The sequence below is a fragment of the Cololabis saira genome, chromosome 13 (assembly GCF_033807715.1).
Source record: "Cololabis saira isolate AMF1-May2022 chromosome 13, fColSai1.1, whole genome shotgun sequence".
Classification (NCBI taxonomy): Eukaryota; Metazoa; Chordata; class Actinopteri; order Beloniformes; family Belonidae; genus Cololabis; species Cololabis saira.
In genome coordinates, this window is record NC_084599.1 from 28529727 (window position 1) to 28650726 (window position 121000).

The following is a 121000-nucleotide window of genomic DNA, read 5'->3' on the forward strand; positions in this document are numbered from 1 at the left end:
CGTAATTCTCGTAACTCATATCTCTTCCTGTTAGACTTCTCCTCAATGGAAAAGATGGACAAAAACATCTCGTGTGTGTGAGAAGTTACTGCCACTGCTGCTACCACTAATGAGAAAATGAAGCAGCGGATGATCATTCAGAAGTAAAGTCCTTACGTGATACAGTAATGCATAATGATTAAGTACTGTTATAGCACAACTTCATCGTATTAATGAAGCCAAAAACAGCCGGAAACTAGATTTTGACGACTTTAGATGTACTGGCTACGTCACATCCAGCGCTGCCAGAGACGTGGAAATGTGCAAAAAACTTTTCCATTACATTTTTGTAATAAACTGGATTATCGAATCACTTGAAAACACCACCTCATGGAAGCATAAAAAGGTTTCAGTGGTATTTGGGAGTTTTTTTCGAATGAAGCTGCTTTCACATAGAACGCGGTTTGCGCCGCGCACACCGCCGGGTCTGCGCAGAACCGGCGCAGAGCTGGCGCAGAGCTGGCGCAGAGCTGGCGCAGAGCTGGCGCAGAGCTGGCGCAGAGCTGGTGCAGAGCAAGGCATTGCGCACATATTTGCTGCAAGTTACTAGGCGCCCTTTTCCCACTCGTTTGGACGTACAGTAGCATACACCTCGGTTTGAAAAATGTGTCTGTCCTTCCTTCAAAGAAAAGCACTGGCTTTAGTTCTTCTTCTTCTTCTTCTTCTGAGGAGGAGGAGGAGGAGGAGGAGGAGGAGGAGGAGACGAATACAGGCTCATACCACTTTTAAACACACCTGGTATGTCCAAATTCTGGGAGATTTCACTCCACTTTTGTCCCTTTTTATTGAGGTCACGATAGGCCTGCAGTCTCATCCCACAGCTCCTCACACAGACTCACAGCCAAGATAATGTTTTCCTCCATGTTGATCGTCTCTGATCTACAACCTGCAAGTTTTCTTTTACCCTCCACCACCTTCTCTCCTATTGGACGTGCCGAGATGTCGTCACAGCGCGGCACGGTGAAATAAAAAAATGTTAAATTTGGGCGCAGGCCGGCGCGGTGCAACGCTGCGGCATGCGCCATCTTGCTCGCCGCCAAGCTCGGCGGCAGAGCGGACCGTTCTTGCGCGGCGGTACCACATACACAATGAATGGGAACGCCAGCGGCGGCCGCCGCTTTGCGCGTTCTATGTGAAAGGGGCTTTGGAGGCATTTCCATTACAGCAATATTTGGGTTTTGTGCAAATCTAAGGGGTAATGCAAACATTTCAGATTTCACCACATTTTAAATGTGGGTCCTTAACTCTGTGCCACATCAGATATAAATGACCAGAAAGAAATCTGTGTACCAGTAAAATATCTTTATAATAGCAAGGACTGTATTCATCTATTTTTGAGCCAGGTATGTGCAGTCCTGCTGTCTTCACACCCATATGGGAGGCAGGACTAAGTCCCGCTTTGGCCAGACACATCCCCAAGTAAACGTCATCAATTGGGAGAATGGTTATGGATTTTGACATGCGATATATAACCATTGCTGTGTAGCCAGACAGCAGAAAGCCCCCGCCACCACAGTAAGGGGGGTAAGATGCCGACTCCTGCACTTGAACTGGGATGAAGTACTTGCTCCTTGGTGATCTGATGGGACCCACATTCTGAATCAGATGGCCGGTGTAGAGATGCTTGTTCCCATTATTGTCTGTAAGACTTTGGAGATACGTAACCATGTTGTCTGTGTGTGCAAAAACATCGTCGTCGCCGTTAAGTAGGAAGCGAGCTTTCGGACAGTTTCTTTCCATCCACTCCAAGAAGAGTATCTGCTTCAAGGTAAGATTGTAAAACGTGTCGCTGAAGTCCCACTGGAGAATGTCACTGTACTCGCGTTGCTCCATCTCAAGCAGTTTGTTCAATCGTTCCTTCTCAAAACCAGCACCCGAAGTTCCTGAGATGAAGACCCTCCGAATCCACACGCCGTTGTGCAACCTCTCTGCAGCCCAGGTTTTGCGCAGCACCTCTCGGCGGTCGTAGTTCCCCGGGGAGCTTTTAACCACCAGCAGGAGGAAGACGTCTCCGGACTGTCCAGCTCCACCACATTTATCAGGGGTGTCCAGTAGCATGGGATAATGACGACAGTGCCGATAATAAAGAAATTCTTGGATGTTTTTAGGAAGGCTTTGGAAGCCACTGATATTGGCAGCACTGCTATTTTTCTGACATTTTGGCCAATTGTATAAATAAGAGTTACTTTTATTGGGGACCTGTATTTGGTCCCGAACCTCTGTCTTTAACTGAAGATGTACAGTCTTCTGATCAACTGAAAGTTTAAAAAGATGCATGACCAGCAGGAAGAGGGCTCCCACCATGAAGAAAACTCTTGCCTTGATTCTTCCCATCCTTGACCATCTGCAGCAAAAAGACAAAAACACAGTTTTCATTTTAACACCCATCACTGTTGTGTAAAACTATCAATTTGACTAACTACAAAGAACTGCCTGAAGCAAATCATGCAAATCCTACAATCAAGCTTAAATAAGATTTTATGCTGAGGGGATAGTTTACTGGGTGTTCAGGAGAAAAAAAATGTCTTCAAAGTAACAGTGGAGACTATGGACAGGATACCTGCCATTGCTCCTTGTTGTTGTGCTAAACAAAAGAATGAGCATAATAAAAATTTGCATATGGATCCTGTTCGTATTTGCATCCAACCATGGATTTATTTCAGACTCATTTTGCTTTAGACATTGCAGGGGAAACATTCAAAGCAGAGCTGCACAGCTCTCACCCACACTTACTGGTTTTTATGTACTTAAAAAAAATCAAATCCCTAAAGCATTTGCAATCTTGTTTTTTCCATCAAACTTGTGACCATGGATGAGGAGATGTAGATCAATCACTAAACTGTCCAGAACAGTCCATTAAAGAATCTGCCATCACTGCAAATGCAGCAAAAATGCTGCTTGTCCATCCTGCTTCATGCTCTCATAACTCATTACCAAAGACCCCAAGAAAACAGTCCTCTTATGGGTTCATTAGCTTGAAAGTGTCCACCTGCATCAGTATTGTTCCTCAAACAGGGGAATGAGGTTTGGTATTCAACAGGTAATAGCGGGCTGTTTTCCAAAATGGTTGCAATTGTTTGAAATGAAAGGACGAATATGAACAGAGGCGATGACATCTGATTCCAGCACACAGGACAAAACAACCTAAAGCTATAAACAACAAATGGCAATGGATGTTAAAGCGCCAACATATCCTTCATCATTTTAACACTTCTTTTCAATCTAATGCAAAGCAGATGTTTGTTCATTGAGTCCTCTGTGATTTTTGCATTAGAGTAAGGGTATGAACCAACCCAGGCATACCAAAACAACTACACCTCATATATCTGAGACTTCCTGTCATCTCAGGGCAACTTCCTCTTTGCTTGCAAATCACACAACTGCATGCTGCACACCACCAACCGATTACATTTCCTCCTTACCAACCACTCAGTAACACCCAGTTACACAAAACAGCATGCTAAAGTATCTTCAGGAGGGCTAAATGGCATCTGAGGTCATCGTGATACAACAGCAAGGCAAATGAAGTGCTATCTGAAACAGCTTTTGTTCCTTCTCTAGTGTGCCTTCCATCAGCAGGAAAAGTTGTTTATGTTAAAAAGAATGAAAAACAGCAGAAACAATGACAGCCTCTTCTTTGTTCCATTTCAAAGGGCTCTGTTGGTTCTGAACTGGAGCCCTCTGAAACATATTGCAAAGCTTTCCTTGTTACTTTGCATTTCCCAAATCAATCTACCATGCAAAATGAGACACAGAAAGACGGATAATGCAGTTCACCTTATCTTTACATCAAATGTGGAGCACAACTACATAGGTGTATCTGATCGGAGCTTTTGTGTGTAATGATGTAACTGATACACAATACAATACTATCATTGTGGGTTTGACTCATACTAGTGTTGCGCCACAGCGATGTGTTGAAACAAAGAAAAGCCTAACATCAACTGCAAAGCCTGACCCCCAGCAGGCTTCGCAGGTTCATTAAGTCGCACCTACTTTATGTGTGAAAAAGATGTCACTGGCCTCTCATTGGGCATGGACCCCAAAACCTGGTTGTCCTATGTCTCCTTTTCCTACAACACAACCCATTGTACATTCATTCAAACACACTACAACACATCACACAGTCACCAAACTGCACCCATCACTGTCTTTTCTTTCCTACTCTCTCGTGTCCTACTCTTTCCTAGTTTTTCACGTTCCACCTTTGGTGATCTTAGTCCTCTTTGGCATAATTTAATAATTCTTTTTAATTATTAAGTCTTTTTTAGGGCGAATAAAAATATGGTAGACTTTCAAGAGGGCAGGTGAAGGAAACACACTCACACACACAAAAAAAGCCTCTGTTGCAAGATTAGAATGCATGTATATATATATATATATATATATATATATATATATATATATATATATATATATATATATATATATATATATATATATATATATATATATATATATATATGTGTGTGTGTGGCCTTTCAGTTTTAACAAACTTGGTATTAACCATCAATATATATATACAGACAAGGGTGGGGGGATGGGGGGCTACAGCTGTTAAAGTGTGTGCTAATTGTTTATCTGACATACGTTGCTGGATCTCAATGCGTTTCCTCGTCATCGAAAACAAAGCTTTTCCTTATTTCCTAGTTAAATAACAAGAGCACACATGAGCCTCACATTGGTGTGCTCTGTGTGGGAAACAACAGAGGAACTTAGTTTTCTTAGCCCCCCCACACACATGACATATGGCCTCAGACTTCCTTTGTTCTCGCTGAGTGTGATGAAATCTTGTCCACCGTCTAACAAGTTTCGGTCAAAATACAATCCAGAAACAGAACCGAGCAGGTTTTTCAAATGTTTTTTAAGCTCTGTTCATGTCAGTAAGTTGTGCTTCTTTTGAATTCGGTGCTACGGCTTTGTATGGTTCACTTCAGATGTGCAGCAAATACAGCAATATGGGAATTAGGCTGAATATAAAGACGGTGAAACTGGATAATTATATCCAATTATAATGGATTATAATTATATAGTTATAATTATAATAGCTATGGTCCGGGTCTGCGACACTGAAAATCTAAAACACACACTGAAGGACATATTTTCAAACTTGGGTTTCCCCCTGAACAAGGTGACATGGTGGTGTCATTTCAAAGTTTTTTTACTTTGTAGTGACTCTTGCAAACCCCAGTTTTTTACCCAGTATGTGTCCCCTTCTGATACCTCAGTAAGATTTTAGAAATAAGATGCTTGCAGACACAGGAACAAGCCTCAGGCATTGCTGGTGACACTTCACATTATGTTGCTCCTGTTCAGCTCACATTGGTGGTGTATGAACATTTAATATCAAGCAGGTGAACACTGATTACAATCTAATAATTTAGGTTTGAATTAACTTCAAAATATTTCTTTAACACTCATTAAAGTTATACGTTTACACTGAATGCTGCATATCTGTGGCATTGTTGCGCAAGTGAGAAAGAGCAAAGCCGCAAATGAACCATTTAGAAATTTTGCAATTTTGTAAGCTGTTACGTGGTTATGTCCAAATATGTCAGCACAAAACCTCCTGGGGATTTGGTTCATGAGAAAGTTCTTTTGTGAAAGTTACATTTGTAAATGAAATGTATGAGTTATGGAAGTGATTTTAGGTAATTGTGTTTTTTTTAGTCCTCACACCCACACGCACTCATTTACTGGTTTCTAAATGATCTCTGCCTGATCGAAAAGGCCCAAACAGTTTAAAAAACTGCTAAATAAGAAGCAAAAAGGAGAATATCAGCAGACAACTCTCTAGAGTATAGATGAACAGACGAACACACTTCTCAAGACATTACTGTAGGGTCTTGCTTTGATATAAATCTGTGATGTTTTTGTTTTACATATATTTTGTATATCGATAGGGGAATTTCCAATAAAACCGTTCTTTGGGAAAAACAATTCCAAGTTTGATATCCATATAAATGGAAGAAATACTCAGTTTATGCTCTGTGCAAATAATAAAGGATAAGATATCTACATTTTTACCCTTAGTAGTAGTTTCTTCTCTTTCCGCAAGCAGCATTATGTCCCCATAGCAAACTAAGCAGCTCAAGTTCATAATCATACATTAATGCACAACACATTTCATTTGTTCATTAAGCATTACAAATACAATATAGTTGTTTCACTGGTTTTTAACTGTTAATGCCATCTGATAGTTTTATAAAGCAACAAACAAAACCACATGAACACCAGTCTGACAGGACCTCTTTAACTGTTTAACAGAGGTGTAAAAAAAGATGTGACTGAGCTTTTAAACCGTTTAAATTCATTCTCAACAAATATATCATCGTCTCTTTATCTCCTCGAAAAACAAAAAAGTGCAGTTCTTGAACAGTACATGGCACATTTGTTCGATCTGCATACGAGTAGTGCCGTTTTCAGCGGGTACGTTTTGCTTACTGGGTTTAGAGCAGCTGTCCTGCAGGGTCTCCTGTGTGGCGGCGTCGGATCAAACAGTCATGCTTCCCCTCGAAGGGGTGGAATATGCTACAAAGACATGTGTGTCAAACAGTTGGTAAGTTCACCAAACTTAACGGTTGTTCTGCAAAATGTGTGCAGAAAAAGGATGTTCCACAACAACGACTTAATACAACCCTGTTACAATGAAAGTGAGGAACTAATTTTCTCAGGAAAAATGAGAAACACAAGAATTTCACAATTACCAGTGATGCTAACATGAAAACTGCATTGTTAAATGTATATGTTTCTGTTCACTGTAAGTTTGCCTTTGAAAATGTATATTTAAAATATAAACATTGTTTATTTGAAGGTTGCTGTGTTAGACATGCCTTCTCTTTTTTTTCATGTATTTTGGATGAAGTTGTTGTCATTTCTGAGCCATTTTTCATTTACTCATGTAAACATTCAGTTTAATCACTTGCAAAAAGAATCTTACACAAAACTTTCCAAATAAATAGAACAAAAACATCCTGTCACTTTGTTTCTTACACCTCAGTTTAAGAAGATGTGTATCATTGAGCTGTAACGCTCTGCAGGACACTCCTACACGACTCACCCAGAGTGGAGCTTCATCATGTTTATCTCCACCTGGCTTTACATTGTGCTGCTTGGACCATTGTAGTGTTAAAATGTAGCACCACTTACAAAACTGAAACCCTGCACAAGAGGACGATGGCTTAGAGATGAGTGTCTAAAGTTACCAGCTACAACCAGCCGCCTTGAACAGAACTGAAGAGACACTGTTCAAAATGGAGCTGTGGTACTTCACCTCTGTGATATTAAAGCATGCCACAGACGTTTCAATAAAACCTTCAGACACTGCCAGTTTTCCTATTCCAACATTTTCAATGTATAAACTGTATAAATGTTTCTGTTTTTTTTTTTTATTACAAACTACAGTAGTGCATTTGCTTGCAAAGCAACAGAGCAGTGTCTTCCCCCTTAATGGGCATTTTAAGCAAATAGTTTTTTATTAAGAGTGGTTTCCAAGTTGATGATTACACAGAGTGCATAGTTTCTCCACGAATTTTATGGGAAGCAATGAGTTCACTCCCCACCCCTATTTTCTGTTTATGTTAATGATTTGTCTCCTCCAACTCAAGTCTCTGATGTCGGTTACATTTCATTTTTTCATTATAGGGCAAATAACAGCTTAATTTGTTGAGGTAAAACAAAAAATGTATTTGATGCATTTTTGCAACATTACAGAAATGAAACTTTAAACAAAGAGGAAAAGATAAAACTATGAACTAAAGTAAAACTGTATTATATTTAGTGCCATCTACCGGAATAAAGTTAACCATAACCAGTAATGGTGGATTATTGGAGGTTTATTTATTGTTTTGCAGTGTAATCAGTGACGACATTAAGGAATTACATCTCTTTAATATGTGTGAAGATGGTGGTTGTCATGTGGATTCTGTGGTGTACGGTAGTTCTCTCTATGCTGCAGCTTTAAAGACATTCTGCAGGATCATTGACAAAAATGGCTTCAATTAGTCCAGGGGGTATTAAGATTAGAATCTGGATCAACGCAAAAAGATTATTTGGTGTGATGAGCACAGATTAATCCAGTTCAAGAGCTTGTACTGGGATAAGAAAACCAGTGGATGAGGATATGGACCCATCATGGTAAGAGTCTATGTGCAAGCCTGTGGGAGTAGTATGACCCAGGGTTGTTTACGTTCAACAGTGTTATGCTCTCAACAAGAAATTGAGCCAGCTGGCTACCTGAATATACTGACTGACACCTTTTTTTCTTTCCATCAGTAGTTTTTATTTTCTTCCCTGATGGTATGAGCATATTACAAGAGGAAAAAGATTTGCCAGGCTCAAGACATAAAAGAGTGAGTCAGAGTGCAGGAGACATCTTTCACACAGGGATTCACCTGAACTCCACTGAGAATCTTTGGGAAGAATAATTTACAAATAATACGCAAACCACACATAATATACACAACAGTTTGAGCCTCCCATTATTCATTTAAGATTTTGGTAAAAAAAACACAAAAAAAAGAATTAAACTGTGGAAGAAAGTCGTTTTTGTTTACATAAACCTATGCATTTATACAAAAACAATGCGTGATGTCATCAAAAATAAAGTGCAACAAAACAATTAGGAAAATCTTTTTTTCTTTTGTGGCTATATCTTGTGGCTATAACTTAGTCTGACATTATTATCGGTGATGAACTGCTTTTTTTCATCTCTGTGCAGATGGAGGAAACAAGTAATGACATGCTGCCTCATCCGTTCAGCTGTTTAGTGTCAGTCAGCTTAACATGAGCGGAAACAATGAGTGTAAAGTTTAAGAAAGAACATTTATGTGATGCCTCATGATATAAACACACTTATTTTGTTTTTAAACATTAAAACAACATTAAAATAAATTTAAGTAAGAGCTATATTAGGTCTGGTCAGGTATATTTCCGATATATGTAGGCTACATGTTTTGTACCACGAGCTTTTTCGGAAAAAGTTCAGATTTCTTTAAATAAATTAATAAATCACAATTCAGGAATCAGAGATACGGCTCCGATCACTTACTGTATAACTCAGCGTAAGAAACTTTTTTGTAGTTCCGACTCCAATGAAAATATGAAACCTTTACAACCAAGAGTTAATGATTACTCTCCGTGTCTGACGGGCTACTAAAGCCTAAAATAGCCTGATTATTAATCATTATAATTACTTGCCTACACATTGATTTTTTTTATTCCGGCCGGCCACAGTTATAATTTCCCCTTTGAACGGGCATTTTCCGCTCTTAAGGCTGATTTATGGTTCCGCGTTACACCAACGCGTCCCCTACGGCGTAGACTCTGCGTCGCTTTAACGCGGAACCATAATTCAGGCTTTACAAACTGCTCCATCTCCCTCTGAGCTCTGTTCCTTGAACTAGTGATAAAACACAGTTTCATGTGAGTATGTGGGTAGTTGGTTTCCTCACCGGTTAGAGAAGCTGGTCCCTGTCGTCCGTGTGTCCGTGTGTCAGGATCCTCCAGGATCCTCCAGGGCCGGGTCGTCCCGCAGCGCGGCCTCCGCGGGGCTGCTCCTGCAGGGCGGTGCCACCTCTGCTGGAGCTGCTCACGCTGCAAGCAGCAGGCTCTGTGGCCAGCAGGACACCCAAACTATGAATCATGCAGCTCAGTAAAACCACATTACTGCATTTCACAAGTAGGCTATACTTTATTCGTCATAGGATTTTCGTGGAGGCGCACTGAGAATTAAAATTTATGGATTTCAATTAACCATCGAGCATACCAGGGGTTTGATGTTATTTAATACAAACTAATGCAGTCCTTTTACCACAATGAGGTAATTAGAGCAGGAAATGAAACAAAGTACTAACATAAATCTGTTTAAAAAGAGATACAAAAAATTATTTATTATTATTTAGGTATATGTAAGAGGAAATGAGTTAACGAGGAGTGTGAGAAAGAAATAAAATAGGGAAAAGGTATATTATACTTGCTTAAGATATGTTTAGATATTTATGTGGATATCTATGTAGTATATATTATATGGTGAGAGGGATAGTTATAATTATGTAATATATGTTATATATTTATTAGGTATGTAGCATATATATATATATATATATATATATATATATATATATATATATATATATATATATATATATATATATATATATATATATATATAGGGATATTTATGTAGTTTATATATTGTATAATATAATATGTATGTAATATTTATATTTTCTATATACTTATATGGATAATTATGTAGTAATACGCATGTTTATGTACCGGTAGTATTTATATAGACTATATTTATTTATATTTATGGATTTTGTGTAGATATAATAATAACAATAAAGTAAATTCATAGAGTTATAAAGGGGTAGGAACTAGGAAAAAGTGTATACTTCTTCCTACTCCTTTTTTCGAACATGTGTGCATATGAAGGTGTTACTGTTTATTTTTTATTTTTATTTTTATTTTTTATATACATGTTCGTAATAAAAATTAATTCATTCATTAAATGTTACATTGATTTTGACCAAGCTCCAATGTGGACCCATCAAGAGTAAACTTAGTACCTTTTGCACTTGTAACAACAAGAAATAGGTAAACAGAAAAGGTAGCGTGAGAGGAAAAAACAATGAAGCCAATAGTTCCCGGGATGTGGTCCGTGTGTGTGGAGTTCCAAGCCTGTTTGGGTACTGCAGCTTCCCTCCATGGTCCTAAAACATGCGTGTCGGATTAACTGGTGATTGAAAGTTGCTTGTGGTTCTGTGTGGTTGTTTGTCTCTACGCTGCTCTGATAGACGAGTGGCTGGTGAGCCACCCCGGTGTACCTTTTGCCAAGAGAGAGCTCCAACAGCTCCCTGTGAAGTTAAACAGGGATAAGCCAGTATGATAACGGGTGGATGAGCTTAAGAAGTGTGGAAGCATATCGGACAAAAAAGGAAGTATGCCATGTTTCATTTCAAAGGTTATATGTATTTAACATTATACTTGAGAAGGTTCTAACTTATATAAAAAGCTAAGTAAATTCAAGTTCAAATGAATAACAACACAGCATTTTCCACAGGATCATTATTTAATCATTGCTTTTTCTGTTCAATGTTATCAGTTTATCTCTTCATTACTTTGGAACTTTGGACCACTGTATGTATGTATGTATGTATATGATAATGTTGCTCCAACTCACCAACGACTGCAGGGATCTTTGTTTGCACAGCTCTCTCAAAATCCCACAAAATGAATTGAATTAGAATTTCTCTTCGTAAATGCCAGTGACATAGATAAATCTGTCAAATCAAGGTGTTTAAATTAGATAAATACAGTCTCAGATGACCAACAAAATAGTTCCTCAAAGGTTTATGGTTTACTCAGTGACTGACAGGCAGATAGGTGGCATGTAGCTGCAAAACCAGCCCAGATCGTGAACCCCGTCCTTTTGCTATTTTTTGTTTTCACTAAACATCACTTAGCATTATGGTAACTTTGGTCTTAAAGAAGATAAAGTTGTGTAGTTTATTTAGACTCAAACAAGCCATATTTCTGTAGTCTTTTTCAAATTCAACGGTAATAAGATTTAACATTTAACACACTAAGGCTTCTAGAGTGTAAGATGTTGTTCTTTTGAACTGCTTGATGGGCAGCAGTTGCATCTCTAAGACCTTTGCAGGCGTCATTTCTCCTTGTCAAGTACCTTCAAGTGTTTGCCCGGCAAACATAATCAAGTGTCTCCTCACTCTTTAAACCCAAATGACGGTGATAATTTTACAAATTGTCAACAGAGCATTTCACACACACACACAGCCTCACACACACTGATGTCAAATATTTGATGAGTTTTCACACGGAAATGACTTATAACTGGAAGGTAAAAAGGAAATAAAAAGTTAATCTGCAACTTCATTATTACTCAGTTGCAGCATTCCAAATGACAAAACTGCAAACTTAAACCACCGTCAAGTTTTGGTACCCTCGTGCAAAACTATTGGTGTTTCACATGACAGGAAAGTGCATTTAACATTACACTTTTGTTTCCCCTTTTCTCTTCTTACAAGTTGAAGAGGAACCACATCCTTTGCGATCAGTGTGACAAACAGTCATGTGTTGGGTGTTGAAGTTTTATTTTCAAGAAACATGACAAAATAGGCCAATAATTACAAAATAAAAACGTGTCAGGTTAGGATAACAAAACGTTCAACAAAAACAAAAGTTTTAGAATTTAACACAGAAAAATATATTTAAGGATTAGCACATTATCAGGTAGAGAAGCAAACATGGTGGGTCCATTCAACACCATGAAAGCCATGAGTTTTCATCTGCAGCTGTGAAAACTATAGTAACCACAGGTTAAATATACACACGGGAGTAGACTGCATCTTTACAACTGTGCACTTGCATTGTCGTGTGATTATATTTACGCTTCGATTTTATAGCAAACATGAGCACAATGAAGCAATAAGAAGCTGCAGTTCACTTAAAAAGTTTTTAGGACAAATTTTATGCAGTTGTAATTGCTGCTACAGCAAAGTTTTTATGATGCATGTATAGTTTGGCATGTAGATAAATCATGTATACCATTTAAATAGATGTTTGCCTCAAAAGGTAAACCAGCTTTATTTATTCATTTTTCCAAATGTCAGATGAGCTACATGCTGGGGGTGAAACTGAGCCGTTATAATTGGTGGAAATAAAAAACTAAAATAACTTCCATGTTGTATCACTGCTGGATGTTACTTATGTCAGAGAATCTCCTGATTACCGTATTACCAGTATTAACTGGGTTGCTGTCTGTTTTCACTTAAACTCCCAAAAAAAATGTCTACCATATGTGACATTATAGGGGGGCAACATTATGTTTTCATGTTGACTTCAATAAGGAAGCCTTAAAAAAAAAAAAGAAAAAGTAGTCCTTTGACTGGCCACTACGACCTGGCTCCAAATTCTAATCAGCTTCTGTTGTTTTGCTTTTCATTGTCTAAGTTTAGTCCAGTTTAAAAGTTAACTTCTGTTAATCTATAACAACGTTTCATAACATTTGTACTTCTGTATGATAATACAGTCTTTATTTACCGGATTAAAGAAAACATATTCAACCTGATTCTATGTTAATTCCTCTAGACATCTTTTCTTACACTACCATCTCCCTCCATCTGCAACACAACTGCCTGCAAGTCTCTAAATAACCGGAGGGTTTTCATGCTTTGCTTTGTTCCTCCATCAAGGGAAAAGCCAGGGCGGGCTGAAGATTAGATTAGATTTAGTTTCAACTTTATTGTCATTGCACATGTTAAAGTACAGGGCAATGGAATGCAGCTGAAGGCGATCAATGTCGTTTCCACGCCTGACTTTCCTTTCCATTTCATTGTACTATCCTGCAGACGTGAATTTTAGAGCTAAATTACACATTCGTGACAACAAATCACCCAGACTGGACATTCTGTTCGAATTTATCTGGATGCCACAGAGGCTGAGTGATGTCCAGTTTAGGTCGTGTGTGAACAAAGCAGACACTGTAATTGTCCAGAGGATTTACACACACACATTCTAGTTTGCAGTTTCACAGTCCTTTCAGATTGTTAGTACTTTCTCCGTCTTTGTCAATATAACAGATAAGTCAGCAGCCTCCTCCAGCAGCTTTTATAATGCTGCATAAAGACACAAAAATTCTGCCTTTGTCTGGTTTATGTTGAAACAAGCTTCCAGGGACAACAAGCGGACTAAATTTCACAAAACTTGGTCGGGAAGCGGCGCTTCATCAAAAGAATAATTTGCTTATTTCCACAAACAAATGAATGCATGTCTGATCTTTTGCTGCAACGTCACTGGAGAGGAAGAAACAGCCAAATGATTCTTGGCACATTCCTACGAACAAAAAATTAACTGAAGATGACATCCAACACATCAGATAAGTCACTTCCTCTTACTCTATTACCATTTATATCAATTTATAAAGCATACATAAGTTTAAATTATATATCAATCTTTATTTCAGACTACAAGGTCCATATTGACAAACATGATACAACAGAAGTACAAAACATAAAATAAATTAAAATACAGATTTAAAAAACATATAGGGACTCTCTCCAGTGTTTCCAAAAACAGGAAGAGTATCGAATGCTGCTCCTTTCAGGCATTGTTTGTAAATTGATTGCAGCAAGATTGCAAAGGCACTTAGAATCACGCTACCCATGTGAGAACTTTACAGATGCACTTTTTCTTGCCATGTTATACATACAAAGATATTATAGCTATAAACTTTGTTTATAACAAGCATATTTAAGGAAATAAACCTGTTGGAGAAGGACATAAAAATATTCAATTCAAGGTTGGGCCAGCCTTGAGAAAGTTGTGCTGCTTTCATTAGAGGAGAATTTCTACTTTAAATAAATCACATAGACCTACAGTTTTGTGTCTGACTGGTTACACAAGCAGGTAATTTAATCTTTGTAATGAATAAATTGCGTCAGTGGAATTGCATCGGTTTACAGAGTCTACTTTGTGAACGTGTAGCTTAAAGGTCAGTTTACAAGGAAAAAAAACATTTCCTTTACTTTCCACTCCTTACTATACACATGTGGCTTCGTCACACGAACCAAGGTCACACATACAATAAAGTAATGAATGACGTAAAATTACTCAGCTACTGATACAAACCAATACTTAAGCTTCTGAAATCCTTCAGTTTCCAAATCACGTACATGTCCATTGCGGTAAGTGGGGGGAAAAAAAACAGAAGGCCTGGTGATAAGGCTGGTGCAGTGTAAAACCACACAACCAGCCAGTTCAGTGGCAGTCTAGATTAAAAATAATCCAAAATATCCAGAGCAGTTGGATGAGTAAATTTCCCGAACACTACACAGCAGTGAAACAGCAGATGTGAAGGATGCAGCTCATGCTCAAAGGAGAAGTCATTCTTGCATACAGAACAGTTTTGCCTGGTCCTTGAAGATAAGATGTCAGGGTTCGAAACAATTTCTTCTCCTGAATTAAGTTGTTTTGGTGCTGACTGGTCTTCCCATTAGCGTTAAGGGACCCTTTTCTCTTGATAAAGTGGGAATGTTTTGTTCCGTTCTACACGCTTTCGGAGATAAGTGATTATAACTTCAAGTCAGGAAGTCAGTACACCAGGAAAAAAAATAGAAAACAATTGAAAAACTCTTGGTAAAGTCTTTCCACAGCACTTTATTTATGGCCGAGTTATCAGAAAGTCTGCCCTCATCATGCTGTGGGAACGTTGCAGCAAGCTGCACAGCTTTTTGGTTCCTCGCTTGTGGCTGATAGTCCAGGATGTAGGATGTAAGAGGATGTATGAAGAAATTACACTGGTTACTACAAAAAAAAAAATACTTTTGGTGGAATGACTAATGAACCAGGAGCCATTCTGCCAGGCAGGTCCATTTTAGAGCCCCGATGGAGATGTAGAGCTGGAAGCAGCAAGTTTCTGCTGCCGTATTTCAGACCAGAATTATAGGAATTATTTGCAATGTTAGTATTTATCAATACATATAGCTGAGGCTGATATTAAATCAATCCAGCACAAAAGGTTTGTCCTACATCTCCCAAGCAAAGCTAACTAAACTTTACAGGAAGCCAATAGCTGTGGAGATATTCCACCCAAATAAACAACTGCAAGTGCTAAAGGAAAACTCAAAGTCTGGGACCTTTATCTTGAGGACAAATGTACCCAAGAAATGCAAGATTGTCCCAATTACGTCTCATCAATGAATAGAACCATAAATCCACCCATCAAGGTTACACACAAATATTCAATCACATCTACTTTGCTCTGAATGTCTTTGGAATGGGGAGATTTTAGATGTACTAAGAAAACCACTAAAAGGATCCAGCTGAGCAACAGATTCTAAAGCATTCACTTCTGGATCTGAGGAGACACAGTTAACCAGTGTCCTGTCCCCCGACGAGGACCAGAAATGCAGAAATTCAGTGGGTCACACTCCTTGGACAGTGGTAATCTTCTTATTATCTTTATCTTCTCCTTTGCTCAACAGGCCTTTCTGAGCCAAGCATATGGTTATATAGTTCTATAAACGACTACATTTTACAGAAAACCATAAACAGTAGCCAGTAAAACACACCACTAAAAGCTCCATGTATATTAGGTGTATTAAACATCATAAAACTTGGGTGCTACTCCGCCAGAAGTTTTAAAATTAAGACTAACAGCACTTCTGGGATGGAAACCAGGTGATCAAACCATATCACTACTGTACTTTAATGGCATACCGCTTTTTATACAGCGGTTAATCAACTACAGACCATAATACACCTAAGCTGCGACAGTAACTGAGTCAGACATAAGGTATGTACTGAAGATAAGAGACAGTATACAATACAAATCTGAAGTACTTTATTTGATTCGGTGACAGCATTCAAGGCTTTCTACATACAAATAAAACAGACGGAGTGTATTGCTAACCAAAATAAATACAAACCCTTCAAAAATAAATAACTCAGCAGTTCAGCAGACATTTTAATTCTCTCTATATTAGCGTCAATCTTGCCTAAAGATCGTACCTAAAGATTCAAAACAAGTAAGGCTTTCACACAAAGATAACAAAAAATCTTTAAAAAACAAAAAAACACCATTGTTCACCTCTAAATTTTAACATTCAGACTTAATGTACAAATCTGGATTTGAGTTTTTTTTTTTTTTCTTTGTTTGTGAAGCCAAAGAATCCTAGACATTGAAGACCAATTTGTCAACTCACTAGTTATTATCCAGTATAATCAATGTGCCATTAAACAATACAGCAGATGTAGATGATCAAGTGCAAAAAAGGTAACCAAGCTATCCTGCACCATGGCTTGGAAAAACCTTTCAGTCATAAGATTAAAGTTTGTCCTACTGAAAACATCAAAAGATTCAAGTTGTCTTCCCATGTAATGGGTTTTAAGTTTAATTCAAAATGAGTTTAGTTTTTTGCCACAATGCATACCCTAACATTGTTCCGACCTCAAGTATTCATTGTGCAAAAAGCAACATTATGTACATTCACATGAAAAATGTGAGACCAAGACCAAACCAGAGGAAGATTCCCGTGATCCAGAGAGAAACCCATCTACCCAATAATACTGTCAAAGTGCAGGGAAGTGCAGAATAGTAAAAGAAAATAAGGGCACGGAAGGGCCAGTAAGAAGACAAAAAATATTTTACAGGCCGAAAAACAGAAAAATGGTTTTCACTTTGTTAACCAGTTAAATGATGAACTGTTTTAACCAACTATAACAGATGACATTTCCACTTATCAAAAAGACCAACACAAAAACTTGACCAAATGAATCATTTGATAGCAAAAAACAGAAAAAAAAAAAAAAACAATAAGGCATTTATTGATTTGACTAATACTTCAAAGAAGCAGTTCATTGCATCCCACATCTTTCAGACTGAAGAAACTGCGTAGAGCTCAGTGGGAACATCGTACGTCAACAATGACAGCAGACCTCCTCCCCACCCAGAACGCCAGTATTTGTGTCTTCGCTTCAGTGATGTCAACATCCTGAGGGAGCGGGTCCTGGCCGTGTAATGAGTTGGGTGTGTTGGCTCTGAGGTCACTGCAGTGTTGCAACAGCGGCAGGAGAGACTTCGTCAGCCAACCATGAGTCTCACATCTTTATTCACTATCCAAGTCCACTTTGAGCAGGGCCTCCTGGCAGTGGAGGAAGCAAAGCTGAAGTCACACACACCACTCTTAAAAAAATATATACATTTAGTGGACAAACTGCATGCCACTGAGACCCCCCCCCCCCCAAACAAAAACCCCACCCATGTTGACATGACAATTTTCCTTAACAAATTTAACTTTTTTTAATTTCAGCTAATTGGTTTAAAGAGGAGATTATGTTTTGACATGTTTATTTATGTTTTGTCTTTAAAACCTTTAAGACCAGAAGTGGGGGAAAGGCAATTTCAATTAAATACACTCTTCACAATAAGTCTTTCAGCAGGAGGCGGTGGAGTCTCCGCGCCCGACAGTAATGACACTCACTGGTGGGGATTCTTGGTCTCCTCAGTTTGTGGAGGAAGTAGAGGGATGTTTGAGCTTCTTGGGCTTCTGGCGAGTACGAACAGTGATAGTTTTGCAGTGAGTGACAGTGTAACACCCTCAGCGTGTCTTCCTGCGTCTGCGTGGGTGCTGGGAAGGGCTTCTTGTTTGTAGTGTTAACAGTCCTTCAGCACATTAGTTCATTAAGCACCTCATTCCTATTGGTGGTTTTAGCAGTGGGAGGGATGTAAACAGCGGCCAGCAGAGTTGCTGTAAATTCCATCGGTACATAGTTTTCTATGCTGGCATTTCTAGGCTGGCATTTAATTACAAACAGCCACCACAAAGAGCCCTAGGGTTTCCTTTGTCTTTTTGAAGGTTTCCTGAACAGGAAACACCTGCTAATCCTGTCTGTTCAGGAAAGCTGTTTTTCCTGATTTAAACAAATGTCTTTCATAAAGAAAATGAAATGTCAGTGCAGCAATAATTCATTTCATAATCTAGCATTTCCATAAACCACAGAATACTTCCTGATTATGATTCACAACAGAGCATATACGCCCATCTTTCTCAAAGCTGTGTGAGCTTTGACTTGATTTGATTAAAAGTGAAAAAGTAATTAAAAATTTCAAATTATTTTGTGCACAACCTAGTTTATTGGGAAGCTACGTGTAACACTACATTTGGCTGCACGAAGACAAACCACGGACACTGTCCAATCACTTCATCAGGTACACCTGGAATACTTAAAGTGGTCAGTGTATTTATAAATGTAGATTAGTCAAAATTTAAATTGGATCAAATCATTTCAAAGCTGTCCTAAGACAAGAACGGATATTTTTCAAAATTCTCATACATCATAAGTGTTTTTGATCCATTTCAAATGTTGTCTACCGCTCTTGTCTGGAGGGAACTGGGTCGTGGTGGTTTGATGACTAATATTTAAAAGTACTATTTGTCATCGCACCCTCCTACCAACTTTATTGTGTATAGCAGGTAGACCCAATAAAGTGACCAGTGAGTGGATGTAAAACAAACAGTAGATGTGTATGATTTGTTTTTCTTGTCCCCAGCTACTGGCAGTTTAATTAAAAGCACTTGTGTTTGTGTATAAACTAGACTTACCTTGACAAATGTGTTTGAACCCATTGGTAGCTCCTGAGTGAGGAGTGGATCTTGGGACTCTTTAAGGCAGAAGCTCTGAGCAGTGAGAGACCTGGAAGGCCTGAACTCTCCTCTCCACCACCACAGAGCCATTCCCGCCAGTAACACACTGAGCAACACTGGAAAAATAACACATCCAAGACATGCATCACCTTCTGCAGTCCTGGCAGCGGTTTGCTCAGACATTGGTGTAAACCTCCTGCATGATGTCAGCCGCCTCCTCTGAGAGCACAAACTGGTAACTGGAACGAATGAGGTAAACTACAGCATTCATCTGGCAAAACTGACTGTGATTCACCCCGTACATTTGAGGAAAAAAAATCATCTTGAAAAGAAAAAAGGAGAAAAAAAAAAAAAAGGAGGGGTACTGTGGAATACGACTCTAGCAGCTAATTCACATCAAGAGTGGGCTTTACCAAGAAGATGCTCTGTTGTACTGACTTAAAACCTTCCGACAGATTATTTCAGTGTCCATGGATACCAGTTCCAATGTAAAGAAATCAGCGGGCCTCCTCTACACCGCGGAGCTGTGTGCTAAGAACAAGTGGAACAGCAACTCACTGATCCACATCACCAATTAGCTGAGCAGCAATACTGGAATTTTATTCAGACTAAATAAATGTGCTTGAATGGTATCAAGAGGGGCAAAATCATAATAACTAAAAGCAGATGTTCAAAACGGCTACAAATACTTTGGGATTCCACAAGCGAATGGCAGCTAAGAGGCTGCGAGGAAGTTGGCCGCAACCAAGTAGGAGAGTAAAGCAGTTCCTGAAGAGCCAGCTGAATGGAAAAACAAAGGCCAAGCCATCAACAGATGTAATCAGATACACTGCTGGTGTAAGAACACCTGGCCATAACACGTGAGAACTGTTATAAAAATAATGATATTGTCAAACTGAAAACGCATAAGAGTTGTGTGAAAATATATAAAAAAACAGGCCGACAGGGGCACGGTGGCGCAGCTGGTAGTGGAGCCGTATCACAGCAAGAAGGTCCTGGGTTCGATTCCCGTCGGGGACGCTTTGGGCGCTGAAGTGCGTGTTAGTTCCCCCATGACTTCAGCGCCCACACCCTGGGTGGGGTTGGTGAAAGGATCTTTCTGTGTGGAGTTTGCATGTTCTCCCCGTGTTCCCTTGGGTAGCTAATGTGAGCTACCCTCACAAAAACATGCACACAGTCCTGGGCTACACATGCCCCCTCTGGCCAACCGGGGCGCCAGATGGGGTGGGGAGGATCCGGCCGGAATAACGTGATCCTTCCACGCGCAACGTCCGGCCAGAGAAGCCCCACCCTGTCTGGTGAAAAAAAGTGGCCTGCTCACTCCTCAGGTTAAGGAGGAGACCTGAGCTCAGTGCAGGGTCCTCCCGGGGTTAGTAGGGGGGAGCAATGCCCAGGACTGCCACTTAGGTAGGAGTACTGGGTGATGAAAAATGGGGAAAAACTCATGGATAAAACTATTAAAAAAAAAAAAAAAAAAAGAAGAAGAAAAAAAAGGCAGAGATAATTAAGAGAATATTTAGAGAGATAAATGGTCTTACCGATCAGAGACAGGATTCCTGCAAACATTGGATCGGATAAAGTTGATTGAGGAACTGTGCGGGAGATGGCAGGTGTTGAAGATTTGTTGCTATCTCTCATTTCTGGAGAGAAACAGCTGAACTGCAGACTATGAGGCAGCAGCTGGACGACACACTCATGTTGGCACACGACGCCAGGACGTCCACATGCAGATGGCCCTTGGAGGCAGCAGGATGCAGAGTCAATTGAGGAGTTTGATTGTGATAGTAATCTGTTTATTTAAATGTGCCTCAGACAGCAGTTGTGACAACATTTGTGATTGGCAATACCTCTTGGTTGAAGTGCAGGCTGCATGATGGCCACACCTCCAGGCGAGTTGACGTGAGAGGCCAGTATCTCAAGGTTTATACCATTGTGCTTGCTCGCTCTGCAAATTGAGCGCGTTACTTCTTCTCCCCAATATAAAAATCCCTGAAGCACAGCGACCAAAGCAAAGAGTTAAAGACACACTGTGCACAGATTTTCGAGATGTCCGATTACACTCAATATGTCGCATGACTAGGGATGCGTATCGTTTGCATTTTCATCGAATCCGATTCCTATTTCGAATCCTCATTTCGATTCCGATTCTTTTCGAATACCGATTCCGATACCAGGGATTAAAGCAAAAAAAATATTTTTGACTGAAAATTTTTTTTCAGGCCAGTTCATATTCCCCCGTCATCTATGCACTGCACTTATTGTGAAAACCAGGTTTTTTCTTGCTTTAACATATATAGTGGTCTCCCCTCAGCCTGCCTGTGCTGATTACAAATAATACAATATATTACAAATAATAGCACTGACCAAAACACCTGCAGAAATACTGCAGGAATGACATAGCAGCAGTTAAATGCAGACTTCTGTAAGCTTTAAATATCCACTGGGCTTACATCAAATACATCAAAACACAACAATAAAAAACAGTTTTCTGAACTTATCAATATGACTCTGTCCTTCACAGGATAAGTAAAATGGATCACTGCAAAAACTCAAAATCTTAACAAGAATATTTGTCCTATTTCTAGTTAAAATGTCTCATTTTAGTAAAAAAAAAATCCCATTACACTTAAAACAAGACTCATCACTGGAAAAAACAACAATTTTCACCTGTTTCAAGTAGATTTTCACTTGAAATAAGATTTTCCTACTTTTTTCAAGTGAAAATTTACTTGAAACAATTGAAAATTGTCAAGTTATTTTTCTGTTGATGACTCTAAATGTTGAAATAGCAGTAAAACCACATTCATTGATGAAATTACTAATGGATGGAAGTTTTACAGGGGGGATGATTTGGACCGTTTTTATTTCAGGGGGGATGCCACCCCCCCTCATCCCCCCTCTACTCGAGTACTGCCTGTATCTATATTCTACATCTGGGCTGATGTGGACGTACAGATAGCAGCAGAGGATATTTCAGTTGACCCCCCCCCCCCCACCGGTCCGCCTTCCGCGCGGTGCCGGACACCGCCCCGCGAAAACCCCGCCCGACGACGCGGGGACGCCGCAGGACGAAGGCCCCGCCACAGCGCAGCCGCGGATGTGACGTAATACTCAGAGCGCGCGCGGGGGGCGGGGGGAGAGAGACAGAGAAAAAAAAAAAAAAAAACTCCCAGGATTCGAAATGCGCATTTTTAAACGAATATCGAATTTTTGGATTTCGGTTCCGGTTCCAAAATGGGAACCGGGTTTCGGTACCCATCCCTACGCATGACAAGGTGTCACTTTTTATTTTAAGTTTTAAAGTGAGTCATTATTTCACAAGTTCCGATAAATCAGTTGTGTTATGAAGTGTGATAGTCTGTCATTAGCTAATGTAGGCCTCTTCTAGTGACCATCGTACCTCAAACACAGCGAGTCCAAACAACCGGTCCAGAAAACCGTTGGACTCTACCACTGTTTTACGGTGCCGACCATCCAAATTTATTCTGGAGATGCTCCTTGTTCCTTGGTCAAACCAGTACAGCAGCTGGCGTGGCATATCTAGAGAAAGCAGAAACACGCGTCGGTCTTTGAGTAGGTGATGACCACAAAGTGCATATGTGTGTTTGTTAAGAGAGATTTTCATTTTTGTATTGTCATCACTCCAGAAACCTCTATAAAGACAATATGCACAGAGCAGACGATTACAAATTGAATAATTATAATATCTCACAAGTTTGTCTGCTGTTCTACATCGCAGGATCACGACGGTTGAATAATTTCTGAACATACCCAGAGACAGAGCGACAGGCTGGTTTATCGAGGACGTGACGAGAGCCACTCTTTGTTGGCCGTCTAAACTGGCCCTTTCGATGTTTGGGGAGCTGCCGCACTGAGCCCAGAAGATGAACCTGAGGGAGAGGAGGAAAAATATAACATAAAAGCATCCGAAGTTTTGATGCCCATAACATTCCAGTTTCATTTTGAATTGACCCGTCGCTGTACATTAGAAAACAATTTCACATTTTTATGAAGAAAAGTTACCACCATATTCTTTCAGTGGACGATGTTTCACCAGAAAGCATTTCATTTTATTACCAATCAAGTCAGACTTCCTTAGTGCCATTTTTCTACAGCAGCCTAGAAATCTAGACATCCCGCTAGAAGAATTTAAGTTTGCTTTGCAGGAATATCTGTCCTTTTAGAGATCGCCTGGGCGGTGTTAACACAATGACAGAACAGCATCACAACGTGGATGTTAACAGTGGAGATGGCTGCAGCCGTGATTTGGCTTTGGCAACGACAGTTTAAGATTCTGAAGATGCAGAAGATGGCAATCAGATCATTCAGGTAGATGCAATTGCCGTTTTGCTGACAGGCTACGCCAAAAGTTTATTTTACTCTTCTACACAACAAACTGTTCCCGTCACTCGTTTCCGTTGCTCTGAACACGTCATCTTGTTCGTTGCTCTGATTGGTCATAAGTTAACACTAACCAATTGTGCCCAAAGGAAGTTTGATAATCAACCGTTGGTTGGATGGGAAGGTCCTACGAGTTGTGTTCAGACCTTCGACTTTCTGACCCATCAGGCTAGTACTACAGCTCTTTAAGCCTCAGTAGAGGCTCTACATAGAGCTCTGTCAACATCAAAGTAAAGAAAGACAAAAAATAAAAAATCTGAAGTTTAAATTTCAATATCAAGCCAATGTTTTAGTTTAAACCCACAGGCAAGATTTAATAGTCTAGCAAACACGCTTTGTATTGGATGTAAATGTCTTGGTTGTCATACCCTAGGAGAGGATCCACCGCCACAGCAGAGGGTTTGTCGAGTCCTATGATGAGTTGATACTGAGACGAACCATCCAGCAGTGCCACGTTAACCGAGCCCCTCTCCACACTGGACCAGTACAAAAGTTGGTGGATCCAGTCCACGGCCAGGCTTGATACAGAACCGTGAGCATTCAATACCAGCACAGGTACCTGTGGCTTCTCATCGAGTGAGATCCTGAGGACAAAAAAGGAAAGTGAAAAACATACAAACATGTATAACAGGTGGCCAACCGTCATCATCCTGGTTCTGCTGAATTCATCCTTTTCCACTGTCACATCATGGATGATGAGGACAGGAAATTACACAGCAGTTAAGATTCAATGCAGTCTGTTGGGCCTTACCTAGTTTTTTTTTTTTTTTTTTATATAACTCAGTATTGCTGCATATATGCATTTTGGCTCAGTTAGATTGAACTGGATCATAAATGGACTACAAACAAAAATTGAGTATTTGACTATATTGAGCTTTTTTTCCACTTTTTGTACCTTTTGTTTTATTAATTGGTGCTACGCAGACACTTCAATCTGTGTTTTTAGCTTGTTCCAACATTTGAACAAATATTTTTAAGTGGATACCTCCTAAAAAAAGCAAAAAAAAAAAAAGTATGCATCATACACCTTCTGATTCGAAGAATGATAAATCTCCACATGTTGGCATGCCAAGTTAATTATTCCTTAAATTTTGTGGAAGAAAAAAAAACAAAAACCCACAGCAATATCTGTATTTCACAGAATAAAACATAACTGCCCTCTTTATCTGGACAGTAGCAGTTATGAAAACAGAGTGCTTCTGATATTGAAAAGCCTCTAAAAATATTAAAAATTAATAAATAAATAAATGAAAAAGGTTTGGGCTGTATTCCTCTGACAGCAGGGAAAGTGAAAGACAGCAAATGGGCAGTTTTGGGCTGCGCTGGTGACAGTTGTAAATATAAAACTTCCCTCTAAAATAACTTCCTTCCCTTGTTATTTCAGAAACAGACCTCATATATTGTCTACAAAACATGTCATGTGAGACTGCAGCTGCTGCCGCCATGTCAAGCTCAATACACAGCTCGTTATGAATATAGTGACATGGCTGCATTATTTTTGGTTTCCATCAGAGCTGAAATTGCGTATTTTAAAAAACAACAACAAAACACACCCAATAATACAATGTGAAGTAGGTGTAAATCTTTGATGGAATTTGTTAATTTGCAAAACCAAAAAAGGGGGAACCAGATTTGTGCCTGAGTGTTTAACAACTTAAAACAATGATGCCAAGCTTCAAAGAAATGTAACCGAACTACTATGATGAAACCTGCAAGTATACAGTACTTGGACGTTTTTAGCACCCTTCATGTTTGCTGTTATCGTTAAAGAAACATTGTTTGACAATAAGTGACACCTGAGGTTGAGATGGAGAAACTCGGATACTGTTCACCCACTGCCCAAAATAACCTGAAACTTCTGTGGAGAAGAAAACATGTAACTCGAGTGTCACTGCAAATACCTGCGTTCTCCAAGTTCAGAAGGTATTATTTTATTTCCTCCTTCACCTGTCCCAGCCTGCTTTACTTCATGTTGCTTTGACCACAGGTATCACCTTACATTCACCTAACGTTTACCCTCAAACCCTCTGAACTCTTCCTACTTTTTATGGTGACGGGCATCCCAGACAGTGCAAACAGAGCTGTAAATGTTGGAAAACACTGCACAAGCAGGAAGGAGCTGATTCTGACGTTATAAACTTGTTTGAACAAAGTGATATTAGGAAAATAATTAATAGAAACAGTCTGTTGTAAAGAAAAAATATAAGTCAACTAAAGACTGGTACCATACACCAAACAAGCACCGGGAACACACATATTTACATATTCAAGTGACAACTTCATCACAGATGTGTCAAAACTCTTCCAAGCAGCATGTTTGCAAGGTGATACGGTTTGACAAGTTTACTCGGCTCACAGACGGCTGCTTTTACGGCCAAGCCAATGTTAGTGTGTGCATTCATCCGTAAGGAGTATCAAGTTATTGTGAAAATATTGTTTACAGCATAACTATTAATTTAGAGCTATGTAACATTGTGGTTCATCAACTACGACGTGTCAACATGAGGATGATTTTCACTTTTGATTGCAACCATTCCTGTCCTAGCAATGTGGACAAACAACACTATGCCAGTTGACGCTGAGCGAGAGCTGAGATACATCCTGAACAGGCTGCCAGTTTATCACAAGGTCAAACAGGTTAACAAGCCTGCACAGTCACTCCTACAGTTTCAAACTCAACAACATGCTCGTTTTTTAATTGAGGGAGGAGGCTGGAACACCCAGAAAGAAAAAAAAATAAAATAAAAATAAAAGAATGTGCAAACTCTGCAGAGAGAAGAGCTGTGCAGGATTTAGACCTCTGTTTAAAAAGGTCAACACAGGAGCTCCATGTGAAGCTGTGAGACAGCAGTGCTAACCAGTGCAGGCACTGAACACAGAAAAGGGCCTCTGGGTTGTTTCCCTACTCCTGCCAAAAAACTGATGACACAGATAAGTGGGGAATAGTGGCCACTCTGCTCTTAGATCGGCCCATTTCAGACACGTAAACATGGTATGCAGCAGAGGAGGGGTGACAGTCTCACCTGTATATGGAGCCTCGTCCTTGATGAGCCCAGTAGAGAGTACGGTTGGAGACCAAGACGGCCACGGGACCAAGCCCTGGTAAATTTGGAGCCAGGGTCTTATGTTCACTGCTTGTCAAGCTCTTCAAATACACTCCTCTAGACGTACTGAAAACCAACTGAGCGTCATCACCTGCAGAGACACAAACCCCCAAATAAATATTCATCATAGAGATTTCCATTAAGTGCAACATTTCAGGTAATGGCATCTATACAATACAGTGGCTGTGACATGCCAAGGTAACTGGGGATGGATCGGGGAGCGATGACATTGAGAAACAGGATCAAGCTAAAGTACAAACATAAAACTGTTGTTTCATGTCTTTGTGGTTGCATTTTCAAGCTGTTTAATAAGGTTTATACAGCACAATCAGGGCACTGGCACGCTTCAGACATCAAATATGAAGACACCTGCCAAATGCCACTGACATCACGCCACTTTTATGAAGGTGCTTCCAATTATAAATATCTGTTTATTGAAACAGTGCAGTTTATTCAGATGATACAGTACATTTGACTAGAACCGCTGGTATAAGCCAAACTCACTTCTGCTGTAAATTAATTATGATTTATTTTTAAGTGGAAAGGTTTTGAACTTGACTAAAATAAACTTTATAATAAGAGAGATTTGTTTACCAATCAAAACGAAACCAAATATGAGCATTCATAAAATAGTTGAAGAGTTTGTTCATAAACCTGACCACGGTGATAAGTTGTTAATCTGTAGTCAGTTTCCTGAGACAACCCTCACCTGCTTAGTTTGGCATTTGGGTAAAACTTGAGATAAGAATGAAAATGTTAATGAATTTGTTGTCTCTTCTTTATTGCACTTCTGTTGAAACATATGTTGTTAGTGGCTGATGACTCAGGAAATTTGTCGTTTACCTTTGGCCTTGCACTGCCCAGTAGTTAGATTCATCTGGTATTCCTCGTAGCAGTCACAGCCGAGGCTCCCATTTATGTGAACACACAGTTGATCACATATGTCGCTCTCCAAACACACGTCCACCTCTGCATAAACAAGCAAATTGGGTTCAAAGTCCATGTTGCACATGCACAGAAGGTTCAACACTTCATGAAGATCATGGATTAACAGGTCATTAACAGTCAGCAAATACATCCTGTTTGAACACAGAACGTCCCGTCATTTCTCTTCTATATTTTTTACATAAAAAGATAAGATGCTCTAAAAGCAACAGAGAAGTGCTGTATAACTGGGAGAGTGATGCAAAACTGGTGAAAGAAAAGTAAATCAGGGAGCCACTCACCCTCACACTGACTGTCCCCCACCAGCTTCATGTTGTCGGGGCAATGGCAGAAAAAACCCATCGGCAGGTCCACACAATTATGGGAACAGCCACCATTATTGATCTGGCATTCATTCTGATCTGCAAGATCAAACACTGCATCAGCAGAAGTTACACAAAATCCAGATGTTCACATCGTCTTCTTTGAGCTCTTCTCTTCACGGGTCGCCACCACGTATCCCAGTATCCATCTTACATCTTCCCAACACACTGATCTGCACAATATCTGAGCTACTTAAGTGTTTTTTTTTTTTCCCTTATGATCTTATGGGTAAGAAAAGACTCTCCAAATTTTAAATACAGTGACTGAAGTATGTTAAAGTTAGGTTCAGCAGGTATAGCACTTATAATGTTCACTTTGGCACCAGAGACTGGTGGGACGTTAATTGGCTTTGCACATGTCCTAAACCAAAATCGAGGGATGTTTCTTACCTCACTGGAAAAGTCATAAGTTTACCTGAATAAATCGACTCACCTACAGGGAAGTGGGAATAAAGTGTTGACACTTTATTCACACAAAAATTGGATCTGGTTGATGTTTAAATTGGACAAAAGATCGAGGTTTAAATAAAAACAAAGCCAAAATCAAAAACCACTACAAAACTGTTGTGGAAAAACCTATTAAATGATCTTTAATGTATCCTTTCCCACTAAGTGAATATCTAGACTGAAACTGAGTGCATCCAAGTTACCAGGAATAAAACTTGATGAGCCAAATTTCAGTAGATTAAATCATTGTATGCAATAGGGTCACAAACATACATCAGATGCCTCGATGCAGAATGACAACAAAAAGCAATGATTTTACGGCATAAATGATGATTCATCCTCACAATTCTGGTTGACAAATCACTTCAGAACTAATCTTTTAGGTACAAAGTATCAGTCTGCACACTCTGTACAAGGCTAAATTTGCTCCTCACAGCAGTTTTGATTTAATCCAAGTGGCCATGGCTAAATTTTCCACCACAAAAACCACCACATATCTGAGCATCACACCGGGAGGAGTTCCTTCATATCACATGGTCTACAGCAACAGATGAATATGATATTTTTCAAATGCGACTGAGCAAAAATTATACCATTTCATAAATATTCAGTAAAAATGTTGCTGAAAAAAATAAGATGATGCACAGCCTTTTGTCAACATTGACAGCTTGACATCAGGAAGTAGGTGGGTCTAATCAACTACAGGTAGGTGACCTTTGACTTGTGTGGTAGCAATTTCTGTTAAAGGGGTGTAAGGTGTCGATTAGAATGATGGATGAGTAAAAGATGTTGAGGTTAAGTAAATTATTCTTTCCTGTATGACCCATTTAATGAGTTCCTATGTGTTTTTTTTTTGTTTTTTTTTTTAAAAGCAGAGTAACAGGTGTTGGGTTTATTTTTCTTTAATTACCCTGTACGGGGAGGGAGGTGTGTGATGTGTTGAAAGTGCTTGCGTTCCATGGGGAAGCCCGCCCTCATTCTCAGATTAGTTTACCTCCTCCTGCTCAAAATCCCTCCCCCATGTACTACAGGCACTTTCAACACGTCACTCCACTTTTAAAAACGCCCCCTTGTCATTGGATGGATCATACGTCAAAGAAGCAATCGTTAATAAAAAAGGTCAACATCTGTTCATCATCCATCATCCTAATTGACACCCTACACCTCATTACTAGAAATCGATACCACATAGGTCAAAAGTCACCTCACTGCGGTAGGTTAGAACCGCCCACTTCCCAAGGTCAAAGGTCACCCATCATTAAGGTTGTAAATTACCTTTTTTGCTGTGACACCTGAAGTAGTGTTACCGTGTCGTGGTTACCACCTGGTGGTAAGTTTTGGGGAATGACAGGGATGCCTGACCAGTTTGGTGCAGCCAAGCTGCTGGTAAAGATGTGATGGGAAAGATCAGCAGAGGCCGCAGCCCAGGAGATTTTTAAATTCCTGTCCTCAGCAGAGCTTCTCAAGATCTTGTAAGAGTAATCTGTAACTTCACATTACATAACTAACATTTTTGAAAATTTACTTGGAATAAATGATTTACCAGCCAGGCAATAGGTGACATGGTGAAATTGTGACATGCTGGATACTTTGTGACAACGTTTAAAAAACAAACAAACTGAGAACTTGTGTTTAAACAAAAGAAAAGAATCTTGTCTACTCGTCACTCAAAACGGCACAGAGTCCTGACTTACTGACTACTGGGGTCACTGCTCATCTTCCGCAACCAGCTATCCATTGTTAGGATTTAATGAAATTATTGAAGCTCAAAACTGTCTAAACTCTCTCTTCAAAGTAATCTCATTCTGATTAAGAGCAAAAGGTTTAAATTAGATTAGAAGTGAAATACAATACACATATTGTTGGAGAGGAAACGGGGGAAAAAGGCGACACCTTAAGGTGACTTTCCTTGAAGCTGGCTCTCCCAATTAAATTAATTAGCAATACAATTTGTTGAGAGAAGACAATGGGCAGACACAGATGTTTAGCATCGGGGGGTCTGATCTGCGGTCTGGTTTGACACCTCAGATGGGAGACAGACAGTAAAGGAAATGTAGAGCTGGAAGTGACAAAGTTCGGGGGTCTTTTCCCGTTCCCTCAACCAATGAAAATCATTTGCAAAGAACATCCTCCTTTTAGAGTATAAAGTCAACTGGACTCATGAATACGTTGTGCATTTCTCTCCGTACCCACGCGGTCTGAGAAGAAGTGTACCCCGGCCGGAGACAACTGTATCTCCGACCGGTAAAAACCTTGTGCTTGACATGATTAAAAGTTGTATTAACCTGTATTCTTTCCACTAGTCTTTCTTGATTCACCAGACAAAAGAACACGAAATCTTTCAATGGTGACCCTGAGACGTGATCTGGTTGTTTCCTGACTGTGGAATTGTGGAGAGGAGCCCTGGAGAAGTTTTCATGCAGACAACCAAAACAGACTAGTCTAAATACAGGTAAGCAGAAACCGCTGATGAGTAGGAATTCTGCACATTGGATTTATCAAATTAATATTGGTTGTCTGATTGAATTCTTCCCAAGCTCATAAAGATTAAAAATAGGTTTTGTCTTTTGATGTGTCATGCACAACGTTAATTTAGTTTAGTTAAAGTTGTGGGTTGGAGTCCATCAGGTCAAGAGTCCTGTAAAGTTGTTGGTTGGAGTCCATCAGGTCAAGAGTCCTGTAAATGCTGTATTTTTCTGTTTAATTAGTTAAGTTGTTGGTTGGAGTCCATCAGGTCAAGAGTCCTGTAAATGCTGTATTTTTCTGTTTAATTAGTTAAGTTGTTGGTTGGAGTCCATCAGGTCAAGAGTCCTGTAAATGCTGTATTTTTCTGTTTAATTAGTTAAGTTGTTGGTTGGAGTCCATCAGGTCAAGAGTCCTGTAAATGCTGTATTTTTCTGTTTAATTAGTTAAGTTGTTGGTTGGAGTCCATCAGGTCAAGAGTCCTGTAAATGCTGTATTTTTCTGTTTAATTAGTTCTGTATTAACGTGGTGTGAGACGCTCGCTGTATTATCACTGCTGGCGCGCCTGCGTTTGTATGTGTGTAAATCCTTCTGTTTAAATTTGGGGAAGTCAGAGAAGCACTTAAAAATCCGGGTTTAATTCGGTCAGCTGTTAGTAGTTAGTAAGATAAATAAATAATTGTTTGTTTTTGTGGGTGGTTGTTTATCCGATTTGATTTGATGGTTCAGTGTATGAACTCATTTTATATGAGAACAGAATTCCTGCTCCTGAACAGATCGGATACACTGTCAGGGATTTATTTTTTTTTTGGGATTGGTGTAGTTAACAAAGGGTATGTTACTAGGGTGATGTATCCAGCTGTTAAATAAAGCTGGTGGAGAGTCGGGTTACCCTCAATGATCAAGCACACGGAGTGACTTCGTGTTGAAACTTCTTATCAGACGGCTCCATTCAGGGAAATTAATCCATTTGCAGCTGGACATACCTAGTGTATGATTTTGCGTGTACGAATGTTGTCTACTAAAATGATCGATGTGTGGTCGAAGTGTGAATCTGGCTCTTTTGAATCGATTCTGTATTCGACTCTGACCAGGTGGTTAGAAAAGGTTCCCAAATCTGATCGTAACAATGCGCGACGCAGATTTGTATTATGGGTTGAGGAAATGCAGAAGCGTGGCCTGTTCCCCGACACAGAAGGAGGGCCTGTTGAGGTAGACACATTTACATCAATTATTCGACAAGCTGCAGAAAGCCTAAAGGCAGCTTATTCAGAACAAGACAAAGCCGGCTTTTTACAGAAAAGGCGGGCCGTCAAGGCTGTAAATAAGGCAGATAAATTTTATTCAGATTGTCAATGTTTCTTAAGCGAGTTAAAGTTCACGATTTCACAAGAGGAGAGGGACACAGCTTATCTCCTGAGAGTACGGGAGTTATGGCTTGATGTATTGGTGAAAAGTCAACTGGGGGAATCTAGGGATGAGATCAATGATGAAAGATCTGAGAAGCGGATGTTACAAACTAGAGACCCCCACCCTGGCCCTCCCTCCTCCTTTCTCCCGACATCTCAAGCCCCCCCCCACTATGACCCTTTGTTTTCTCCTCAACAGTCAGAATTCTATACACACCCCCACCACTCTGGGGTGAGACCACATTCGTTTATGCGTGGTGTACCTTTCCGGGGACGGGGAAGACAGACAAACAATACACGATCTGGTCAGAACTTGTGTTTCCGTTGTAGACAGCCGGGGCACTGGCAGAGACAATGTGGAGCTCGCTTTGCTGGTCTGTCTAATGGGAGTAGGGTTCGACTATAGGTTTCTTAGTAGAAGTAGACTATAGTGGAATCAGAATATAAATACACATGTGTGTACACGTGATACCATAGGGAATAATAATATTAATGTCTTAACGTATTGATGAATATAGTGTGTCAAGTCCGTGCACGGCTGGGTAACTTTGTTTATGATTCTGAAGTTCAGATAATTTTGGGACCTCATCTGGAATGACGTTTGCAGTGGTTAACCACACCGATGAGCAGACAGGAGGTTTTGTTTCTGGAAGTCTAAGCAATCCTGGGCCCATATACAGAGATTAGCAGTTTTCTGCCTTAGTTATTGGATTGCTTTAACTACCCGTAACAAGCGACTCTCATGTCTTAAAACATTCTACTTGTGTTAAAAGTATTTAAAGTAGTCAGAGATTTGAATACTTCAGATCATAAGTAAAGTTTGATATAAGGACACACTTAAATGAAAAGAAATGACAAATAACAGAATTTTGTTGTCTATTATTGTTTTGCTTGTCATGTATAATGTATGTCTGTTATGTAGTATTAATTTGTGCCCTCTCCCCCTGCGAGCCCCCCCCCCCGCCCCCCCTTTTTTTCCTCCAGGACTGACAATCAGTCCTCTTTTGTTTTGTTTTGGGAAACGTCACAGTGGGTGGGAAGCGCCCCCACCAACATTTAGAAAGCCAGAGAGGTGACTAACAATGACCCCCCAGCCCCCCCCCCCTAATTTAATTTTCTTGGAGATTTGTTCTCTTAATGTTTTGGTAAATGGAAAGGTTTGGTGGTATCAATTTGTATTGTAATGGCTGTGGTTGTTCTTATTTTATGCAGATGTTATATGTTTTGTTTTTGTTTTTATCTTAGTAGAAAAAAAAAAAAAAAAAAAAAAAAAAAAAAAAGAGGGTGGAGGATTGATGACCCAGAGAAATGTGGTGTGTGCAGTGTGCTAAGTAGAGCTGCACTGGTTTCTGTGGGGCCTTGACTGGAAAGTTACCCCTGGTACAGAACCGCAGAAATCAACGTCGGATCCATCTCCTACGCTGCAAAGCTGTGTATGAACTTCATCTGAATACGAGGTGGGCTTTCGCACAAGACTCTGACAAAGAAAAGACTGATGGATAACGACAGGATCTTCAAAATATGCAACTGCATCTGTCGAAACTATGCTTGGACACTGGCAAAAGGACCATCTGCTTACGGCTCTGGTGATGTCTGAGGGAACGGCCGGGGGTGCTGAAAGGCTGAGGTTTTCTGCGGATGCCTGGTGTTCTCACGAGGGCGATTGTTGGTATACTGCACACACTCATTTCCTACTGTTTTGTTCCAATGGGTCATCGGTTTTACATACTTTTTCATAGAGCTGGTTGAATATTATTTTACGATTTTTTATTTTATTTTATGTTTGGGGGGGATTAGTTTGAAAAGATGATTATCTGTCCAAAGTGTGCCCCATGCCTGTTGAAAGGGTTGAAAGAATAAAAAAAAAAAAAAAAAAAAAAAAATGGGGGGATAGTAGACAATGATAGTAGACAATGTTAATACGTCAGAGGAATACAAACTACTTGCATGCCATTTTTCTAATAACTAACATCTGTTGTTTAAAGTTGTTACAAAGGGGCAAGGCTCAACTAAGATTATAGACAGATATTACTGTACAACCTGTCCGTTCTGTTTTCTGAGACATACAGGGATCATGAAGTGGGTGTGTTTTCGTCTCCAGAAGAACAATGGATTTTTTTTTTTTGTTGTCGTAAACCTGGACACCTGGATTTCCCCATTTTTGACTGGGATGTATAACGGACTTTACACATGGTTATACTGATTTATTTGGTTTATTTGTGAAATGCTCATCCATTATGAGATGTACAATTGTTTACAACATGAATATTCAGACTTCCACAGCTTTAAATTTATGATTGTTGTTGAATGTATTTGTATATTAATCTGTATGTATGGTTCTTTATATTTGTGGGTTTTCTCTTCTGTTGCTCTACTTGTATCTTCACATCTGGTGGTCATGTTTAATATTGCAGGATTGGGACTCTGTTTTGTCTATACAGCTAAGCAGGGTGTTCTATTTTATAAGAAAGGGGGTACAAAAACAACACATATATTTTTATATCCCAGTGGACATTTTTACATGGTTGATTTGAAAAACATGAATTAATCATGTTTTGAGTGGAAGTTGTTAGGATTTAATGAAATTATTGAAGCTCAAAACTGTCTAAACTCTCTCTTCAAAGTAATCTCATTCTGATTAAGAGCAAAAGGTTTAAATTAGATTAGAAGTGAAATACAATACACATATTGTTGGAGAGGAAACGGGGGAAAAAGGCGACACCTTAAGGTGACTTTCCTTGAAGCTGGCTCTCCCAATTAAATTAATTAGCAATACAATTTGTTGAGAGAAGACAATGGGCAGACACAGATGTTTAGCATCGGGGGGTCTGATCTGCGGTCTGGTTTGACACCTCAGATGGGAGACAGACAGTAAAGGAAATGTAGAGCTGGAAGTGACAAAGTTCGGGGGTCTTTTCCCGTTCCCTCAACCAATGAAAATCATTTGCAAAGAACATCCTCCTTTTAGAGTATAAAGTCAACTGGACTCATGAATACGTTGTGCATTTCTCTCCGTACCCACGCGGTCTGAGAAGAAGTGTACCCCGGCCGGAGACAACTGTATCTCCGACCGGTAAAAACCTTGTGCTTGACATGATTAAAAGTTGTATTAACCTGTATTCTTTCCACTAGTCTTTCTTGATTCACCAGACAAAAGAACACGAAATCTTTCACCATGCAGAACTGAATGACTTTATCCCTTCCTTCAGGTTCAGTGTGAGAGCAGAGATTTGTGGAGGGCAAAGACTCAATCAACTGATAAACTCATTAAAAGGCACCTTGACCCTCAATGCACGGTACAAGCCATTATTTAAAAAACACATCCGGTAAAGAGAATTAATTTCCTGTGGTGAAGCTGCCCCTCCTTAGCAGCAGAGTGTATGTATACAGCATCTAGAAAAGAAAACGGCCACTAATTTTGTTGTTTATACATTAGCTTTATGAAGGGGGAAAAAAAAAACAAAAAAAAACCCAAGCTTGTTTTGTCCTCACTTCTCTAGACTAATGAATGTCCCTGTAAAATGCTTTTCCTTTTTTTTTTTTTTACATGAGTGCTTGTGTAGTAGCTGAGTAGTAGTAACAGTAACAGCAGTAGTAACTGGCAAGATCAAGAGAGTACTCTATCTTTTGTTTAAATATTTGAATCAGTAACCATGAAGGTCCCATTAAAACTAGTTGAGCTGCAGAACATTTTCAAAACAAAAAGGATAATCCAAAAATAATTTCATGAGACAAAGCAGATTGTGGTATTCATTTGAAATGAAAATGTGCGTGATAGGAAAATTATAAATACAGACCAACATTTGCATATCAAACACTTCCTTCCATCATTTAACAGATAACCTTTGTTTTGTGCATGCTGACTAGAAGAGTCAGGTCTGTTGGGAAAAGGAAATATGGACAACTACAGGTAGAGGACCCGCTGGGTTTCATCCTGGGAAGAAGAGTTGTCTTGGAGATCTGAAATAGAGTTGTTCATATACCATATCGGAAATACTCGTAGATGCTAACAAATATTAGGGTATTGGTCTGCATTTACATCTATGCATCATCTGAGAGCTACGCAATTTCTTCAACTGGAATATGAAATGGTGTACCAAGCCACCTCAGCTGACTCCTCCCAATGTGAAAGAGCGGCAGCTCGACTACGAGCTCTGAGCTCCCGACTGACTGAGCTTCTCATCCTATCGGCGCGTCCAGCCACGCTGCGGAGGAAACATTTCGGCCGCTTGTATCCGCGATCTTGTCCTGTCGGTCATTACCCAATGTTCATGTCCATAGGTGAGGGTGAGAGCTTAGATTACAGTAAATCAAGAGCGTTGCCTTTCAACTCAGCTCCTTCTTCACCACGACGGTCTGATACACCAACCGCATAACTGGGGATGCTGCACCAATCCGTCTGTCAATCTCATGCTCCATCTTACCCTCACTCGTGAACAAGATCAAGCAAGAGGCAGGACCTCTTCACCTACCAAAAAAAAAAAAAACCTACCCGTCTTTTGACCCTCTGCTCCATTCATCCAGGATATTCAGCGGATTCATTAAATTTTAAAATGGGAGTCAAGTATAAAAACAAAAATCATATTTTCTGTGCTGCAACTTACATTTAGGTTGCTACCAATTGAAGAAAAAAAAGGGGGAAAAAAAGAAAAGGTACTTGATTGCACTTCAGACTTCAAATACATTATTGAATCAGTTGTTTAAAGGAGCATGAGGCTCCTTTTAAGAAATGAGACTCTCTAGCGCCACCCTTCGCCACGACGGCCGTTGGGGGTACTGCAGCCAACAGCGAAGCCGGCACGGGAGAACGGGGAGAACGCACATGCAGCGTCATGTGACGTCACATCCGTAGCCCAGCGCGGGAAATTCCGGCCCGGAATTGTAGCACATTTTGCAGCACACAGCCTGTTCAAGGCAACGGAGAGATACACTAGAGGGCTCATTCTTTTGGGTTTGGAACGCTTCATCTGACATTATTACTAGAAAAATGAAAACGTATACCATTTTTTTTCAGAAATCCAGCCTCAAGCTCCTTTAAATCTGAAGGTTGGTGTGATGTCACAAGTGCAAAATTATCCAGCGTCCTCAATTTTATCTCCAGTAAATAGACCGATTCAGTTTAACTTGTGCTATACCTTGGGTGCTGCAGACACCTAGAAATCTTCTTTTAACAGCAACTTATCTCCTTAATTTAGATGACGCTCTACCAGTACTTTAATAGTTTTATATCCCAAGTAAGAAATACAGTACCCAATTGTCTTTATTTCACCACCCCCAGTTCAAAGTTGGAAATTCCCATCTTCCCTTTTGTCACCAAATGCAAAAGTGAAAAACAGCCCCTCTCCCCCTACATCATAACGGATGCAAAAAGGGGCTGCCAATTCAGCTCAACCCCTCAGCCCCCTGTGTGTCCCTGCACTACATCCATAAAAGCATCCCCTCTCACTACAACATCATCCAGTTGGCTAATGACTATGGTGTGGCTCATCTCTGGAGAGAATAAGTCTGTGTATCAGGCGACTGATGGGGTGGAGCATAGAAAATAACTTGGCCTTGAATACAACCAAAACCAAGTTGTAAATTATAGACTTCAGGAAGACAAAGACAGACATTCAGCTGTAAAAAAGCGGGACTGTATGCAGAAGGTCCCCGACTTCTAGTCTCTGGTCATCTACATAAGGGACGACCTGACCCAGAGCACCAACACCACAGCTCTCAACAAGAAGGCCCAGCAAAGACTGTTCTTCCTGTAGGATACTCAGGAACACACAAAAGCTGTTTGTCTTCCATCCAGACAGCGCATACCCACACACCCCTACAAGCAGTGTGGTGGTGGTAGGGGAGGGAGGGGGCGCGACATAGTTGTTGACAAGAAAACCCTTCAGAGTGTCATCACTACAGTCCAGAAGATCACTGGCTGCCCTCTCTCCTCCCTGGAGCAACTGTACAGTTTCATCGTCTCAAAAAGGCTCATAGCTTTGTGAAAGAGGGGGTCACAGTCCTATCCATTTAATTTGCACTCATTTAAGAGGCACTTTTTTTTTTTTGTAAGCGCTACTTCTCAATATTTACGATTGTTTGCAATGAGAGGATGAAATCGTCTGGGCTCTGCTTCAGGTGCAATGTACCCTCATAAAAGAGGTGTGACAATGACAGAAATAAGCCAGAAGTTACCATAAAGTCACTGATGCTACTCTATCGCCCTCTGCTGGATGATCAGCAGAGCACCTTTAGTAAACCTAGATGCTTGTGTATCCTCGCCCACTGTAGCAGTAACCTCTTATCACTGGCATGGTTCCAGCACGTCACCGATACCGAAACTGCATTCATCCACACTGGCACGTGAATATACCGTTTGTAATCATGCGTGCACAACTGGACCCAAACTGTCTGTAGTCAGGAGAGCTTGCATTGTATTAAAAACAGGTCCAAGTATTTCTGCTGATGAACCTCCAAAAGTTCTAATGTGATAACATTTTTATGGATACAGTGTCTAAATAAGGTACTCTTAAGATACTTAATGGTACTGCGATACCTTGTTTACTTGCTTTAAAAGTAAAAATGTTCAAAAAAGTAAATTAGTTTTGGAGGGTTCAATATTTTTCAAAGGATACGCAGTAGGGCTGGGCGATAAACCGAAAATTTACCGTTATCGACATTCACTGTGATTACTGACATCAATTTTCCCATGTCAGTAAATTCTGTGTTTTGATAAAAAAAGAAAATAAATGTATTTTTGTCTGTTTCGACTGTGTGCTGATAAGCTATTTTCATTCCCCTTTATGTAATCACGTGACTCCACCCATCCAGTCTGAACTATACCTTTATTTATAAAGCGCTTTTCAAAAACAAGTCACAAAGTGCTTTACATGCAATTAAAAACAATTAGTACAATATTAAGACACAATTGACAGATAATAAAAACAGACAAATAATACAATCAGTTAAAGGAGCTTGAGGCAAGAATAAGAAATGAGACTCATTAGCGCCACGACGGCCGTCGGGGTTACTGCAGCCAACAGCGAAGCCGGCACGGGAGAACGCGCATGCAGCGTCATTTGTCGTCACATCCGCAGGACAGCGCGGGAAATTCCGGTCCGGAATTGCAGCACATTTTGCAGCACACAGCCTGTTCAAGGCAACGGAGAGATACACTAGAGGGCTCATTCTTTTGGGTTTGGAACGCTTCATCTGACATTATTACTAGAAAACTTAAAACGTATACGAATTTTTTTCATAAATCCTGCCTCAATCCTGCCTCATGCTCCTTTAAACGCAAGTCTAAAATAGTGAGTTTTTAAAAGTGACTTAAATGAAGACAGTGTGTTAGCTACCCTGATCTCCTCCGGCAGGTCATTCCATAAGCGAGGGGCTAAAACAGAAAAGGCCCGGTCACCCTTGGTCTTTAAGTTACACCAAGGAATGGCCAGGAATGACCCACCAGAGGATCTCAGGGTGCGTTCAGGCTCGTATGAGGTCAGGACGTCAGCTATGTAATCAGGAGCTAGTCCCATACGAGCCTTAAAAGTAATAATTAAAATATTAAAATCCACTCAAACGGACTGGGAGCCAGTGAAGGGATTTTAAAATTGGTTGGATATGTTCTCTCCTGTTGGACCTGGTAATGAGTCTGGCTGCTGCATTTTGAATTAACTGTAGTTTATTTAGATTTTGCTAAGTGAGGCATGAAAAAAGTGCATTGCAGTAATCTAACCGGGATGAAATAAATGCATGTATAACTGTCTCTAAGTTTTTAGATGAAAGAAATGACCTGATTTTTGATATTTTTCTAAGTTGGAAGAAGCATGATTGGACAACGAAATTTATATGCTGGTCGAAATTGCGGTGTTTGTCAAAAATAATACCAAGGTTTCTACAAAAAGTGGTGATGTTGGATGAAAGGGGACGAAGATGGGAAAAAATATGATGAATATTTTGCGATGAGTCTGGGCCTATGATGAGGATTTCTGTCTTTTCTGAGTTAAGTTGTAAAAAGTTTGATGCCATCCAGTTATTGATATCTGCAATGCACATGTGGAGGTTATTTAGTTGATTGGAGTTGCTATTATCAAAGGAAAGGTATAATTGTGTATTATCGACATAGAAATGGTATTTAATATTGTGTTTTGTAATAATGACCTAGAGGAAGCATGTAAATGGAGAACAGTAATGGACCGAGAACAGAACCTTGAGGAACTCCATAATCTAATGGTGATGAAGATGACTGAAAATTACCAATTTCTCCACAGAAAGACCTTTCGGACAGATAAGAACGGAACCAATCTAAAACCAACCCTGAAATGCCCATCCAATTTTTAAGAAGCTCAATTAAAATATTATGATCAACAGTGTCAAAAGCCGCAGATAGATCCAACAGGAGTAGAACAGAGTGTTGACTACGATCAGCTGCTAAAAGAAGATAATTTAAAACCTTAAGAAGTGCCGTTTCTGTGCTAAAACCTGCTCTAAAACCCGACTGAAATCTCTAAGAGGTAATTACCGTTCATAAAATAAATAATTTGATCTGCCACAACTTTTTCTAAAACTTTAGCGATAAATGGTAGTTTTGAGATTGGCCAGAAGTTATTGAGGATATCTGGGTCTAGTGAGGCTTTTTTAAGGAGAGGTTGTATGACTGCCATTTTGAATTAATCAGGAACAAGACCAGATGAGAGCGATGAGTTTAATAGAATTGGACAGGTTATGGCAAGGGTTTCTTTTAGGAAGTGGGTAGGAATGACATCAAGAGAGCAAGTTGAGTTTTTTATTTTGGAAATTTTTTCACTGATATTTTCTATTGTAAGAAGGGCAAAGGAATTTAAGGTACAATTGATGCTAGGAGGAGAGGATTCAGAGACAGGCAGGACAGTAAGTGAGATATTGTTTCGGATGTTTTTGATTTTATCTAAAAAGAAAGAATGAAACTGTTCACATTTGTCAGTTGATGTTTCAATAATGGCAGGAGGTGGGCTTGAAGTACAGCTTACTTCATTGAAAAGGAGTCTGGGATTAGATTTATGGTTGTTGATGAGGTCATTATAATATTTTTTATCTCTTGCCAATTTCACTGCGGAAATAAAAGTCTTCATTAAATCTCTTAAAATTTGGTGGTCTGCAGGCTTTTTGGAAACCTTCCATTTTCTTTCAGCTCTACGACACAACTGTTTCAGTGATCTGATATCATTTGTTAGCCAAGGCTGAGGTGTGGTTTTATATTTTTTGATTTTTAAAAAAGGAGCCACAATATCCAGAATATTTTTACACGTTGAATTAAAATTAGTAGTGGCATTATTAATATTCACAGAAGAGTTAAAACCAAGGTCAGCGGAGGCAAAGGCATCATAAAATTTAGCAGCTGAAGTAGAGTTAAAAATGTGAGAGTATGAAGGAATAGTGTTGTTATTGTTGTTAATATTCTGAACGCAAGTATGAAAATGAAGTGATTTATGATCAGAAACCACACTCTCTAGGCATACAACATCCCTCATTAGAATACCATGATATAAAACCAGGTCAAGAACATGTCCCTTATTGTGCGTAGGTCCTGTCAGAGCACGAGAAAGGTTAAAAGTATGAAGTAATTTTAAGAAATTGGCAGCTAAAACATTGTTAGGGCAGCACACATGATGTTAAAATCACCTAAAAGCAAGATATCTTTGTGTTTTGGCATGATAATGGAGAGCATTTCATAAAATTCATTAATAAAACCAGATGAATTTTGTGGCCTATAAACTAAAACACATAGCGTTTCAGATGAGCCTCTTAAAAGAAAGCACAAATACTCAAAAGATAAAAACACACCAAGATCAATCATTGAGCATTTAAAACTGTTTTTATAAACCACTACCACTCCACCACCCCTGCCTGAGGCCCTGGGTTTGTTAAAATACGAGAAGCCAGGGGGAGCCGTTTCAACAAGTGGCACAGTGTCATCTGTTGCAAACCAGGATTCAGTAATCATAAAAAAGTCAATATTATGGGAGGTAATAAAATCATTGCAGATAAATGTTTTGTTCCCTAACGAACGAACATTAAAAAGACTAAAGGTGACGGGCAAGGGAGGAGGAGGAGGTACAGAACTGGGCTGACATTGGATGTGAGATAGCACTTCATGATTGGCACTTCTGTAGGAGGGAGGGTTGTGAGGCCTGTGGTTTATAATTACAGGAATGTAACTGACATGGTGATGTAAGTTATTAACCATGCTGTGGGGTTGCTCTGGGACACTATAACTGTTATTGAAGGTTTTATATGAATGAGTTAAGGCAGGCCATGAGGTAGCAGGACCCTCTCTAACAGAATTGGGTGTCAAAGTGAATTTATTTGGGTCATGCTGGGGGGTGAAGTTGATAAAGTTTGATGTGAGTTTCCTGGTTCCCTTATGGTTTGGGTGTAGGCCATCAGATTTATAGAGATAATTTTTAGTCCAGAATGAATCAAAATTACTGATAAAACCATAGCCTGTTGCTGTGCAGAAATAATCTAACCACTGATGGAGGCCAAAGAGACGGCTGAAGCGCTCAGATCCAGCCGATAAGCTGGGTAGGGGACCAGATAAAATGCAGAAAGGAAACCCAAGAAAATGCTGAGAAATTTACTTCAGCGCACCGTAACTCCAACAGCCCATTTTACAAACGAGTCACGGCCCACTATTGCGCGCTGAGCTCTCAACTCAGAGCAGCTGTCTGGACTCTGGAGTTAAAGGGCCAATCAGCCAATCTGAAAATAGTTTGTTTGGTGTCGGCTAAGGGTTATTGTACATTTATCGTTAGAGGTAAAACTGCCCAATTTATCGTGATATTGATTTATGGTCATATCGCCCAGCCCTAATATGCAGCTATAAAAACAAACACTCACCACAATTCTCCTCATCACTGCCATCAGAGCAGTCTGGCGAGTGATCGCACCTCGATGTGTGCCGTATGCACTCCCCGTCTCCACACTGAAACTCTGACAGGCCACATGCGATGGAGGTCTGAGGGATGGGTGGGGCTGAGCCACACAGCTCTCGGGACTCATCCCGTTTGTCTCTGCAATCAGTCCGTCCATCGCAGACCTTGTTTTTAGGCAGGCAGATGTCCGCCAGGCCGCAGGAGAAGAAACCAGCTGTGCAGTTGTAGCAAGAATCCTCATCGCTTCCATCAGCGCAGTCATCAACACCATCACATAATAGCTGTGTCGATATGCACCGTCTTCCATGGCAGATAAATTCATATTTGTTGCACCACAAGTGGCCTGTAATTTATAAATATTGTTACAGAAAGTTTCTCAGATTACTTCATTGTGTAAATTATCTGAATAATTTTGATCCAAGTTCAGTGGAGTTGTAATGTATACATTATAAGATATAGATAACTGATCTGCTTCCTCAGATCAACATCTGAAAAGCTGAACTTAACAGACAGAATGTCACATAATTTATCTTACTCTGAATCAAAACACAACTACAGCTGTACCTGGGGATCAACTTTATGTGATAAAGATATCACAGCTGCTTCCTTAATAGAAACATGTAAGCGTCAACACCGATAAAACACATGATGCAATACAGTGGATTGTGAAGATTAACTCTGAGAATAGAGGATAAGACAAATAAAAAGAAATTCCAGATGGCTGCCAAACTATCACCTTTCATGCCTTTTGGCAGCACGGCAGATCACACATGCTGGCTTCATTCACATCAGCCTTATTGATGTTAAAATGCCTGAAAGCAGATCAAATAATTTCCCACAGAGCTCTTGTCAGCAAACCCGCAGTTCACGCTGTACACTAAAATCTCTCTGGAATTCAACATCAAAAGCTCCAACCATCTCAGCGGTATGAGAACTTGGAAAGCCTGTGAAGCCGTATCCTAACATCTTAACAGTAATCAGATTATCTTATCTTCACAGCAAGGCTCTTCATGGTTTGACACTTTGAAATATATGATTGGTGTTAAAATAATTTAATCTTTTTAATACAATTTAATTTGAAAAATCTGTAATTTATAGAGCAAAAGTCATGTTAGTCAGCCAAGACTGAACATGATCGTGTAAGCATATTAGACTTTAGCATGTCTGTACAAATGTTACCTGTGATCTAAAATAAAAATATGTCTCAAAGGCTCATTTTTAAGCCACTTTTACCTTTTGAATATGTCATCTTTACACATTTCAATGAAGCTTTGGATCTTTCAGATTATGCTTCTGTTCTACAACTTACTAAAATAATTGTTCATTATTTTATTGGTGCCGTCTCACACTGCAGGTTAAGTTTGGATAGAGAAGCCATCACACGGTCAACTCACTACAGTGCTGTTCATCTGAACCGTCCTCACAGTCCACGTGGCCGTCACACTCCTCTGACCTCGAGATGCACACACCATCGCTGCATCTGAACTCCTGCTCCTGATGGCAGGTGGGCAAAGAGTGAGCTGCCACCCCTGAAAACACAAAAGATTTGCACTGCTGATATTTCAAGTTGTATTGCTCTATCACATTGCATATAAAAGATAAGATAATCCTTTAAAACGGCGGCAAACTTGGTGGGAAGGTGGGGGTTTGAATATGTCAAAATGACTATTAACCACTAAATAAATAGCAGGCACATAATTGAGGTCACCAGAGGGTGTAATATGGCTGGCTTTTATTATTTTCTGTATTTTTCTAGAAAATTACATCGAATCGGCACACAGTACTTCACTATGAGCACTTCTATGAAGTCATATACTTTAATCCTTTATTTAAAAATACTTATCAAAAAAATGTCATCACTTTAATTCAGCTTTTCATTTCTACATATTTGACAATGCAAATATAGTTTAGTGTTTTCCCCCCTCATTTGTTTTCTATTGACAGAACTGTAGGCAAATCTTTTATTTAATGTACAAAAAAACAATGCAAAGACTTGTCTTAGATTAAGACCCACAGTCTGACTTCTTGCAACGTAATACACAAGTTAGGCAACAAAAGCTGTGGGAACAGCAGCGGCTGACAGCTGCATGTCTGTAAACACAGTTCATTCAAAGTGACACACTTGTCCGCTGAAGTCCGTAAGAACCGGACTGGGCACGAAATGCAAGTTTAAGCTAAATTTTCCAAAAAGGTGCAACTGTAGGTCTAACGTCCTACCACAAATATGATGGCAGATGAGCGGCGCGATGAGAAGAAATAACCCTCCAAGGTGCCCCATGCTGGATGACTGACTGCTGCGCAGCAGCGCGGCGCATGAAGATGACGCAACAGCCGCTTCTTTCATCTGTCAAACTTAAAATTAAATAAATAAAATTTCACCTTTAACTTTACGACGTAACACCAAGATGAATAAAAAAAGCTTTTAGAAATAATTTACGCTGTCAAACTAAATAATAATAGCAGCGAATAATAATAATAATAATAATAATAATAATAATAATAATAATAATCCTCTCCTCGTCACCAAATTCAGTTTTCAATCAATTTATTCTCATTTCACTCGAGTGGAAATCACATTTTATAGCGAGCACGTTTTAACCCCACGTGAAAACCCCAAAATGCTAGCTAAATGTGAAAATCACAAACTTACACCAAATTTTTGTTAGGTATCTTGAAACTCATGCCATTAAGTTGCAATACTATAGCGTTATGTATTTACAGTTTATTCAAATTCACAAGCATCGTCTCACCTTTGAAAATGTCTCCCAGCAGAGTATTTAAATATTTGCGCAGCTGTTCTAATTAAAATCTGCAGATTATCCTCCCAGACAAGTTTATCAGAAACACCTGTGTGGATTTAATCCAGTGTCTCTACCACAGTGACACCATGAAACATTCATTTTGAGTTTTTGTTTAGCATTGTCACAGTGAGACGTTATACTGAGTAGTCATCCTTATGACTTTGGGAACAAAATTAACACACGGTATAGGCCACCCTGCCATAAAGCAAAATAGTGAAAAAGCTTTATAAAAGTAGAATCTGTGTGCATGGACAGCAGACCCAACCACCAGCCCTACAACCATCCAACCACTGCATCACTGTCAACTAGTGTCCTGTGGGTGTTACTTAATTACTGAAAGAAAAAAAAAAACACTGTTGAGGTTCCATGCCTTATGGTGATTAGGTGAATACTCTTCAACATCAATAGCTCTCACCCTAGTTACTTTAGGACAGGGATATTCAATTGGCGGCCCGCGGGCCACATGCGGCCCGCCAGGAGCTTTTATGTGGCCCCTGGTCATATTTAAAAAAAGGGGGTGTTTGTTGAAAATTTTTTTTTTTTTTAATAATATTTTTATAACTGGCTACTATGGATTAAAATGGTTGTGCTCAATGCTTAATATAATATTCAAATAAGGAAATCTTGGTGGAAAGTGGTGCTTTGTCATTATGGCGTGTTTTATTAAAAGTAGGTCATTATCAATTTCATTAAGTTTGCACAATGCATGGTTTCAAAATGAACTTGCATTCAAAATAATATTTCTTTATCTGAATATTATATTTAACATTCACAATTACTAAATCTGAAGACAATTAATACATAATTCATATGTAAACTATATATTCAAATGTATAATACAAATGTATTATATTTACATAAGTCTTCGTCTTTGAGTGCAAAATACATTTTGAAAACCCCCACATTTTCAAATTGTGCAGCCCTCTCCATACAGTCCTTTTGCAGATGTGGCCCCCGGCCGAATCTAGTTGAATACCCCTGCTTTAGGACAAATAAAGGTGACAACAAAGCATAAAGTTTTGCCTGGTGGTGTGTGCCCTGGAACTTTATTTGATTCTAAAAAAATATGACGTGCTTCCAAAAAGATTGAAAACGCTGCTTTTATTAAGTCCACCCACTCACTTTTCATCTGATACTCCCAAACTATTTGTTAGATGGCAACAAATATGTTGGTACAATTGATACTGATACGAGACAACAAATGGACAAGACAAAAAAAAAGGTTTACATATAGATTTTATTCACACTTTCTATTGTACAAGACAAGTTGTAGCCATGGACCTTCAGCACATCCGTATGGAAAGGTAATGAAGAGGTCTGCTGTGCTGCTCAGAGGTACGGCTGGTCTGTGGAAAGCGATGGCTCTTTGTAAACAGCTCCTGGCGTCACTGGAGCCTTTGGAGTCTCAGCAACTTGACTAGAAGAGATCAAGTGAAAAGACCCCAAACAGTCAGTAAAAAGTATAAACAGAAAAGCTGGACTGATTTTTTTTTTTTAAAAAGCAAGAATTGTTATCAAACAAATAGATTATTATGCATGTTACAAAAAAAGTGAAGAAAAAACTAATCAATCATCTTAAATAATCTATATGTGTTTATCAGCAAGGATGATGATCAAATTATCATCACAAATGAATTAACCTTGATTTAAACTTACCTGCCAGCTGTAAGAGCCTTCTGCGATGACATCACAACTGTGGCGGGTACAGACTCCCTGCGGCCATCCCGAGTATAATAATAGTTAAATGCAAACTTGTGGCTCGGGCCTACTGCTAGTTTGGGTGGTGGCTGTGTCCTACAAAAAAAGACAAAGAAAAACCCAACACACATTGTAAAGAGACTTCTACAATATTGCTATTTTCTTAAGTTGCATGCAGATTATTTTTCTGCCCTGAATATGTTGGCATGTTACCACAAGTACTAGTAAGATATAAAATAGGATTCAAAACGCAACATTTGATAAACAGATCCATAAAAGTAACATCTTTCCTCTCAGTTATGTCTTTAATTCCTAAATACACATTTTTCCTGATTTGGGTTCCCTTTAGTGGCTTAACATTAAACCCAATACTGTACACCAATCAGCCATACAATAATGATTACCTGCTTAGTACTGAGTAGGCCGTGCCTTTCCTGACAAACGACCTCTGTCCAGTCAAGGTGTGGACAAAGAACATTTAATAGTGCCCTGGGTTGTCTCTTAATAATATGTTAAGAACAGAGCCTGGGGATTTTACATGCTGCCCATAGATGCCACCAGACTGGTGTCTGGGGATTTGGAGGTTTGGTGAACACACAGTTTTACAGCAATCTTTAAATCATTCCCATTTGCAGGGCTCACCACTGCTATGCTGGAGCAGAGATTTACTGATAATGATCTGCCAAAATGTTTAGGCAGGAATTAGGTTTCTGAGTAACATCCATTTGAAGTGTCAGGATGCATGTTTTTCAAGGACATTACATTGAAACAAGACTGGCAGCAGGACTATGTAACACTGCAACACTGTGTCACTTTACCCACCGTTTACTGTTTGTTTAAATAATTGCCATTTGCACTCATACTAGAAATATTACATGTTGTGTCATGTTGTATTTATTTGATCTTTTATCTCTTACCTTTTATCTTTAAACTTTTTAAGAATGTCTGTCCATCTGCTGTGCCTGCGCCCTTTTATGTTTATATGTTTACATGTTTACCGTGGGAAACGTCCCTCTCGATCTCTGTATGTCTTGACATACTTTATCGACAATAAAGCTACTTTGACTTTGAGCATTGCTCACCTTCCCCCTGAGTGATTTCTATGTTGCAGTTGATCGGTATACTTTTCTCAGTCTTTGGAAACGCTAGAGTCTTAATACACAACGTAGTTGTGTTGCAACTTGAAAATAACTTTTGTATTTGTCGCCGTTTCTGATTTGTGTCACTTTTAAATCCAAACATGTAACATAACAGGACTCAGAAGGAACAACGACTCGAACCTGAAAAATACAGAGGACCATCCCTATGGAATAGGCCTGTGTTGAAAAAATCAATTTTCTGATTCTAAATCGATTCTCATATTAATTCCTAAAAATCGATTTGTATGTCTAAAGATCGATTTTTTTTTAATTTTTTTTTTCCATCATTACATTTTTGCCTGGTGAACTTTAATCCCAGTAGTTTTGGAAACTCCTGAACTAAATGAACCTTTCTTTAGAGAAAATGCTGGACATTTCAGCTTAAATTTCTAAATGTTATATTAGTTCAATGAAGTTCATATTTTCTATATTTACTATAGCTTTTTTGGTTTCTCTGTTATCAGACACGGTTTGTCATGAAATACCTGAAAAATGCCTGGTGCTTCATGGCAAGCTGTGTCTGGTGACAGAATAAATCAAACAAGCTAAAATAATTTGTTTACTGCTTGAGCTGTTGCAATTTCTTTCTTCTTTTGCACTTTAAATGGATATTGAAATGCCTATTTGAGTTATTTATTTCTTAGTTATTTCACAATAATTATTGTGAAATTATTATTTCAATAGTTATTTTACAGTCATATAATCCAGGCAACACTAACCCAAATCAATATCGAATCGATTCGGATCGGATCGAATCAAATGGTGATAATCGATTCTGAATCTTAAGAATCGGAATCGAATCGATTCTTGACATTTGAATCGATACCCAGCTCTACTATGGAACAATTTACCTACATCACTAAAATCAATATCTTCACGGGCTTTGTTAAAAAAACAAACAGATCAGAAACGCTTCTGGAATTGTTAAATTGTACTTCTTTTCATGCAATTATGCTACATCTTCATCATTTTTCCTATCTTTCAATAATTCAGTATTGTTTTTCTTTTTCAGGCTAAATTGTCTTTTTTCTGTTTTATATTATGCATTTCTAAATTGTGTTTTTGCTTTTAAATCAGCTGCTACTGCTGCTGTTACTGCTGCTGTTATTTTTATGTTTGGTTTACAAAGGGGAGGCATTTCATAAGCCTTTTTGGCTTCCACCTCTCCTGCACAATGTTTAATTTGACCATTGTTTTTACTGTTTATACAGGTTCTGTTTTATGTGCAAATAAACTAAACTAAACCTCTGATTACACAGTAAACATAAGATTACATGTTTATTATGGGTGAACTTGAGCACCTTGCAGTTATGACACCAAATTAAAAATAGTATACAAGTCTCATGCACATAACATCATTATAAAATAAATATGAATTATATTATTACTAATAATAATAATAATAATGTTCGTGTTTTTAGCATTAATTCTTACCTCTTTGATATCTCCTCATATCGTAGCTGTAGTTTGGGTTGCAGATCATGCTGTAAAATAAAACATCAATGAGAATGTGTTCTGCCTGTAAAACCCACACGTTTATAAATTAACTGAACAAAATGACAGATTTAACGTTTATCTCACAGAAATGCTGCTAGCTCCCCGAGTTAGCCTTAACAGGGCTTTTAACTAATCACATCAATGAACTACCACACACAGACAATTTCTATTGGATTCACAAAACATCGTGACCCAATGTTGGAATCAGTCCACGGCTCAGTTTCTTACCCCTGCTAAGAAATTTCGCAAACGTTGTATGATTTTAGTAGCTGTAGCCATGTTGTTGTGAAGGACACGGGTCTTCTTCTTCTGCGCCGCCGGAGTGTCTGAGCTCAGCACTGCCCCCTAGTGTTTGTATTTGTATTTTATTTTTAAAGGAAAGAACCAGGGACAGTACATATTATAACATTTTCATGTAAATATGCTAGATTATAGCCAGTGGCTAATTTGCATCTTTAGTCCCTGGGGCAGGTTGATGTAAAAGAAGGTTCCAGACACACATACATTACATGTAGTCCAAGAAATTATGACACACAGCAGTAAAATACACTAATAAATACACAATAGAAGAAAACACAATAAAATACACTAAGATATAAGATCAAACATACAATAAAATACACTAAGATGTAATATGAGTGCAGACTTGATTCTGTAGACGCTTGTTCTTAAGTGTTTAATGAAGGAGGTGAGGGTGGGTATGTCTCGTATGACATTTGTCACTGTGGACTTTTTATCTAGAATTTTCGAAGACTGTTTGTATGCAATCTCAATAGGCTTTAGTGTGGATTTACATGCCATTGCCCAGCTTGTTATACAGTACGTGATATGTGGTACTATCATTGCATTAAGAAACATGGATGAATCAACAGTTAAAGTATTTCTAATGTATCTGAAGTTAGAGAGATTAAATTTGATTAAGTTCATAGATCTTTTTATTTGTTGTTTGAAGCGTAACTGTGAGTCTATGATGATTCCCAGATATTTGAACTCCTGTACAACCTCAAGTCTTGTTCCTTGTACAAATCATGGATGTATTATGGTACAAATACATCAGGTATATCAGCACTTACTCTATTTGAAAGAAACATACAGACAGTCTTTGTTCACCTCAGCACTGCCACCTAGTGTTCACGTGGGGGTTCAGGTTCATGCGTTACCAACTTCAAGTAAACTATCTTTAGGACATACAGGACTGTCTCAGAAAATTAGAATATTGTGATAAAGTCCTTTATTTTCTGTAATACAAAAATGTCATACATTCTGGATTCATTAAAAATCTACTGAAATATTGCAAGCCTTTTATTATTTTAATATTGCTGATCATGGCTTACAGCTTAAGAAAACTCAAATATCCTATCTCAAAAAATTAGAATATTCTAGGAATCTTAATCTTAAACTGTAAACCATGATCAGCAATATTAAAATAATAAAAGGCTTGCAATATTTCAGTTGATTTGTAATGAATCCAGAATGTATGACATTTTTGTTTTTTTTAATTGCATTACAGAAAATAAAGAACTTTATCACAATATTCTAATTTTCTGAGACAGTCCTGTAATAATAATAAATTAAGGCAAGGCAAGGCAAGTTTATTTATATAGCATAATTCCTCACAAGATAATCCAAAGTGCTTTACAGCAACATTAAAAGCGGCAAGACATAATTAGACAATACATAACAAATAAAATGAAATAAAATTATGAGAAAATAAGGTAAAATAATAAAAAGCACAAGTTGCTGAAAACTAAGCGCAGTAGAGTACCATAGGTATACACATCTCATTCACGGTTTTCAGAAAGTATTTAATTAAGGTACCCATCTCATTCGTGCTTTTCAGAAAGTATTTAATTTAAGAGTACGCTTAAATACCAAATAAATGAAATAAAATGATAAGAAAAGAGGTAAAATAATAAAAAGCACAAGTTGTTAAAAATAAGGGCAGTAGAGTACAGCAGGTAAGTATTTAATTTAAAAGTACGCTTCAGTAAACAGTAATGTTTTTAGGCCTGGTTTAAAGGAGCTGACAGTTGGAGCAGACCTCAGGTCTACAGGAAGTTTGTTCCACCGGTGAGGAGCAGAATAACTGAACGCTCCTTCACCTTGCTTGGTTCTGGTTCTTGGGAACCACAACAAACCAGATCCAGATGAACCTCAGGGGTCTGGGAGCTTCATAGGAACTAACAGATCAACCATGTATTTTGGTCCAAGACCATTCAGTGCTTTGTAGACCAGCAGTAAGATTTTAAACTCCATCCTTTGACTCACTGGAAGCCAGTGTAACAATTTCATGACCGGTGTAATATGGTCCAGTTTCCTTGTATTTGTAGGGACAAGGTGAGCGCTGATCTTTTCCCTTTCATTTTTAGGGCCAAAAATGATCCCCTCTGTCTTTTCTGCACTTAGCTGGAGAAAATTCTGACACATCCACTCATTGATTTGATGAATACAGTTACTCAATGAGAGTAGGGGACTGTAGTCATGTTATATTTAAATTAAAATATAGTGTCCCTTAAGTTTGTGTTTCTATCTTTATTTTATTATTACTATACTTTCATTTGGCAGTTCTTAATTGTAATTTATAAACCCCACGTGAATACTAGGTGGCAGCATTTGACCACTCGTCATTTTTTATTTTTTTTATTTAACCTTTATTTACCCAGGCAAGCAATTAAAGAACAAATTCTTATTTTCAAATGCAGCCTGACATTTTAATGCAGCATTATTATCTCCTCGGAAATAAGAACTTCAAACTGACCAGTTTGTCACCCAAGTCAGCTGCCTCAAAGTCTGAAAACCAGAACAATATGTTTACGGACCAAGTAACCCTATATTATATACACACAAGCTGCTAAAGAATTTGCATTACACTGTGTTTTCAACATACAAAAACTAATAAACTCAAATCTATATCTAGAAGATGGACACTACTGAGAAAAAAGCAGCTATCAAACTATTGATAATAGACCTTTTAGGATTGTGTGGTTCCTGACTTTTCAGCAAAGCATCTAAAGTTCTTTTATTATAATTATTATACATTATTTCAGGTGGGCAGAAGGGGCGGGTTAAATTAACCTTCAATATAGTGAACTCTGGGAAGAAAAAAAAAAAGAAGCTTTTACAATCAAATTAAATGCCCCATAACTTCTGTTTCTGCCATCTATCTAGAAAATAAATAAAAAACCTGCATGTTACTTTAATGACAGGTTCTGTTATATTATTATTCCTACAAACCACAAACATTATTGGAGTCCAAATATACAAGAGTCAAAGAGATACAAAGTTTATTCTTTGCACAAAAAAACACAGTACAGGGCGACAACGCCGGTATACCATGCACTCAAGTATCACAGCTGTGTGCTTGTTTCATGCAGCATGCACTGAACAGAAGAGTCCACAGAAGAACACGTGCACATGTACAACAGCTTGACTTTCCACTGTTCTATGAGAGCACGTTGAACACCACCCGACTTTGCTTTCGCTGGCCTCCGGTACCTTAAGCAACATGAACCTTAACTCTTGGAGAGCAGCACAGTGACCAAGTATGCTTATATTCACATAAGAAACCACATTACTTCAGAAAACCTCTAATACATTTCCTCTCAGAGATCACCCCTGAACATTACAGAACTTGATTAGCCTGTTTTTGCTCCATTCTGGCAAGTGTGTGACTGTTTTAGTTTATGTGGCTTGAGCGTGGTTTCTCTGTACAAACCCATAGCGGATATTTCATGTTCAGCTTGCTACACTATTACTTTCCCTGTAAGACTAATGTCTCATATTCGTACGTGCAGCTGTTAAAACCTCATTGCCACCCCAGTTTAGTACACAGAGTCAATTTTAACTTCTACAGAAGCAGAAATGTAAGTGCAAATCAAGCTTCCCTCAACCCAACAAAGATCTTGCTACTAATGTGCATGTAACCCCACAAAAACACCCGTTTGGTGCTAGATTACTGTTCAGGAACAGTTATTTAGAAACAGTAACCCATGTAACCTTTGTGAGAGTAGTTTTCCTTCATTGTATCAAAGAGGATAGTTTCCTTATACACAGCCGCATGACATAAATTGTACCGTACATCACGTTTGTTCATTGCAAACAAATCTGTCAGACTGCAAATATTAGAGAGCCATTCAGTGATCTGTTCAAAAAGAGTATCACTTAGGTTGTCGTCACAAGATTTAAGGACTTAAAAAAAAAAAAGAAAAAAGAAAGAGGTTTAAGGAACATATTAACAATTCTGATTTAGGGGAAGAAAAAAAAAACAGAAGACTGAGGAAGTAAATACAAAATTTAGAAACAGCCACCGACCAAGAAAACCCCACCCCAAAAAACACCTGTACAAATATGAAATAACACCTGAATTCTGAAATGATGGTTCATAGTAGAGGAAAAAAAAAACCCAACAAAACACAAAAACCAAATTACTCCCTTGCGTTAAGAGTTTTCAAAAGTTCAGGTGCTTCAAATTGTCATTGTGCGTACCTTGTGACATACTCCAACACGTTTGGAATTATAGACAAGCATGATACCAAAATATACATCAATATTCGTACAAAACAGTACAAGACAAGTGTAACATTTATTCAAAGAAGCCCTGGGTTCTGCTGTTTCCAGTTTACCTTTCACATTTAGTTACAAAATGAATGTCAAAATAGTGCACTTCCCCCTCCGATGTAAACATGGCTACACAGTAAAGTAGGTAGGAACAGGTCACTTATGCATGGCCTCCGTCACAACTCTGAGGAGAAAAATGAGGACAAACATGGTTTGCCTCATGGTTTGTATGAGAAAAAAAAAAAAAAAAAAAAACATAAAAAAATTAGAAGGAGGATGTAAAAATGTTTTAAAGTTCAAAAGGAAAGAAAGCCCAGAGATGAATATAAAAATGTTTTAACAGAGATGATGCTCCAGCTCTGAAGAAAACTCGCATCTTGCATTTTTAATATTTTTTTCCTAGTTTGAATGGGGTAAAATAAAGATAGTTGCACCACAATGCAAGGCTAAGCCACATCAGTATTAAAAGTATCTCAAAATTTGCCAACACCCAGTCAAGAATACACGACCAGAGAAGAGAGATACAACTAATTCTCAGTCAGTTGAAATTACAGACTACATTTCCACAGACAGCTCTACAATCAAAAGACATGGCTTATGAGGACGGTGCTTTGATAATGTGGCACATCACACCCTTTGAGTCCGTTTCATCATGACTTCATCACAGATTTAACTTCAAAGTCACAGCCAGGTGGCGTCTCAGCATGACTTCCATCATCGCCCGCACGACTGATTTCATGTAATTACAAAAAAAAACAAAAAACAAGAATTCTGTGACAATAAATTCTAAGCAGGAGCCTGGATAACAAGTCAGTGGCTTATTTTCCCCCCGTTCATATGAATAACATCTGTAGTGTCATGAAAGACTGAAGTGTTTCGTAGTGGCAGAGGAGATTCAGAGGTGGAAAATTATTCAAAAAAAGCTTAAATCGATGAGCTTCATCTAGGTGAAAACTGAAAAGTTTGTGATAGTCAATATCAGTACTACAGATACCGTTCTATTGAATTTACATTAACACTAAGTGGGGAAAAAAAAAAAGAAATAATCCTAACCTGCATAACAACTTCTCACACTTTGTGGTCCTACAATAACCCAGCTTTATCCCTGCATTGTCACAATTTACTTAAAAAATAGACATTTTTAGAAAAAAAAAAAAAATCGTCATTTGAAAGACATAAAACCACACTTTACGGATACAAAAAAGTAGAGCCTTTGCAATTCAAACAATAGGAATCTTCCTCTTTCCCTGTCATGAGCTCATTATAATTTACAAATGTAATAAATACGACCAGGGAGTCTGCATTGCCTTTAGGCAAATATTTACAATACAAAATTCAAGTAAAACATTCTCCCACTCCTTCACCTGTATACATACGTGTTCAGCTCGCAGTTCATCTGGTTCAGATGGGAAACAATGCGGCTTCATGTCATGTTCCTTTGGAGAGGCTTTAAAGAACAGCGGTGAGGAACTGAAATGAGAGCAGCCATAAGGAGTCACTTTCTTGCATGTCCTTTTTGAGGGGGGTCCTCTCTGCAACGCATCTTCTCTGAAGGTGGATCAGTGGAAGTGGTTCTTGCTGCCTGATTACTTTCAAGATGAGGGAGTCCAGTTTCACACTGCCGGGATGAAGCCATCTCCAGCTCTGGGTTTTCGTTGGAATTCTCTCCATCTGAGCAAGGCTCCCACTCGTCCTGATCTTCACTCTCCGTCGAGCCCTGCACGGCGATCTGGGGCACCAGGGTGAACCTCCTCACCGTTGGCACTTGCAGTTCCACGTCCTCTTCGCTCTGGGGCCGCGTGACCATCCAGCCCATCCCGTGCCGCTGCTGCTGCTGCCGGGGCGGCTGCATTTGGACAGCTGGGGTCGTGGCAGAGTCTGACACCATGCTGCTGGTTTTCTCTTCTGGCTCGTCAAAGCTCACCTCCTGCACCGCCTCTTGCTTTTTAAAGGAGTCTCGGCGCTCCGACAGGTTTAGCTTCCGCATAACAACCAGCTGTTCCGATCTTTGGCTGCCCATGTAGGGGCCCAGTCTGCTGTGGTCAGCACCGATGTAAAAGCCTCCACAGGCTCCGTCGGCCTCGGCGTCGCCTAGCAGGTCCCCCTCACAGTAAAACGGCACTTCCAGCGTGTGCCTGCGGGGGGCGTACGACTTCTTGTCCGCGTGATACACCCCGGAGAGCTTCTCGGCCGACTGCACCCTCTTGAGCAGCGGAGATCGAGGCGGCTCTGCGCTGCGGGGCCGGACGATGTGTCGAACGATAGTGGGGGGTGACAGGGTTTTACCGTGAAAGGTGTGAAGGGTTTTGGCGAAACCTGGCAGTGGAGAGGGTGAGCGCTGGGGGGACAATGGCTGATTGGAGGCTGAAGAGGAGTTGCAGGCCAGAGGAGAGGGCGGGATGTTACTGGTGGATTTCCGACGGCCCACCTTAGTGTAGCGCTGGGTGTTGAGCTTGGAGCCCAGACCGTGGAGCGAGTTAGGCCGAATGTGAGCAGCGGGGGAACTGGGAGAGCTGGAGGAAGGAGATGTGCTCTGAGGAGAGTTATTGTCTGGGAAGAAGAGACAGCAGAGGCTTCATCATTTAAAATAATTCACAAAACTAATCATACTACAGCTTTGCATAATTTGTACATAAACTTGCAATAGGGGATCAGAATGGCATTAGAAGCAGATACACCATAACTGCAAAATAGGGCTGGGCGATATGGACCAAAAGTCATATCTCGATATTTTCTAGCTAAATGGCGATACTCGATATATATCTCGATATTTTTTCTGTGCCTTAATTGGGTTTCCCCCAAAGCATTATAGCATAGCATCTCTGTTAGCTTCATTTTTTTCTGAGGCAAACCCTTAAAAAACAGTCAGTTTTAATACAAAGCCTCGTGCCAAATGTCACACAGGTACATTTATTAACAGAGGTCTGCACAATATCAAAATGTATAAAACAAATGAAATAAAAATAAACTGCCTGCATATATAGAATAAAAATGCTTCTTGAATAAAATAAAACAAATATCCCTTTCCTGCATAACAATTAAATTAAAATACACTGTGCAATTAATACAATGTAGACAGTAACAGGCAGACTTTTCTACTGAGGTTGACAGTTGTGCAAATAACAAAACATTTGTGCAAATCTCAAATAAAACATTCAAGTCAATTTGTCACAAAATAAGCTATATCAAAATAATTTAAAAAAAAAAATGTAAAAAAAAAAAGTTTTTTTTTTTTTTTAAATCGATATAAACGATATTGTCTCGTACCATATCGTGTTTGAAAATATATCGATATATATTAAAATCTCGATATATCGCCCAGCCCTACTGCAAAATATCATCTAACTATTCATCAGAATATTTGAACTTGTGCATCCGAACCCCCAACGTTTCCACCCAACCTACCACAGCCTGGATGGTCTGGTGCAGGGCTCCTGCAGGGGGTGGAGGGGCCGGGGGAGAGACTGTGCGTTGGGGAACCTGGAAGGCTTTCACTGGAGGAAACCGAGTGATGGAGACCCGAGGAGAAGCTTCGACTGTTGTGCATCACCGAGCTTTGCTTGGACAGTTTCTTCAAGATACTTCGTCGTCTGAGAGGAGAACAGGAGCCGGTGTGATCGGAGGAAATGTTACATGTATATTTTGCCTTTATTTAACAACATGGACCTTTCTTGGATAATAAGCAGACCTTTTACCCTGCATACATGAGCATTTACTATTGAGGGGGATGAACTTTTACCAACAGTGTCTAAACAAAGAAAGATGCAGATGCAGAGGTCGATGGCTACAGCCAATGATAAACGGATGATAAGTAACTCTGAAGAAACGCCGACAGCATGAGAGCTGGCGGCCAAACCTCGGATATTCACCTGTCGTAATTATCTCTCTTCTTGCTCTTCTTGCTGCGACGAGCCATCTTGCCTTTGTGTTTGGTTTTCCGAGCTGGACCGACTTTGATAGATGTGTTCTCAAGAGCGATGGTCTGAAGAGCCACCTTACTCCCGCTCTGCAAGTTTAATGGGAATCAAACATTGTTTTTTTTTTTGTCACAATATACGATAAATTAAAAAGAAGTAAATTCAGCTGAATTTCAAAAGGAACTGAAAATCTGCAACACAGGACTGTTGTACCTTTAGCAGCAGCTCTATCATCTCTGGGTGGACCAGGCCCTGAATGGACTCTCCGTTCACGTGGGTGATGAGGTCTCCGGTGCGGAGACCGGCCTCATGAGCCGGGCTGCCCTCCTCCACACTCTGGTGGAGCAGTGAAAAGAGTTTGACTTGAGCATTACATAACAATCTCTGCAGAGCATTCTCCTCTACTTTGGGATTACGCAAAACACAACACACGCAACTGAAAAGTCACGAGTGTTAGTTTCAGTTTCTCAGTTATGTCTTTCTACCGCAGCAAGATTTTTTACAGGCTCATGACGACACCTACCGACACCATGTGATGCACCGTGTAGACGTCGCTGTCACCCATGTAGACCCGGATGGCCTGCACCGTGAAGCCGTACCTCTTCCCTGAGGTGTGGATGATAATAGGGGGCTTCAGGCTGCCCGGGCTGAAGGACAGATCCCTGTTAGGGGACGAGTCGCGGGATGAGGGGTTGGAAGACAGCGAACGTGGGGAGAGGGGGCAGGGCTGGAGGCCACTGGGTGAGTCATCTGAAATAAAACATACATATTTGATTTATTTACATACATATAAATATGATTTATTTTATAGACCGAGACATTTTCTTCCTCTTGAAGCTCTCCTAACTCTGTACCGGTCTCTATTTGAGCCTCATTTAAATTATTGTAATGTTTTATGGTGTAATACATATCCAAGTTATGTTGAGAAACTACAGATTTTACAAAAGCAAGTGATTCGCGTTATATCATGGAGCAAATTTAATGCTCCCTCTGATCCTCTTTTTTATGGATATAAGCTTCTGAAACTTACTGAGTGTAACGTTTTCCACAATGCCTGTGTAATGTATAATGTAGTTTTTAGACTCAATGACAGACTCTGTCATCTCATCCCCATTTATGCTCCCACTCATGAACACACCACAAGGGGAAAACAACTTTTAAAGGGAAAGAAAAGGAAACTGAAATGTACACGTTTCAGTGTAACATGCAAAGGTCCAAACATTTGGAATGAGCTTGGTAGTGCTATAAAAGAGTCTGGATCTCTCTCAATTAAAAAAAAAAAGGCTAAAACAAAAATTGTTATTAAATTATGTCTATTAAATTTTTTATGTACCAATACCTGATGTATTATTTTTATAAGAATATATTTGTATCTAGGAAATCTGAGGTCTCAGGTTTTTTTTTTCTTCCCTTATTTAGGTTATAAGGTTATATATTGTATGTATATGTATTATATGTGTAATTTATAGTTGTTTTGCTGTGTGACTGGGCCCCTATTCATAAGCTACCGTAGCTTCTGGGGAGTCCCATTTTACAAACCTGAATTGATTATTATCTGTATTTGTGTTTTTTTTTTTAATTATTTGTAAAAATAAACTCTAAACTATAGCTTTCATTTTGTGGCTTGTGTCTCCATAATTAAAGTTTATTCCTGTTTTGATGTACGATGTTTTGTTTTGTGTTAATTCTTTAAAAATAACAGAGAATCACTGTTGTGATCATTTTCTCTTCTTCTGTACTTTGCGGTGGTGATGAGCTTCCTTGTACCTGGGGTGATGATGAGGGAGAGGGCTGAGACGGAGGCCGACTTGGGAACCTTCCCGCCGCAGGGAAGCCTCTGTCTGTCCGGCGTCTCCAGCTGGTTTCCGAAGCGCCGAGGAGCTGCTGGATCCTTGGGAGACGAGTGTTTGGCTCCAGTGCTGTTGCTTCGAATCCTGATCCTTCGAATATTTGACACCACCACCTCAGCTGCAGGTAGGACAGCATGAAGGTAACGTATGTGTTAATGTCGTTTTTGTTATTATTCCAGATGGAAGCATTTGCATCTTGAGCGGAGGAATGTGGAAAGTCTAAATTTACCCTCGTCGTCAGTGGAGAGGGCGAAGCGGGGCATCGTCTCCAGGCTGTGAGTGCTGCTCATCACCAGAGAACTGGTGCTTCTCTCAGACTGGGAGGAGCTGGACGAGGCCCTGGGGCGAAGGCTACGAACAGTTATAGACGACACTGAATCAACCATGTGTTGCATCTCATCTTATCTCATCTATGTTGAAAGTTGCATTTCACCTCCAACTTGCCAAAGTACACAGCAATTAAAAGAAAAAAAAAAGCATGCCTACCTGGCCATACGCCCAGAATGTCTGTTTTCCAGACTGCAGTCTGCTTGACTAAGACACAAACTGACTCCCGCCACGTCGCTGCGGTCTTCCTTGTCTTCACTGTGGCTGCGGTCTGAAGAAAAGCTCAGATTGGAGGGTGTCGCCAGATGTTCTGTGCTGCTGTAAACCTTAAAAAAGGAAAAGAAAATGGAGACAAGGTGTGATATAGGGAACTACTTCTTGACACACTAAGCAGCAGGGTTTTGAACATACTTGCTGGGTATAGCACAGATATGTTCCAGCCACAAGAAGGTTAATTAATAAAGCGCGGTACTATGAAACAGTTTGGAAACACCGTTTTCAGAGGGCGGGACAACAAACAGTCTATAATCATATTCCCAGAGACTGGAGCAGCGCCTACCTTGCTGAAGCGGTGTGACCAGGAGGAAAACTGTCTGATTTCCAAAGACTCCTCGTCGTTTGTCTCCTCATCTTCGTCAGATGCCAAATGATGGTAGCGGTCTGAACGAGCTGAATGCCAAAACAGACGAGACATTCAGAAGTGAAGAGAAATGGTCGAAACAGAATTCATCAACCATAACAGGTGGTGTTATACGGAAAAAACACTAACTTCCAATCAGCTGAGGAATAACAAGTTAGGTTTGTTTTCAACTTCTACAACTTACGTTCAATGACTTCTCATTGATTAATACTATGTCCTAATCAGTTCACAGTTTAAACTATAACTTACTGTCAAAGTAGCTGGTATCATCCTCTGCCTCCAGCTGAGGAATGAACTCGGCTTTTTGCCGGAGGAGCCCATTCCAGTCCAAACCCAAGAAGAAGGGGTGCTGCTTGACTTCTGAGGCTCCACCTGAAACCAGAGTTTTCAGTAAATCAACCAAGGGATCAAGTTCTGTGATTATCAACAAACGTTATTTTGTATTCTTTATGTTTAACTTTACTTGTGGATTCTAAACACAACTTCTGAATGAGGTCTTCAGTTAAGTTTGACTTCCTTCTGGCTACAGAAATCTTTGAAAGGAACAGTATCAGCCTGAATTAAACCCTTTTTTTCCCCCATCAATATTGATCAACTGTACCTGTTCCCAGTCGGTCTAAAGGGTTCTGCCTCAGCAAGCGGGTGATCATGTCCTGACCCTCGGCAGGCAAGGCATCGTCTCCCTCGGGCCAAATGATTTCATCTGAACATCACACGCAGGGCAGACCACAAAAAGCATATAAGACCACATAAGACCACAAAAAATAAAAGCAATAAACACTGGATGAAGTCATATGAAAAACACTAAAGGAGGGAGTCAGACATGATTGCTTGCCAAAAGCTGAATGTTTAAAAAAAAAAAAAAAGAATAATAAATTATTTCGAGTAAATCTGTTTTGTAGCTTTATTGATAAGTAGCATTGACATGAAGAACTACAGGATATGCACTTGGTGGAATGCCTCTCATGTGACCACTCACCACTGACAACCTGTCCAAAAAGCTCTTCAGGGGTGTCTCCAAAAAAGGGAACACAGCCAACGAGGAATTCATAGAGGATGATTCCCATCGCCCACCAGTCCACTGGTTTCCCATAGCCCTGCCGGAGAATCACCTCTGGAGCAATGTACTCTGGAGTCCCACACACCTGGAGAGGAAAACCAACACAGATCAGTTTTATCAGAGCCATCTTATATCCAGAAAGATGTTTCTGGTCCATCTGGTCTTACCTGTTTGTCCACAAATTCTCTTGTATCTTTTTCAATGTGTCCCTCATACAGGTTGGTGGTCATGTTCATCAAGCCAATTTTGGACAGACCAAAGTCCGTCAGCTTGATGTGGCCCATGGATGTGATCAACAAACTGTTGGGTAGAAAAAGAAAAACACAAAATAAATCAATACAAATAAGCAGAGGTGGGTAGTAACGAGTTACATTTACTCAGTTACATTTACTTGAGTAAGTTTTGGGAAATTTTGTACTTTTAGGAGTAGTTTTGAATCACTATACTTTTTACTTTTACTTGAGTAGATTTGTGAAGAAGAAACTGTTACTCTTACTCCGCTACATTAGGCTACGTTGAGCTGTTACTTTTCTTTTAATCCTCCGCGTCAATCTCATGACATCACTAAGTGATTCTTTGGGAAAAATGTTTGTTTTTGCATGTTTTGTCACATTTACAAAGACTCAAACACACACAGAGTTTCTATGAGTTCATGGGCTTGTTCCAGTTCTGCCTGGTTAAAAAAGAAAAGTACAAAGGCTTGAAATTTTGTGCTACTTGTGCTTAATTAATTAATTCATATTGTCATTTTATTTATTTTATTATTTATTAAAGTACTTGAATTTACTTTAAGATTATTTTAATTTAAGCTATTTCGTTTTTTATTAATTTTAATGTATTTATCTATTTTGTTATTTTATTATTTATTAAAGTACTTGAATTTACTTTATTATTTTAATTTAAGCTATTTTATTTTTTATTAATTTTAATTAATTTTATTATTTTATTGATTTAATTTGCCTGAAGATGATTATTTTGTACTTTTATCTGTTTGAATGGTTGTGTTAAAAAGAATTAAATCAGACGTTACTCAACAGTTACTCAGTACTTGAGTAGTTTTTTCACCAAGTACGTTTTTACTTTTACTCAAGTAATTATTTGGATGACTACTTTTTACTTCTACTTAAGTCATATTATTCTGAAGTAACTGTACTTTTACTTGAGTACAATTTTTGGCTACTCTACCCACCTCTGCAAATAATACAAGTGTGCTTCATTTCTGAATGTCACGTGCAAACAGGAGGGAATTTGGTTTATGTTCTCACTTGTCAGGTTTAAGATCGCGATGCACAATGCCATAGTTGTGAAGGTACTCCAGTGCCAGGACTGTTTCAGCAAAGTACATTCTTGACATTTCCACAGGCAGCGGGCCCATGTTCTTCAACAAGTTGGCACAATCTCCACCTTGAAAAGACAGAAAAACCTTCAAGTAAGCACGACACTGAACGCTGCACATTCGACTCTTGAATCATGAAGCAATTAGTTGTATTTTATCGTGAGGACTTGCTTTATTTCATTCTAATTTAGATTAAGATACATGTTGAAATTTAAAAAGTATGCATTGAAGAAGACTGCGCTTTACCTTCTACATACTCCATGACCATGCAGAGGTGTCGTCGTGTCTCGAAAGAGCAGAACATGGAAACAACAAAAGGGTTCTCAGCAAAGGTTAGGATGTCCCGCTCCACGAACGCCTGCTGGATCTGGTTCCTCAGCACCAGGTTCTGACGATTTATTTTTTTCATGGCAAACCTTTGCCGGGTCTCCTTGTGGCGGACTAGATATACCGCCCTGTTGGAAGGAAAAACAAAAACAATCACACACACAACCTAAATTAGACTCCTAACTTCAACATTAAACACTTAATCCCCCTTTAAGAAAAAAACTGTGTCATATCACTTCACAACTGTTATCCCATTAAAGAAATGATCGCAACGGCTGTCTAACGCTGCTTTTTGCAGCATTTTGTGCCATAATCTTTTAGAATACACATACATGTTTCTAGGATCGAGCAATAAAAGCTGAAACTGGGACTTTTCTTCTTACCCATAAGCTCCATTACTGATGAGTTTGATGGTCTCAAAATCACTTTCAAGAGGTTTTCTTCGAGTTGGAGTCAGCATCTGTGGTGTCTTAGTCTGCACAGATGAAACAATAACATGATCATGGCATACTTAAAAATTAAATGTACTAAGAATTTAAATAAAATGACTATGGACAGCATTATATTTTATTCTATGCATGTTTCTCTACAGTATGCCAAATATGAACTTGCATTTAAAGAAAATGTATGGACTATGTTCTACATAACTAACTTGAATTCAAGATTTTAAAAAGGTCAGAAACCAACTAAAAGTCCCCTCAGTTTGCATTGCAGTTTGCACTGCAGAGCAATTTCTAAGATCTACTTCCAAATTAAATTCCTCTTAGCTGCTTATTAAGAAGAAAATATGCTTTAGACTATTTATGATGTGCTGATTCTGATTCTCTTACACACTATTATGGGTCACTGCATTTCAGGAAACCAAAACAACAAGCCCATATCCTCTGGAGAGACCTGTAGCTGTACGCAGTCAAACTCCCCCATAAATAAAAGCTAAAACATGGGTCATTAAAATGAAGTTTGTTACTCCATACAATCCCTTTGCATGAAATGTTTTATGCAATTTTTGAGTTTGCAACCTGTTACCTCTCCTGTTGTGTCTGGTTCCACTGACACCGACGGACTGGCGTCAAACTGTTCAAGCTGCACCATGTCTAGAAATAACACAAGACCGTCTTCAATATTACAAAAAAACACATACAAAAACAAAAAAAAACAACCCACACAGGCTCCCACAAGTCCCCCTTCCAGCTCCATCTGTCTTCTCATTTTTCAGCAGTGCTTTACCAGAGCCTTGTCATGTGTAAATATTTAGCTATACAAACCTGTTTTCTCCAGTAAGGTTTAATGGCTAATAATGTTTTATGAAATTCAAGGAGGTTCCTGAACTGACTCAACTCGAATTTCAAGTTACACTTCTCATTTTGTCAAGACAGCAGACGGCAATAAAAAAATTAAAAAAAAGTCAGTGTGTCAATCATGGAAAACTCATTTTGGTCATGTCACTGTAGGGGAAAAAAAAAGAAAAAAAAAGAAGCATAATCAAGTGAGCAACGTTCACGTGCATGCATCAAAAATATTGATGCATGCCGATGCAGGCCATGACATTTATCTAACAAGAGCAGCGAGCAGGTCTAAGTGATTAAGTGATATCTACCGCTACAGCAGCAGATCGAAACCAGCTGAACATGTCCTGCTCCAACCTTTATACGGTCCACAAGCTGAGCTACAAAACGGTGCCCAACACAGCTCACACCAGAAACACAAGACTGGAGAAACCAGTCAGTCGATTCACATTATTACATTTCCAGCTTGACACTGTTGTCAGCTATATTTTGTTTGCAGCTTCCAGACATTTGATGAAGACTAAAGAATGATCCATGTTTTTAGTTGAAAGCAATTATGAGCTTTTCACTGGAGATGTAACACCATTTGCATAAGTAGTAACAACTCATTTTTTCCAACACTACAAAGAACTTGTGGGAAGCTTTTTTTAAACTGCAAATGCAGCTGTAAGTGGTGAACAAAAGATTCACAGCTATAGCATATAGAGTGGCTCATTGGAGTCATAATATGTATTTGAACACTTAAAAAATTGTTCATGGTCATATAAAAGTTAAAAATGTTTTTTGTTTAAAGGGGATCATTAATCTTCTACGTAGAAAACCTTTCATCAAGTTACCATAGCAACTGATTCGGGGCTCAAGTAAACTCACTTTACTTGTCTCCCAATGATCCAAAAAAGGAAAAGTCAGTTTCCCTAATTTCAAGGTAAATAAACCTCAACTGTTTAAACAAATCCTCCCTTCCAAAACACTCCCTCAGTCTTTCCTCTCATCTCTGGACTGCTATAGATTCTAAGATATGAATAAAATCTCATATGAAGCAGCATGAAATAAAATATGCATGGAAAGAGTGATCTCTATGACATGATCCCAAAGTGCTTGCAACAAACAGAAACATTTATTTGCTCACAATGCCCTTAGTCATAATTAATGCTGACCTCATGAATGTGCAAATTCATGCAGCAAAACACATCAAAACGTCATCAGATCTACTCGTTGTGAAGCGCATGAGGTGAAAATGTAAACTCTCCATTAGCAGTCTCTATTAGCAGTGTTGTTTGGTTATTGCATTCACATGGAAATGATAGTTCATACTAATTAAACTAATTAGCTCATCAATTAACACAGCCTTTTCATTTCAACACATCAATCTCTTTCACACCATGCATCCCTTATTACCTGGAGCTTGTCAGGTTTAAGTGTTGGAAGTCTTGACAGCTCCAAAGGGATGATTAAAATGCAAATGTATGTACACATCTAATGAAATAACTGTGGTGTCTGAAGTTAAACTATGTGTATTTCTTGAGCTTACATGTTCACACAACTACATCGACAGAGTCACCGGTTACAGAGCTGCAAAATATATCCCAAATTCTGCTGTTGAATCACACTATTAATCCAAAATCTATGAATTACTTACAGTCATGGCAATACCCACTCTCACACACAAAAACAACCTCAAATGCAAGTTTTATGATATTTGTTGCGATGTTACAAGACATTAGAAAAGTCCAGGGTAATTTAAGGAAAGAAACAAACTTATAAAGACAGAATTTTTTTGAACTCAGAGACTCTTTTTAGAGAGTGAATTTCAGTGAGAGTCAAATTTCACGCTCACCGTGATAACTGAGATTTTCTTACCTTCTAACAGGTCTCGGGTCAGACCCAGCTGACTGATGATGTAGCGAGGGATGTCTGTCTTGATCCCCTGACCCGCTTTGGCGTGGCCCTCCGCTGCCTCAAGTAGGTGATAAAACTCCTCTGGGTCAAACTCCTGTCAACAACATCCCAGAGTCATGAATGTGGCGAGTCCAAGGCCAGAATTCTGCCAGAGTGAACTTAAGAGCAGGATGTGGATAAAGCAAGTGTGTAAACTTTATCACTGGTAAAAAGTATTAATGTTAATCAGCATCTCAGCCAGAATGTTTCAAGTCAAGTAACTATTTCTTTAACACACTTATTTATCCTTAAGTCCCTACAAAAAGCTTTTTCCAATGGCCTAAAAGTACCAAGTAGTCAGATTTTATGCTAATACCTCACTATAATTTACATAGACAAAGTGGATGCTTCCCATCACACTTAACCAACATTTCTAGCTTTTGTTGCCATAGAAGTATAAAAAAAAAAAAACAACCTGAAAGCAGTAAGTAAAACACATCAACTTTCTAAGATGATAAAGACCAGAATCACAATTGAGTCTTAAATGTGATTTCAAAGAGAGAAACAATAAAGTCTAATTTTCTTTTCAACATTTTACCAGGCATTCAAGGAGACGAGCCGGCCGCGAGATGACCATGAGGATCTTCTTCACCAGCTGAGTGGTGACAGTCACCTCCTCGCTTTCAGAGCGTTCATACGCCTGGAAAACAGACGTTGAGCAGGGAGGGGAAAAAGAGAAAGAAAAACAAAAAAATCAGAACGCGGGAAGCTGACAAACAGCCCTTCCGTGGCACAAACATGACAGCGTGCATATTTGCACACTGTGTTGAGGAAACATTAAAATAAAATAAACAAAATGCAAATTCTACGAATTCAGATGATTTCCTTGTTTGGATACGTGGGATGAATGATGAAACGGCTTTAACATGCAAAAAAAATCCTTAATAGAATTCTCAAAAACGTTTTATTCAAAACCTGGATGAGCAAACGGGGCCATCGGACAGATTATCGATTAAAAAGTCTGGAAAAATTGTAAAATTGAATCACTGAACCAGAATACACACATATAAAACACTGTGCTCCCAGGACACAGCATTTAGAGAAACATTACAACAGACACTGTCAGAACAAATCACTTTTGTGATGACATCATTTTAAACCAAGCGGAATCATTAGTATAATCGCTTGGTGGGTCTGTGCTAGATTAGATTAGAGAGTAGGCGAGGGACAAGTGGGAGGAACACTATGCTGCGATTGGTGGTTAGAATTAGGGTAAGTTGGGGGGATTAGTTACTGTAAGAGTAGGTTGGATCTGTCCCCACTGCTGATATAATCTACCACCAACCCACGAGATGAGCGGGGTCTTCATGAGTGATCCTTGGACTCTCTTCTAGATGACTGAAGATGAACTGAAGGCTCAGTCATGTGTTAAAAATAGATTCTGTTCAAAATATAAAGCTACAGTTAGCAGGTGTTGTGCTTAACTTGGTGTGAGGTTCAGAATTGAAACAGGGTAAGTTGCCTCATAGGAAATGAAGTAAATCGATGCCTCTGCAATTCTATGTATTCATTGGATTTTCCTCATACTCCCAGTGGCTGTCGTAATCATCTTCTGCATCTGAGCTTATGTGGTAATCATACCAGACCAAACAACCCAATGTTAATGCCAAAGTGTGGAAGTGAAAGAAAGACAGTTTTGTTACAAAAAAATATGAGGTGGTAAATCATGGCCATTTGTCATAAAATGTGAAAACCAGAATCCTTATACAGGACTGTCTCAGAAAATTAGAATATTGTGATAAAGTCCTTTATTTTCTGTAATACAAAAATGTCATACATTCTGGATTCATTACAAATCAACTGAAATATTGCAAGCCTTTTATTATTTTAATATTGCTGATTATGGCTTACAGCTTAAGAAAACTAATATCCTATCTCAAAAAATTTGAATATTCTGGGAATCTTAATCTAAAACTGTAAGCCATAATCAGCAATATTAAAATAATAAAAGGCTTGCAATATTTCAGTTGATTTGTAATTAATCCAGAATGTATGACATTATTTTTTTTTTTTTTTTTTTTAAATTGCATTACAGAAAATAAAGAACTTTATCACAATATTCTAATTTTCTGAGACAGTCCTGTAGATTCACTCAGTCTCATATCAGCTGGCATCTTCCTTTTAAACGCAACTCCTGCAGATTTTTTCCTCCATAGTGCATGCAGGTTGTAGTCTTTAATGCTCACCATTGAGTTCTTATATTTATTTCAACCATCAAATGCAGATAACGGGAACAGTCACCGAAGATAGGCTAAAAAAAAAAATGCACTGCTGACTGTCAAATTGTTGTCTCTCATGAAGCCACTTTTGTTGTAAAGTTTAAGAGATAATAGTTTAAAAAAAGCATATCACTACCCAAAGGCAATAATGAATCTGTCAAAAACAATATCACCGTGCACTATTATGTTATCTGTCACTAGAAAATGTTTCTGTTTGTCGTTGATACTAACCTGCTTTTTGGGCATCTACGTAGCTGCGGAATACCTTGAATTTCCCTCAGGATTAATAAAGTATCTATCTATCCATCTATCTATCCGTTTCCCTAAATTGCAAAATGTTGGAAAATATACAACCGCGTGAACCTGGAACAGATATATCAAATTGTGTTTGTGTATGAAAGCACTTGTTCCCCTCTCTGGGAACAGACTTATCAGTTCAGCTGGAGATGCAGCGAGTTGGCCGTTCCTTCTGTCTGACAGTATGCATAGAAACAGGGAAGGAGGTTGCTATAGAAACTAATATCTTATCACAACCACACAAGACCTATGGCAAAAGTGACTTTTTAACTATTACTGATAGTTTCAACTATAGGGTTTACTTTTGGTTATGAATATGTTGTTGAGTGCACTTTGCGATTTCACATTTTCATTTGAATTCGATCTATTATTTGTAGTCAGCAACTAAAGAGATCCGCCTTGGTTTCTAATCTTGCACTTGAAACAGAAGCATATCAGTTCAAAAGTCAGTCGTGGACATCACTGACGATCAGGCCATTCTCTCACCTCGTGAAGCAGCTTATCCAGCTTCTCCTGCAGCTCAGCAAAATAACGAGTTGTAACCAGGCCGCTCTGCGACTTGTCCAGACAGTCCCTGACCAGCTCAACCAGCTGGTGCTGGATGAAGCCGAGCACCCCGTCAGCCAACGGGAGGGAGCTGTCTGGAGAGCACTGAGTGACAATCTCCAACAAGCGCTCCTCCATCTGCGCCGTGGCCTGCAGGGAGGAGAAGCACAGAAACGCAGAGTTAACAGCACTTATTCTGTCTTTAACTCTCTTGGTGGAACCAAATGTCATCGACCCCAGGCCTCATTTTTGTTTAGCTGAATTAACTAAATTGAGTCTTGTCAAGTCAGAACATTGTATGTGTGCAATGTATTGTGTTTGTGGTTCAATGCATCTCTTAGCACGTACCTTTGGAAAACGCTCCCTGTAAACGTGGTTCATCATGACTATCTCATGATCAAAGGAGACACTTGTTCGCCCAGGGCTACAACAGAAGCAGAGAACAAATTATTATATCTGAATTGATCAATGTTGCAACATTTCACTCTCTCTTCTGAATCATCTGCGCAGGATTTGAAGTGATTACATCACAGAAGTCACCGTAATCATTAAGAATGATAAAGTAGTCAGTTGAGTAGTGCCCAACTATCATCAAGTGACCTTTTTTTTTCACCCCTATTTCAGTGAGTTTGTACCTCATCCAAAAGCAAAATTGTGAGGCAGAATACCATTAAAGCAGCCGAAGCTGCACTAAAGGTGGATTTCACTGTTAGGTTTAACTGTTTCTTTGCTAACAGCAGACATTTCTTCCAGCCAAAATGTGTGAATCATCAATTAGTCATTTACTGCAACAGCACTTCTGTATTTAGACTGATGAGATGGATGGGGTTTTTTTTTTTGTTTTCACAGAATGATTTTGCTTGAGAAAGCTTGAAATCAAACATATGGAGGGTAAACCTGTCACACTCAGACAGACTCCATGAGACTATTTTTTTTTAAATCATGAAAGCCAACTGCTTCCAAACTGCATTCAGGACCTGTTCCATATAAAAGAAACCTGCTATGACCTGAGGGGGAAACTCATGTTTGAGATGACGACAGCAAGAACTAATATTAAAAAGAAATGTACATCAGTTAAGGCTAGAGAAATTTGGAATAGTTGTAATAACAACCTAAAAATGTGTTGCTCTATCGTCAAGTTCAAGAAATTGTTTAAAGAAAATATTGTAAATAAATATAAAACACTATAATTATAAAGTATACAATCAAAAACATTCTAGGATGTGAAATGTCAATTTTATATTTTGTCTTACTTATTTTTTTTCTTCTTTATGTATTGTTTGTTTTCACTGAGTTAAAGCTAATGTCTCATATTTTTTGCTGATCAAAAGAAAAAAGGGTAGGCACTATAAGCTACGGCTTCAGCCTACACCTTTTCGGCAATAGAAATGTTGATTTTTTTCTTCCTTTTCATCTTGTTCTGTACAAGCCGAAATAAAGATTAATTAATTCATTCATTCACTTCATTCTTGGTGGCTGCTGCAGAAAACACACTGCTGCAGCCCGACGTGGCTCTCTGCATCAGGCCCCTCACCCCTCCGAAACCAACCCACCCTCGACTACATTTTGCCAGCGTCATCCCTGAGGCGCTCTGTTAGCTAGCACGCCCACACACTGCACACCACGGCGCCAGAACACAGAGCACTCCAGCTCTGCACAAACAGCACAGAGCAAAGCCAACAGACAAAAGTTGTCAGAAATCACAGCTCTGCAGACAGATCCCCTACCTGCCTGCCAGCCAGCAGACATGTGCAATCAATCTGAGGCCCCTCAGGCCCTGAAAGCACCATTTTTCTCATGAGTTCATCTTAGTTGATCAGATGCATCTTCAATACATGACCCACAGTCTGCAAACACATTAGAAACCAAGGCTCGCATGCGCAGTTCAAAACTCACAATCCATGTCCAAATTAATCTGAAATGTTGTCTTGCATAACAACCAGTACTTAATCCCTTCAAAAGGGATAAATGCTTTCACTCTACAGAAAATTCAAGTCAAATTATTGAAGGACAAAAAAATAAATAAATAGAACTCTTAAATGATACATCCCGAGTAAAAAACATCTCACGAAAGTCTTAAAAATAAGACTACATTATGGTTTTGTACTCCAAGAATTGCAGTCCATCCCCTTGTTCAGTTTTACCATCAAGAAAAATAGCTGTAGCTTCAATAAAACCTCCCTTTAAAGCTCAAGCTCTGAGATCATGCAAAAAACAGATGTTTTGGGTTTTTTGTTTTGCATTGTGGTCACATGTGTTTTTTTTGTTTGTTTTAAACTCTGTTAAAAGCATTAGGAAGGAAACAACTGTTTTAGCCAAAAAGACACCAGTACATCCAGATCGTACCTGAGGCTCCGAGACCGAGGACGCATGACTGGTGAGGGTCGGCCATCCTCGTCCGTGATGCTGTCTGAGCTGCGGAAGTGCTTGAAAAGGAAGTGCAGCTCATCTTGTGTCGGCTGGTAGGGAAGCTGGTGAAGACGTTCCTGGGAAGATGAGGAAGACTGAACACCAAAATGGACCCATTAGTGGAGAAATTGTTTAGTTTCTAATTTCACATTTTAGATCGTAAAATGTATTTGATGGTAATCTAGTCACAACATGAATCCCATATAACATCTTCTCAACCAACTTGAGAAATTCTTTATGGCAACCCTGATGGTATGGAATTAGGCATGGAAAAACAAATCTTGTTTATTAGAATGCTGTTGAAGCTTTCTAAAATGACATACCTAGAAAACCTGCCTTTTGCTGGCCTATATTTTCACAAAAATACAAATGAAGCCATTTTCCTTGTCTACACTAAACAGGTGCTTTGTATTTAGCAGCATTTCCCACAGAAATCTGTCAGAATTCGGTGCAAAAGAGCATCCATCAAAGGCTTAGCATGTGCAAAACTACAAATATTATGTGTCTATCAATATCTAAAAAGATTTACATTGTGAGAAGATTTAAGTAATCTGGGGAAATCTCAGAGTGTAATGGCCAAAGCTGGTAACCACCGTTGGATATGCGTGACCTTTAAGCCCTCACTGCATGGAAAACTGTCAAGCCACTGTGATTAGTACAGCCACATGAGCTCAGACGTTCTTTGTAAAACCATTGTCAACAAACACAGTCCACCATTGTATCCAAAAATATGCAGGGGCATGAAAATGTATTATGCAAGGAGGAAGCCATACATCAGTGGGCGCGGAGTTCTGTGGGTAGGAGCTCATCTCAGATGCACAGAAAGACAGTAATCATATGTTCTGCGGTCTAATGAGTCCATGTTTCAGCTTGCTTTTGGGAAAAACTGACATCAGATTTCACATTCCAAAGGTGAGAAAGACTATCCAGGCTGTTACCAGTGGAAAGTGCAGAAGTCAGTTACTGGGACGGTATTAGAGGGGCATCGGTGGATGAAGAAGAAGCAGCTTATACTGGAATTTCCTTGTATTTTTTAAATACAATAAAGCTCTTCAGTGAAAACACTGAAGATGATTTACTATGTACCGGTACCTGTGTCTAAAGCAGAGGCTCAAACAAAGAAATCCCAGACTCAACATTTTGTTGAATTTCAGAAAATGTCCCAACTTTTCTGAAAATTAGTTTTTATAATATTCATTCAACCATTTGTGTTCATCGGTATCAAGCTCACAGTTCCACTTGAACACCGTTTCAGTGGGTACTATTACTTGCCAGTCCTGCATTATCAGTGGTCTCATTCTGCAACACAGGGATAGGCTACTATTTCCTAAAACCACAAATGTGCCTAGACAAGTTAGACAAAGGTGTTATTTAAACTATTTATGCTTCCAAACAAGACGGGCCCTGTAAAATAAATGTGCCTTAAATCTGGGCTTAATTATTTTTCCCTTAATATGCGCATTAATTTGTGATAGTATTTTAAAAAGAAAAAGAATAACTTAACATCTGGCAATTTAGTAAGTAAACAATAATGAAACTCACAGATTTCCCATTATTTATTTAAACAAACAAGTTAGCTTCATGCCTACCTGAATGTTGTGTAAAACACAAACAACTCACGTTAAATGTGTGTCTTGAACAGAAGAGCACAAGAGAAACAGCATCTCTGACATTTCTTTGCAAAACCTCAGTGAAAGAGGGCAGTCGGGGTCTCTGATGACCCGACTGTCCCCACTGACCTCTGGGAACACGCACAGCTCCCCCCAATACCCGCCCTCCTGCTCACGCCACATGCTAGATTTCCACTACAGTCTTGGCACACTCCCTAAAACTTTCCCTTTGATCAGTTATAATTTGACATTTTTGCCTCCATAACATCTGTAAAGCAATCTGGAAATCATCTTTTCAAATAGCAAGGTTCAGTTCACTGACGACGTGACAAAAACATGCTGTTTTTCTTGAAAGATCTCCATAAAATGTTACTAAAGTAAATACATGTCATCATGAAAACCTTACATGACAAGCCCTCTCTAATCTCTCTAACATGCATATACACAGTCTGTGAAGACTCCTAATGATTTCCACAGACGGTGTGAATGATTCATTGAAGCAGATAATGCAGGAAAACAATTAGCAGTTTGTCATCGTGGTCTTGGCACTTTCTTCCACTTACTGCATAAACGAGAGCGCTGCTTGAGCTGAATGAGGTGTTAAAAACCACACGGCTGCCGTGTAGGACAGTGTCAGGGAAGACAGCGTCCTGATCAAGCCCGACTTACCGAGACGGTGGAACTTGGGGGATTGGTTCCATAACCAGATGAAGGGAGGGATGCCAGAGACCATCGCCGGCCCTCAGCTCTGAAATGGACAAAGATGTTATGTAAGTTTCTGCAACATAAGCATGAGCATCTTTATGAGAAGTTGCTTACATAACAGACGGCAGCACTGTGACTATAAGCGACTGAAATTATGGTTGTTTTTGTTTCCCTCGGTCCATATTAATGACGTTCACTATCTCATCATCTTGATGCACAACAGATCTTTCGTATTACCCAACGCAATACTTTGGAAAGTATTTCAAAAGGTTTATGACAGGAACATTTTGTGGGAAAAAAAACAAACAAACAAAAAAAAAACATAGAACACAAGAGGACAATCACAAATAGGGAAACATTTTTAGGAATTTAAAGAGAAGCTACCTGTCAGCACGAGCCAAGTGACTGAGATCACGACAGCCAAAGAGAGAAAGAGAAAAGCAAAAACAGGATTTCCAAGAGTTTTAAGATTCTGGTCCAAGTGATTGTGTGACCTCTGGCATTCAGCTGAGGGATTAGTACTGACAGCGCTGCTTTCCTTGCCAGTCTTTATTTGGAAAGATACAAGGACTTGGATAGGAAACCAAATTAATTGATGATATAGTACATAACAGAAAGTCTGGGATTTCGAAGGGGGGTGAGTAGAAGGTTTGAGTTACTGATATCAACAGAATGGGTTTAAAATTCTGAATAACTGATTCCTACATTTTGTTTACTAGTAGAAAAGAAAAGGAGTAAAACATTCAGACATACTGCATTTAATTTCCTGCGATTTCATGGTATTCAGAACATATTTCATGACTTAAATTGAGTTTAAATAAACACAGAGACTTTCACAAGCTCAGAGTGGTGCTGAATGCAGATCGTCTGCATTCAGAAAAACTAAAATGATTACACCATGCATTTCATTTAAAATAAATCTTGATTCAAGGTAAAGTAAGGCAACAGTAGTTTAACTGAAATAATTAAAAGAGGTTGATTAACAATGAACTTCTAAAATTGAAATATATGAGGATTAAATATTTACTATCCCCCCATCTTCTTTCATCTCAGTAAGGTGTGTAAGCTTTTCAGCGACGCCAGCAAAAATGTCCCCTGAGCAGATACTGTATATTAAGGGCAGAACACCTAAAGCTCGTGAGTTTTTAATGACTGTTCTTGGGTTTCTTCAAGGGGCCGCCTTACTTTTAGGCCTTACATGCATGGCGCCGCAGGAACTGGATTGAATGATGTATGAGTCAGACTTTAAGGGTTCCCCTCTATCTGATTGCACATGTGATGTTGAGGGGGAGTCAGCTGTGAGAAGACCTGGCAGAGGGAGGAAGGTGTGAACGCTCCTGGCTGAGTCAGCCTCCGCCACCAGGCTGCTGTTTCTCCTTTCCTCCCTCCGTCTTGCAGATTGTCTGCCTCTGTTCAGGCACACACTCTAAAACTCACAGGAAATCCTCAAGAGTGTGATCAAGCATGACATCTTTACTCCTTGATTATTTTTTTTTCCCCAACTTGTATTTTGTTAATTTTTGCTGACAATATCAAATTAACAAGAGTTAGAAAAAAAAAATGTCATTGTGTAATCTGTGAGATTTATTTTTTTTTTTGTGTGCCAAACTTTGTATTTTTTTTTTTTTTTTTTAATATCTTTTTATTTCACAATAATTTTCACAATTCACATTTTCACATGCATGATTTCTATTATACCCACATTCCTACCCTCCCCATAATTAACCTAGGGAGAAAAAAAAAAAAAAAAACATACATTAAGGGAGAACAAAATTAAATAAATATTAAAAAAAATTCAAAAAAAAAAAAAACTCACAGGAAATCCTCAAGAGTGTGATCAAGCATGACATCTTTACTCCTTGATTTTTTCCCCAACTTGTATTTTGTTAATTTTTGCTGACAATATCAAATTAACAAGAGTTAGAAAAAAAAAATGTCATTGTGTAATCTGAGACTTTTAATGGAGTTCAACGAGTATGAAAATTGATTAAAGTAGATTTTTCTATGAAATTCACATTTACATGGATTTGAATACAACTTTGGTAATCAAGTCGGTCGGAGATTACCAAAAATATTTAATAATTAAAAACATGTCAAATTTAGGGAATTACCTTTAAATAAAAATGATTGGTTTGTCTAATGTTGTGACATTTAACAACTTGGTGATGCAACAAAACAAATATATCCCATTACGACAGACTCCACAATCAGTATTGGCATTACCTTCGGGCAAATGGAAAATTGATGCAGGCACTAGTTGACACATTTCGTGGGCTGTCTAGAGGGCTGCTCGCAGCTAAAAGAGGAAAAGACAAAGTGATTAGTGGTCGAGTTCACAACTGTAAAATCAAACGTGTGAAAACAGAACAGAGGACAAACTTGTGTCAAAACAGAAGCCTTTAATCAAGACAACATTGGCCAGCACCTCAGAAAGGTCAAACAAATTATCTGGCTATTACTTTTCCAATTCCAAACATTACGCAATCATTCTAAGAGCACTATAAATTTGAAGAGGAAGCTTCATCCTGCTTTGTTTTGCTAGAATCTGGAGATTTGAGTCCACTAGAGACTGCTAACATCCAAGCAGTTAAAACTCCATAAGAGCTTGATTTTACAATGTGATTAGATAATACTATTGCATGACTAAGTTCAAAAGGAAGACATCGACACAGAGAACTGTTAAGGAAAACGCGCAGTAAGGGGCTGTACGCTGTTGTTTTGCAAAGCAGAGGGATGGGACCAGCCATTTAGAAATCTTCTGCATCTCAATTATATTTTGCATCTCTGTTGATACAACAGAACAGGAAGAAAAACAACAACTTGGCCTAGCAGAATAATGAAAAACAAAACAGTGAATGATTCCATCTATATGCATGATTCTTCCTTTATTCACTGAATTACAGATCATTTTCCATCTGCAATATATCAGCTTTTTGACAGCATGAGAATTTCTTGATGGTTTCACAAACATCTCACACATGAAGTGCAGCAAAAGAATCGCCTTTGCATTGGATATACATTTACACAGCTGAAGTAAAAGAGGGATTTCAGGGAAGACTGCACAAATCAGTTATCTTGTCTCTCACAGTGCTCCAGAGATAGTATGTAAATATGTGAACCTAATCAACATAGTTTTTAAATCCTAGCTCATATTTCATCTGTTTGATAAGCAGTATATCGCTGTGTAACTGTTGGGTGGAAACTTTGCATATATTGTCCACTGAAACACATCTTACCGGTGTGGAGTGATAACGGGGAGAGCGGCCGGGACAGTGTGGGCGAGGGTGTCCCGATACCAAGGCTCTTCCTGTTGTTGCTGCGACAGCTAGAGCACGTGCATGAAAAAAAGAGAAGTAAATAGCCTGCTACAATAAAATAAAACAACGCAAAAACAACAACGTTATCACGCTTCATTAGTAGAATGTCTTCTTCCTAGTTTTCATACTGAATGTGTAGTATATAGTGTAAATAGAGCAACTGAGGGAAAAAAAAGAACCCAAAACAAGTCTAACCTTCTAGTAATCAAAGCTGCTAATGGCATTTATTAAAAAGCATGTGTATGTGACAAAAGGGAGACAGGAAATTTGAAACAGGCATACAAGTCGCAGGTCATCTATTCTCCAGGCTCTTTGAAATGAAATCAGCCTCCCCTTTGGTCCAAACATGTGCAACGAAAATGTAGTGTTGAAAATGTGTTTATGGTGGTTCATTGACAATAATTTTGTTTCTAGAAAGCTGCTGCTAAAAGTTCAAATGTTCTTCTTTAAAAACAATAAAATAAATAAGAGCAACTCTCAGCTGTTTCTCACGATAGCCGTGGGCGTGGGTGTGGTCGTAAACTGAAGGCTTAACACAATGATAGTTCTGTTTTTCATTACATTTCTCTGCAGTAGTCATGGGTCAGTTTCTGATTTCAAAGTTTCTCCCAGTGTAAAAAGTCCTGGTTTCATATTTTTTCAAAGCAGGAAGTGCATGAGTTCTTCAGGTTCTGCACAGAATGTGCAATATTCTTCCACCCATTCAAGTGCAATATTCCTCCACTCATTCATGTGCATTATTATTCTCTCATTTTCATAGTGTATAATAATTATATATATGTTTCCTGTTTCTCATTTTGTTGTTTACACAGTCTTTGCACGTGTGCACTTTTACAGAGCTGCTGCCTAATTTCATTGTACCAGTATAATGATAATAAAGGCTTTCTATTTCTATTCTATTTCTAAACTGTAACTCCCAAGTCCTTACTGGTTGGAGCGAGAAGCAGTCAGCTGTGCAAGATGGAGAAAGGAGGCGGAAAGCCCCGAACTTGCCTCAAAGTCAAAAAGAACGTTTTATAGAATAGTGATAATCTATGTGATGTTTGAATAAGGATTGTATTGAATGAAGAAAAACAAACATTACTACAGATGTAATCCCAACACCACAATGCTCTGATATATTTCCTTAAAGGGGACCTATTACGAAAAACACGTTTTTTCTTGCTTTAACATATATAAAGTGGTCTCCCCTCAGCCTGCCAACTCAGAGAAAGAGGAAAGCAACCAAATTCTGCAGTGTCTGTACAGCCGCCCTGATGAGCCGTCCAGTGTGATGGGGATCTACGAGCCGTTCAGATTCTGCTCCCATTCGTTACGTAACGACAGAGCGATTTACATAGGTTGGCCTCCGATGCGTGAAACCACGCCCACAACTAATTCCGCCGACCGGAGCTTCCGCCATTTTTTCATAGCGGTGTATCGCGTCATTCAGGCAGCCAATCACCACAGAGCCTCATTATCATAGCCCCGCCCACTCAGAATCCCTCATAGATAATGAGGTTAGAGACTGGGAAGATAAAGACATGGCTCAGAGGCTGAATTTATAATTTATTTAGCAAAAACAATCAAAAGCTTGTTTTTAAAGACATTCAAGGCCTGTTTAAAAGAGGTATTAGTTGCCATAATGGGTCCCCTTTAAATCCATTTCATCAAGATCCCATACCCAACCAAGATTTAAAATGGGCACATTTATTTTATGAAGAATATAACCTTGTGTTATCATTTAAACAGAGTTAATCTTCAGCCTTGATTTTATCCACTTGACTATATCCTATGATCAGGCATTTAACTTTGTGTGCAGCGGGTAGAGCAGGAGAATGCGGATACAAAAGCTTTAAGGACAATTAAAGCTGCAAGCAGCGATGAACGGGCCCTCGCACTCACGGCCACCGCCCCCCATAAGCATATCAGAAATGACACCACCCACGACTTTCTATGTTAAACCATTCAAAAGTTAGAGCAGAAAAAAGGTACACGCCAATCAGAAGAAGGGGCGGGGCTAATTCAGGCCAATGAAAGTCAAGGACTCCATACAGAATCTGATGACACCACCCACGACTCTCTATGTTAAACCATTCAAAAGTTATAGTAGAAAATCGGGACAACCAATCAGAAGAATGGGCGGGGCTAATTCAGGCCAAAGAAGGTTTAAGGCCAACGAAGCTCAAGGACTCAATATCGATTCAGGTGACATCACCCACGACTCTCTATGTCAAAACATTCAAAATTTATGGCAGGAAATATGGACAACCAATCAGAAGAAGGGGCGGAGCTAATTTTCACCAATTATGGTCAAGGACTCAATATCGAGTCCCATGACACCACCCACAACTCTCTATGTCAAACAATTCAAAAGTTATGGCACAGAAAAGTATTCTAGGGGGCGCTGTTGAGCCGTTAGGCCACGCCCATTAATGCAAACCATGAAATATCAAATGTATCGCCAGGCCTGGCTTGCATGCAAAATATGGTGACTATCAAATATGGACCAATCAGATGAAGGGGGGGTGCGCTTGTTGGCGTCTAGCGTCGCCACGGTAACACTTTTGAAAGAGAAAAGTAATGCGTGTAGTCGCAGGATGGAGACGCACATTTTGATGTATAACACATCTGGGTTCACGATACGGTTAGGGCCGTATTAATTCTCGAAGGAATGGCATATATTGCTCCAAAATGACGCGATTAATTCAGAATGTTCAAAATGGCTGACTTCCTGTTCGGTTTCGGCCATGGCGCCAAGAGACTTTTCTTTTAGTTGCGACATGATACAGGTGTGTACCGATTTTCGTCCATGTACGTCAAACCGTATTATGGGGCTTGAGGCGCAAAGTTTTTTCTGTCTGAACGAATCAGATGAAGGGTGGGCGCACTTTTTGGCGTCTAGCGTCGCCAAGGTAACGCTTTTGAAAGAGAAAAGTAATGCGTGGTGTCGGAGGATGGAGACGCACATTTTGATGTATAACACACCTGGGGGCACGTTACGGTTCGGGCCGTATTAACTGCCGAAGGAATGGCATAAATTTCGCCAAAATGACACGATTAATTCAAAATGGTCAACATCCTGTTCGGTTTCGGCCATGGCACCAAGAGACTTTTCTTTAAGTTGGGCCATGATACAGGTGTGTACCGATTTTCGTCCATGTACGTCAAACCGTATTATGGGGCTTGAGGCGCAAAGTTTTTTCTGTCTGAACCAATCAGATGAAGGGTGGGCGCACTTTTTGGCGTCTAGCGTCGCCAAGGTAACGCTTTTGAAAGAGAAAAGTAATGCGTGGTGTCGGAGGATGGAGACGCACATTTTGATGTATAACACACCTGGGGGCACGTTACGGTTCGGGCCGTATTAACTGCCGAAGGAATGGCATAAATTTCGCCAAAATGACACGATTAATTCAAAATGGTCGACATCCTGTTCGGTTTCGGCCATGGCACCAAGAGACTTTTCTTTAAGTTGGGCCATGATACAGGTGTGTACCGATTTTCGTGCATGTACGTCAAACCGTATCGTGGGGCTTGAGGCACAAAGTTTTCCGGGGGGCGCTGTTGAGCCGTTAGGCCACGCCCATTAATGCAAACCATGAAATATCAAATTTATCGCCAGGCCTGGCTTGCATGCCAAATTTGGTGCCTTTTGGGGAACTATCAAATATGGACCAATCAGATGAAGGGGGGTGCGCTTGTTGGCGTCTAGCGTCGCCACGGTAACACTTTTGAAAGAGAAAAGTAATGCGTGTAGTCGCAGGATGGAGACGCACATTTTGATGTATAACACATCTGGGTTCACGATACGGTTAGGGCCGTATTAATTCTCGAAGGAATGGCATATATTGCTCCAAAATGACGCGATTAATTCAGAATGTTCAAAATGGCCGACTTCCTGTTCGGTTTCGGCCATGGCGCCAGGAGACTTCTTTAAGTTGGGCCATGATACAGGTGTGTACCGATTTTCGTCCATGTACGTCAAACCGTATTATGGGGCTTGAGGCGCAAAGTTTTTTCTGTCTGAACCAATCAGATGAAGGGTGGGCACACTTTTTGGCGTCTAGCGTCGCCAAGGTAACGCTTTTGAAAGAGAAAAGTAATGCGTGGTGTCGGAGGATGGAGACGCACATTTTGATGTATAACACACCTGGGGGCACGTTACGGTTCGGGCCGTATTAACTGCCGAAGGAATGGCATAAATTGCGCCAAAATTACACAATTAATTCAAAATGGCCGACTTCCTGTTCGGTTTCGGGCATGAGGCCAAGAGACTTTTCTTTAAGTTGTGCCATGATACAGGTGTGTACCGATTTTCGTGCACGTACGTCAAACCGTATCGTGGGGCTTGAGGCACAAAGTTTTCAAGGGGGCGCTGTTGAGCCATTTTGCCACGCCCATGAATGCAAACCATTAAATATCAAATTTTTCGCCAGGCCTGGCTTGCATGCCAAATTTGGTGACTTTTTGGGCACGTTTAGGGGGGCAAAAAGGCCTTCCTTTTGTCAGAACAATAAGAAGAAGAAGAAAAAGAATAATTCCTGCAAATACAATAGGGCCTTCGCACTGCAAGTGCTCGGGCCCTAATAAATGTAGCAGTGTGCAGATTAAAAGGACACTTGACCTCTAAAGTAGTCAACAATTATCCTGTAATCTCTGACTGCTGTGGAATAGTGAATGACACAAAAACACATCTGTTTGGTGTATAAATGGAGTGGACTGGCTATACACCGAGAGTACTAAAGACCGGCTGGGATGTCCAGTTTTTCATGCCTGCCAATTCTCCTCTCCTTGAACGCAACTCTAGATGATTAACACCTTGCAGCTTTGCACCTCGGCCAGTTAAATTGCAGTTTACGTCCATATCTGTCCAGACTAGCAGAGTAGGAGGTGAATGCTATAAGGCTGACTTTGAAAGAAAACAAGGCTGAATCCATGAGTTTTAAACACAGGTGTTGGCAGGCCGTCCAGTCATCCTGATTCTTTCTCTTGTCGAGACAAAAAATGAGTTAGGTTTTTTTGGATTCAACTTTAAATACCACGGTGCAGTACACAAGGATTTTATTAAAGCAAATATACCATTGTGGCCAGACAAAGAAGCTCCAAATTCTACGCATGCAAGCATCGCACACGTTTTTTTTTACCCATGACATGACATTATTATTTTATATACAGTAAAATAAATAATGGTTATTCCATCACAAGCATTATCCCATTTGTTTGTTTTTGCTCAAGTCTTTACATGAAGCTAAAGGTTTGGACACAACTCCTTGGGCTTCCTTAACAATCACAGGTATTTAAATTAAAAAAAATCTAATATTTTTAGAAACTCACATTTTTAAGCTTCCAAAATAGTAACACCTACTAATGTTTGCATTGCTCGAATTAGTCTCCTCAACACTATCTTACACATATAAACTGCATCACACACACCCCCAATTTGACTCAGACCAGATCAATACCTTATCATGTAAGTGACGAGAGCTTGTTACAACCTACAACTAGATTTAGACATTTTTAGCCTTATTCAGAACCTTAAGAAGCATTTTAAAGCACGAATCAGACAATATAGAAACATTTTAAGTTCTTTACAATATACAGTATTTAAGACCTTGCATATGTTGATGATAATGCAGACGGTTCGACTGAAATCTGTTCCACGACAGCAGAACAAGGACATGCATGACAGCTGACAAGGCCGTCACTATGAGCGAGAAAGAAAACATCACAGAGTATTGATACCAAATCACTAACCAGTCAAATATTCACCAAAATAGTCGTCATCCAACTTTAGAGAGAACAGAAGAGGACTTCAGGTCTTCATAATCACTGACTAAGATGCTCCTTTCATTATCAAAGCAATGACTAACTCCTTTCTTGCATCAGGATGGCTCAGATCTTGTCAGGCATCGTTACTATGCTGACATTGCTCAGGTCTATCATTTTATCTTGTTTACACAATGAAGAAACTTGACTCTGAGTAGGTTTGCCCTTACAGATTATTACCGTCAACAAATCCAGCGACTCGCTTTTAAGTACAAGGAAATCCGGGATTGTGCCAAGTCGACCTAGATTTAATAAAAATAAATCTCTTCCAAGTCAAGAGAGCTGGCTGTCGGCGGAAACACACAAGATCCTCACCTAAATATTCTCACCTGGTCTGCCAATAGTGGATACACTGAAATGTTGTTTGTGATCATGTTTAACTCTGTATGTCTCTCTGGGATAAGATGAGAAGAAAGAACAACTTTAACTCTCTTCTTCCCCCATCATGGAACAAGCTGACAAATATCAGAGGTGGAGGAGGTTCCTTTCTACCTTCAGAAATCATTTGAACAGTAAAAACACTCCTAACCCAAATACCCCCACCCACGACAACTCCTAGCTGACATTTAACTCTTCAACTCTGTCGTCTCAACATATACATACCTTAATGTAGGCTAATCTTATTGCACTAAATCTTTAATGTTGTTCCTCAATTGTAATTGAAAATTGTAATATTTACCCTTGGTAAATTCTGCTAAATGACAAACTGTTGTGTTTCAGGTCCATGGTTGTAATAATGAAGTGCATGTCAAACAAAGCACAAAATAGCTGTATTCTGTCTTTCCAACTGTCAAAAACAGGATCTGATGCATACACATACTTGACACACATGAAGTAGAACATCAACTCCCAGAGAGGCCATTAGAAACTGAAACATTTCTGATAGGGCTGGGCGATTTTGGACAAAAATAAAATCCCGATTTTTTTCTCTGAAAACCCAATTTTCGATTTCGATTTTTTTGGTAAAACTACAAAAGACAATTGAATAAATTGTTTCAAATATTTTATCTTTATTTCTAAAGAAAAATAGCAAACAAATTTCCCTATTGGGAATGAAGTGCAATTGAAAGATACTGTAAATCCTCCTTGAGTTTAGTAAAGTGACAACATTTACAATTTTCTTGACCAAACAAAGATGACTAGACGAGCTCTGTCTGTAATGCAGCCGGCTGCAAAAAAGGAAAATCGATTTTCCGATTTTCCTTTTTTTAACATCGATTGTGATTAATAAATCCGATTTAGATTTAAAATCGATTAATCGCACAGCCCTAATTTCTGAAAATACTTTCCACAGAAACAACCCTTTTCAACAGCTACCAATAATACATGTTTTATGGTCTACTATGAGGCTTATGATCCTTAGTGTGAAGAAGTGCAATATATTTGTTTCTGTCCACTGAGATTTAACTCAACCAGGGAGATTATTTCTGCCTTCAGAGCAGCTCTGACTTGAGAAAGGTTACGTAACTGTAACTCTAAAGCTGCAGGCGAATGCAGGACACAACAGCATGACCATATCAAATGAAGAGGGTGAACTGATGAGAGCCAAAACACGAAGAACTTAAGGCTAAAGGGTGGGTGTGTGTGTGGGAAGGAGGTGTGTGTACCAACAGCAACAGCAGGACAATCTTAAACCACTTAAGTCCATAACTGCGGGTCTGTAAATTGTCTTTTTCTTGCATCAGGTTTAACAACCCAAAATAATGCTGAAATTTAAAGCGTAATGAGTCAATTATCTCCAGTGTTATTGTGATTTATTCAGACCTTTCCTGGCTATGTTGCTCAGATGGGGAATATCTGAGGATGCAAATGCAGGACAAAGCAAGGAACAAAATGCCAACTTGTAGGCTTCTGCTTCTTTTCATCGATGCAAAATGAATATATGCTCGACATGAACTCATTCTGAAACACTGTGTTGGGTGGATGATGGTGTTTGTGTCCAAGTTGCATCTCCTGGTATTTAAAAGTAACCAAGTCAGGTTTCTCATCATTGTATGAAGCTTTTTTTTTCTCCCTCCACTTTCATTGCTGGTACTTCTGAGTATTAAGAGAAAAAAAAGTCATCACTGCTCACTAAAAGTTAGCTTACTGACACCATACTAGGAGAGAAGTACTAGTATGCTTGTATTGAGAGATATATATATATATATATATATATATATATATAAAAAAGGTATATTATGAGGAGTGTAAGAATTCTTGGGTACCCTGGCAGAAATGTTTAAGCAGCCCAACTTGGAGAGAATTTGGCTGGAAGTTGAGAGTGAGATATTTTTAAACTCCTTTGGTGATAGCTAGATATGACAATAAGTGTTCCCCCCTTTGGTGGAGGGGTTATGGCATGATAGGGGACTTCTCTCACATTTTTTGGGATTGCCCTAAATTGCAAAAATTCTGGGAGACTGTGAAGCGACAAATAAGTGAGATTTTGAATTTAAATAGACCAATAGAACCACAGCAACTAACTTTGGGTACTGTACTGTTAACCGATGTAGGGAAAAATTGTGCGTTTATGCTCAGGGATCTTTTGTTGATTGCACAAAAAATAATTCACCCACACTGGACCAGTGGACCCAAAGACTTAAGGATGTAAACTGTTAAACACATAACGGCAAATATTCGACTCCAGGCGGACTTGTATCTTACAATCTGTGTGAAGTGATTGTGCACTTTATGTGTCTGTTCTTTGTCGTCTATTCTCTATTATCTATTTTTTATTACTATTTTATTGATCATTTTAGTATGTTAGTGATTTTATTGTTTCTACACCGTGTACTGTGTTTTTCTTTTGGTATTGTTTTATTTTCTTGTATGCTGTACAGCACTTTGGTCGACCTCGGTCGTTTTTAAATGTGCTTTATAAATAAAATTGACATTGACATTGACATTACAAAATGGACACCTGTTATAATGTATTTAGAGAAGTGAGAATATAGTCTCTGTGCAACTGGGATAGTTGGATTTTCTTTTTTATTATTTCTTTATTATTCTGAAATAAGTGGACGTATGAACAATACCCTTCCACCTCTTGGCAATTTGATTGTCTATTGGGTATTTTGGGTCATTTTGATACCAAGCTGAGTATTTGTACCTGTCATATTGTGTGAGACTCTGTCAAGGAACTGGTTCTAATAAATGTTCAAGGTATATTCTCTGATTGTTTACATGTTTTATGGAAAGCTGCACTTTCAGTTTGGCTTCATGCGACAAACATGCGCAGACTTGTTGTGAAATGTTGCATCCAGTTACAAACAAAAGGAGTATGAACACTGCATTTTGATGTTTTTGCCTTTGAGAACAGGAATCTTAGACAAAACTATGTTAGGATCTTTTCAACGCCAGTATTTTCTTTAGTTTAGATAATGGTATCCAGCAAGCTTAACAAAACCCGGAATAAGGCGCGTAGTCTGAACAAAGACCAAGCCGTGTGTACAATAAAAACAACGTGGCACACTTTTAAAAACAATTAACACCAGCGTGCAACAGTTTGAAACCAGATTTAACCTTCATTTCACAACTCTTGCCGGTACCTTTTTGAGCGCTTCAGCAAGGTTCCCGGAACAAAATGGGACTTGTTTTGGCTCGAAAGCCCAGACCACTGACTCGGATCCGACATGCTGGAGCTTCTCTTGCAACAATAACCCTCTTTCCAAACTTGCTGGTTATTTCAGAGAAGTATCTCTGGGGTGGATGTGCAGCCGGCTCTGGCTGCTGCTGCTGCTGCTGCTGCTTCCCCCGCCATCGCGTCCTCTCCTCGGCGCTGCTTTTGTATTCACGGCGGGTCTTTGTGCCTCGTGTAAAGAGACACCCAAACACCAACAGAAGTCCTTATATCCTGCCGTTTTCCGTCTGGCTACAGTCCCGTCTCCGGTACATCACCTCCATCACGACCGGTCAGGTGTGGGATACGGTTCCTGCAGCTGCTGCTTTTGTTTTTACACTCAGAGACTGGCGACAGGCTGCGTGTGTTCGCTTCAGAAAAGGCTGATTTATGGTTCCGCGTTACACCTACGCAGAGCCTACGCCGTAGGCTACGCCGTATGTCATTACCCGATGTGAGTCGCACATGCGCAGTCGCGTCCAACATCTTTTCAACAGTCCTTTTTCATCACCAAAACTTTTATAGGAAATCCAAATCCAGCTCTATGAATGTAAAATGATTGTAATGTAATGTTAAAAATGTGTTAGTTTATACCATTCCCAACTGATATATATATCATATCTAAACACACACACTATATATATATATATATATATATATATATATATATATATATATATATATATATATATATATATATATATATATATATATATATATATATATATATATATATTTATATATATATGAATCAGCTTTATTGGCCAGGTTCGAACATTGTCCAACAAGGAATTTGACTCCGGTAGTTTCGCTCTCTATGGTATTAAAGGTGAACAATAAACAAATGAACAATAGACAAATGTGGAATTTCTATGTACAAAAATTATAAACATTTTAAGGTGCAGCAGTTTGAGGTAGTGAGAATAAGTATGACCTATTTACAATTTCTACAGACAAGAATTATGCAAGAAATACAAGATAAAAAATTAAAATTGTACAAAACAAAAGTGAGAGGTGCAGCAGAGTGAGGCAGCATGAATATTTAAAAAAAAAAAAAAAAAAAATATATATATATATATATATATGTATATATATATATATATATATATATATATATATATATATATATATATATATATATATATATATATATATATATATATATATACTACTCACAATAAGTTAGGGATATTGTGAGAGACTATTTTTATTAAATATTAAATATTAAACTAATGAAAATGGTGTTTCTTCTCATTCATCATTAGTAATATCAAAGGGAACTTTTACTTATTTCATTAAAATTCAGACCAAATCGGAAAAGCAATCATGTAAATAATAATATCCCTAACTTATTTGCGCATGTGTGACTCAAATCGGGTAATGACGCCGTACCCTACGGAGAAGGCTCTGCGTCGATTTAACGCGGAACCATAAATCAGCCTTTCAGAAAGCCGGAGCCCGGTGCTGCATTCAAGTGAGGCTCGTAATCTTCCCTTAAAGAAGAGTCTCCTCAACGTATTGGTTTTAAAAAAGCATTTAAACATTTAGAAAAGTATTTCGTATAGGATGAAAACATCTCTTAGAAAAACAAGCCGCGTTACATAGTACAACCAGCGGTAAAATGTAACTGCCATCAGTCGTGATGTGATAAGAACCACCATCAGTGGCCTCCACCTTATGTGTTCACATGATAGCCACAATTTCCGACAGGTCATGGAAGATGCAGTTGGACTATACCATAAAGAGTTTGGTAACGGGAGGTTACAGCCAAACTTTTAAGAAATGGTACATTCCACTGCATAAACTTATTCTGGTTTCTCTATGTATTTAGATATTTTTCTATAATTTGAATAAATATCATCCCCGTTTCAAAGAAGAAGAAGTGCAGTTGTATCTACCCACCGGAATAAATTACAAATGTGTTGCCATTGTAGTTATGGGGCACACATGCAGCTACTCGTGTAGCCTACTATAAGTTTAAGTCTTTGATATAGTCCTGTTATGAGAATTGTCATCTTTTTATGCTCTGTTGAATTATTTTAAATCTAAGTAACTTTTATCATAGGTTTCCAAAGAGCATCAGAAATCCGTATAGATTTATTTCAGCTCCATATGATGGTCATCAGCCTAAATTCATTTGTGAATGTATGTTAGTCTATTTTCACAAGATGATAAATACAAGTGTCACAACTGAGCTTTGGCATATAAATTTAACCTAACATTTGTAGTTTTTGGATCATAAAATGAAAATGTGTTTTTAAAACAAGGATGATTTGTTTTCAAAAAATGTCTTCTTTCAGACTAGCAAGAGGGGAAGTGTTTTTCTTTTTTGTTTCGTTGTTTTGTTTTGTTTATTATTGGATTACTGTTGTAAATCTTCAAAAGTAGCTGTTTTGATATTACGAATTAACTGGACTCATTGCATTCATGAAATAAATTCTCATCTAAATATTAGTGTCACTGAAAAATATATTATAAAATATATACAATTTTATGATTGGAGCATCCAAGCCAACCCAGAAACCAAAAATAAGAGTAGGAATTACAAACTAACAACTTTCAAGCTTTATTCTCATTACATTTTGAGGGTTTCTTTAAATGGGTTTGTCAATAAGCACAATTTATAGACTAATAAATCTCATTGAAACAAACACATGGTAACATTATTTTATTTCTGGCTTATTTATTAAGTAATAAATGGAGATATCCAAAACTCTCTTGTACAAACCTTTGACTTTTTTATGACAAGGAAATATGGGGAAAAAATAAACATGGCTTCTTCAAGTGTTCAGATTCCTGTTCTGGAAATGCAAATTAGTGTTTAATTAGGAAAATATTCATCATTGCATACTTTAAAGTACATTTTTTGGAAAATCTGTAAAACAAAGAAAAGAATGGGGAAAGTTTTATTGTGATATTAATTGATAAAAAAATATTATCTTATTAACCTTAAGTTGCTCTCCTTCAGCTCTTTACAGGATTGAATTCCAGTTTCCTCTATTAAATATTAATCTTGTACCAGGTACCAGGCAGGTGATTGTCATATCTTTTGTAAGCATGCTTAAGCATCAGTACTGACAAGCCCAACTGCTGCATGCTCAGTGTATGAGAATCATTGGGTGATGTGAGGAAGCAATTTACTTGCATCCAAATATAGAAACTGATGCAAGAGAATGAACATGTTTCTGGGTGGTGAGACAACATTGGGGGTGGGGGGGTTTCTAATGCAAACGGTGTGAGGAACGAACCCAAGCTTCCTTTCTGTGACAGAGCTGTGTGAAAGGGAATGCATCTTGAACTTCTATTACTTATTTGGATTCCTGGACAAATTTCCTCTTTTTCTTCTTCAACAGAGCAAATTAGATTCCAGTCCAGTGCAGTGTGTGCTGTAACAGCCTAGCGCTGCTCACACATCCAGAAACATGCTGGATGCGGTTGCCTGTGTTTGCAGTGTTGCCTTCCTCCACAGCACCCAGCACCGTTGCCAAGCAACCCACACAGGGACAACTGATAGGTCTAAAAAGAAGCACCTCAAAATATTAAAACAAAAGAGAAAAAACACAAAACAAAACTCCGATTCATGGCACAGCTCATTTCACTAAAATGTATACTGCATTCACCTAAAGTATGAATGCTTCTCACTAAGGTAGTGCGTTTACTGATCCTGTTCAATCTGGGAGTCAGAATTTGGCTTTCTCATTATAAAGACTTTAAATTAACTTTTTGCTCTCTTCGATGTCAAAGCGATCCTGCCTGATTTATTTTGTAAAAGTATGCGTACATGAGTCACCCCACCTTGGTTTCTAACAGACACGAGTCCCTGATGTCACCATGAATTAAAGCATGTACAGTATAAACAATGTCCTCAGTTAATTATCAGTAGGTCAGTATAACAGCGTTTTTTAAGCTTCCATAGTAACCCACTATATTTTCCAGCACACAGAGTGTGACGCACAAGTTTAGATAAATAATCAAAAGTTATTCATAACCTAAAGCATAGCAACTTCTAAACTGACCTTATGGTGAAATTGTTCTCTGGTTAAGAATTAATCGTGAAAAGCAACTTCTTAGGGATTTTTCATTTGCAGGAGTGTTACATATTATTTAGCATTGTTTATTTATTTGGTTAGTTATTCTACGTTGTCAATGCTCTTCCTGACACAATTCTCACCATTTATCTGGGCTTGGGGACAACACTAAGAATAGCATGGGGTGATATGGACAATCTGGTGTTCAGTGTCCGGCCCAGGAATACTTTGGGACATGACGGGGTTTGAGATTGACCTGACGACCTTCTAGTTGAATGGCAACCAACTGTGTCATGACTGTTAAATCAAATATAACCAAATGATTAAAGGTGCAACATTGTGAAGCAGGTAGTGTCTTAAAATTTCTATTCTCCCTTTTTTCTGCCACACCAAAGGAGTGCGTTATCTATTTTAACTTCTAACCACTCTGCTCCACTGACTCTCTTTCAAGGCAAACTTATTTTAACACTTGTTAAAATAAGTTTTATCAACTGAACATTTATGGAGGTTTTTCTCAAGCAAACTGAAATACCCCTTCATTTTCAGAGGAGCAAGTCCTCACAAAATCTGATTACAATAGTAGTAGGTGTCACGTTTTGGAACAGGGAAGTGGTCCTGAAAAGAGTTTACGTGTGACGGGCTGTCTTACCTCCAGGGATGAAGGGTTTGTAAAGGACTGATGGGACTGCAGGGGCTGCATGGACTCAGAAGGGTAGGACTCTGGCATGTGGGTGATAAACTGCAAGGCAAGACATGATTGGATGGGTTAGTAGCTGACTCAGCGCCGTGCCCCATCAACGCCTGCCATGTGTCAGCGTCAGATTTTTGTCCTGGGGTTGGAAGTGGGTGCCCGTCACTTGATGTCTGTCTGCATTGTTTCTTGGATGCTTCACTTGATGCATTTGTAACTAGTCAGCGTTTCATCTCATGTGAGCCATTACATGACCTAAAAGTAAGCAACTGCATGTCAACACAGCAGAAAGGACATTTCAAGACGCAGCAAAGGGAAGCTTAACATCTGCTGAAACTTTACTTGGGAGTGTCTGATACCTGGCAATTTAATGCATGACTTGCATGACAGGCTCAACTTATGGATCAAATCTAGCAAGTTCCTAAGATCTTCACAAGCAAAATACACACGATCAATTATCCACAACTTTCCTCCTTAATACAACGGTTTTGAATTACAATAAGCATGGTCAGCCAGCTCAGCCCCCCTGAAGTCGAGATTGCACTGATGCTGACCCAGCACAGAGACTTTTTTTCTATTGATTTCCCTGCTCAGATGTAAGCTGTGCCTTCTGGGCTCCACAAAGCTGCTATTGTCTCAATGCTGCAGACGCTCCTCGGTGCTAAACACAGCACTGGCTACCACAGCACTAATGAACGTGTTGTCATAGTAATGCAGGAAGGATGGCAGGAAAAACAACTCCTTCCACAAAGACTCCTCGTTCCATACTGTTCACTCATAATTATACAACACATGGCCCTCATTATGTCCATTTTGATACATCTTCTCCTTCCCTGAAAGAAAGTCCACAATGATGTTTGAGTTATTACTATGCTGCATTTCCTTTACTGTATCTCCTTATACACGCTCCAGCCCAAAGTGTACATTGAGGGGAAAATCTCAGACTGACTCTGGTAACATTCACCCTGAATTTTCTTGGATGTTCAGGGAGATGCAGAGGCAGCAACAACTGCAAGACTAGAACACAAAAGTACCACTAACAACAATTTCAAAATGTTCTTAGCTTATTTGGATATTTTGATCATGAATTTGGAGCACAAATGAGTACAAGTGTGAATAAAAAATGTTTCATGAGACACTATGTGTGTGCTACAATAGTACAGTTTTTAGTCAGCGCATATGTGCCTCCATCCAGTCATCAGAAAATCACAAACCCCTCCCAGCTCCCATGAAGAAACCTCCTCTGCATCTCTGTTCTGCACGGGAACTGACACTAAGGAGCGCCTTAAATGAAAACGACACAAAAGCAGCGCGTGCTCAGCTGAAATGGTCCACGCAGCAGGCAGATGGATGGATCAGAGGATGAGGCCGTATGCAGGGAACTCCTACGCCTTATGGATCAGCATTCAGTGGGCTTTCCGTACACCCCCCACCACCACCACACACCCATCCCCTATATAAATATATGTGTTCATGGGGAGGAAGAGTGGGCAAACATACAAGTGGAGTCGTGTCCTTTGCTGGAGACAGAAATCTCAGGTTAGCAATGATAAGGAAATAACAGATCTGTTCTTAAGTCCAACAGATATCTGTCTGCCATGGGTTTGTGAAGGAGAGCATGTGGTTACTGGAGGAGTCATGAAGTAAGGAGAAAACCGAGGATACACCAGAGCTGAAAACCACAACAACAAAAAAATCATGAAGACAAAAAACACACTGAGGCATGAGCTGCACCTCTGATACTCCTGATTACGATAAAGAAAATTAATGACTGACAAAATAATCTTGCTTTTTATTATAAACTGATTTTTTTCCATTAAAACTTTAGACAAAATAACTTGCTTTCCACATCTTCACCAGTTGTGTAAACACTGCTCTGTAGTTCAAGGTTGGAAGCATGTTTCCACGTTAGTTTAAAGATTAACTGACAGACCCTAAGGGTCAGTTTAAAGCCTAGAGAAAGCATTTCATTGAAACCCTTTTTTACAGGTTTGTTCTTTTAAAATGTTCATGATGAGAAACAAGTAATCAATCTATTGAACGTTGAGTTTTCAAAAAAACAAACTGAAATGACTGATATATTGAGGCAATGAAAAAACAAAACACAGGGTCTGTTTTCATTTTCCTCATGTCCATAACTTCGGTATTTCACATTGTGCAGCTTTGAATATTCATTTTTGAAATAAGTCTATTGAAAGTTAAGACGCATCCAATACCATTTCACTCAACTTAAAAAAAATCATAATAACAACAACAGACAGAGTACCTTTTCAATGGAGTAGCTGTACGACAGAGTATGAGGGCCAAACTAAGACCAAAAAAATGGGAAATTACGAGAAAAAAAGTCATAAAACAATGAGAATAAAGTCGTAAAATTAGAATAAAGTCATAATATTGCGAGAATAAAGTCGTATTAGAATAAAGTCGTAATATTATGAGAATAAAGTCGTAATATTATGAGAATATAATTTATGAGAACTCTAACAGGAAGAGCAGTCTTCTCCCTGTGTTAAAATGATGAATATTGAGCATCTTGTGAAGTTATATTTATATATTTATAATATATTATATTACGACTTTATTCTCGTAATATTACGACTTTATTTTCAAAATATTACGACTTTATTCTCGTAATTTTACGACTTTATTCTCATATTATTATGACTTTATTCTCTTAATTTCCATTTTTTTGTCTTAGTTTGGCCCTAATACTCCGTCGCAGTATCAGAGGTCGAAATTAAAAAAAAAAAAAAGCCAAACTTACTCCAGAGTCAGAGAGGGTATCTTCAGTTTATCTCTTCTGGACTTCATTGTGGTGGAGCAGCAAGCCGGAGGTTTAAGTTACAGCCGCGCAGCAGCGCTCGCTCTCCCAGTCGGCTCCCGGTCACTCATCGCTGCTGTGGAAGGACTAAAAATATAACGGAGTGTCGTTTACCAGCGGCCTCAGCGGATTCCCTCCAATTCTTAAGTATTTCCCGAGTGACTGGAAAGAAAAACGAAACCACAGGGTTGTTGTTGTTGTTGTGACGTTGAAAACCAGGTGAGCGCGCCTTGGTATGGGCAGTTTTGCGCTTTTTTGTCCGTCCGTCGGTAAGGTGCGCTGGAGAGAGAATGGCACAGCCGAGCGAGAGACGGGTCATCGCCAACCTCCATGTGACTGATGGAAAGTGAGGGAGAAGGGAGGGAGAAGGGAGAAGGGAGGGAGAAGGGAGGGGGGACTACACTGGCGGGGGGTGCCAAATCAATTTCGGTGGTGCAGACAGTCAGCAGAGGCGAGGTTGAGTGAGGACGGAAGAGAAGGTGGCACTGCGCCCTAGATGTACAAGCTTATAGTTTTACCCCCCCTGAAATAAAGGTGAATACTTTGAGATATGGTCAGATCTCTTCACAATAACAACTGTACTCTGTACTCTTCACATTTGTATTTTGATCCGCGTAAAATCAAAAACGCTGGCTGCCAAGGATCTGGGGAATACCTTCCTAAAAACCTTGTGTGCGCGCATGCAGACGCGTGTTTGGCGACTCTGGAAGCCTGATGTGAGATGATTGGGGTCGGAAGCAATGAATTGCAAGAGTAATTTCATATATTCATACATACATATATATATATATATATATATATATATATATATATATATATATATATATATATATATATATATATATATATATATATATATAATCATATCAATCAATCAATCTTTTTATTTAGACTCAGGTCCATTAAAAAAGACAAACAAACATACAACAATATTTAAAAAAGACAGTCATACCAGTGTTTCCACATAGCAGACTGGTATCTTACAGCAGTGAGGACTGGGTTTGTTAACATCATAATAATGGCATTACAAGAGCTATTAAGTCGACATATGAATTTGAACATCAATCGCCTCAAAAGTGCATGAAAAGTGATAACATGTACTGTACAAAAGAGTTCACTTGCACTAGACCATCTGGGTTTCCCAAGCAAAATACGCAGACAATCGTTGTACGCAACCTGTAATTTATGGTTGCTGGCCTTCTTAAATTTAATCCATAAGGGTGCAGTATAGAAAGGGGTACAGTAAGCCCTAAAAAGACCCACTTTCACCCTCTCTGAACACCAGGAAAATCTTCTGGTCAACAAATTAGCCTGCATATATAAAATACGGCGCTGTCTACTCATATCTTCATCATCTGTCATGTCATCAGTGATGATGTGTCCCAGGTATTTAATTATACATATACATATACATACATACATATATACATATATACATATATACATACATATACATACATACATATATACATATATACATACATATATGTATATATATATATATATATATATATATATATATATATATATATATATATATATATATATATGTATGTATGTATGTATGTATGTATGTATGTATGTATGTATGTATGTATGTATGTATGTATGTATGTATGTATGTATGTATGTATGTATGTATGTATGTATGTATGTATGTATGTATGTATGTATGTATGTATGTATGTATGTATGTATGTATGTATGTATGTAAGCAAAGTGCGCATGCTGCAGAAATGTATCACATTTTTGAGCGCGTGTGTATGTAGAACCTGTGCGCACGTGGTCTGAGGGTTTTAACACGTTTTTTGAGCATGCTTGAAAGTACATCTCTCAAGCGTGCGTGGGAGTGTTTTTTTTCTTTTTTCTTTGTATTGACTGTGTGTGTCTGTGCATGCTCAAAAGTTGGTGGATGTGGTGCAGGAGAGTGTGTGAGGGAGCTGTCGGCGTGTCAGGACGGTAAAGAAAATAATTGTCACTGCTTGTACCTCAGCTTGGCTTCACTGGAATGCACCTGTGTCTTCCTGGTTGCTAGGGAGCTGGTTTTGACTGGTTGCTAGGAAATGAGCTTGACAAGTACAGCAACAGTGACCAGTCTCCCTCCACGCTCACACATATCATATCCCTGACCTCTGGGGGCCTGACATCCATCCCCTTAAGACCCTCTGTCCTTATAATTCATAATTAAGACAAGCAAGTCTCCATGGAAAAAAACAACAACCCCCCCCCCCCCAAAAAAAAACAAGGTCACAAGTCCCTCATTATAACAGTATGAGTACACACACACACACACACACACACACACACACACACACACACACACACACACACACACACACACCGCAGGCATGTGTAAGGGACTAAGAAAACATGTTCTGAATAAAAATGTTTTAAGATAAAATGGACACAACAGATGGAATGAATGTTTTAATATAAAACAGACTGAAATGTTGTAATTTAATGTGTTTTAACATAAAACAGTCACCCCCTGTATTTTTAAGTTACCTTATTGAAAGCTGAACTAACTAAACAGACTTACATACAGCGGGAATTACCCCTCCAGGTCAGTAGATGGTGCTCTAGCGCTTCTGTGTGTCAGACTGAGAGATATTTTCTTCAGAGAAGGCTGCTGTGAGTGCGTCATCCACAGAGCAAGAACAGCAGGTGTTACGTGATGATGACCACTACCTCCACGGCGAGTGCTGATCGTCCAGATCCAAAAAAGACTTTCTGATTTGAGTCTCACCCAGTTACAGGCTGTTGCCAGTTCGATTGATGACAGCACACAGACTGAAAATGTTGAAGATCTAAGTGAACCAGAACTTTATGACCTGATAGTTGAGTACATTCGAAGCGACAAGTTGAGATCGCTGGAAGATCAAGGCTTGAGTCAACTCCTCCATTTGGAAGACCTGCGCACTGACCTGCTACGCAACCCAGACGCTGGTGGCACAGCAGGAGATAACACAGCGCCTCGTTGGATAGAGAAGTCACCAACCGCTGATTTGGACAGACAACCAACAGCAACCACCCCAGCTAAAGACATTGTTATCCACCCACACACTGCCTATAGTGACCTCTTCACCAAGCCTTTCATGGAGGACAGAGACACTCACGCACCAGCCAACGACCTCACCACATCGATGCCGGCCAAATCCAGCCTCACGGCCACAGGTGGTGCACCTTCGGGTAGGAGGAGTTCTTCCTCCACTGATCAAGTGATAAAATTGACTGATGTAGCTGCTTTGTTGCCACGTAGAGAGTTTAAGTTGCATGGAGGTCAAATCTCTGATGTTGCTAATAAACTTTAGAGATGATGGTGCCTCTAGCGTCAGTTCAGGTCCAGCTCTAAAAGAAAAATAAAATAAAAAGCATGTGACCAACACAACAGGTCATGTTATTGTTCCATTATTCTCAAGTGTTCTCTAATGACAGTCCATGGGGCAAATTGGCCATTTTCATTGTTTTTAAGGATTGAGGTTGCCTTTTCCCATTGACAATATATCCAAAAAGTCCTTCAGCCAATTGTATTCATTATAGCAGTTTGGCTTGCGAATCTTCCAATTCAGTAGTATTGTCCTCTTCACAGACAGAAAGGCTAGAGCAATGATACATTGCATAATTTTTACATGTATATTTTACACTGCACTCCCCAATAAACATACAACAGGACATTGAGGAATATGAATATTCAAAATAGCTTTTAAAATGTCAGTTACTTCAGAACAGAATTGTTCGACCACTGGGCAGAACCATAGTAAATGCATAAAGCTGGTGGCCTGGTTGGTGTCCAGCAGTTCCTATCTCTGGAGGAAGCTGTGTCCTCGTCCGTACACATGAATGGTGGACAGTCCCTGAAGACTGCTGGTGATGTGAGAGGTAAATGGTGATTGGCTGATGTTCTCCAGATGCTTCAACTCACGAATGAGAACCCTGGACACACGGTTGACAATCCAGAGGACAGCCCCGATGGATAAGACTGAGAGCAGGAACCAGGGGAAGGTGATGCCTACCATTGCCAGGCAAAACATAACCAGGGTCAGGTTCTGCATCAGCATTTCAGCTTGCATGGTCTGATCCGACGGAACAGCTTGTCATGGAGCGTGGAGGCAGCCTTCACTGTGCACTTCACAAACACCAGGCCTCTTGCTTTCCACCTTTGGCACACACCGTGCCAACACCCGTAGGACTGCTGGGCTTTTTCGTACCTTTCCTTTGGGTGCCCAGGGTGGCGTAGTCACGCTCTTTACTGACTAGCTGGTCATGGGTGCCGTGTTCTGCAATCTGGCCATCCTTCATCAGAATAACATCATCACACTCGTAGAGCGCACGAGCCAGGCTCACTCGCTGGCGCTGCCCTCCGGTAAGGTCTGCGCCCCGCTCCCCAATCTCTTGTCATGTTTCCATATGGAAGTTCTGCAAGATCTGGGAGAAAACAGCATGCTTCCAGCTGTATTCCACTATATTTGTCTGAGTCAAACTGGTTTCCAAAAAGGATGTTCTCCTTCAAAGAGTCATTGAGGCTTGTTGGGCCTCATAAGCGAAGCCGCCACTGGCAGCAACTTTACCTTCTAAAAGGGTCATCGTCCAAGAAGAGCGGAGAGAAGAGAGCTTTTTCCACTCCCGACACTTCCACAGATACCAACCCGAGCACCCCTCTCGATACGTAGGTCAATGCGGTGCGGGGTTTTGTGCAGAGGGGGTTTTACACTCTGAGTGGAGGAGATGGTGCTTTGTGGGCTCTCCTGCTCCATGTTTGTGAGGAGACTTTGTCCGTTGGGGCCTTCTTTGTTTCCTTTACCGTCCTCTGTGGAAATGCACAGGCTGAGCTTCTCATGCAATAGAGGTTTTGTCTCTCCATCATGACATGACACATTACTTGATGGTTTTCATGATGTATGTCTATGCTGCAGAAAACCACTTTGTTGCCCTTTGAGTAATCAGAGACACATTTTTGTCCAATTGATGAATAAAAGTCACAATCTGTCAGTTTTCTTATTGCTGCCTAACAAAGTCCTGAGGGAAATTCAGTGAAGCTAAATGCTTCACTGTCTTCACAGACTGGTGGGTAACCATGTAAGATGGTGGTGTTTTGTCTGAAGACTACTGTAGTAAAGCTAAGGCTGAGAACTTCAGCTAAAACAATGCAGCACGAGACAACTGATCCAGGATATGTTATTTGATTATAAAGAAGCTAACTGTCAACATGCTGATAACAAATGTCCTTATACATTGTTGGAATACAAAAGTACGACCTCTTTCATCTCAGTTTTTTCATAAAAATATGTATTTTAGTATACCATCAAATAAAACTACTTCATCAGATAAATGTTGTGCCTGGTTTTTGACTTCATCAGCCAACTTGTATTTTGCCAAGCAGTAACCTACAGAGCTGCTTGGTGTTTAGAAAGGTTGGAATGTACCATCGTGGGCTCAGTTTGAACCAAAATAGCAGTCCACTTGTTGATCCTTAAGAGCTTTGTGTGTTTGTGTGTATGTATATGTTTGTGCACACTGGTCAAACTTGTTACGATGGTTTGGGAATCCCATTCCTGCATTGCTTGGTATGTTAAAGCAGGGCTTAATAAAAGAGTCGGTTTCTCAGTTACCATGGCAATAAGGGCTTTCCTGCTCTTCCTTTCCCATCAGCCCATGTGCTTCCTCCCACCTCTGCTGTGTGAGATGAAGCTTAGCAAAATGCTTTAACAAGCGTCCCTCTGCAAATGCCAGCCAAGTCAGATTCTGCACATTACATCATCCTTTGTTTTGTCTGCTCTGCTGAACCATCCTTATTTTACGCTATTGTTTAAACTGCAGTGAACGTGTGAAATTAATGCAATGTGTAACCTACCAGTGTAAAATACACATTTCTGTCCAAATTGTGTGGACTACAATGTTTATGGATAACTAGGTCTGTGGAAACATATTATAGTTTTTTAGTAATCTTTGGATGAATTCTATTTTTTTCAAATAAGTGTAGAGAACTGCAGTAATCCTGGATAACCGTTGAATCACCCACAGATATTGTAGGCTTCAACAAGAATAGAAAGGAGTCATGTGTAATAAAACCTGGAAAACGTGATGTGAGACATGTTTTTTTTTTCTATAGTTAAATACCACTGACACATGAAATGACTAATACAAGGGAGAGTTGGTTAACACTATCGCAGAGTTCATGATAGCAAAACAATAATAGCAGCCTAAGCGCACATTTTCAGTTAAATCTAAATGCCAAAACCCCTCACAAGGCAGTCAAATGTTCAATTTCCCATCGCTTATGCCGTTGTTTAAACAGGTGGGATGTCCTCACATTCAGATGCATTGGTCAATGGGTAAAGGTCTCAGTTTTGTTGGGCAAATAAAGTTCAGCATTAAGCTGAGCAGTCAAAGTAGTTGAGGGCATCCTTTAAATCTCTACTGACTGTATCACAGTGTCGCTGAAATACTTTCTATTTTGAGCAAATAAAGCACAAAAACACTGTACCTTCCTGAATAAAACAAAACCGTGCAAGAAGTAAAATGTACTGTTGAGTCCACAAGATGGCGTAAATACATAATAGTGAGGCTGGAGCAACAACATAAACTATGAATCTCTTTCTGATCAGTCATATATACCTTAACATAGGAGACAAAAATGGTATCTTTGTCTTTAGATGATACATGTTTTCCTCTAATTAAGAGCTGGAGGAATCAAAAGCTAGTATGGATGCTTTTCTTGAATGATCATAAATGAGAGCTCAGGCCTGTCTCATAATGTCACCTGTGTAGATAAAATGTCTCTGACCGCAGGCTTATGATATCCACGGGTTACAATAAATCCTGATAGTACAGCTTTGGGTCATGAATGAAAAAACTCAAAAAGGAGAAAAACAGGAAAAAGCGAAGTGGATGGTGACTTTTTATTCGTGTCTTTTTTAAAGCTTTGCATTCATCCAAACCATAGTAAAAAAAGAAACAATTGTAACTAATTGACCCTATTTATTTGTTGATTTAATAAAACATCTACAGCATAATCAAAAGAAAGGTCCAAAACCAAACAGGCAAAGCAATAAAACAGACAAGATGCTGTTGCCTGCAAGCATTTCAGATGGATTTAATTTGTAATTACATCAGTTCTTCTGTCTCTGCAACAGCGAAAAACACACTGTCAGCCTGTTGACTTAAATCACATTAATTCAGTTCGATTCAATTTTATTTACATATGTCTATTACAATTGTCTCTAGATGCTTTCCAGAAAGCCAGAACATGACCCCCGAGCAATTATTACATAAACAGTGGCAGGTAAAAACTCCTCTAGCGGGAAAAAATCCTTAAGCCACACAGTGGAAAGAAAAAACTCCCATTTAGGAGGAAAGAAACCTCAATAAGGATCTTGATCATAAGGGGGGATCCTCCTGCTGAAGGCCAACTTTTGCCCTATAGCATCTTTAATGTGAAAAACCAGCACTGGTACCCAGGCAGTAAGGAAGAACTGCAGGAGACAACACAAAAGATTGATTGAAAAGCTTTTGACACCTTCATCTGAGTCATCAGCTTAGAGGGGGTCTTTATGTGACACTTTGACTATGAAACCAAACATCCAAGCCACAGAATCCCCTCCTGCCGCTGACGGTGCACTATCTTCAAAGCCCCCAGCTTCCCGCATTGTGGTTTATGTGTTATTGTGTGTCTGATCTACAGTCTGTGTGTCAGATTTTTTTTCTTTTACTCCTATAGCTATAAGCACAGCTTCTTTTGTGCATAAAAATGCCATTCTGGAGAGTAATAAAAGCTTTTTATACCGTCAACAACTGTAAATCATCTTCAGCTACTTGTGCACGGTGTGTCTTTGACTTTGACGTAAGTCATTAAACACAACACCATGAACATGAATTAAGGAGGACACAAACTGAGTACATAGCATCTGCAACAACAATATAGATATATAATATAAATGTTGGAATGTTGGAATAAGTTGGAATATAAATTCATGCATGACAACGACTATGATTTAACTTGAGATTTTTCCTTTTTATGGTAAAATATGTGGGTACTAAACTGCTCCAAACAGCTCATTAATCTTAGCTCTCAGCTAAAAATGTGACAGGAGCAATAAAAAATAAATAAATAAAAAAACAACTAAAATGCTGGCTTCCACTATGAATCCTTATTCCATTTTATCTTCACCTTGGCCTGAATGTCATCTGTGCATATGAAACTTGTCCTCTGTTTTGTGTTATAAAACATCTGTCCATCTACCTCCAAAATAAGATGACAGGTTAAGGACAGCAACTCGTCATGTGCACACCCATTGGTTGTTTCCACAGCGGCTCACTACTCAAAATACATCAGAAAAAAAAGATAATCTTTTGTTTCTAAATCAAAACTGATACAAAATGTTTTTATGAAGTTTTTTTTCCAACCAAAAATGTCAGTTGTTGAGTCAGACAGTTGATTAAGATCAGTGGGAGGAAAAGTAAAAAAAAAACAACTGAATCATTAATTGAGGTTTGGAGGAGATTTGTTATTTTTGCTTCACTTAAACCTAAAAATAAAATAAAAAAACTTTTTTTATGTACATCTTTCAAGACCAAGTAAAACCTAAAGCTGCACTACAGCTTCTTGCTTTTCTAATGAAAAGGAAGATTGACATCTCCAAACCTAACAGATACAGAAAAAAACTAAGAAGAATCTTTGTTTTTCATTTGATAGACCAGACCTAATAAATAGATAAATAAATACAAATCTGCCATTGAAGATACAATATATGTAAGCAGCATTTTGATGAAATAACAATAAAATAAAAGTAATTAAAACTTAGCAAACAATATTTTATTCACAAAGACTTACTGTCAGAGGGGGTAAAAAAAACAATGATCTTTATAGCTGCTAATGTGCAAAAAATGTTGAAACATTCGTATCAGAATGTGAAGAAAATGATTTGCATCTTCCTCATCTGAGCGCCACACTACACAGGTCCATGAAACTCTTTGAAGTCTTCCGTTACAGGAGGTGCTTGTGATACTGTAGGTAGATAAATCCGGGTTTCTTCAAGTTCCTGTCAACAGTTTCCTCTTGTCAGACAAAAAGGCAACTGCTTGAGTAAAGAAAACAAGGCTTCAGCATATCAAAACTGCTTATCAACTCATTAAGATTACATTACATTTAGATATTAAACTCAAAGACCATTGCCTCAGATCTGGAAGCAGAACCTATTCTTCTATCATGCTGGACAACATTACCACAAAGCCACTTGGGTTATTTTTGATCATCACAGCTCACGTGGCATTCAACGGTAAGATGTCTTCTTCAGGCTCAATGTCTTTCTTTTGTGACGCTTGGGAGGTTTTGGGGGTTTTCACCTACAGTTTCGTGGTTAACTACTTCACAGTATTTACTCCACTGTCACAATTCTCTTTCATACAAATCAGTAATTACACTGCAAAAACTCAAAATCTTAACAAGAATATTTGTCTTATTTCTAGTTAAAATGTCTCATTTTTAGTCAGAAAAATCTGATTACACTTAAAACAAGACTCATCACTGGAAAAAACAACAATTTTCATCTGTTTCAAGTAGATTTTCGCTTAAAAATTAGTAGAAAAATCTGCCAGTGGAACAAGATTTTTTTGCCTGTAATGAGAAGATAAATCTTGTCCAACTGGCAGATTTTTTCTACTTATTTCAAGTGAAAATGTACTTGAAACAGGTAGACATTGTCAAATAACAAGTTATTTTTCTGGTAATTACTCTTGTTTTAAGTGTAATGAGATTTTTTGACTAAAAATGAGACTACAAATAAGACAAATATTCCTGGTAAGATTTTGAGTTTTTGCAGTGTAAGTGCCGGTGAGTATGTGCATTGATGTTTGTATGAAAACCATTGTCTCAGGCATAAAGTGATACCCACGTGTCTTTGCAGTTGTTGACATGATTACTGGCATTTAAGGTAATAGCATTTAGAAGAGGAAGAGCTGTTTCTCATTAACTAGTTCTGAGGCAATATTTATAGGGCCAAATGCTTCGTGAATGTCTAGTACTGATATAAAAACTATTGACTGGTTGTGTTTGAGATAAAAAGCAAATACTTAATGGTTTTTAATATTATGAAACAGTGCCATTAATACACAGCAAGACACTTTATTATGTGCAGTCACAATAACGCTAATACATTTTTTGAGTATCATATAAATGCCACAATGTTTTGAAATGATGCCTACCGGCAACTTATTTCTTATGTGAATTGTAATAAAAATAATGATGAACAACTGTAATGGGCTGATGACCTGCCAAGGGTGTATAGCTGTCTCTCACGCAGAGAACTGGAACTGACTCCAGCATCTCCATGACCCTGAACAGGAATGAGCGGATACAGATAATGGAAGGACAGATGGATCAAAATGAATCTAATTTTTAGTGAAAGCCTAAGAATATTATAAATGTGCTGTTGCCCATGCTACACACCTGTTGACTCACATAATGAGATATTCCCGTGAATATTTTTGTAAGTTTTTATTATACGTCTTATCCAATCTTCAATTCCCCCAGCACGACTTTTTTAAGACCTTTGTTGACATCAGTTGTTTAATGAGTGTACAGTCCCAAAATTCGACATTTTGTCTTAGTACCAACGAAGAAGGAGGTTTAAGTAATTGGATCATTGCATTATGTTTTCATTTCAATTTTACATTTCTTTTTTTAGAAACTGGGTTTTATGGGAAAGGTTTGGCTTTTAATCACCATTCTTACTGAAATGCCACCTCACATCCAGTCTTCTATGTCTTGTATAATTTGAAAAGGGTCCTCAAGTAGAAGTACAGGTATCTTACCAGGAAAGAACATTCAAAAGAAGTCAACAATTTTCTGATTTTAAATGTAGTTAATAAACGAAAGTAAAAGTACAAAAATGTGAGTAGTTAGCTGGCACACATTAGCTCAGCCATCAGCAGGCCACATGTGAGAGCCCAAGTGTGCATTTTATCCAGAAAAGGTTGCTAATTAAAAGTGAAATTTGCCAGAAAATCTAAATATTGAAGTAAAGTACAGATATGTCAAAAATATTCTCGAGTAGTAAAATATGACACTGTTTAATTTAGAAATGTGGAATAATAGTTACGATAATGTTGTCCGCTACAATTTTTCATCTGCATGTATCAGAAAGGGTACGCTGAAATTTAGTTTGAGTCTTGTCTTAACCTGTGGTCTCTATTGTGTCTTTTAGTTTTCATTTGTGGTGATACTGCTGTAATATCACAAAGTCGGAGAGCAGTAAGCACCACTGGATCTGCCTCCTGCAGCATAGGCTCATTCAAAGGTATGTTCATTGTAACTGCTGAAAGTGGTAGGAATTAATTACGCACATTATTCATACAATAATGTCAAATCTCAATAACTTGTTTTTTCTAATCTGATACAAATTATGCTATTTTACTTCACTGCCTAATTCACTGATTAAATGGTTAAAATGCACATGAATACAGCGTTTAATACAATAATTAAGAATGTACTGATAAGCCATAGCATTCCCATTATTCACAGGTAATGCGAGTTAACACTTACTGTGCCATGTTCTGCTGGGAAAATGGCATAAATGTGGACACTTGCAACCTACCTAGAATATTTTGCAAATCAGTCACAGCAGGATAATAACAATTCCCCAAGCATATCACCACTGGGTCCTTCAATTTCTTTTTTAGGAATTGTTCAAAGAAAAAAAACAAAGACTCTGGGATGTTCATTTCATATTCAAACTCCCCAGGTCTCAATCTGATGGGATCTGTGGAAAGCAATATCAGTTTGTAGAGACCCTGCCACCCTTCATAAAGGACCTATTCCATACATCCTGGTACCAGCAACTCTGGGACTCAATCAAAGGTTCTTTGTCCAGATCCTGACCGGCCGGACCTCTCTTTAGAGCACAAGAAATATCTTTTTAATATTAAATGGGGGTGGGTCATAGTGTTTTGACTAATCGGCAAAGAGCAGGTCATATTACTCTGAAAAAAAAAAGATTTAACTTGTGAATTGATGTTTTTTGGTTTGTTTTATTTTGACAATTGCTATTTTTCCTTTATACAGAAGACTATAATCACATTCTCCCCTTCGTGGTTCTGTCTTGTTCTGTCTCCATACAGACCCCAACCGTACAAAGGTCACTGGGATCATCGGAAAAAACATCACGCTTCAGTTTATATTTAATGTCAGCATCATGAAAAACAATACGTTTGCAATATATGTAAAAGAAGAAAAAAAGATTGCAGAAAATACAAGATTAAACAACATCAGCTTTGTAATTTACCCTGAAAACTCTTCTTTATTTTACCACATCACAAATCTAACTGAAAATAATAGTGACATTTACTTGGCCAGTTTGTTTGTAGACTCAGGCCCCCCTCAACTAAGTAATCGAGTGTGCCTGACTGTAAAAGAAGAGAAGATAAGAGCCACAGGTAAGGTCACACATTACACTTTAAGGTATCTGGAATATCAAAGTAAATCAAAGAATTCGCAAATTGTAGAAAAGACAACCTTTATTGGATCACAACACTGCAGTGCTTATCTGTGGCATAAATCGAAGTGCTTCACACTGCAGTACTTAAATGTTCTTTTTAACTGGTTAAAATAATGAAGATAGGTCATGTCATTGCTCGTCAGATGCAGGTTATACAGGCTGACCTTAACCTAGTAGCTACAGCGCACCTTATGTGCAAATAGTAAGAAACAGGCCATTTATTTTCAGGTGTGTATATAGGTTAATGTTTCATTCTTTTTGTTTTTATATGTTATGTTATGTCCCCACAATTGCTAAAACCAAACATACCCTCTTGTTCATAGGTCACTTTTATCTAGATGGGCTGACCAAGTAAAATAGGAATTTAGAAAACCACTAAAATTGATATTAGGAAGCCATTTTTTTTTTTTAAGACACCGACATCCATTGACCTATTTTCGGCATTAACCAGTAAACCGCTGGATGTTGTTTCAGGTTTGTGATTTCACCGCTGACTGACTGAGTTGGGAAAAAAGTAGCTGCGGTTATTCCGACTGTTACTTTTCCGAGAGTTACTTTGGTTTTCAACTGTTACTTACTGGTTTGGATGAATTATTCTTTCCATTTAAAAGTAGTCTAATGTTCCTATTAGTCAATCTTCTCATCGTAAATGAAATAGAATTAAACAAATTATGCACCTGATTCATCACTATTGTAAAGTACAAAAATCTGAAAATGCTCATCTTCATCATCTTCACTTGACTTAAAGCTCAACTTGCGTTGTTGACCCATTATTAAAAATGCAGTTCAAAGCAAGAAGATATTTATATTCATGATCTCAAAATTACAAAACCGTTAAACGTGATGGTGCATCTTGTTTTTACTTCTTCTTGTGTGCATGTCAGCTCCACTGAGCTCCTCCAGTCGTTAGATAAACTGTTGCTGGTTGACTTTGGAGTTGAAAGATGATGAGAAAGTGATGTTGGAATCATTTGAATGAAAGTGGGGGACCAGCCAATCAACAAACATATCTTGCCAGCTTTATTGCTTAGTAAGCTCAAGTTCCAGAGCCCTTTTTAATATAGAAAGTAGCAGGATCACATTTGAAGATTTGCATCTTTATTAAAAAGGAATGAACTTACACAAAGAAGCAAAAAATAGTGAAACGCCCATATATATATATATATATATATATATATATATATATATATATATATATATATATATATATATATATATATATATACATTTATATACAAATTTACATTTCCATTGTGATCTACAGTAACATGTTATCTTGTGTTTCTGTTCAGGGCACAACGTGTCACAAATCTGCTTATGAGAAAAAACAACTATCTTTGTTTTCAGGATGGATGAGTAAATGTTTTCATAATATTGTTTTAACTCCCACAGTTCCTCCAGAAACGATAAGCCGCAGCACACCTGCAGGTAGTGGAAGTTCCAGTTACTTTCCCTCTCTTGGCGTCACGGTCCTCGTGCTGGCACCTATGGTGATGTTCGCCGCAGTGCTCCCCGTCTTGATTTGTTGCCTTCTGAAAACCAAAGGTAAAGATATGCACGGTACAAAAATGACAATGTACTCCGTATATGTCCAGCATATTTGCTAAAAACACGTGATTCATTGTTCCTCAGGATGTGACTCATAATACAACTGAACATTGCAGGCTTGTAATGTACTTGGTAAAGAATTTAGTGATTACTTTCTTGCTCTTATCAGCTTACACCAAAGTCTTAGTTAAATTTCGTATGCCAGAATTTCATATTAAGTTAAATTGTTTTAAAAACGAAGAAACCGCATGTGTAGTCTCATGATTTTTCCAGGCAAACAGACACAGACAGTGTTTCTGTATATTTGTTGGAAAAAAATGTGCATCTGTGTGACTAAATTCTCAAAAAATGCAAACCATATTGCAGTTTCACATCCTTTTGATCGATGTGATGATTCAAGTTTTTTTAAATGAAATCCTCCCTTTGCTTATGGAAATGTAGTTGTACCTACTATCAGAAAGATATGAGTGGAAAGAAAAAAACATTACTTGCATTCTCACTCATGAGTCTGCTTTCACTTCAGAGGCAAAGCCTCCTGGCCTACTTTGAGCAGAAGCACTGCTGCTCTGAAATATTTTGACAACCGCCTTGACCTCAGAAACCACATTTGAAGATTTTCTTTATGCGTGCATGAATGCAAACTTTTGCTGACTCTACATTCCTGTGTATTATCATATTTAACTGGTCCACCCATCTTCCAGGGCGACGAGTCTGCCAGTAAACTGACGCGATGGTTAAATTGTGCTCGCTGCAGCTTCTCAAGTACAGATGCTTCATAGTGCTGAAGGTGTGCAGGAGACCTAAAAGTGAAGAAATATCATTCAGTAAAACTTGATCTACTGTAGCTATTTAAAAAAAAAAGAACACTTTACTTTATAAGACTTATTTTGACAACTAGTGGTCAAAATAGGGTTTAATGCTGTAGTTACATATCTTTATTCATGTTTGAAATGTATTCATGTTTGATCATTTCTGCTAATTATGAGTAAAAGGTCTGTCTCTCTGCCAAGCTGTTCTCATACTCGAGGCTTTCAAATATCAAACTGATCTCTACGACAGAAAATCTAGATCACAACAAAAGTTGTGGCATTTTCATGGTAAATTCTGAAAATGTTTTGAATGACTACATTTCATTTGTAAATACAGAGATGCAGCGGCCTATCACTTAATAATGCTTTATGTTCTGCATCTAAACATGTTCTTGCTTCATGGTGAGGTCCACATGTGATATCTCCTTTCGTGCATGGCTACATAAACTTGATATTTCATCATCCTTATGTTTGATGCTAAACAGGAAGAGGAAGTGTAAGGGGCAGAGATAACTCTTAAAGTCCTTGAGCTTTTCTACTCCACTTTCACTTATGAAGGGTTATGGTTTGAAAGATTGCTTTTGACTTCTTTTTGACATTTAAAATTTGCATTTGGACTAGAAAATATATAATCAGTGTTTTCACATCTTTCATTATTTTTTGTGGATGCTGTCCCACACAAAACAACAGCATTGCCATTTAATGATTTCCCCCCCTTAGACACTTTTTGAACACAAAGGTCAAACCTACCCATGACATATTTTCTTGTGAGACTGGATTGGGAGTGCTGCTGTTTTGTCAGCGTTAGCCTTTCTGAGAGAAGTGCAAGTTGTCCTTTCGTATCAATGCCCTGAGGTGCTGCCTGACTTCATTCTGATCGTATCATTTTAATATTTACTGTAGTTTCACAGTTACAGTATACTTTGTTTTCCAGTACCTTTGTCATGGGTTTACTTTTGATTACACTTGTTGTATGGTCAGGTTTAGGCATCAAAACTGCTTAAAATACTGCCAGGAATACTCGCTGCAAGTAAGCTGAAATAACCTGCAGGTTTACTGACTGAACTTTGCTCAGCATAACCCCAATCTGTATTTTTCTTTGGTCCACATTTAGCCTTAAATTGCACTCAGCTGCATAAATGCAGCAACACATTCACCAGAAATGACCGAAATCTGCATTCACTTTGGTCTTTCAGGTCTTCGTAACACTTGCTGAAACACGTATTGTAACATCTGTCTGACGTGTGGCCCATACACCACATGCCATGACCAGATAACCCACTCATGACCCTTGGATCATGTCTGTTTTATAAGTCTATAAAATGATGATTGCATTTTATTTCATAGACAGATGAAATGTTGTTTTGACTGCTCACCAGCAAGATCATTGGATGTGGAAATTAGGTCAAGGGTGACAAGAATGTATTTAATCATTAAAGCTTTTCCATAAAATCAAACTGGAGTGAAAAATATGTCCTATAGAGCTGAAAGGAGGTACCGTCAGGTGAAAAGTCTCTGCTTGGCTGATGAAAATTTGTTAAGGCATTCGAAACTTAATGTAACCTATCCTCTGTGCTCAATTTCTCACCTACTGTGCTTCTTATACAGACCAACAAGGACAAGAAGAGCCCCAGAGAATGTCTAATCCCACTGTGCAGGTTTGAACACTTTCACTCTTTTAAAGGCATATATATATATATATATATATATATATATATATATATATATATATATATACACACCGTATTTTCTGGACTATAAGCCGCTACTTTTTTCATAGGTTTTGAACCATGCGGCTCATACAAAGGTGCTGCTATTCTGTGGATTTTTCTTCCACCGCTCGGGGCGCTCTAACCGGAATCAGAATCAAAACTAAGACAAAATAAATGCAAAGAAGAATACGCTACTTTAGCTACCTTAAGAATACTTCTTTAGCAGATAGAAGTAGGTAGAAGCAGATTTCAAACAGATAAATAGATAGATAAACAAATAAATACCGGTTATTTTCTCTTGGTTCTGTCCCGTTTTAATCAGCAAAGTTGCTGCCGTGTTAAAAGACACTGTTAGGAAAGGATCTGTTTAGGTACAAACATGTACATCATTTACAGTTCAAAATCGTTCTGTACATCTAGTAAATATCTAATCTAACAACATAAATATTTGCGGCTTGCATATCTTTTTTTTTAAATAGAGCTGATGCGGCTTGTATGCAGGTGCGGCTTATAGTCCAGAAAATACACACTTTATATATGGAAATGAATATGTAGACCAGATGAAGAGATTCTAAAGCTTACCCAATTGTATTTACAGGAAACTATTGAGGAATCCTTCAACGCTCCTGGACCCTCACTGATCTACAGCGTCTTGGACTTCCCCAAAAGAGCATCTACAGGTGTGGAGTTCAGTCCCAGTGAGACGGAGTACGCTGCTGTCAGCTACCTATCAGAGAAGAGAGCAATGTCAAAGCCAGCTAAATGTAAACCTGCCGATCGTCCTCAGTTTTAGCAAAGACTTGACATAAATGTGAATAAAATGAATAAAAACATGTACTTCCCGTCTTCCCCACTTTTTAACTTAAACAAGAGTTATGTTTTGTAAATCACTTTTTTTTTTAGAAATCAAACCTTCTGATGAAAAACTTGTCGGAATTGGCAGCAGGTACAAGATGTGTCAAGCTTTAAAAAAAACATTATGAGCTGTTGCCTATGATCAGCCAGCGAGGGTTGCTGCAGTCTCGTCTAATATTGTTTCAAAATGTACACCTACAGCCCCCCAACATTCATACACTTGGAGACTATTTGTATACTTTCCAAAACCAACAACTGATCACTGGATCTTTAACTTTGACCAGACAGAACTGTTGTTTCAATACACTCCTTTTTCAGCTCTGTGGAGTGGACAGACTCTACAGAACAAGGCACCAGTTTTGGACGGGTTTTAGTTAGGATGTGCAAACCATTAACATGTGCCCTCATGGTTTCATGTGTCATTTCAGGATCTTCTCATCACAAGTTTGACTCATTACCTTTCCCAATAAAGGAAACTTAGAGGCTAAATCAAATTAAACTGTTTTAAGGACACAGTGTCTTTGTACAGAAACAGATTAGTCTCTGCTGGAGTACTGTATGTTCACAATGAGGTGATGGTTTTTTTTTGTTTTGTTTTTTTACAGTTTTTCTGTATTCACAGGTTTTACGCAGAGCAACTGTCTAACACTATCTCACAAAATTATATAAAAAGTTCTCTGTTTGGTGGTGCTTAAATATATTTTTCTCACATTTATTGAAGAGAAGGTACTGATTTATTGAATTGAATTGAATTACTTTTATTGTCATTATACACTGTATAACAAATTTTTATGTGAATGTTATACAATTATCTATCGTTTAATATTACTGTCTCTTAAAAATGTGTAGTGTCTGTTGAAACGAGATAATTGACTCTACATCCCGGATGTTGCCTGTCACTTACATGTAGAAGAGAAAAACTTGTATGTGGTTTTTAAAACAAGTGGCCTTGCTGAAAACCACAGTCTCAATGTTCCACATTTAAAAAGCTTGTTGGTATAACATGTAACTTTAATGATATCTACGATTCATCACATTTCATGTATGAAGTTTTTTATATATGAATAATATGTATTATTCATGAAGCAGGAATCTATGTGTCTCATGTGAGTAACAGAAAATACTCTCATGGCAGCAGTGATGTTCGAAACTGTCACGGATGCGGTAAAGGGACATTGTGCATAGTGTGAATAGGAAAGTATCACAGTCAATTTGGTAAAATATGTCTTAAATAAAGCTGCTGTTTCCACTTTGGTCTTTGTCACCGTCTGTACTTTAGATTCTGTCCCTTTTCTTCCTTATAATCATTGAAAAAAAAAGAAAACAAGTGTTTCAAGTGCCTGTGCAATGTGCATAATGACATTTCTGAAACCACACACAGACGGGTCCAGGTGCAGGTGTTTCTTGAGCTTATGATTTTTTTTTAAACCCATAAATGAACACTGCATAGGCTCTCAAGAGTTCTGATTTCATACAGAGACCTCAAAAAGGCTGAAGCAAGGATCATAAGTGTGGTTCTTTGTAAGTGTACCTTAGAGAAAAAGGTTAGATGGAAACTACTATATCAACTTTAGACCATTAAAAATGGTTTTAGACTCTCACATATTGCTGCACATAAATCTGGAAAGAGATACAGAGCCATTTCAAAGTCATTTGGAATTCAACATCCTCCAGTGAGGAAGATTATCAGCAACTGGGAAACATTCAAGTCAGTCGGAAATCTTTTCAGCAGTGGATGTCCCTTGCAGTGCTCCGGGAAATACCAAAGATCCAACATCTCAAACCTTGCAGGGCTCGCTGAGTAGTTCAAACGTTAGAGTGCAACAACACATGTAAAAGAAGGCTGAACACAGAGGATTTGTTTCAACAGGCTGCTAAAAGAAAGCAGGTCCTGTTTAAATAGATCATGGGAGCGAAATGGAGGTTCACAAAATGGCATCTGAACAAACCACACGTCCTAATCATAGGCGCTACTCAATTGAAGATTAGACATCATGATTGGTCAAAATCAAACAGCATTTCCAGCAAAATAATCCTCAACCCCCCTGTCGAACATGGCAGAGGTGGAGTGGTGATGATCACAGGACCTGCGGACCAAACAAGAAAGTTTCCCCCAGTCTCGGGGTCCTTAACTTATTTTGTTGTCTATTATACAGCAAGATGTTTGGCTATCTTGATATATAAACATATGTCACAGTTGATAATCTTTTTATTCTCACCTCTAGTGAGTGTTTGCTTCTTTCTGACATACACGGCAGCTGCAATCTAGCTGTCTTTAAACTTTTTTGAAATATAAGAATTTAGTGGCTCGAATGGACTTAATTGAAACATTATTGGGTATACAGAGGGAAAAGATATGCAGAAAGGGGCCACAGGCCAGGAGTTAAACCTAGGTTGCCTGCATGAGGACTGTAGCACAGCTGAGTGACCAAATTAGCACCCCTCTTGTGCCATTTTGAACTTTTGACCAGCTGAGATGATTCATTTGAATGTAAGTAATGTGTCTGAATGTGTTCTTATGAAGGTGTAATATAGTTTTATGGTCAAGGATTTCACCAAGAAGGGATGAGTTGTATGTCGTGTTGTGTGTTGACTGTGTGGCCTCATTCCTTTGCATGAACTAAAATACTAAATGACTTGTGAGAGCTAAGTAATTTAAAAAATCTGTCTTTGTTCAGACTAACTGGGATTCAGCTGAATTTTTCCGCAACACAAGTATGACCCCAACTGTCTGACAGCTAAAGACTGGGTCAAAAGTGGGTCATGCTGCCGGTCAATGACTTGAAGCACTCCAAAAAGAATCTACATCCGATATCCTGAAAGATAAAATAATGTAAACATTTAGCCAAGCTCCTCCACAACAATGTGAGACATAGATAAAGTAATACAGGAATAAGTTACTTCAAGATATTATTGTTGAAGGTGGATCTACAATTTAGTGTAAGTGTAAGTATTGCCCCATGATTTATTTTTCTCTTTGGCTTCATATTTGTTTGATACACAACAGCATAGTGGAAAAAAAAGCTATACGTTGTTGTTTTGAAGTTGTATAATACTAAGACTCGCCAGTAATGTGATTCAAATGCTTTCTGGATCCAGTGTTTAAGCTTTTATCATTTTTTACAGTGGCGGTTGAGCCGCCACAGGAAGTGACAAACAGCACTATCTTAACACTATCACTATCTTAACTGAAGCTAACTTTGATTTCTGCAACAACTTCAGTTTAACAAAGCAAAGCAGAAATATTTTAATCTAATCAGCATTTAGTTGCAAACTGGAAAGATAATCTGTCAGGAGGTGCAGCCTCCCACCTCTTTGAGGTAAAGACTCGTGTGCACTTTGCTGCTGCACTCTGTCTCCTAAACATATAGCGTGTTTGCATTTTGCACACCATAACGCCTACTGCTGCTGTATCAAGGTTTGTTGACACCTGATGCTTTTTCATGCAGAATACATTTCTTTGAAGATGAACAGTAACATTCAGGGAAGTCTGCAGAGAACACTGCATAAAAGCACGTCAATACTTAAACCACTCAAAAAGAAAAAAAGACAGACCTATCATCTATTATATGTATTGATAAGGTATTATTTTCTTCTTTGTGGACATTTTTAAACGTAGACTAAAAACTCATCTCTTTGGTCTGTCTTTTAAGTAGCATCAAATTTTATAGTTTTATTCTGTTTAACATTTTTTTTAAAGGTATTTGTTTTATTTATTTATCTATTTCTTGTAATGTTTTTATTATTATATTTTATTGTTGTGGACTGAATATTTTTTAGCCTTAATCCTTGAACTTTTATCATTATTATGATATAATTTTAATTATTTTAATTAACTATATTGTATGTCAGTGTGCATTGGTCTCCCAGTTTTTATTTTTTTGTTTCTATTATGCTTATTTTTCAGTCAAAATGTCAAAGCACTTTGTATTTCATGTACCTGGATGAAAGGTGCTATATACTGTAAATAAAATTTGATTGATTGATTTTGCAATCGATTCCCATGAGTCATGATAAGCATGTACTTGACTTTTTCTTTTTTATCTTTACTTTATTATTACTTCATAGTTCATATTTGTTCTGAAATCTTTGTGTCTGCTGATGTAATAAAGTGTGTTTGGGATCATTGTCTTTTTGCATGACTCACTTTCAGTTGTAGTTATTTCTTTAACATTTTAAGTTCAAGGTTAACTCAAGGAGAAATGTGCTTAAGTCCTGACTTTGCAAAACAAATCTCAACTGTCTTCCAGGAATCTTTACATGGTTTTACTTGCAGGAACTTGCGGGAACATCCATTAAGATTTTTTCATAACTGTCTCACTTGTCTGTATTTTTTTTTAACAATTCAGCAAGTGAAGTCTTCGTCTCCACCTACCTGTTTCCTGCTTCCCAGGTTTGTGTGTATTTAAGTCCAGTAACAGCAAGCATCGGTTGTTTAATGCGTTGTTTCCTACCAAGCAACGAGAAAACATCCGGTAATGATGCCTTGAGCCTTGAAACCACCTTTCAACTATTATCATTCATCACATCGTATTGTGCAGATGATGCATAGCTTTCCTTCTCATATTTACATTTTCGTCAGTGGGAGTGGAACATTTGTTTCATTTGTCACCTGCTAAATGCTCCCATGGTTCTTTTTCAGCATATTAGGAGGAAAATGTATAGATTAAATTGAAGCCTGGATAAATATTTTCATTTCAACCTTAATTGTTTCATACTTGGACTAAAAGTAAACCTTAACAGTCAGAATTTATGAGATTAAAGATGAAAATAATCTGCTGCTGGTCTTTAGTGCCAGGTTGTTACAGCAGTCTGTTCAATAAAGACTTCAACAAGAAATCAATCAAATTCTGTTCAGCTTTCTTTAAGCACACCCCACCTCAAACTTAAAATGTCAAATAAGATCAAATATTATAGACTTACAATGTAGCAGCTCTTCAGTCAACCAGAATTCCCTGTGTTTGATCATCAAAACACCATTAAAACACTGTTAAAACAGCGTTAAAAACATACTTTTACAAACTGACGGTAACAAACAGTAACTTGCACATCAAAAACTCATAACTTAGCCACTATAATAACGAATAATACATAAATAATAATAATGTAATAATCCTTGTATATATCACGAGAACGGATCCCATTGACTTCGCATAGTACAATATCCGTGGTGCTCACACGGAATTATACCATTTCCGTGTTGGTGGCACGGAAAATAGTGGTAAGAGGTCGTGGACATTTCACGGATTTTTGTGAGATCAGGTTGGTCAGAAATGATCTTCGCCCACATCACCATAGATATTGTTGCTTTCCATGTTGCAAAGGCTTGTTTGTTCTTGTTATCTTGAAATGTTCATTTGATAAAGACTTGGTGAAAGGGTGTTGGTAAAGGCTTAAAATTTAATCCATCCACGCGAGATGACAACCCCTCCATTTACAAAGCAGATCAAATGTTTCATGTTTTTTGAAGGTCAAACTCACTGGGGTAGTGTGAATGAGAAGTGTAACCCCAATTAAACTGGAAAACGCATTAGTGTGGATGAAGCCTTGATGATTCATGCGGATACCTAGTAAAGCAACCTTTTAAAGGAGGTCTTCACAGTTCTGTTCACAGCAGCCAAATTTAGTGGGTGAGGTCAACCGCTCATATACTCTTCTCCTCCCTTTTCTGAAGAGTGTGTGAGAACTTTTTGGGCTATCCATGTAGGATGAACAGTACATCTGGAATTATATGATTTTGGCTCAAAATAAGGACATACAGTATAGGCTATAGGATATACCTCTGTGTTTTATAGTTGGTTGTTGATTCAGACATACACATATATACACTTAAGCATAGTTTTGTTTATTGTTTCTTCTTGCTTGTTTGTTTTCAATACTGTTGTCTTCATTACTCACTCCGTGTTTGGCGTTCAGCTCAAACCAAGAGAACTACAAAGATTGATGTGTATATATATTGAGTTGTGCAGTTTTATGTTTTTATCAATCACAAATCCCTATTTTAGTTTACTGATGTTTCAAGATGCCATTTCTTCACATCCCGCAACTCTACCCTGCCCTGCACTAGTGGAAGCCTTACTCTCACTGTATTTTTATTCTTCATACTTTATATACTTTGTTGACCTGAGAGTCCCGTCTCCACTTGTTGCCTTTACAGGCACATTCTCACTTCTCTATTTTCACTGAAACTGTCCTAACCTTCCCTTTTTTAAAAGCAAAACATCTCCAACACAGTACTTGGTATGCTGGTGTGCCATTTCTCACAAGCTTGTTGTCATTTTGTGGTCACTTTGCTCAAAACTGGAGCGTTTACTGCCCCCTGGTGGCAGGGAGTGGCTGTAATTGACTCCTTGGCAGAAATCATCCAAACGCAAGGTGGCAGCTTCTTCCTATTATATGAAACATTGACGGCCACATTGTGAGACTACTCAAAATGAAACAAATCAGTGACTCGATCCTGCCATCTGCAGGGAGATCTGCGCTGTAACAGGTGTGAGGTCAGTCATACAAAGATTTAATGGAGGAAACCAGAAACGAGGCTTGGTAAGCTTTCTTAATAATGAGGGCTCCTCTATCTAAAGTGCTGCTAGGAAATCAAACACAACAGGTACAGTGAACAAACTGGTATCTTGAAAGTTATCCAGATGACAACACATACCTGTCAGCTCCTCAATCTTCTACTCATGTAATTTCATCCATATCTTCAGTCTGTGAACAACCTGCTCTCCTGTTTTAAGTCACACCCTCCAGTTGTGCAACCCAGGCTGAATCAACACTGGATGAAAGCAATCTTTACAGTAAATTTGGGATGCACCATCCATGTCTATTATTGACCTGACATTTGAGTGCAGCAGTTTCACTCAGAAGCAGGCAGGACCATAGCACCTTATACAGATCCGATCAGTAGAAACTTCTGATCTGTGAATAGACCCTTTTTGTGTTTGTAAACAATGATGACGTAGAACCTATGCGCGCGCATTTTGGCAACGGAACTATGGCGGAGATGAACAACTTGTCAAGCTATGCAAGGGGATTATCAACTAAAGATCGCAAATTTTACCTTAACAAGTTGACTTTGACAAATGGTGTCCGACTTCCAGATCCGTGTTCTATTAATGAGTGGGTTGAAGACGTTAGCAAGTGGCCAAATGGGTTGTCGTCCCGGGGCGGTCCCTCCCCACTCACCACGGAGCTGCGGAGCCTCCAACCCGGACTGAGAGGGTCATGAGCAGCCAGCGGATCCCCGAGCTCCTGGAGCGGCCCTGGAGGTTCTGGAGCGGCTCCGGCCGGCCCTGGAGAGCCTGCGGCGGCAGGTGGAGCGGGTGTGCGGGGTCCCCGGGGCCGGAGGGATCCCCGGGGACCCCGCCGGCTTCTCCGACCGCTTCCTCCTCAAGTTCCTGCGGGCCAGAGACTTCGATGTCCCGCTGTCCCTGAAGGTACGAGCCGCCGCAGGAGCACCGGTTGCTCTGAAATGGTTGTGATCCTGTCGGAATCCTATAAAACTTTAGTCCGCCGGTGGAATAGCGATTCGTACAACCGTATACGCAACAACCAGACATGTTGATGCTGGGAAAAGTTTGTTAAATGCTTGCTTTCAGTCAGAACTGCTGGAGAACAACGCCACTTCTGTTGCCAAGATGCGCATGCAACATTATGTGACGTAGGCTGGAAAAAGGGTCTATAAAAACCTCATCATGCACAGTCATTCAAGAAGATACATTTTGTTATGCTATTAATTGTTCTAAAAAAACTGCTGCAACTGGTTGTAGGTTGACCTGGAGGTGTCTGAGGAAGAAACTTACAAGCATACAAGAACAGTGAAAAGTCCATCCATCCTTTAACTTCTGCTTCATCTGAGTCTGGGACATGGAAATGAGAAGCCTAAGCAAAAAGGCCCAGATCGTATCCTAATCATTTTCTCTGTTCTCATAC

At 38.9% G+C, this 121000-nt stretch overlaps 4 protein-coding genes across 8 annotated transcripts in view; all 4 read right to left on the bottom strand.

Annotated features, from left to right (window-relative positions):
• LOC133458528 (N-acetyllactosaminide beta-1,3-N-acetylglucosaminyltransferase 3-like) overlaps positions 1 to 9674 on the bottom strand; it is a 12163-nt gene extending 2489 nt beyond the window's left edge. The window contains exons 1-3 of one of the 2 annotated variants that reach the window (XM_061738525.1): positions 9492 to 9674; positions 6484 to 6570; positions 1 to 2383 (exon numbers count right to left, since the gene is read on the bottom strand). The exon at positions 1 to 2383 is cut by the window's left edge and continues 2489 nt beyond it. In XM_061738525.1, the coding sequence (XP_061594509.1) occupies positions 1249 to 2373 (1125 nt within the window). In that variant the 5' untranslated portion in view covers positions 2374 to 2383; positions 6484 to 6570; positions 9492 to 9674 and the 3' untranslated portion in view covers positions 1 to 1248. The remainder of the gene's footprint in view (positions 2384 to 6483; positions 6571 to 9491) is intronic. The other variant, XM_061738527.1, reaches the window with a different exon arrangement.
• Positions 9675 to 16730: 7056 nt separating this feature from the next.
• Positions 16731 to 45512, bottom strand: LOC133458529 (low-density lipoprotein receptor-like). Its single transcript, XM_061738528.1, has 13 exons — positions 45449 to 45512; positions 44626 to 44760; positions 43197 to 43574; positions 27940 to 28059; positions 27557 to 27682; positions 26633 to 26804; positions 23978 to 24193; positions 22980 to 23098; positions 22609 to 22748; positions 21056 to 21197; positions 20747 to 20944; positions 19167 to 19324; positions 16731 to 17705 (listed from the first exon to the last, which is right to left on the bottom strand). Exons 1-13 carry the CDS (start codon positions 45507 to 45509, stop codon positions 17670 to 17672), a joined length of 2001 nt encoding a protein of 666 aa, XP_061594512.1. The 5' UTR covers positions 45510 to 45512; the 3' UTR covers positions 16731 to 17669.
• A 1738-nt stretch (positions 45513 to 47250) lies between these two features.
• ndufa7 (NADH:ubiquinone oxidoreductase subunit A7) lies at positions 47251 to 50735 on the bottom strand. Its single transcript, XM_061737204.1, has 4 exons — positions 50595 to 50735; positions 50304 to 50353; positions 47689 to 47826; positions 47251 to 47449 (listed from the first exon to the last, which is right to left on the bottom strand). Exons 1-4 carry the CDS (start codon positions 50643 to 50645, stop codon positions 47362 to 47364), a joined length of 327 nt encoding a protein of 108 aa, XP_061593188.1. The 5' UTR covers positions 50646 to 50735; the 3' UTR covers positions 47251 to 47361.
• Positions 50736 to 53601: 2866 nt separating this feature from the next.
• mast3b (microtubule associated serine/threonine kinase 3b) lies at positions 53602 to 95904 on the bottom strand. 4 transcript variants are annotated; one of them, XM_061738529.1, is made up of 28 exons: positions 95597 to 95904; positions 92791 to 92880; positions 78627 to 78715; positions 77614 to 77686; positions 75775 to 75795; positions 75355 to 75433; positions 73013 to 73170; positions 71015 to 71090; positions 70607 to 70816; positions 68143 to 68244; positions 67527 to 67659; positions 65407 to 65474; positions 64764 to 64855; positions 64300 to 64508; positions 63983 to 64121; positions 62885 to 63017; positions 62637 to 62802; positions 62259 to 62360; positions 61907 to 62029; positions 61577 to 61686; positions 61177 to 61343; positions 60920 to 61041; positions 60608 to 60808; positions 59364 to 59590; positions 59054 to 59176; positions 58793 to 58929; positions 58329 to 58513; positions 53602 to 57473 (listed from the first exon to the last, which is right to left on the bottom strand). In XM_061738529.1, the coding sequence occupies exons 1-28, from the start codon at positions 95641 to 95643 to the stop codon at positions 56419 to 56421; spliced, it is 4437 nt and encodes a 1478-aa protein (XP_061594513.1). In that variant the 5' UTR covers positions 95644 to 95904; the 3' UTR covers positions 53602 to 56418. The 4 variants fall into 4 exon arrangements, with proteins under 4 accessions (XP_061594513.1, XP_061594514.1, XP_061594515.1 ...); XM_061738530.1 differs by lacking the exon at positions 75775 to 75795; XM_061738531.1 differs by lacking the exons at positions 92791 to 92880; positions 95597 to 95904 and adding an exon at positions 88043 to 88446.
• Positions 95905 to 121000: the final 25096 nt, after the last annotated feature.

Bases quoted from the DNA above. Each gene is read 5' to 3' on its own strand.
- LOC133458529 (XM_061738528.1), bottom strand. From the start codon at position 45,509: ATGGGGCACCTTGGAGGGTTATTTCTTCTCATCGCGCCGCTCATCTGC. The intron at 44,761-45,448 runs GTAGGACGTTAG...TTGTGTTTTCAG, and splicing joins CATCTGCCATCATATTTGTG to GGGTGGCAGCTCACTCTTTG. The intron at 26,805-27,556 runs GTAAACGACAAA...GTGTCTCTGCAG, and splicing joins TGGGCAGTGCAAGGCCAAAG to GTGATGACGCTCAGTTGGTT.
- ndufa7 (XM_061737204.1), bottom strand. From the start codon at position 50,645: ATGGCTACAGCTACTAAAATCATACAACGTTTGCGAAATTTCTTAGCA. The intron at 50,354-50,594 runs GTAAGAAACTGA...TTTATTTTACAG, and splicing joins TGCGAAATTTCTTAGCAGGG to CATGATCTGCAACCCAAACT. The intron at 47,827-50,303 runs GTAAGAATTAAT...CTTTTTTTGTAG, and splicing joins TATGAGGAGATATCAAAGAG to GACACAGCCACCACCCAAAC.
- mast3b (XM_061738529.1), bottom strand. From the start codon at position 95,643: ATGAAGTCCAGAAGAGATAAACTGAAGATACCCTCTCTGACTCTGGA. The intron at 62,030-62,258 runs GTACAGTTGATC...CTCTGGTTTCAG, and splicing joins TTTAGACCGACTGGGAACAG to GTGGAGCCTCAGAAGTCAAG. The intron at 61,687-61,906 runs GTAAGTTATAGT...TTTGGCATTCAG, and splicing joins TGATACCAGCTACTTTGACA to CTCGTTCAGACCGCTACCAT.